At 45.2% G+C, this 144,179-nt stretch overlaps 1 protein-coding gene, 2 non-coding genes and 1 pseudogene across 3 annotated transcripts; 2 read left to right on the plus strand and 2 right to left on the minus strand.

The window, feature by feature from the left end:
• The first annotated feature begins 12,733 nt into the window (after positions 1-12,733).
• LOC126438147 (L-dopachrome tautomerase yellow-f2-like) lies at positions 12,734-111,651 on the plus strand. Its single transcript, XM_050090523.1, has 6 exons — positions 12,734-12,799; positions 66,922-67,231; positions 87,024-87,276; positions 92,609-92,968; positions 101,643-101,883; positions 111,191-111,651. The coding sequence occupies exons 1-6, from the start codon at positions 12,752-12,754 to the stop codon at positions 111,407-111,409; spliced, it is 1,431 nt and encodes a 476-aa protein (XP_049946480.1). The 5' UTR covers positions 12,734-12,751; the 3' UTR covers positions 111,410-111,651.
• Trnaa-cgc (transfer RNA alanine (anticodon CGC)) lies at positions 34,082-34,154 on the plus strand. The gene has a single exon. It is a non-coding gene; the product is annotated as a tRNA-Ala (tRNA).
• A 10,790-nt stretch (positions 111,652-122,441) lies between the features above and the next one.
• On the minus strand, positions 122,442-122,515 carry Trnas-cga (transfer RNA serine (anticodon CGA)). Its single transcript has one exon. It is a non-coding gene; the product is annotated as a tRNA-Ser (tRNA).
• Positions 122,516-123,205: 690 nt separating this feature from the next.
• LOC126438177 (5S ribosomal RNA) lies at positions 123,206-123,323 on the minus strand (annotated as a pseudogene).
• Between the last annotated feature and the right edge of the window lie 20,856 nt (positions 123,324-144,179).

Consider the following 144,179-nt stretch of genomic DNA (forward strand, 5'->3'; position numbering starts at 1 on the left):
GGTTTTGTAACTGCTGCCGTGACGGGTGAGAGGTACGCCGATATGTTACAGAATCGCATCATCCCCAGCCTGGCTGATAAACACCTGCTGGGGCGTACGATGTTTATGCAGGATGGCGCTCCACCCCATATTGCTAGACGCGTGAAAGATCTCTTGCGCGCGTCGTTTCGTGGTGATCGTGTGCTCAGTCGCCACTTTCGTCATGCTTGGCCTCCCAGGTCCCCAGACCTCAGTCCGTGCGATTATTGGCTTTGGGGTTACCTGAAGTAGCAAGCGTATCGTGATCGACCGACATCTCAAGGGGTGCTGAAAGACAAATCCGACGCCAATGCCTCACCATAACTCCGGACATGCTTTACAGTGCTGTTCACAACATTATTCCTCGACTACAGCTATTGTTGAGGAATGATTGAGCATTTCCTGTACAGAACATCATCTTTGCTTTGTCTTACTTTGTTATGCTAATTATTGCTATTCTGATCAGATGAAGCGCCATCTGTCCGACATTTTTTGAACTTTTGTTATTTTTTGTAAGGTGTAAAAAAGATCTGATGATGGTCATTACGGACTGAAACCGGTCATCGTCTGAAGAATTCATATTGTGATCAAAGACTGGAATAAAAAACATTTGACATTATTGGATCACTGTTTGTATACGCGACCATGTCGCAGTTGGTGATGTGATTTTGCCGTGGTGGATGGGCTTACGTAACTAACAGTATCACATCTGTACACCCATGCTGACTGGGTAGTACAGTTTATTTAACGTCATACTTTAGGCATTGTTGTATGATTCATTTGTCATTTATAGTGGATCTCTATTAAATTATTATGCTTACAGCGCCACGTATTGCTACATTTTGTAACTATTTATTTTTCTTCTGTCATACGTTTCTAGCCGGCCGAGGTGGCCGAGCGGTTCTAGGCGCTTCAGTCCGGAACCGCGCGACTGCTACGGTCGCAGGTTCGAATCCTGCCTCGGGCATGGATGTTTGTGATGTCCTTAGGTTAGTTAGGTTTAAGTAGTTCTAAGTTCTAGGGGACTGATGACCTGAGCAGTTAAGTCCCATAGTGCTCAGGGCCATTTAAACCATTTTTTTGTTAAGTCCCATAGTGCTCGGAGCCATTTGAACAATTTCATATGTTCTCCGATAATATTCCGTTGCAATTTGACGTCATTCTGACCAGTGGTATTATTTCTACAGCGGTTTGAAATTTTAGTTATAATCACCCTGTATATTGACATCGTTCGCAATGGCGTCTTGCAAGCGGAAGTAATTCTCTGCATGCAGCTCGGTTTGGTTTACCGCTATGAACCTTAGCCGCTCACTCTTCAAGTACATGTGTACCAAATGGTTCAAATGGCTCTGAGCACTATGGGACTCAACTGCTGTGGTCATTAGTCCCCTAGAACTTAAAACTGCTTAAACCTAACTAACCTAAGGACATCACACACACCCATGTCCGAGGCAGGATTCGAACCTGCGACCGTAGCAGCAGCGCGGCTCCGGACTGGAGCGCCTAGAACCGCACGGCCACCGCGGCCGGCCATGTGTACCAAAAATGCGACAGAAGTACCGTAGTACACCATAGTGGCGAGTTGAAGTCGTGTTTGCGGAGCATCAGGTGAAAAGAATAGAAAGCCTCGCATGTCACTTTTTTGTTCGGGCTGTCTCCCCCAGTCGCCGAGTTCGTTTGAGGAATACAGGAATGATATCCTTCTTGGCCTTCCCGAACATAATGGGATACTGCAGAGCATCATAGTAGCGGTGTGTATCCGCGTTCCAGGTTACGCATTGGTCGCGCTTGCGCAGGACACTGCTGTCCCCGGGCGGTGGGGTCAGCGCCCGCCAACGCAGCCTCGACCTCGGTCACGGCCGGCGGGTTGTAGCCCCATACGTGCCGCCGTCTCGGCATATGATCTGTGTAAATAACCACCTTGAAGCTCTCGTCGGGCATGTTGCAGTGTTATAAATAATATAATGTTGAAGATATAATTAAATTTTGTGGGTAACTTGGCAACAGAATCAGAGACTGATTGTATTATCGTAACAAGTCACTGTATTGATTATTTCACCTGATAAATATTTTTTAAATACCTGATTGCATTCTTTGGACATAGAGCAGCAGATTAGTTTATTTGAGATTGGTAGGAAGCAACATTATCATTTCCGCGAGTTTTCATGACCGCGATGCAGTCATACTGTAGCGTTGCTCTTGGGAAGGCGAAGAGAAAAAGAATTTTTTTTTATGTCGAAAAAGTGAATATTTTGGTGGGCCACTTGGCAACAGAATCAGGGATTGATTACACTATTATAATAACATACGTTGAGCATTAAATACCTGAATAAGAGAAACACTATCATTTCTGTGCATTCTTATGGTCGCGATGTAGTCATACCCGAAACAACACTAAGGGACCAGAAGATTGATAGACTTTAAAAGAAATGCAACATTACACAGTTAAAGAAAAAGTTGGTTCAGAAATAATAGGAAAACGATAATGTTCCTTCTGCGTCATGCTGCGTTCCGCCCATCAGCGTGATCATACCTTCTGGTGATGAACTTTTCATATTAAATTACAATAGATGACCATTGTGATTAACTACTTTATACATAACAGTCAAAATGTCCTCTTGATGCTGTCTGTTTGTAATCAGTTACAAGAAACTACATGTTTTCTGATTGGAAAAATAACAATTAGCATATTCACTCAATATTTTCACATGAAATATGAAATACCGTTGCGGAACGCAGCAAGTACGCCTTTCATGGAATACAAACAGTAAAAGGTGAGGCGCCAAATGCCTTATTTGTCTTGAAACAGCAGAATTCTTTTTTATATCCTTAATCGATACATGTACATAGAGATTCACAGGCACCGCGCAAGAACGGCAACGATAAAGAATAATAGATTCTGTCGCTGCTGTGTGATGGTTCATTTCTTTTACTTTACGATTGTTCGATAACTTTAGGCCATCAGTCGTTTACCATTGAGCGTATATTAATGTCTGTGAGGCGAAAATTACTAATATTACAGTACCCGAATCGACACTAACGGACCAAAAGATTTACTGACTTTAAAATAAAAAAACCACACTACACAATTAAAAAGGATTGATTCAGAAATGATAGGAAAACGATAATGTTCCTGCCTTAATGCTGCGTTCGGTCTATCAGCGTGATCGTAAGTTCTGGAGATAATCTGATACAAAATGATTAACATTCAAGTAATGAGGAGATGGAGATACTTAAGGATAATTTGTCTAAATAAGCACACTTCATATACAGCACACGTTTTTTAATGGTACTTACCCTTTTATATTACAGTTACAATAGCTGGTGCGTATTAGCAAGAGCTTTGCAAAATGGTTCAAATGGCTCTGAGCAGTATGCGACTTAACTTCTGAGGTCATCAGTCGCCTAGAACTTAGAACTAATTAAACCTAACCAACCTAAGGACATCCCACACATCCATGCCCGAGGTAGGATTCGAACCTGCGACCGTAGCAGTCGCTCGGGTACAGACTGTAGCGCCTAGGACCGCTCGGCCACTCTGGCCGGCAAGAGCTTTGCACATAACAGGCAATACTTGAGATTAATGTCCTCTTGATGATGCCTGCTCATAATAAATTACGTAAAACTACATGGCCGGCCGCTGTGACCGAGCGGTTCTAGGCGCTTCAGTCCGGAACCGCGCTGCTGCTACGGTCGTAGGTTCGAATCCTGCCTCGGGCATGGATGTGTGTGATGTCTTTAGGTCGGTTAGGTTTAAGTAGTTCTAAGTCTAGGGGACTGATGACCTCAGATGTTAAGACCCATAGTGCTTAGAGCCATTTCAACCAATTTGAAAACTACATGTTCTCTGATTGAGAAGACAATTAGCACATTTACAGAGTATTTTTCACAAATTATAAAATATGGACTGCGGAACGCAACTAGTCCACGTCCTCCTTTCATCGAATAGAAACAGTAAAAGATGAAGCGCTCAAGGCCTTATTTGTCTTGAAACAACTGAATCATTAATCGATACGTGTACATAGAGATTTACAGCCGCAGCGCAAGAGCGGCAAAGATAAATGCTAAATATAATTTTGACGATGCCGTTATGGCCTTATCACTTTAAGACAAGGTGTAAAAAAGGTCTGAGGAAGGTCATTACGGACTGAAACCGGTCATCGTCTAAAGAATTCATATTGTGATCAAAGACTGGAATAAAAAAAACATTTTAAGATCATATCACATCGGATGGGAATTTTTTCCTTCGAAAGGGCACGGCCGCTTTCCTTCTCCATCCTTCCCCAATCCGAGCTTGTGCTCCGTCTCTAATGACCTCGTCGTCGATGGAACTTTGAACACCGATCTCCTCCTCCGCATGAAGTGGCATTTTTTCACGCATCTCCTTGTTTATGACGTCATACCTCCCGAACTATGATAGGCAGGTGGTTCTTACACCCTCAGCGATTGTTGCCGGATAGTAAGTGATACGTACACCAAGTTTGGTTGAAATTGGTCCATTGGTTTAGGAGGAGATGTGGAACACACACACACACACACACACGCACACACACACACATGCGCGCGCACGCAAATAACACACTCACACGCATACATACATAGATTTTTTAATCTTTTTCTCGCTTACTGCCCCACAAAGCAGTAAAAGGAAAACAGTTAATCGCTTTGTAAATGTTCGTTGTTCATGCGGCTACACTTCAGCCCGAGCGGTTCTAGGCGCTACCGTCTGGTTCGAATCCTGCCTCGGGCATGGATGTGCGTGATGTCCTTAGGTTAGTTAGGTTAGGTTTAAGCAGTTCTTAGTTCTAGGGGACTGATGACCTCAGAAGTTAAGTCCCATAGTTCTCAGAGCCATTTTTTTTTTTTTTACACTTCAGCACCTACTCATTCGTAATCAGACGTTTGAAGCTGTTGCATACATGGGAGTCCCATTCTTTAAAGAATGAGGGATCGGGGGCAGGTTATTGATAAAGTACTCCTTCTTCCTTTTCTTCGCCTTGCTCCCTCGCCGTTAAATTATTGGACTTGACAGTATTAGTGGTAGAGAGTGTCCGGCCACCCTGTTTGTCGCCATCCCTTTCCCCCCCTCACCAGCGACGGACTTCGTGTGCCCCAGCAGTGTGCGTCTAGCGTTACACCATGTGCAAACATTTTCTAAATGTACTGAGAATGTCGTAACTGAGTTGGGACGTGGGAGCGAGCCCGATATTGACCTAGTTGGGTGTGGCAAATCGCCTAAAAACCACACGAAGCCTTACCCACAGAACGGCTCCCCATTATTCATCCGCTGGGCGCATCTTCCAGAAATCCCGAAGCGACTTGTTTTTACTTTTTATTGTTGTAAAAGCAAATTTCAAATGAAAAATTGATGCAGACACATACTGTAATGTTCAACTTAAATGTCCTCATTAAACAACTATGAGAAAAATTTTCTGTAGCAATCACATACCGTGTTTGTCTGACCTCTCCACAAACAGGTTTCATCGTTATTGTTACTAAGCAGTTGATGAATTAATGTACATGAAATAGGTTCTCTTCCTTCCTTATTTGTTTGTCAAATTCTTAACGAAAAATCAGTTCAATTCTTAAGCTTAAAATCCGTATCCAGACGCATTATGAAAATGGAAGTACGTATACAGTGCTGGACATTAAAATTGCTACGCCAAGAAGAAATGCAGATGATAAACGGGTATTCATTGGACAAATATATTACACTGGAACTGACACGTTATTACATTTTCACGCAATTTGGGTGCATAGATCCTGAGAAATCAGTACACAGAACAACCACCTCTGGCCGCAATAACGGCCTTGATGCACCTGGGCATTGAGTCAGAGCTTGGATGGAGTGTACAGGTACAGCTGCCCATGCAGCTTCAACACGATACCACAGTTCATCACAGTTGCTCGGCCACCATCGACTAGACGTTTTCAATTGGTGATAGATCTGGAGAATGTGCTGGCCAGGGCAGCAGTCGAACAAGAGGTGACCGAGACGTGTAACCAATGGCACCCCATACCATCACGCCGGGTGAAACGCCAGTATGGCGATGACGAATACACTCTTCCAATGTGCGTTCACTGCGATGTTGCCAAACACAGATGTGACCATCTTGATACCATAAACAGAACCTGGATTCATCCGAAAAAATGACGTTTTGTCATTCGTGCACCGAGGTTCGTCGTTGAGTACACCATCGCAGGCGCTCATGTCTGACATGCAGCGTCAAGGGTAACCGCAGCCATGGTCTCCGGGCTGATAGTCCATGCTGCTGCAAACGTCGTCGAACTGTTCGTGCAGATGGTTGTTGTCTTGCAAACGTCCCCATCTGTTGACTTAGGGATTGAGTCGTGGCTGCACGGTCCGTTATAGCCATGCGGATAAGATGCTTCTCATCTCGACTGCTAGTGATACGAGGCCGTTGGGATCCAGCACGGCGTTCCGTATTACCCTCCTGAACCCACCGATTCCATATTCTGCTAACAGTCATTGGATCTCGACCAACGCGAGCAGCAATGTTGCGATACGATAAACCGCAATCGCAATAGGATACAATCCGACCTTTATCAAAGTCGGAAACGTGATGGTACACATTTCTCCTCCTTACACGATGCATCACAACAACGTTTCACCAGGCAACGCTGGTCAACCGCTGTTTGTGTATGAGAAATCGGTTGGTAACATTCCTCGTGTCAGCACGTTGTAGGTGTCGCCACGGGCCCCCACCTAGTGTGAATACTCTGAAAAGCTAACCATTTGCTTATCACAGCATCTTCTTCCTGCCGATTAAATTTCGCGCCTGTAGCACGTCATCTTCTTGGTGTAGCAATTTTAATGGCCAGTAGTGTATGTATGTTTCACATCTCCTCCTGAACCAGACGGTACACTTATGACTTACTGTCTGGAAAGAATGACTGTGATTGAAGAAGCACCCATCTACCAAACTGGTGGGAGTGAAAAAACAGTGCAGTCCACGACGCGCAAATACCCTCATTTTGTCGTCAAGTATTTGCTAATAAGAGCGCTTAGATATTTGCAACAAATTTTAAGCATTATTTCAAAACTTAATGAAACTTCTTCTCGCTGACAAAGTGACGAAAAGAGCCGTCCTCTGTGGCCGATCGGTTCTAGGTTCTTCAGTCCGGAACCGCACTGCTGCTACGGTTGCAGGTTCGAATCCTGCCTCGGGCATGAATGTGTGCGATGTCCTTAAGTTAGTTAGGTTTAGTCTACGGGACTGATGACCTCAGATGTTAAGTCCCATAGTGCTTAGAGCTTAGAGCCATTCTGATGAAAAGATAAAAGCTTATTGTTTACAGTTTCGCTGTTCATGCAGTGAAACTGCAGCTTGAAGCATGACGTTTTCATTTCTCGTTTATTGTTCATATTTTCGCTGGTCATGCAGTAAAACTGCTCCATGAAACACCACGTTTTATTTTCTTAGTTCTTTACTACTAACTATATTCGCGCCACATTTTGCAGATTGTGTTCATACATACCACTGAATGTGCCAGCAAAATTGTATCATTGTGCGCCACACAGTTCAAGGAGATACGACATCACAGGCGCTGAGATGCGTAAAAAATTTCCGCATCGTGCATGACGCTTAAATTATTACGTCTTTGCTGACAGCTCTATTCGCAACACATTTCACAGACTGCATTCACATATGTCCCTGAATGTACCTACAAAAATACATTATGTCATTGTATGACGCATAGTTCGGGAATATGACGCCAAATACTAAGATGCGTGAAAATTAGATTCGATTAGATTAGATTTACTTTCATTCCAATTGATCCGTAGTGAGGAGGTACTCGAGGATGTAGAAAATGTCATAAAAACAACAATACATGACAAATATTTACAACTCAAACAAATAAGCTAATGTACCATTCCACAGGTCGCAAGTGGAATGATCGTCATTTTTTAATGAACACTATATGAAAGGATCATTTTACAAATACTAATGCACTGAATTTAAAATTAAAAAAAGTTTTTATATTTATTTATAAGGTAATAAACGTGTAATACAACTACTATAATACTTTTACAATGAAGATATTACTGCACTGAAATGGTGCAGAAGTTAGATTGTACTTACACACACAAACACACACTTATTTACAATGAACACATTACTGAACTGAAATTTTACAGAAGATATATATATATATATATATATCAGTTGGTTCTACTGAGAATTTCATCTATAGAGTAAAAGGAGTTGGCGACCAATAAATCCTTTAGGCTTCTCTTAAACTGAATTCCATTGGTTGTTAAGCTTTTTACGGCTGCTGGCAAGTTATTGAAAATGTGTGTTCCTGAATAATGCACACCTTTTTGTACAAGACTAAGTGACTTTAAATCCTTGGGAAGATTATTCTAATTTCTAGTAATGATTCCCTGAATCGAGCTGTTGGTTTGAAAAAGTGATATATTTTAATGACAAATTTCATTAAATAATGAATGTATTGGGAAGCAGTATTTAGTGTCCCTAGTTCCCTAAAGAGGCTTCTGCGGGATGTTCTTGAGTTCACACCTCATATAACTCTTACTGCATGTTTTTGTGCATCATGTGGCATCATGTACGACGTTTCAGTGTATTACTTTTTTACTCCTAATTCTATTCGCAACACATTTTGCAGTGGTATTCGCATGATGTTCAATGTAGCTAGGTAAGTATATCATTGTAAAATATATAGTTCAAGCGATATGACGTCGTTAACACTGAGATGTGTGAAAAACTGTTGCATCATGCATGACGTTTTAATTTTACAACTAACACTACTAACACTATTAACAAAAAATTTCGCCGATAGTACCCATACATACCACAGGATGTACCTACAAAATTATACCAAGTACAACACACATTTCAGAAGATATGACGTCACAAACACTGAGATGTGCGAAAGTGAAGCTGCAGTGCGAAATTCGCTAGATATAGGGGAAATGGAAGTATGTGTACAGATACGAGTGAAATGTTTTAAACACATCTGAAATATATTTGATATGTTTAAAGCCACGGGTAAAGAGCCCATCCTAAAACCCTGGAACGACTTCAAACAAATTTGGTACACATAAAAGTTACGGTCCGGAAATAAATACTGTGAGGGTAAGAACCACTAGCTTCCTATTGAGATGGTGATAACGTGGAGAGAGAAGGGAGGAGGAGAAGATGGACGAAGAGAGAGGGCGGAGAAGGAGATGAGCACAGATAAGAGGAGCAGGAGATGGACAGAGAAAGGAAAGAAGAAGAGATGGACAGAGACAGGGGGAGAAAGAGGCAGGAAGAGGGGAAGGAAGAGATGAACAGAGAGAGGAGAAATGAGAGATAGGCAGAAAGTGGAGGAGGAAGAGATGAATAAGAGAAAGGAGAGGAAGGAAAGAGATGGACAGAGAGGGCGGATGATGAAATGGACAGAGAGAGGGAGGAGAGAGTGGCCGGTGTTGGGTGAAGATGGGGGTGAAAGAGGAGATGGACAGGGAGAGGAGAAGGAGGAGATGGACTAATACAAACATCAAAAAAAAGTTTTTCATCACCTCGGTTCCGAGAGTTCCGGAACCTGTACAGAAAATTGGAGATCAACATAAACATCATTTTCGCCCTTTTTATTACTCATTAAAACCATGCACTGCATGTTTTACCACTATGCAGCGAGACCTTCAGAGGTGGTGGTCCAGATTGCTGTACACACCGGTCCCTCTAATACCCAGAAGCACGTCCTCTTACACTGATGCATGCCTGTATTCGTCGTGGCATACTATCCACAAGTTCATCAAGGCACTGTTGGTCCAGATTGTCCTACTCCTAAACAGCGATTCGGCGTAGATCCTTGAGAGTGGTTGGAGGGTCACGTCGTCCATAAATAGCCCTTTTCAATCTATCCCAGACATGTTCGATAGTGTTCATGTCTGGAGAACATGCCGGCCACTCTAGTCGAGCGATGTCGTTATCCTGAAGGAAGTCATTAACAAAATGTGCATTATGGGAGCGCGAATTGTCGTCCACGAAGACGAATGCCTCGCCAATATGCTGCCGATATGATTGCACTATCGGTCGGAGGACGGCATTCACCTATCGTACAGCCGTTACGGAGCTTTCCATGACCACCAGCGCCGTACGTCGGACCCATATAATGCCACCCCAAAACAGCAGGGTACATTCACCTTGCTGCACTCGCTGGAAGTGTGTCTAAGGCGTTCAGCCTGACCGGGTTGCCTCTAAACGCGTCTCCGACGATTGTCTGGTTGAAGGCGAATGCAACACGTGATGCCAGGCCTGAGCGGTCCATTCGGCTTGTTGTTTGTCCTATCTGTACCGCGCTGCATGGTGACGTGGTTGCAAAGATTGACCGGGCCATGGACGTTCGGAGTGAAGTTGCGCATCATGCAGCCTATTGCTCACAGTTTGACTCGTAACACGACGTCCTTGGCTGCACGAAAAGCATTATTCGACATGGTGGCGTTGCTGTCAGGGTTCCTCCGAGCCATAATCCGTAGGTAGCGGTCATCCATTGTAGTAGTAGCCCTGGGCCGACCGAGGCATGTCATCGACAGTTCCTGTCAGTCTGTACCTCCTGCATGTACGAACAACGTCGCTTTGGTTCACTCCGAGATGCCTCGACTCTTCCCTTCTTGAGAGCCCTTCCTGGCACAAAGTAACAATGTGGACACGATCGAACCGCGATATTGATCGTCAAGGCATGGTTGAACTACAGAGAAGACGAGCTGTGTACCTCCTGCCTGTTGAAATGACTGGAACTCATCGGCTGTCGGACCTCCTCCGTCTAATAGACGCTGCTCATGCATAGTTAGTACATCTTTGGGCGGGTTTAGTGACATGTCTGAACAGTCAAAGGGACTGTGTCTGTTGTATAATATCCACAGTCAATGTCTACGTTCAGGAGTTCTGGGAACTGGGGTGATGAAAAACGTTTTTTGATGTATGAAGTCTTCGCGGGTTGTCAGCCGAGTAGCATCGACGTCTCATAGCAACGTTTCGATGGAATGCGTCTCCATCATCTTCAGGCGAAGGCGATGAGTGTAAAAGATTGGAATGAATAGATACCAGGGCAACGCCGGAAGCTCAGCTAGTTTGGAAATAAACGAAGGTGCTACGACAAAACCACACAGTAAGAAAGATAGGGCAAAAAATGATCAATTATCGATTGAGCTGAATTTTTCTATTGTCATTAAATAGTTACAGTACAATTAAAACACTATGTTCCGCGATTCAGTTAATTATGACTAAGGAAAAATATCTCTCTTGAATTAAAATTTGAATAAAAGTTTTTTGCGTTTTGTCTCAGTGTTACAGTATGCTTGTATATAAATGTATTCTCACTGTTTCCTTGTGGCTTAATGTTACAAAAGAAAAAATGTTCAAATGTGTGTGAATTGTTAAGGGTCCAAATTGCTGAGGTCATCGGTCCTTAGGCCTAGCCAGCCAGGGTGGCCGAGCGGTTCTAGGCGCTACAGTCTGGAACCGCTCGACCGCTATCCTCGGAGGTTCCAATCCTGCCTCGGGCATGGATGTGTGTGCTGTCCTTAGGTTAGTTAGGTTTAAGTAGTTGTACGTTCTAAGGGACTGATGACCTTAGAAGTTAAGTCCCATAGTGCTCAGAGCCATTTGAACCAATCCTTAAGCCTACACACTACTTAACCTAACTTAAAGTTACTCTAAGGACGACACACACACACCCATGCCCAAGGGAGGACTCGAAGCTCCGACGGGGGCAGCCGCCAGGACCGTAGCAAGACGCCCAAGACGGCGCGGCTACCCCGCACAACCTGAATGTTACAGTTCCTAAACATATCGAGATAACACGGAAACGAACTTTTGCAATACTAAGTATAACTATGCCCTACTTCTGCATTTTTAGCAAATACAGAGATAGTTTCTTTTCTTCTGCAGTTCATCAGGCAGTGTCCGATCCTATGTCTGTAATCCGTTCTGGTTTGTCCACACTCATTACATAGTGGGCAAATTGACCAGTTAACCAGATAACCGTGCTGTGTGTTTGGATCGGAAATCGCTTTACATCTGGCTGTGGCATCCGTTCCATAAGATGGGGGTTGGGTTGGGGAAGGAGACCAGACAGCGAGATCAGCGGTCTCATCGGATTAGGGAAGGAAGTCGCCTGTGCCCTTTCAAAGCACCATCCCAGCATTTGCCCAAAGCGCTTTAGGAAAATCACGGAAAACCTAAATCAAGGGCGTCGGACGCGGGATTGAACCGTCGTCCTCCCGAACGCGAGTCCAGTGTGCTAGCCACTGCGCCACCTCGCTCTGTGTTCCATAAGAAACAGGTTGTTCTACCCAAACAGGGTTACAGGTAAAGTAGTGATGTGAGTAAAAGTATCAATTGAAAAGTATCGAAATAAACGGTCTGAGTATCAACTTGAAAGTTCACGATACCAACTAGTATGGATACGGTTTGTGTGTCCCTGCTGATACGTCTTCTCTTTCAGTGGTAACTTCAGAGGTTTTGGGAGCCACTGCTCTGTATCGGGTTGCAGTGCGCTGCTCGCGCTTGCGTCGCGCTTTGAGTGAAAGGTGTGGCAGGGTGGGCGAGGTGAGCGGCGCAGGTCCGCGTCGCGACACCGCGGGACGCCGGGAGCCCCGGAGCCGGCCAATCAGGAGCGGCGTCGCCGCGGCCCAGCCTCGCCGCGCTCTTGGCAGCCGGCACCAGTGCGGGCAGCGCCACACAGCCGCACACCCGCCGGCATGTCGCCCGTGCACGACTGGACTCGCTCCGACCTCTCCGCCAAGACGGTGAGTCCGCCTCCGCTGGGCCAGCCGCCAGATTTCGTCCCCTCGCTCGTCAGCGCAGCCAGTACTTAGCGGGGGAAACACATGCACCGATTCTGTTCGCCTTTAGCATGACTGTGGTACATACACGTCTACATTCATACTCTGCAAACCATTGTGAAGTGCTTGGTGGAGGGTACTTCCCACTGAACAGATATTAGAGCTTCTTCCCCTCCCACGTACGTATGGAACACCGGAAGATTCACTGCATAATTGCCTCTAATTTATCCTCGCAGTTCCTAAGGGAACTATACGTAAGGCATAAGCTCATCCATTACGGATGTTTAAGGGGGGGTAAACGTCAAACGGGACGACTTGGAGCAGGAGAGACATGACAGGAATTTTTATTTTCCACTGTCTATACTTTTAAAAATAAATTCATAAAACTTTGTCAGTATTTACACTTATAGTGGTGGAAGTTCAAAAATATAAGAAAATAATTTATTTTTTTACGTTTGTATTTCCCTTTTTTCACTTACCATTGGCTGCATTTGTTGCTATAGGTACACTTTTCTTCATAAGTAAGGGAGATTCTTCGGTGAATTTCGCACAGCATACAAACCATACGTACAGGTGTATGAAACTCTAGAATTTTTGAAATCTATTAAAAACTGTGGTAAAACTGAGATAATTAACTATAAAATTTAAGTTTTTTCTAAACATGAAGTTTAAAATGTAACAGCACATTCATTTTCTCATAAATTAAATAATTTCTAGAGTTTTATAAACCTGTAAGTATGGATTGTATGCTGTACAAAAGTCATCGAAGAATCTCTCTTACTTATGAAGAAACATGTACCTATAGCAACAAACGCAGCCAATACAACTGAAAAAATGATGAACTTTCACATGTAAAAAAAAATTATTTTGTTATTTTTTCGAACTTCCGCTGCTATGATTGTGAATCCTTAATCCTTCCTGGTCATGCTGACAAAGTTTTATGAATTTATTCGTAAACGTATAGACAGTGGAAATTAAATTGTCCTGTGGTGTCTCTCCTGCTCCAAGACGGCCCGTTTGACGTCCTACCCCCCTTAAGAACCAGTGACTGCAACAAGGCACTTTTTTGTGTATAGGTTACACCATTTGAAAATGAGCCTTAAAAGATTCGAAAACCGGTTCTTGGCATAAATAACTATTTCAAGAAAGTGACTTGCAGTTTTCTGTATTTACGTTATATACGTAAGAAATTGTATAGCCCTATAGTCAATACATAAAGCCAGTTATTAAAATCGTGTGAGTAAAGTTTCTCGGGATAATTTACGGCTATCTTCGGCTGCATACCAGTTCCTTTTTTCTTGCATCTCTGATACACTCTAGCACGAGTTAAACAAACCTGTAGCCATTCGTGCAGCCCTTCGTCTGTATACGTTCAGTATCCCCTGTTGAGGCGAGATCGGACTTCCCGTGTCCATTACGTAGCGCAGTGATACCCCTCTCACTGAGATGGCAATCACTGGACTAACGGCTAAAATCCTGTTTTCCGTTTGTTCCTGAACTAATGTTTCCCTAATGTCTTCCTGGCCTATGCAACGTACTTTGCAACTTTCCATCATCGGGTGTGGACTAAAACCGACAAGTAGTTGGTGATGTCACAGTGACGACTTCCACGTTCCACTACAGCGGAATGCGTGAAAGGAAGAACCTGCTGTGTCAGCTGTTTGCCTCGTGGACAGCAACGTGACCAATAAGACGCAGCATCGGTTTTACGTCAGAAACACTACTTAGGAGACATATTGTGTTAAGTTAGAAGGAGCTGAACACTCTTGTTTTGTGATATTGTAGCGTACAAAGTATCAATAGAAGCTGTTTCAAAACACCAGCACATTGAGATTGTCTCGAAAACGCTTCGTTTTGGGTAAAACCACTACTTGTTAGATCACAGTCCAACATATACACTCGGGGGACTCACTGCTGTGAAAGTTGTTAGCGTTTGACAGTTGGAACGAGACTAGCGCTCACAGCGGCGAGAAAGTCAGATATAAGGTGAATGTTTGCTCTCATTTTTCCACTTAATTAATGAAATAGTTATTGTACACGTATTTTTGCATTCCAGCCATTAGTAAATTATCGAGAGATGTGAACGACTGTGAAATAAATGTAAAATCAGCCGAATCCCACTGATGCAACGACATAAGCTACAAATGACTGATGAAGAAATTCTTTCGAATTGCTGCTTACTCCGATGAAAGCAAAAGAATAAAGACATATATTTCTGTTGTTGCCTATTCTTATTATGGTAGGTACAGTCCTTGTACGTAACAATTTTCTATCTAGCCTAATGATTCACACCTCCTACGATTCACTCGACTTTCTAGTACACGAGTACTTTTGTAAATGTAATTACTTCTCCTTCGATAGCGAATGTGTTGGAGATTCTTGCCATTTGTGGCTCAGATGTAGCAACAATTGTGGAATTGCTTTCTTTTGCGTTGGGAAACAGTTTAGGCCGGCCGAAGTGGCCGTGCGGTTAAAGGCGCTGCAGTCTGGAACCGCAAGACCGCTACGGTCGCAGGTTCGAATCCTGCCTCGGGCATGGATGTTTGTGATGTCCTTAGGTTAGTTAGGTTTAACTAGTTCTAAGTTCTAGGGGACTAATGACCTCAGCAGTTGAGTCCCATAGTGCTCAGAGCCATTTGAACCATTTTTTGGAAACAGTTTTGTTGCTTTTGACGTTTTGTTGCCACCTTCAGCTAAATAATTGGGGTGAGTTGGTTTGGTATGTTAAATAACAAGTTTCCTACATTTCACATTCAGTGATTTGACTAGAAGTGTAGGGAAGGAAACGTCACATTGGTGAGTAGGTATAAGAAGTCCTTCTACGAAAGGTTAGGTCTTCTGCTGTTTACTGGCCGTTTATTGGTTCTTAAAAGAGAACGACTTCTTCAGCAAATACCTGTAAGTTACAAGAGAATCGTACTTAAACTGACGTACCTCCCGAGATCATTAGCAAACTAAGGAAAAACAGCTGCTGTGAATTTTTTTTGTTATTACCGATTTTATGGTACTACATATGGTTCCCATTGTGAAAACTATGCTACAGATCAATATAAACGATACTATTCGCACTCATCCGATATCGTATTCAGGAGTGTAGCTTCCCGTCCGCTTGGAGCGCTGCTGTCGTAGTGTACAACACAAATGAGCAGGAGTGTCGTGACCGTAAGTGCTAGACAGTGTTTAAATGTCAGATAAAGACATATGTGGCTACAACCTTAAGACATTTGTAAAAACTGTATACCACGTAACTTAGACGCTGCAGTCGTGTTCAAGCTCTAGCCTGGTAGACAGTGTTGCAAACTGTCAAGCAAAAGGTTGGGGATTCTCGTCGGTCTACCAGCAATTTTTCTTCCTCTAATGTTTTCTAAATGATTCTGTGACTTTACTAATTTTACAGAAGTATGCTCAACAATATTCGATATTATTTATTATACAGAATGTATACGCTGCAATTCTTCTTGTAGAGGCTAACGATTGAAATGTTCCCCCAATGGCCGGAATTCATACAGTAACGGCCAGTCTGTGTCAGAAAGTAAACGCAAGTTACACACTAGTTTTTGCTATTGTGAAACTTTCAGTGAAAGATATATGCCTTATGGACTGTCTCATCTTTGTGTCTTGTCGGTAAATATCTTTTTCAATGACGGTGAGTAGCTCGAAAAAGTCTCCCATGCAAATGTCGATCTTGAAACCTATGTGATGTAGAACATCACTTCAGAGTGATAATAGTCAAATCGTCAATGTGGATTACTATGCATGTGCAATCCGACGTTAGACACTGTACTTTAATTGTACTCAATTGAAAACCGAAAATGTAATACATCTTCAGTTGAGTTAATTTTGTGTACATAGTTCCGCGTAGTCAGCGCGTACACAACTTTCCCACTAGAGCGCGCCCCGAAAACCACAACAGCGCAGGCGCAGCGCTCGTCCTTCTCCGCACTACGAGATGGCGCTGTCATAGAGACGGACCAAATTCTCCTTCCGCCGATCCGCGTATTAATATGTAATGCAGCCAATGAGATTGCTGCTAACGTAGAACGTTTTCTCTCGGGTACCCTGGGGGGTCATGAGATGAATCTTTCTTTATACAGGATTATTCATAAGTACCTCTGGGGTTTTAGAAGACGACTCATATTAGTGAATAGAGCATCTCTTCAAGTTTCGATTCGTAATAAGCGCCGGAGTTGGACTACGCGACAAGCCTGTCAGAACATGTACAGTATGAGGGTCAGTCAAATGGAAACCGAACACCCCCCACAACGGGACCAGTGAATAGTTCCATTCAAAAGTAATTACCGCACTCGTTAAGTCATTTATCCCATTGGAAGACGAGACGATCGATTCCTGTTTCGTAGAACACAGTCGGCGTCTGCCGGATCCACAGCCGCACCCACTCTGGCACTTCCTCGTCTGACTCAAACCGACATCCACTCCTATCTTTCTTCAGGTCGCAAAGGCCTGTAAGAGGATGTTGCAGTCCCGAGGACAAACACCAAAGCTAACAGTGGAAACACCGAGGCAGGTGGCGCAGTGGTTAGCAGACTGGACTCGCATTCTAGAAGATAACGATTCAAACTCGCGTCCGGCCATCCTGATCCAGGTTTTCCGTGATTTCACTAAATAACTTCAGGCAAATGCCGTGACGGTTTCTTTAAAATGGCACTGAGGAAATTCCTTCTCATCATTCTCTAATCCGATGGGACTAATCACCTCGCTGTTTGGTGCCCTCTCTTCATATTAACCAACCAACCGACAGTGGAAACAGCCCACACCTCCCCCTCCCCCCCCCCCCCCTCCCCAAGGAAATCCAAAGCTGTAACACAAAGTTTCGGCTAGGTCATGAGAGTCCTTCTTCGATAGCAGGGGCCTTCCATTCGTCGAGTTTGCCGGACGTGGAAGTACAATCAATGAGCAGCACTATGAATACACTGCGCAGAAACTGCGTTTCGCCATAAAGTGAAAACACCCAGAAATGCAGTCGGGTGGGATCATCCTGTTGCACCATAACAGCTGCCACACAATGCCAACCGGACGGGGGGCTATGTTTCAGCTATTTGGTTGGGAAACAGTGCGACATTCTCCGTACAGCCCTGATCTCTCACTGTGGGATTTCACATCTTTGGTGACCTGAAGAAAGACATGAGTGGACGTCGGTTTCAGTCGGACGAGAAGGTGCAAGAGTGGGTGAGGCTGTAGGTCTGGCAGTTGCCGACCGCGTTCTAAGAACGTAACTCATCGTCTCGCCTCCCAGCAACATAAATGTCTTATCGTGTGTAGTGATTACTTCTGAATCGAACCATTTCATGCCCTCGTTGAGCCGTCTGTTCGGTATTCATTTGACTGCCCCGTATAGGCAAACCATCCGCTCCGTATTATCGCATCGACTTACTTCGCGCCTTACATAGGCAACCCAGTGAACAAATTTTCAATGCGGGCTGCAGTCACGACTTCAAATGGCTCTGAGCACTATGGGACTTAACATCTGAGGTTATCAGTCCCCTAGAACTTAGAACTACTTAAACCTAACTAACCTAAGGACATCACACACATCCATGCCCGAGGCAGGATTCGAACCTGCGACCGTAGCGGTGGCGCGGATCCAGACTGTAGCGCCTAGAACCGCTCGGTCACTCCGGCCGGCGCAGTCACGACTTCCAGACCAATTCGTGTCAGCTACTTCAATTAACTGCGCGCACGTATTGACGTTTGCTGCCACGCATACTGCGCCCGCATTAAAGAACTGTAATACAAGTTATAAACTTGGATAGTTGCTGTGTTCACTGACGGGTCTGTTTCCTGTATGTCCTCTATTTTCGCGCAGTTGTCCTCTGAAACGCTGGAAGTATTTACGATAACCTGTATTAGCGGCATATTCATGTTTTTATTCGATCAAATACGCATTCCACTTGTCGTAGTTCGGAAATCTCATATTTCAGGGCTCACTAAAGGGTTTCACTGTGCTCCCTTCCTTCAGTTTACTGTAAAATGGCTAGGAGTGAAGATAATTATGCAGTACCAGCCGCTGGCTTTGACCAGTGACGTAATAGTAAGGTATTTAAAATTTTTAAAAAAGAACAAATCTTTTAATTGTCCTGATCGCAAAGATCTATTTCTACGATCAAAACAATTAAAAAATTTATTAAAAAAAGTACATAAAATCGCTTTCGTCCATCGCCTGAAAATGTCAGGCGCAGTTCTCACTGACGCAATACGACATGAGACACGACGCGTTGCGATAAAGGTCATACAGCGCGACGCTTATCCACGGGACACTAGTTTTCCGATAGAAGCAATACAAGCAACAGGACACAGCATGCCGCAAAATCCTCGCACGTGACACGTTCCTGTAGCCTTGTCACGGACAACTTCCACATTCAATGAAGTTGGATACCTCCTAATATCGTGTCGGATCTCGTTTTGCACGGAGTAGTGTAACAACTCGACGTAGCACATACTTACCAAGTCGTTGAAAGATCCTTGCGGAAATATCGAGCCATGCTGCCTCTGTAAAAGAAACACTGTCAGAACAGGCCTTGAAGGATCAACGATACCAATCGGCCGCGATGTCATCCTCAGCCCTTAGGCGTCACCGGATGGGGATACAGATGGGCATATGGTTAGCACACCGCTCTCCCGGCCGTTGACAATCTTCGTAACCAGCAGATTAACGGTCTCATCATTGACTCCGTAGAACCGATGAACATCTTCTGAATTGCGATGCCTTGCTTTAGCGAGTCGATATAAGTCCCGCTCTCCTTCACGTGTGTCAAGTCTGGCGTATGTATAAGCAAAACATGAGGATTTGGTTGCTGCTATAGCCTGCTTTGCATCTCTTCGGGCTCTTCTGTACGCATTCCATTGCTCCACTGTTTTATCGGCAAGAAACTCATGACACAATCGTTTCTTTGTGTGTAGCGCGTCTTTGACGGTGTCATTCCAAAGCCACGTATCTCTACAGATTCTCCGTCGTCCTGGTTGTGTTGTCCCAATAATTTTTTTATGGAAAGTTTCCTCAAAATCGTATGAAAAAGCGGAGAACATGTGCGATTTATGAAACAGCAGCCTTTAATTTTTTAGATCAAAAGTAAAAGTGGAATAGCTACACCGTCTCACAACTGTGTCCAGCACACAGCCTGGCAAAGATGGGTGCACCGCTTCACTACTCGGACCTATTTACTGTCAGTGTCACAGCTTCAGCACTGCATGATACTCCGTGAACACTGCATAGGTAGGCCTGAAGATGACTGCGGTATGTCCTTTTACAGTGTATTGGTAGTATTTGTGTTGTGGATAGATGAGCGTCAGATAAAGGGATGAGAAAACACTGTCTATTCTTGTCGAATAGCACCAAGCGCTGCCAGGGTTTAACATCAGAATGCGCTGTACGAGTAACTGTCAACAGCGCTATATACTCCCACCATATGAGACGCTACACCTACGACTACAGCTCAACCCAGGGCTTTAGGAATTTTACGCTACCACCTTATCACCCCTTTCCGGGGCTAATGCGGTAGCCTGGAACTTCTTCCGTTACCGAGATTAAAACGGGCTCAGTTCTACGTCACAACCTAAGTAAACGAAGAAAATAATGCAGACACACAACACAGTTGAATTCGTGCCCACAAGTAAACTACAGAGTAATTATTTCTCCAGTTATTACGTACATGTTAGCAATATTCTCCAACGCTTCCATAAAAAGATATCGTAGTTTTACGTGGCAGTGATAATAATAGTTAAATCAAAGATGTAATTTCACTCACCATACAAAACAAATCACCACCAAGAGGCATCACGCTAATACGCCATAACATCATCTCTAACTTTGATAATGGCCTCATTTTGCCAAAAACAACAATACACACCTTAAGGTATACAATTTCCAGTCGATGGTTACTCGCTGACAATTAGATCCTGAGAGCTACCAGACTACGGGGTGTGAATCGCTACATTTCAGCCTCAGTTTTAGTCCCACACATTTCCTATGAGATTAAGAGCAATTGATTCAGTGGACCGGTCGAAGTGCGACTGGGTGCTCGAACGTTCGTAAAACCGTGACAGTATGCGTGCTGCCTTCTGAGCACAGCCGTTGTCATCTTGGATGACGGAACTTATTGATCACGAAGAAAGGGCAATACCTGGTCACCGAGAATGTTAAAATAAGTGTCCTTGTTGAGATTCACCGTAACCTGAATGAATGAGCCCAAGTCATCGCAACACCTCCAAAACATCACAGAACCACCTTCGCCCTGAACTACGACTTCCACAGATTGTAGATTAAAGAAGATTATAGAATAACCACACTAGTAATAGTTTCCTCTTTTACATTCTGCAGAATCAGGATGGATAATTAACCAGGGAACACTTGGTTGTCATCTACAACAGGAAAATAAAATAAGTCCAGTTGCTTCTGACGTTGATTTCTGCAAATTGAAAATCACCGAAAATATACTATTAGCGTAGCCAGACTGAATGAGAATATTCTAGCATACAACTGAAGTTTCTCATGTTGAGAAAATGGAAAGGAGCGATCTCTATTTCACTTGAAAGAACTTTATATATGCAGGTCCGCATTAATCAATATTTATTATTGACGATCGGTTTCAACAGTTGAAACATCTTCTGAGCTTAAAAATTTTTTTGGTTATAAATTTTGTTTCATTACGAGTTTAGCACTCATGACACGTCTACATTATAGTGCAGAATATACAGCACATTATACATAGGTCCGCCGAAAGTAAAACTATACACAGGCAAAAAGTACCGTTCACACAGCGTAGCACTCCACTATCTGTTATGCCCCATTATAACCTGTGGGTGCTAATCATACCTACTGATAAATATCATCTTTCTCAATTGATATTTCTACTAGAAGCCACTCTGGCACATTTACTATATTATTTTCTTCTTTTTCTTCATGCCATTCTCCGGCTTCGGTGCAGGGTCAGTACAGTTATCAACAAATTTGTTATGGCCAGGTTAAGGGGTGGCCGGATGCCTTCCCTGTCGCCATTCCAATGAGTGCTATTTATGTGCCTAGCTTTTTTTTTTTTTTGAGGCAACAGCTTAATTACGTAGCAGGCTGTGTTGTTCAAATTAAAAGTTATAGTTGTTCATATCGATAATCATCTCCCTTATTGCCGACGAAATAAGATTTCGTCTGTGAGTGGTACAACGATGCTTGTTGTTGTTGTGGTCTTCAGTCCTGAGACTGGTTTGATGCAGCTCTCCATGGTACTCTAGCCTGTGCAAGCTTCTTCATCTCCCAGTACTTACTGCAACCTCCATCCTTCTGAATCTGCTTAGTGTATACATCTCTTGGTCTTCCTCTACGATTTTTACCCTCCACACTGCCCTCCAATGCTAAATTTGTGATCCCTTGATGCCTCAGAACATGTCCTACCAACCGATCCCTTCTTCTAGTCAAGTTGCGCCACAAACTTCTCTTCTCCCCAATCCTATTCAATACCTCCTCATTAGTTATGTGATCTACCCATCTAATCTTCAGCATTCTTCTGTAGCACCACATTTCGAAAGCTTCTATTCTCTTCTTGTCCAAACTATTTATCGTCCATGTTTCACTTCCATACATGGCTACACTCCATACAAATACTTTCAGAAACGACTTCCTGACACTTAAATCTGTACTCGATGTTAACAAATTTCTCTTCTTCAGAAACGCTTTCCTTGCCATTGCCAGTCTACATTTTATATCCTCTCTCCTTTGACCATCATCAGTTATTTTGCTCCCCAAAGAGCAAAACTCCTTTACTACATTACGTGTCTCATTTCCTAATCTAATTTCCTCAGCATCCCCCGACTTTATTCGACTACATTCCATTATCCTCGTTTTGCTTTTGTTGATGTTCATCTTATACCCTCCTTTCAAGACACTGTCCATTCCGTTCAACTGCTCTTCCAAATCGTTTGCTGTCTCTGACAGAATTACAATGTCATCGGCGAACCTCAAAGTTTTTATTTCTTCTCCATGGATTTTAATGCCTACTCCGAACTTTTCGTTTGTTTCCTTTACTGCTTGCTCAATATACAGATTGAATAACATCGGGGAGAGGCTACAACCCTGTCTCACTCCCTTCCCAACCACTGCTTCCCTTTCGTGCCCCTCGACTCTTATAACTGCCATCTGGTTTCTGTACAAATTGTAAATAGCCTTTCGCTCACTCGATTTTACCCTGCCACCTTTAGAATTTGAAAGAGAGTATTCCAGTCAACATTGTCAAAAGCTTTCTCTAAGTCTACAAATGCTAGAAACGTAGGTTTGCCTTTCCTTAATCTAGCTTCTAAGATAAGTCGTAAGGTCAGTATTGCCTCACGTGTTCCAACATTTCTACGGAATCCAAACTGATCTTCCCCGAGGTCGGCTTCTACCAGTTTTTCCATTCGTCTGTAAAGAATCCGCGTTATTATTTTGCAGCTGTGTCTTATTAAACTGATAGTTCGGTAATTTTCACATCTGTCAACACCTGCTTTCTTTGGGATTGGAATTATTATATTCTTCTTGAAGTCTGAGGGTATTCCGCCTGTCTCATACGTCTTGCTCACCAGATGGTAGAGTTTTGTCAGGACTGGCTCTCCCAAGGCCGTCAGTAGTTCTAATGGAATGTTGTCTACTCCCGGGGACTTGTTTCGACTCAGGTCTTTCAGTGCTCTGTCAAACTCTTCACGCAGTATAATATCTCCCATTTCATCTTCATCTACATCCTCTTCCATTTCTATAATATTGTCCTCAAGTACATAGCCCTTGTATAGACCCTCTATATACTCCTTCCACCTTTCTGCATTCGCCTCTTTGCTTAAAACTGGGTTGCCATCTGAGCTCTTGATATTCATACAAGTGGCTCTCTTTTCTCCAAAGGTCTCTTTAATTTTCCTGTAGGCAGTATCTATCTTGCCTCTAGTGAGGTAAGCTTCTACAGCCTTACATTTGTCATCTAGCCATCCCTGCTTAGCCATTTTGCACTTCCTGTCGATCTCATTTTTGAGACGTTTGTATTCCTTTTTGTCTGCTTCATTTACTGCATTTTTATATTTTCTCCTTTCATCAATTAAATTCAATATATCTTCTGTTACCCACGGATTTCTACTAGCCCTCGCCTTTTTACCTACTTGAACCTCTGCTGCCTTCACTACTTCATCCCTCAGAGCTACCCATTCTTCTTCTACTGTATTTCTTTCCCCCATTCCTGTCAATTGTTCCCTTATGCTCTCCCTGAAACTCTCTACAACCTCTGGTTCTTTCAGTTTATCCAGGTCCCATCTCCTTAAATTCCCACCTTTTTGCAGTTTCCTCAGTTTTAATCTACAGGTCATAACCAATAGATTGTGGTCAGAGTCCACATCTGCCCCTGGAAATGTCTTACAATTTAATACCTCGTTCCTAAATCTCTGTCTTACCATTATATAATCTATCTGATACCTGCTAGTATCTCCAGGATTCTTCCATGTATACAACCTTCTTTTATGATTCTTGAACCAAGTGTTAGCTATGATTAAGTTATGCTCTGTGCAAAATTCTACCAGACAGCTTCCTCTTTCATTTCTTAACCCCAACCCATATTCACCTACTACTTCTCTCCCTTTTCCTACTCTCGATTTCCAGTCACCCATGACTATTAAATTTTCGTCTCCTTTCACTACCTGAATAATTTCTTTTATCTCATCATACATTTCATCAATTTCTTCATCCTCTGCAGAGCTAGTTGGCATGTAAACTTGTACTACTGTAGTAGGCATGGATGGGCTTCGTGTCTATCTTGCGTTCACTATGCTGTTTGTAGTAGCTTACCTGCACTCCTATTTTTTTATTCATTATTAAACCTACTCCTGCATTACCTCTATTTGATTTTTTATTGATAACCCTGTATTCGCCTGACCACAGTATCTGACGTGTAGTGAATTTTTCTAACTGTTCACTCGTTCCAAATCAATCGTGTTTGCTTTGCTTCCGCCGGCGGGTGTGGTCGAGGGATTCTAGGCGTTTCAGTCTGGAACCGCGAGACCACTACGGTCGCAGGTTCGAATCCTGCCTCGGGCATGGATGTGTGTGATGTCCTTAGGTTAGTTAGGTTTAAGTAGTTCTAAGTTCTAGGGGACTGATGACCTCAGATGCTAAGTCCCATAGTGGTCAGAGCCATTTGAATCTTTCTTTTTTTGTTTTGCTTTGCTTCCAGGACATCAGAAATCAATCACAGCATGAGTAACTCAGTCGCTAATCGAGTCATCTTAGAGATAGCATAAACAAAACGAGAAACCACTCATCTACAGCAGAGGCAACGTCGCGGCAAGTTGCCAGAATTCGCCACAGCTGTTAGCTAAAAGAGAGTTCCACTTCTCAGGCGCCAAGTACATAAAACAGCGACACTTAGCTGAAGCGCAGATATTCTGCAGAAGTCTCTAAATTCAACCATCAGATGAAGCTAAAGGGCAATGAGATCAGGTGACTCATGGAAGTATTACGAAGAGTTAAGTGAATACACCCAAGTCAGTCGACGAAAAGCACCATGAAAGATTTATTGCCTCAAGTGTTGAAAAATTAGACTCATTTGAAAGAAAGACTTCTCCAGGGTGCAAAGAGAGTGTCCAACAGTACGATTATGAATCATTTTCACAACTACAAACCGAAAACTACACTGCTGACAAATATCGTGAACCACACATGGGAGGAGGAAACGAAATGAAAAGGCATGGGATACCTCTTAATATCGTGTCGGACCTCCTTTAGCACGGCATAGTCCAGCAACTCGACGTAGAATGGACTCAACAAGTCGCTGGAATTCTACTGCAGATATACTGAGCCCTGCTACCTCTATAACCGTCCATAATTGCAAATTTTTGCCGATGCAGGCTTCTGTGCATGAACTGACCCCTCGATTATGTCCCATAGACGTTCGACGGGATTCATGTCGAGTGATCTGGATGGACAAATCATTCCCTCCAAATATCCTGAATGTTCTTCAAACCAATTGCGAACAATTGAGTCCCGGCGACACGGACCATTGTCATCCAAGAAAATTCCATCCTTGTTTGGGAACATTAAGTCCATGAATGGCTGCAGATGGTCTCCAAGTGGCCGAACATAATCATTTCGAGTCAATTATCGGTTCAGTGGGTCCACAGGACCCATTACGTTCCTATAAACACAAACCACACCATTAAGGAGCCACCACCAGCATGCACAGGGCTTGTGTCCATGGATTCGTGGGGGCTGCTCCCCACTAGAACCCTACCATCAGCTCTTACCAACTGAAATAGAGACTTATTTGACCAGCCACGGTTTTCCAGTCGTCTATTGTCCAACCGATACGGTCACGATTGCACTAGAGCTGCATGCGACGTCGTTATCTTAGCGAAGGCACTCGTGTCGATCGTCTGCTGCCATAGCCCATTAACGCCAGATTTCGCCGCCCTGTCCTAACGAATACGTTCGTCCTACGTCCCACATTGATTTCTGTGGTTATTTGACGCCATGTTGCTTCTCATTTAGCTCTGACAAATCTACGCAAACGCCGCTGATCTCGGACATTTGTGAAGCCCGCCAGCCACTTGGTGGCCCATGGTGATGGGTAATGACTGAAATGTGGTATTTTCGCCACATACTTGACACTGCGGATCTCGGAATATTGAATTCCCTAACAATTTCAGAAGTGGAACGTCCCCTGCGCCTAGTTCCAACTACCATTCCGCGTTAGAGATTTATTAATTCCCGTCGCGCGACCATAAGCACGTCGGACACTTTCTAACATAAATCACCTGAGTACAAACGTCAGCTTCACCAATGCACTGCCCTCCTATACTTTGTGTAACCGATACTACCGCCTTCCTCATATGTGCATATCGCTATCCCATGACTTCTCAATGTAGTTACTAAAATAACTAACTCACTAATGGACGTAGCCCTGACTCAAATCACATAGACTTCTGCGCACAGTGTCAGTTAACTTACGTTTTATGGATATACACTACTGGCCATTTAAATTGCTACACCAAGAAGAAATGCAGATGATAAACGCGTATTCATTGGACAAATACATTATACTAGAACTGACATGTGATTACATTTTCACGCAATTTGGTTGCATAGATCCTGACAGGTCAGTACCCTGAACAACCACCACTGGTCGTAATAACGGCCTTGATACGCCTGTGCATTGAGTCAAACAGAGCTTGGATGGGGTGTATAGGTAGGTACAGCTGCCCATGCAGCTTCAGCACGATACCACAGTTCATCAACAGTAGTGACTGGCGTATTTTGACGACCCAGTTGCTGGGCCACCATTGACCAGACGTTTCCTGTTGGTGCGAGATCGGAAGAATGTGCTGTCCAGGGCAGCAGTCGAACATTTTCTGTATCCAGAAAGGCCCGTACAGGACCTGCAACATGCGGTCGTGCATTAACCTGCTGAAATGTAGGGTTACGCAGGGATCGAATGAAGGGTAGAGCAACGGGTCGCAACACATCTGAAATGTAACGTCCTCTGTTCAAAGTGCCGTCAATGCAAACAAGAGGTGACCGAGCCGTGTAACCAATGGCACCCCATACGAACACATAGGGTGATACGCCAGTATGGCGATAACAAATACACGCTTCCAATGTGCGTTCACGGTGATGTCGCCAAACACGGATGCGACCATCATGATGCTGCAAACAGAACCTGGATTCATTCGAAAAAATGACGTTTTGCCATTCGTGCACCGAGGTTTATCGTTGAGTACACCATCGCAGGGGCTTCTGTCTGTGATGCAGCGTCAGGGGTAACCGCAGCCATGGTCTCCGAGCTGACAGTCCATGCTGCTGCAAACGTCCTCGAACTGTCCGTGCACATGGTTGTTGTCTTACAAACGTCCCCATATGTAGACTCAGGGATCGAGACGTGTCTGCACGACCCGTTACACCCATGCGGATAAGATGCCTGTCATCTCGACTGCTAGTGATACGAGGCCGTTGGGATCCAGCACGGCATTCCATATTGCCCTCCTGGACCCACCGACTCCATATTGTGCTAACTTTCATTGGGTCTCGAAAACGCGAGCAGCAATGTCTCGATACGATAAACCGCAATCGCGATAGGCTACAATCAGACCTTTATCAAAGTCGGAAACGTGATGGTACGCATTTCTCCTCCTTACACGAGGCATCACAACAACGTTTCACCAGGAAACGCCGGTCAACTGCTGTTTGTGTATGAGAAATCGTTTGGAAACTTTCCTCATGTCAGCGCGTTGTAGGTGTCGCCACCGGCGCCAACCTTGTGTGAATGCTCTGAAAAGCTAATCATTTGCATATCACAGCATCCTCTTCCTGTCGGTTAAATTTCGCATCTGTAGCACGTCATCTTCGTGGTGTAGCAATTATAATGGCCAGTAGTGTAGTTAGCGAGATTGTTGTGAGCAATGGGCTTCTTCAAATTATTAGACTCCATCCACGGGCTATTCGTCGGCTTATTTTACTGACAGTTATATTACATACCCAGAAATCTTTTATCATAATTAGTCCTGACTTACGTCCGTAGCAGACATTATTATCGATCGATCACCATACTGGAAATAGAGTAATGTGTCTCCACCCCACCACACCCCACACCCTCCCCCTCACCGTCCCCCAGGAGATAGCATGTTGATACCGTGTAACACCGCCTCTAGGTATGATATAGGTTTGAGTTCGGCGAAGAAAATATGAGGGTTGCCCAGAAACTAATGCTCCGCATTTTTTCTTCAACAATTCTTTATTGAACATAATGAGAAATACGGAAACGAAAGAAAGGTGTTTTATCTACACACCCCACTTTTACACGTAATCTCCATCCCGTTCCGTGGATTTCCTCCAGCGCGAAACAAGGACGTGTATGCCCTGTCGGTACCAATCCTTGTCCTGGTGGCGGAGCCAGTGCTTCATTGTGTGAATCACCTCCTCATCGTCCTCAAAATGTCTTCCGCGAATGGCATCCTTCAATGGCCCAAACAAGTGGAAGTCCGAGGGGGCTAGGTCAGATGTGTCAGTTGTGACAGCCGTGACAGCCGTGGATGGTCTCCCCGACCGCTGCAGATCGTGGAGCTCCACCGAACCGCCTCCTGATGGCCTCACCTTCCGTGTCCGGGGACTAACTGTACTTCTGTCGTCAGCAGGAGCTCCATAGACTTCGCACGAGCGTTTGTGAATATTCCCCACAGTTTCTTCCTCTGCAGTGAGAAATTCAATGACATCACGTTGCTTGTAACGTATATCACCTACAGTCGCCGTTTTGAAACTGTCATGCAGCTACGCTATCTGTCGGAAGTGGCGTAAACTTGGTGAGCTCACTCAGGAGACTTCAAATACATACGTAACGTTTTACATTCGTAGCATTGTTTTCGGATGAGAAAAAAAATGCAATGCATTACTTCCTGGGCAACCCTCGTAGTTCACACCTTTTACCAGGTAGGCTATACCCAGCTAAAGCCACTAATTGATGACTAAATCCTGCACAACTGCCAACTTGCGGGTATGTTAATTAGTACATTTCGTCCAACACTCGAAATAGTGCGGAACAGTTTTTTTAATTTTAAGAGAAAGGTTTTGTGGCAGTGATTTTAGCGTTTGTGAGTGGCAACTGTGCTGTGACTTGTGCGGTAGTATTATTTTCGGAGGCAGAATTTAGCTTTTCATCATTGTGCTGCTACTTAGGGGCTTTCCCGATTGTCAAAAACTTGGCTACCAGAGTTAGATCGAAAGGGTTTGAGTCGATTAATGTCGAGGCAAGTCAGTGATTGAGCAGCACGTCGAAATCACAAGAAAATAATTCATTCTCTCCCTAGTTCAGTTGTTTGGCTGCCGGGCACCTGAAGACAGCGATAATCTGCCGATCTGAGGTCTAGCTAAATCCGTTTAACTTTGCCCTCAATTTGATCTACCAGTCTTTTGTTCTCGATGCTTTTAAATTTTGTTATTTGAATTTTTTCCGTTGTTTCCCTAGTTGAGTAGACAAATGAAAACGTATTAAACTTTTGGGACATTGTGCTACCGCTCAAAAAAATTGCAAGTTAATATTCAAATTATGGGCAACCCTTTCCAGTGCAATCTGGTCTTAGAGATAAATGTAACCAGAAGCACTATACACTGGTGAATCTTCTCTGTGGATGGGAAAACAGTGCAGCGAAGCGCTGTGCACTCTCTGGGAACGAGTCAACAGGTTTGCAGTAACTGAAATCAGCTGGGCTACTTTAATCAATCCGCGACCACCTGCAATGAAGCATCATCGTGCTGTTTTGATATGCAGGGTACAGCAGCCGAGAGGACTATAATGATCTGTCACTTTACAGGCTTCGTTGGTTGCTGTGACTGCCAGTTCATTGCCCGTAATTATCACTTTCCTCGGTGCCCAGGAGAATATCACACTCTTCCTCAGGTGTTGTAGACGACGGTGTGGTTCCTGTATGGACTGAAGAGGTTTCCTTGGTGGTTAATCGCATTGTATGGCTTGTACGAGTAATAATTTGAGTGAATCGGAGCAGATGAATTCCGGGGGCCGCAGCTATACAACCCTCTGGCTGGTATGTAGCTCGTCATCATAAACAGTGCACTTGCACGGAGAGTCAGCCTCAAGATGCAATCGGGGAAAAATACTGAACAGCAACGATCTCCTTATTGCTTAAGTGAATCACTGAAATTGAGTGTGTTACTACTGGATACCATAAATGAGTGCGGCGCCTGTGGCGACACAAACGACATCCATGCACGCGCCCAACAGCGCTTCAACGCAACTGAGAGCAAGTCTGCGGTTACGCGACCGAACCGGCATTCATTTACACGAAAGGAGTGCCGCTCGACAAGCGCACGGGTACTGCCGCATGGCTTGCATCATGACAGCCGCCGTATTGGAATCTCACCTTCAGCGATGTGTGGCGCGCACATTTACACGGCAACAGTTATTGGAGAGCTTGAATTAATTATCAGCACCATTACACTATTAAAATCTGTCTAAATAAAGGGCACCGAGTCAGGTGGAGCAGTGGTTAGCATAAAGGATTCACATTCGGGAGGACGACGGTTCAAACCCCAGTCCGGCCATCCTGATTTACGTTTTCCGTGATTGCCCTAAATCGCTTCAGGTAAATGCAGGGTTGGTTTCTTTGCGAAGGACACGGCCGATTTCCTTCCCCATCATTTCCTAATCCAAGCTTGCTGTCCATCACTAATGACGTAGTTGTTGACGGGGCGTTAAACACCAATATCCTCTTCCTCCGCTTTGACGCGCTTGACCGGGATAAACTTATATTCAGCCCAAATTCAATAATTAAAGGCATTTAGCTATATAATCAATTCCACAAGGATTCCGAGATAAAACAACTGAACTAGAATATGTACACAGCCAACAGTTCACACTCTACCTGCACCTAACTCCTTGGCAACTTCCTGCAGTTTACACTAATACCACACTCAATTTTCCACGGAAACAAAGGGAATTTAATGTCTGCAAATTGAATATTGCCTAGTCCGCTTTCTCATTGAGCACCACCTCCAGCTAGTTACTGGATCCACGGCTTACTATACGGCCTCTGCGTAGGAATCATGTGCGCACTTCCAAAACCGCTGCGGTAGCCTGGAAACCCGGAAAGTTCTCTGCCGTATTAGACATCCATCCATGGCAACACACTTGCGAACTATTGAAAGTTGTGTATGGGCGAAACAACTTTACTGATGCCTGATAATCAGCAACTCCAGACTTTATATAAGCAACACAAGACTTGAAAAAAAAAAAAAAAAAAAAAAAAACCTCCAACCCACACCCCTCCCACTCGTCCCTCTCCCCCGCCTCTACCCCTACTGAGTAGTGACATGCTCGAACACGGTTTCCAGCAGTCTGAAAGCAAATACGTATGATGGCATAAGTATACGCGTGCTCCCACACAGTGAGTGACAATGAGTCATATGGCGAGCACATAAATAACATTCCAACAGTAGCTTCATCTACAGTATATATATAAAAGTTCGTGCAGCCACCGTGGTGGCCTGTTGTAATCTGTTCAGGCTGCTGGAAACCATGGTACTGCGTGTCACGTCTTAACTGTGTGTAGTGAGCCTTTACTTCCCTTTATGCTTGAAAATGGGAGAATGTAGAAATTCCAATTGCAAGTAGACTGAATATACTAAAAAATAACATAATGGCTATGGATCCAGTCCCATCAAAATTTTCAAGAATCGTAGGTTAAATCTCCCTATTTGTTCCAGAAGTCTGGAAATAATTCTGGGCCTCTTGAGCATTCAGTGTGCCAGACGGCTCGACCACTACTCAAGACTGTTTTCGGGCATATAGTACTACGCAATAGGAAACAATGCAATTTTAACTTTGATTGCCCCTACAAAAACTTGTACCAACCGTCTGACTACTTACCGTTCATCGTTGTTGCTGTCTGTCCTGCCACATTTCGTGACTGTCGACAGTCGGACTGTAAGCCGCTGATCTGTATACGGGTAGTTGTTCATTGATACTACTGGAAATGGGAAGAACACAACGGAAATCTTGGACACACGTGAAATAACACCAACGCGCATCATATTATCATTTACAATTTGATATGAACTAGCTCCCCACGACTCTTCGGGGAACATGCGCTTAGCCAGATAACCTAGAAACGACTCTCACTGTCGACTCCCGCGTATCAGATTTATACTGTATCAGCATTTGATGCCGAATAATATCTGGTGTACTTGCGGTTGAGTCTAACCGACAGCTATCACGCTGCTGTCTTCCTTGCGTATATCTGAGGCTTAATTTTACTTCGGTAACTGTTGGCATAAGACTGAACTTGATTTTTAGCAAGCTTACCAACCACTAGCTATTCAAATGGCATATTTATTAAACAAAGAAAACGCGTTTCGTCTGAAGCAGTGTTGTTTATGTCACATTTGTCGGCCCCCTATGTTAAATTCTGTGGACAATACACATGTCTAAAACCAGCCTCAGGATACACCCCACACACAGATATATTTCACCTGAGCTGCAAAGCGAAAAACTGTTACTGCTTGAAAGAATCCTAGGTCTTATTAAATTCTGCAGCGGAAGGTCATAACGATTAATCATAATATCATATGCATACGGAACCGGTTTGTCCTCGTGCTGACATTGAAGTGCGACCTTAAAATGGTCCAGACATTCCGGGCGACACGTACCTAACTGTAACAAACACTCCGACGTAATTTCCATTCACACTTAAAGCGAGCGATTTCCAGTTCCGGAACCAGTTTACATAACCCTGTCCGATGTCCGTAATCTCAGGGATTTACGCTGGCTGTCCCTGGTTGAAGCCAACGAACGTCCTTGCTCAATTGGCGTCAGATTACAGCGCCTACATCTACATCTACATTTGCACTTCACTAGCCATCTTACGATGTTTGGCCGAAGGTACTTCAATCTTTTTCCCCGTACCCTGTCCCATTCACGAATCATCCACGGGAAGGACAACAATCGCTAAGCCTCCATATGAACTGCAGTTTCTATCATTATCTGTTAGTGGTCATTACGCGAGACGTATGTGGCTGAAAGTAACACGTTGCTCGTGTCTTAGAACATCAACTCTCCACTTCAAGGAGTTTACGATGTATTTATTTCATTTACTGATAGTTCGAAGAAGTGGGTAATGACGAGCTCGATTAAGAACATTGGTTTTTAGCAGATTACTGAAAGCCTTACTTATCTAATACACTTTCGAATACACTCAGTTTAGCAATACATTAATACCCCGGACTAGGTAGGCCGAACGATACCGCAATAAGGCAAATTCGCGAAAGTCAGGGTCCAATTTTGCGTATAAATAGGCCTACATGCAAATTACGTTGAACTGGGACCAGAGTTTACAGAAAACGATGTAATTACGAGAAAAACATTTATTAAATGTTAAACAGTAAAACAAATCATATTACAGTATAGTATTATTCACTGCAACAATGTAAACCAATGTTATTGTGACGTAGACTGCTTCCTAAAATCTAAAAATGTAGTTTGACGAGTCATTCTTAATTCTCACGCAAAATATCCTCTTAGCGCATTAATAAAATTGTTATGTCCCGTTTTATGGTGGAAGTAAGCATCTCGTTGGATCCTACATTTTTTTAAAATTTCTAAACCTTTTTTAACTGAGGCCTTCTGTCAATTCTGTAACCTTTATTTGATCTTCTGACAGAACTTGGTCTAAAGAATCAGTTTGTTCAATGTTTTGCTCTTGTTTACGCATTTCTACACTCATGCACCGGGCGAGGTGGCGCAGTGGTTAGCACACTGGACTCGCATTCGGGAGGACGACGGTTCAATCCCGTCTCCGGCCATTCTGATTTAGGTTTTCCGTGATTTCCCTAAATCGTTTCAGGCAAATACCGGGATGGTTCCTTTGAAAGGGCACGGCCGATTTCCTTCCCCATCCTTCCCTAACCCGAGCTTGCAGTCCGTCTCTAATGACCTCGTTGTCGACGGGACGTTAAACACCACTACCCTAACCTAACCACTCATGCTGATAAATTAAGGATAATGCTGATACATGGTGAAACAACGCTCTGGTGAGCGGTTTGCTAGTTTAAATCACCTCGGGGTGTGACCATGCGGTGCATTTGACCTGCGGTCGTCGCACGGTGGGGCTGGCAGTAGTCCAAATAAGCAGAGGTGTGTTGGTGTATGTCAGAGTACGGTGCAGCGAGTAAGTGTGCAGACGTTTTCACACGTGCTAATGGTGACTTTGTGTTGAAAATGGCTCAAAGAACTCATGTTGATGACGTTATGAAGGGTAGAATACTAGTGCGACTGCAGGCTGGTCACACACAGCAGGTCGTAGCATGGGCCCTCCGTGTGCCACAAAGTGTGATCTCAAGATTATGGCAACGATTCCAGCAGACAGGAAACGTGTCCAGGCGCTACAGTACGGGACGTCCACAGTGTACAACACCACAAGAAGACGGCCACAGAGTACTGCAGGTAGCCTTGCTCTGGGCTTTACCGCAGCCACTAGAACAATTGTCTCCAGACACACAGTCTACATACGACTGAACAGACTCGGTTTATTCACCTGGAGACCCGAAAGTTGCACTACACTGACCCCTGGTCACAGGAGAGCCCGTAAAGCCTGGTGTCAAGTACACAGTACATCGTCACTGGAACAGTGGTCCCAGGTTACGTTCACGGACGAGTCCAGGTATAGTCTGAACAGTGATTCTCACCGGGTTTTCATCTGGCATGAAGCAGGAACCAGATACCAACCCCTTAATGTCCTTGAAAGGGACCTGTGTGGAGGTCGTGGTTTGATGGAGTGGGGTGGGATTATGATTGGTGCACGTACACCCCTACCTGTCTTTGACAGAGGAACTTTAACAGGTCAGGTGTATCGGAACGTCATTTTGCACCAGTATGTCAGCCTTTTCAGGGGTGCAGTGGGTGCCACCTTCCTCCTGATGGATGATAACGCACGGCCCCACCGAGCTGCCATCGTGGAGGGGTATCTTTAAACAGAAGATATCAGGCGAATGGAGTGACCTGCCTGTTCTCTAGACATAAACCCCATTGAGCATGTCTGGGATGCTCTCGGTCAACGTATCGCTGCACATCTTCAAACCCCTACGACACTTTAGGAGCTCCAACAGGCGCTGGTGCAAGAATGAGAGGCTATACCCCAGCAGCTACTCGACCACCTGATCCAAAGTAAGCCGGCCACTGTGGCCGAGCGGTTCTAGGCGCTTCAGTCTGGAACCGCGCGACCGCTAACAGGTTCCTCAGTTTTGCAGATGGTCGGAAAACACACTTGATGTCATATCTTTCAGGGACTCTTCCGATTCTTGACGACATGGCACCAAAGTACGACAAGAAGTTGAAGGTGGTGGGTGTCTTCGTATCTTAATTATACTCCATAGACTGAACTCGTTTGGGCCTGAATGCATTACGTATCTGTCTCTCAGAATAACCGTTTTGACGGAAGACTCTTCAAATGTTGCATCTCACTCGGCAGGCTTTCAGAGTCAGATACCACACGCGCTCTATGAACTAGCGTACGTAATGCACTATCGCATTGTGCCGGATGATGGCAGCTTGTGGCCTGCAAATATAGATCTGTATGCGCTGGCTTGTGGTATACGTTGTGTCCCAAGGTTCCATCTGCTTTCCTTCGTACCAAAACATCAAGAAAAGGTAAAGTGCCATCTTTTTCTACTTCCATAGTGAAGTTAATATTCGGATGGAGTGAATTTAAATGTTGAAGAAACGTAGGTAGAACATCCAGTCCGTGTGGCCACGCCACAAACGTATCGTCAACATACCGCAGAAAACAAGAGGGTTTGAGAGTGGCTGACTGTAGTGCTTTGTCTTCAAAGTCCTCCATAAAATAATTGGCCACCACAGGAGAAAGAGGGCTCCCCATGGCGACATCGTCCACTTGTTCAAAATATTGGTCTTGAAATAAGAAGTATGTTGAAGTAAGCACATGTTTAAATAGTGCCACTATGTCCTCCTCAAACTTATTACTAATGAGCTCTAAAGAGTCCTGCAAGGGGACCTTTGTAAATAAAGACACAACATCGAAACTTACTAAGAGATCCGATGATTGCAGTCTAAGAGTTTTCAAGCGACCTATGAAATCCTCAGTGTTGCGAATATGATGGTCGCACTTGCCTACGAGAGGTCCCAATAGTGACGTCAGATATTTGCCAGGTGCTCCAGTGTTGCTCACGATGGGGCACAGAGGCATCCCATTCTTATGGATCTTGGGAAGGCCATAGAGTCTAGGAGGAACTGCAGCTTGTTGACGTAAACCATTAGCGACTTGCGCTGGGATCGAGCTCTTCCTGATGAGTTCCAAAGTCTTCCTCTGGATCCTACCCGTCGGATCACTTTTTAATTTACTCTATGCAGGATCGTCGAGCAGTTTGTGCATCTTGCTGTTATATTCTGTGCGTGAGAGGAGAACAGTAGCGTTTCCTTTGTCAGCAGGTAAGATGATGATGTCACGGAAAAGACGCTGGACGACGCTGCAGTTTCGGTGCTAGAGAAAGGTCTGAATCTTGCTCCTACACCTGGGACCATTCCTATCCGAGATGTGATTAGTGGAATAGAACAGGCTGTTCTGAAACTTCCTAAGGAAGCTGCCGAAGAGATTAGGCGTGATTCATGCCGTATCCTGACTCGGGCGCCACCTAAGAAGACCAGCTTTAACATTACCGCAGCTGAACGAACTGCACTATCAGATCTGAGAAGAGACCAAGACATCGTCATCTGAAATCAAGACTTCAATCAGAAGAAGATAAAATGAAGAAAAATAAAGAAGATCCGCATGCACAAGAAGAAAGATCAGAATAAGAAAAATGACAAATCGGTGAAATACTTTAGATATGGAGGTTCAGGTCACCATATAATCGAGTGTTAAAAAACTGGAACCAAACACAGTGCCCTCCACTTGGTGAATATCATCTAGGAAACTGCTGGGCAATATAGGAACTGCCTTTCTTACAAAGAGGAACTTGGGAAGATGAAGAAAGCGCCAAAGACAGTTTTCCTTTCTGATGCAAGAAAAGAATACTGATAAGACAGAGAGTGGAAGTAATGAGCACATGTGAAAGGAAAATTATGTCACGTTTGAATAGCTGCAAAAATACTAAAACTAAGCTTGCAAACGGAAATTTCATGTGTTCTTATCTTGTTTGTGAAGCTGGATCATAACAGGTGTTGTTGAAAATACGCCCCAAGTCCGTGAATTGTCAAGAAATTTATTGTCAGTAAATGTCATCTCTGAAAAGGGACGAGTGGGAACTTTTGACAAGGAAAAGGTGAAGATTGTGAAAGATGGAGATGTTATTTTGTAGGGCAACAAATCAGAAAATGGACTGTACATCATTAACGTTGGAAATTACCGTAAAAAAGAAGTTCTAATGGCACAAAAGAAGAAAACAGTGGCACAAAAACTAGCACATCTAAAGAAGAAAACACCAAAACTGTGTGATGATGTGTACAAGAGACCGCCTCTTCATATGTGGTGGTCACTTGCTTCTGCGTCTTCTTTTTGTCCGGTCCGCGTCAATTCCTCTTGTAGGCGCAGGAGCGGGCGTTCGCCTCGTGTGCGCCGCCGCAGTTGACGCAGGTACAAGGGGTGTCCTTCTCTATCTTGCAGTCGCGTGTGTCATGTGCTTGCCCACACTGCGGCGCTGCAGTGCTTGGCGACGTGGCCAAGCTTTTGGCAGCGAAAGCACTGCGCTGCAGTCTTCTTCTTCTTGTTGCCGGACGTTCCTGCCAGCGTGAGCAGCAACTCCGCTAGGGTTGCAGCTTTAGTCCCCTTCCGCGTCCCGACATCTCGAGTAGCAACAGCGACAACAGCGATGCTTACCCCTCCGCAGCGTGAGCGGGAATGTCGGGGTGCTGACGCTGACGCTGGAATGACGAGCCTGCCCTTGGCTCGTGGCGGTGCAGTTTAGACAAAAATTTGTCATTCCTGCGGTTCCTGTAAGAGAGAGAAATATATACTACCACTCTTGTCGATTGGTCCTGTCTGGTGTAACCTGAAAAAGAGAATGACACACTCTGTTGAGGGATTAGTAAAACTTAATCCCTCAGCAGGTCAGGCCAACGCGTGGTTGGCCTGTGATGAGGTGGTTGGCCCAGTCCACGGATGAGCCGGTTGCGAGAGCGTCCCGTCTTCTCGTAGAACTTCCTGGCGATGGCGCGGAACCTGTCTCGGAGAGGCAGGATCCCGATGTCCTCGTGAAGTTGGCGCGTCGAAAAACGCCTCGGAAAATGCATATCAGTCTTCAGGGCGCGGTTCTGTATCCGCTGCAGAGTCACAATGTGAGCATCTGCGGCTTTCCCCCAGACCACGGCCGCATACTCTAACAGTGGGCAAACCAAAGCGTGATGCCGTGCTGCGGTGGCAATGACGACTGCGGATTTAGCAGCGGATACAGGGCGCGGAGGCGTCCTATTGCTCTCCCTTTCACATCACGGATGTGATGCTTCCAGGTGAGCCTGCGGTCTAGGGTAATCCCTAGGAATTTCGCCTTCCCATTCCATGGGATAGGTTCTCCCAGGATTTCGAGCGGCGTAAGCCTTGGTGGCAGAAGACTTCGAGTGAAGACGACTGCCTGGCTCTTTGTGGCGTTGAATTTCAACCGCCACTTTGTGGGAATGTCGGGGTGCTGTGTTCTGCATATCTATATATAGCTGCTTGGCCGCATTCGCTTCTGTAGGCCTGCCAATCACATTCCTCCGGAAGGGGGTACCGCGTCGTCAGTGGTCCGGGGGGAGGGGGGGGGGATGAGAGCGGCCCGCCGTCGAGATCGGAAGGCTATCCAACCTGTCTGCGGATGTCGCTACCTTCAGATCGGAGCGTCCCTGAAGTATTTCGTCAATTGTGGGAATCCCACGCTGCACTCAGCTTAAAAACGCTATCCCTGTTGTTCTGCAGACGTATCTCCACTGCCTCTTTGAAGATGAGTCCCAGAAATCGTTGGAGCTGCACAGCTTCTTTTCCGAATTCGATAATGCTATGTTCTGCTACAGCGCACTTGTTTGTCAGTCCTAGTCGTACGTTCCTGATGTGTTCAGTACAGCGCTGGGAGATTCATCGTTGTGTCTGCCCGATATATTCCATCCCACATTCGCACTCAATACTGTAAATGCCCGGCGTCTGCAGCCCCAGTTGGTCTTTGGATGAGCCAAGTATATCTTTGACTTTTTTCGGTGCGCGAAAGACGGTCGTTATTTCGTGCTTCTTTAATATTCTTGCGATCTTGGATGTTAGCGGTCCAGCAAACGGCAGAAACGCCACACATTTTGCTTCGTCTGCACGCAAGGCGTGTCTTATTTTTGTCTCGGTGTAGTCATTCTTACGGAAGGTTTCAGGCAGATGTGCTAACTCACGCGGCAGTCTCTCGCTGTCGCAGACCGACCTAGCTCTTTGTACTGAGGTTTTCAGTACCAAGTTACGTTATTCTGGATGGTGGCAACTCCGAGCATTGAGATATGTCCGTGTGCGCCTTCTTCCTGTAGACAGTGTCCCAAGGTACCGTCGTGATTTTTCTTGATCAAAATATCCAAGAAGGGAAGGCAGCCATTCTCTTCTACCTCCATTGTGAATTTGATGCTCTCATGTATGCCATTGAGATGGCGTAGGAACTCCTGTAGTTTTTTCCTTGCCTTGGGGCCACACTACGAAAGTATAGTCTACCTATCTGTAAAGCACCTTTGGTTTATGGCGGGCGGTGTTCAGTGCCACATCTTCAAAGTGCTCCAAGTACAAGTTGGCAATACCTGGGGCCAGGGGGGGAACCCATGGCAAGTCACTGAAACGTAGCGACAAGACGACACTCCCACTCGGCTGATAACACGAGAATAATTCATCAGTGGAATATGCCGAGAAAGACTAAAATCGCAGGTGATCAAAGTGTTTTGACACTTCATTGAATCTGGTCTTGATTAAAAGTAAGGATTTTTGACATACCACAAAGTCTACACCAAAAGTGATTTGCAGATCTGCAGATTTTTTACGTGGTTGTTGTAGGAGATGGTCATCAAAGGGATTTTCCATCGCCACAGAGAGATTTAACGCTGTGATGGCTGCGCCACATCTTTGAACCGGACTTTCTCGACTGCGAAGGTACATTGTGACGTGTGGAGGACAGCTCTGTGCAGGGTTCGGCGGTCTCCGCGTCCACCTCGCAGTGATCGCGCGGTCGCGGCGCTGGAACAGCTATTAATAGCCCCGGTTATAAGGAGAGCCGGCGCGCGCACCCAACGACTCCCCACATGTGGAGCCGGACCTCTGGCCAAAACAGCTCCCACGTCAGAAACGATCGTATGCAAGAATGGCAATAAAACTAAAAGAATTAGGTTGCAGAAGATAAACTTCTTTGCCAAGACCATTAATAACTGTCTAGATCTGAAGATGGTAACATTGATTACCGAAACGGATTGTCATGAATAAAGGTTATTTATCAACGATCTTGGCAAATAAGTTCATTTTCTCTAATCTATTATAACAGCGCCCCGACAGCTGAGTGGTCAACGCGGCGGTCTGTCACGCCAAGGGGCCCGGGTTCGATTACCGACTGGGTAGGAGATTTTATCTGCTCAGGAACTGGGTGTTGTGTTGTCCTCATTATCATTTCATCATCATCACTGGAAGGCAACGGGAAAGCACCACTGGAATCACTTCCCTAGACGCTCATGCAGTGGACCTCTCTGACGGGGCTTCACCCATAACAAGACTTGCTGTAAGGTAGAACACAAAGTTTATCATCACAGATCCCCCCTTGTGGCTCAAAATGAGTGGACTAAAAGGAGAAGCTTTCTTCTCGTAAAATGTCATTCATGTAATCAAAGGCGAATACCAGGCGCACAACAATCACACTGCATACGAACAACATGCTCGGAATGGATAAAAACACAAAAGCAGACTTTATGTTTTCAAATGAACACTCTTCCTGTTGCCTTAAGTTGTGATCGTTGGGGGTTGTGCGGAACTGTTCCTGTTGTTGCTTCTATGAATAAGGCGCTGACCATAGAAGTCATGAGCAGCCAAAATAAATTAATTTCAAACGAATATAGTTAAAATGTTCGCAGTTGGATTACGTTCTTATACAACTTCGAAACGGAATAAAAAAATATGAGGTCAGGATATATGAGAGTCAGTCAAAAAGTAATGCCTTTTTTTCCTTTTATTTGTCGAGAATTTCAACTGCAACCACGTAGGCTGAAAACCACAACACCGACGATTAATATACGACTTTTCAATATGATCTTCGTCCATTTCTACAGGTTTGGTCCATTTTTTACCAGGAGCATGTATTCAAGTGTATATAGTCTTGCCTCTGAAGCCATTGACGCACGATCATAATTACGGCCTTCTCATCTTCAAAGTGAATCCCACGATGATCGCTGGCCGCTGTGGCCGAGCGGTTCTAGGCGCTTCAGTCCGGAACCACGCTGCTGCTGTGGTCACAGGTTCGAATCATGCCTCGGGTATGGATGTGTGTGATGTTAGGTTTAAGTAGTTCTAAATCTATGGGACTGATGACCTCAAATAGTAAGTCCCATAGTGCTTAGAGCCATTTGAACCATTTTTGAACCCACGATGATCTTTTAGCGGCTCGAACAGATGGTCGTACAATGGTGCCAGGTAAGGCTTTTAATTCAGTTTTCACAGTCCCTTCAGCGGTGTTACGACTGGAGTGTAGTCTCGCGTTGTAAAGCAAAAGAATAACATCTGTCATAGCCTTTTTTGGGCGAACTCTCTGAAGATGTTCTTTAAGCTGTTTGAGGGCTCTGACGTATTGGACTGAATTTACTTTGCACCCCTATTCCTAAAAATCAGCCATAATCACACCCTCTGCATCCTAGAATACTGTAGCCATTCACACACGTTTGAACTTTTTCTCCTTCTGTGAGTTCCTTTGAGGCTATTCCATTGGCTGCCTCTTTGATACTGGTTCAAAAAATGCCTCTATATTTAATCTCCAGTCACAGGTATTTTTTCCAGAAACTCCTCTCCCTCCAAACGGAAGAGCTGCAAGAGTTGAGAGGCAATTGTTTATCTTGCCTCTTTGTTCTGATCGGTTAACGTTCTTGATACCCAAGTCACATAAACCTTTTCAAAATCCCAGTTTCTGAATAATAGTCATCCACTGACCTTATCGAGTGAGATAATGCGATGCAAATCATCTACCGCCACCACTGAATGTTGTTGGAGAGTCACTGTGGTAGCAACCAGCCTGCCACTCTGTGTTTAGTCAGCCAACGGTGGTTGCCCTTCAGCTTCGTTACAGCGACGAACCCATTGTTTATCAGTGCTGATATCCACTTCTCTACCGCTGTACACATTTTTCAGTCTTCCATGAATGCGAATGAGCGTTTCACTTATTGCATTTAAGAATACTACAACAGACCGCTAATGTTAACATCGATGTCGGCCATTTTGTAAGCGGCTGCAGTACTGGCGTCTGTTGACACAAACATACTACTGCAGTGGACTGGGGAAGAAGCTTTACAGAATAGCGCCAAACTCAAATTTTTCACTTGACCAACTTTATTTAATGAGAAAAAATATAGGAGGCATTACTGTTTGACTGCCTCTCGCATTTCTTTTTAAACCAGCCGTTAAAATTGACGTACAATGACTGTACTGACACTAAAATCCACGGCCTAGCAAAAAAGTGGAGCTCACCGATGACATGGTCGGATGTCAATATGACTTCGCATACGTATACACCTTTATGAGGTAAGTTAATGATTACAGTTGTAATAATTCTCTGTGGCAGGTAGAACGGCTACCAGAATGTATTAGAGATACAATTAAAAGAAAACAGCCCTCGGTCACTAATTTTTAACGAATTAACCGGGTTTCGACACTGCTAGGAGTGTCATCCCCAGAATTTAAACCAAAGAATGGTCTATAACATGGTCACAGAATTATGACTAAAAACGTATCATACAATTATAAGTACGGAATTATCGTGAAAGACTGGCAGTACTTATATGTCATTTATGAAATAATAGATATGCCAAAAGGGCATTATCCACAAAGAAATTTAAGATAAAAAAATTGATGGCGAACCACTAAGGACTGCTCGTTACTTGCGTGGTGCAGGTTGTCCATTTGAACGACTGTTCGGGACGTACGATATCGAGATTTGTGTGACAGTGGTCCGATATTGGACTGCGAGGGATCTTGAGAGCAGGAATGATCGTCATCAATGTTCCGGTCAGCTACTTCTGGCCAGCACAAGGAAAGATCACTATATTTTGCAACAACAAGCAGAAAGTAACCCCTTCAGGTCTGCGCCTGGCATTCGAGAACAAGTAACGGAATCTGTGCAACACTCTGTGTCATCCCGCACTATTGGCCAGAAACTAACAGCTGTCGTACTAGGGAATTACCGTCCCGTGTGTAGGCTGCCGTTAACACCACAACACAAACGGCTACCTTTTGACTGATGTCATGACTGGAGAGCATGGGGCGTTGCTGGATGACGTCCCATTGTCTTCAGGGATGAATCGCCATTCTGTATTACCCCGGGTGGCCAATGGCGGTAGGTATGGCGGCGACCTGCGGACAAATCCCATTCTTCCAATGTTTTGAAGAGGCGCAGCGGTGTTACTCCCGGCATAATGGTGCGGGAAGTCGTCGGGTGTGTTTTTTGGTCCTGACTGAGAGAACTCTGACGACGCAACGACGTAGCACAGACATCCTGCGTACTCGTCTATTACCTCTCAAGCAACAGTATCGTGGTGCACTTTTCGAGTAGGGCACATGTCGCTATGAAGTGTATGCTCGATGCGGAGGTATTCCCATGGCCAACAGGATCCCCAGATTTGTCCCCAATACAGCACGTGTGGGACACTCTCGGGCGTCAACTGCGGCGCAGTGCCTGTATCCGGGATATAAAGGACCAGTTACAACAGCTGTGGGTCAGCTTGCCCCAGGAGAGGATACAATGGTTTTATGACACCATTCTCAGCAGAATCAGACCATGCGTTCAAGAAAGAGTGGCTGCAAAGTTGTTCTGACAAAAGGGCTCAAACTGCCAAGTTCGTCGTAAATTTGACTCTAGCCTGTAATCACTGAACTAACGTCAAATACTCTCTCAAATTGTAATTTTGTTTTTGTTTCTTCCTCCCCATCTAGGAGCTCCACTTTTTTATGTGGAATAATTTATACTGCTGCAGTCACTTTTTACTAATATTTTACTAGCACAATGCATTTCCGCAGCATACTGCCATCATCAGGTGCATTGACAGAATAGTTTTCATTAAGTTTCCATGTAAAATTCTCCATATTGCCTATACATCAAGATAAAAGTCCTCATCTTTACTACAGGTATATATTACTGTGTTTGAAACTGTAAGTAGTTTAGCTTAGATTTTATAACTCTCTGGAAAGATGTTAACAGTCTTTGAAATTGCAAGTAATTTATCTTTGATTTTTAAAACTCTTTGGAAAGATGTAAACAGATGTTTGTGAAAATCCTAAGTTGTGATTTACCTATTACTGTGCTCTGTGTGCCAGAAAATGAAGTCGCCAACAGAAATCTAAGTAAACGTATTAATACATTACCTCATCATGCTATTCACATAATGTACACACAGTAACAGATTTATCCCTCCACACAAGTTTATTTTTCGATTCTTAGCCCCACAGGCACACACAGCTAATGTACATAACCTATCAGCTGATGTATAAGTAACTGTATAATGCACCTGATGATGCATGATGCCGAAATGCATTGTGCTAATAAAATATTAATGAAAAGTTACTGCAGCAGTATAAATTATTCCACATAATCTTATAGTACAGTCGCAGACCTCAAACAACATCCATATAACATGGAATAAATTTAAATTCCACTTTTTTGTCAGCTAGTGTGATATAACATAGCACTGTGACTGGATAGTCATTGGAAAAAATGAATAAACCAGTCAACCTGAAAACACGTTGTAATCTTACATTTACTCGTTATAATGTATTTGGAAGAGCTGTGGTTACTCAGAATCTTAAAACACCGTGCCATAATTATTTCATCTCGTAAAATGAAGGACTGTTAGGTGCTGAGCCAGTTTGTCTTCATATCATGACAAAAAGTTGCTGTTTTTGTGGTCTTCAACGCTTTTCTTACGATTGCCAGCATCCACCTTATATCCACTGTACTTCAACCATCGTCACTGATTTTGCTGCTCAGACAGCAAAATTAATGTACTATGTTTAGAATCTAATTTCCTGATTCAAGGAGTGGGGAACGGGCACGGAGGTTAGTACGGTGATGTGCCACTAAAATCTTTATTTGCCAAAACAAAAGGTAGCATTATACAAGATATAAATATCAAAATTACGCCTTCGTAAGAGAGAGTCTCAGCTCCTTCCAATCTATATAAGCATGGAGCAGATGTGGTTTAAATTCAGAGAAATAATTTCGACAGAGATTGAGAGATATACACCAAATAAATTAATAAGAGATGGTACCGAATCCCCATCACACCTAAAATAGGTCCTCACACTGATGCAGAAGAAACTGAAAAAGCATGCAAAATTTAAATGAACGCAAAACACCCAAGATTGGTGATGTTTCACAGAAGCTCTAAATGTAAAGTACACCAGCAACAAGACGCACTCCTTATCTTCACTGACGTTATTGATGACAGTGCCACTAAAGTAGAATTACTAAATGTAGTTTTCTGAAATTCCTTCACTAAAGAAGACGAAATAAATATTCAGGATTTCAAATCAAGAACAATTGTCGAAATGACTAACTTAGAAGTAGATATCCGCGGCGAAGCGAAGCAGTTTAAATCATTTAAAGAAAGCAAGGCCTCCAGTCCAGATTGTATATCGGTGAGGTTCCTTTCAGGTTATGCTTGTACAGTAACTCCGTGCTTAACAATCATATACAACCGCTCGCTCAACGAAAGATCCTTAGCTAAAGACTGGAAAGTTGCCAAAGTCACACCAGCACCCCAGGAAGAAAATAGGAGCAATCCGCTGAATCTCAGACCCATATCTCTAACGTCGATTTACAGTAGGATTTTGGAACATATATATCGCTCGAACATTATAAATTACCTCGAAGGTAATGATTTATTGACAAACAGCCAACACGGATTTTAAAAATATCGTTCCTGTGAAACACAACTAGCTGTTTATTCTCACCAAGCAATCAGTGCTATCGACGGCGGATCTCAAATTGATTCCATAGATTTCCAGAAGACTTTTGACATGGTTCCTCATAAGTATCTTCTAATCAAATTTCAAGTCAATGGAGTATCGTCTCTGCGTGCGCACGAATTCGTGATTTGCTGTCAGAAAAGTCATCGTTCGCAGTAACTGATGGAAAGTCATATAGATAATGTCGTAGGTAAACAACCAAAAACTACGGTTTATTGGCAGAACAATTTTCAAAAAATGCAATGGGGCTACTAGAGACACTGCTTACACTACGCTTATCCACCGTCTTCTGGAGTACTTCTTTGCGGTATGGGATCTGCATCAGATACGATTGACGAAGGATAGCAAAAAAGCCCAAAGAAGGACATCTTGTTTTGTATTATTGCGCAATAGGGGAGAGAGTGCCGTGGATATGATACGTGAACTTGGGTTGCAGTCATTGAATTAAAAGTGATTTTCGTTATGGCAGGATCTTCTTATGAAATTTCAATAAGAAAATATTTTGTGGGCTCCATCTATATAGGGAAAAATGATCATCATAATAAAATAAGAGAAATCAGATCTAGCATGGAAAGATTTAAGGGTTCGTTTTTTCTGTGAACTGTTAGAGTGGAACGATAGATTAATAGCCTGGTGTTTTGATGAACCCTCTGACAAGCACTTAACTGTGAACTGCAGAGTAATCGTGTGGATGTAGATGAATGACAATACAATTTAATTAACCAAAACTTTGACAATATAGTCGTTAGAGAAATACACAGCTCTTTGAACCAATTAAGAATTTGTTACAACTGCGAAATACCCAACACACTAGCAATTTCGAACAATAATTGGAATGGATGAATAGGTTTAGACAATTGTCAGAGTCCCATTAAAAAACAGACTTCTTCTTAACTCATCACATAAATTTGAGGTGAATGAAATTAATTTATTTTTTAAATAATTCATAGTCCATCACATTAAATTTTAAAGGGACTAAAAAAAATTGATGGTAGAATAACTCTTTAACTGTCCACAGAAAATTTTTAAAAAATGGGCAGAAAGAGCAAATGATGAAATTACTCCTTTACAATAAACAGTGACACTAATTTTTTAAAGTTTAGATATAGTTCATGGTGGAGCTAGCCACACTTCAAAAAATTTTATTTAAACAGCCAAATAGCAAATAGTGGTATTAGAAACCCTATGAAGCAGCAGAAGAAAAAAAGTAACGTTTATGATTCACGACCTGAAGATAGAAAAGAGCCTAACTCAGGTTTAGCAAACACTGGTACATGAAAGACAATCCAGTAAAGACGACTTAATGTGACTCAAAGGCGCCCACTATCAGTGGTATCCATCATTAAATTAAATAATGCTTACTCACTGAACTCATTATCTACTAGATGGGTAAAAAAGTGGTGACAGTAGACTCCCAGAACAGATTTCCCTAATTTTAATAGATGATTTACTGAAAGCTAGAACAATCACGTTTTAACCTGTAAGACAAACCAATATTAGAAATCAGTTCATGCACAGTGCATGCCACCTTCAAGCTTTCTAATCAACCTTGAAGATGAGGTTTAAATATTATAACTCCAACGGCCTTGCACAACTGTCTATTGCCTATTACCAGTCAAAGGCCACATTTGATCAACTTTCCTTTACACAACAGAAATGAGCTAAGTGATGGCCTAAAATTCACATATTGTAATTATATAATTTGCCCATCAAATAACGTGTAACAGATGGGTTAATGAATCAATGCAAAAGTTCACTCGAAACAAGGCAATTCAATGATCTGAGTGAACAGGTGAATCACACACCAAAAAACTAAATTTTCATGTACTTGCTGATGAGCTTTTGAATAGAACAATGAATATCATTACTTGCGCCTGTAATAAAGCAAGACACTCTACAGCTAACAATTTGCTCACTACCCACAATAAGGTTCTATGTAATCATGGTAGTGAATTACAATCCACAGAAACCCTTGAAGCTCGCCAAGCAAGCCACTCACCGTTAATTCCAAGCAGTGACAGCTTGGGCACCACCTTTCCAACAGTTGGGTGTTCGGCTCCTTTCAAATGGTGACTGCTGTAACGATTTGTAGTGACCTCAGTCACCACTTGTTTTACTGTTATTGATGTTCCTCTTGTCACTCTTTTCAAGAAACATTGTGTTAAATTATCGTGTAGTGATACCTGTACGCCACAACGCCGTGAAATGGTGTGAATTCCTTCTGAGGGAGACATCCAGGCTATCCAGAGGTGCATTAAAATTACCTCTCTCCACATTAGCAGCCAGAAAGTCATACACGTATCAGTTGTTCCATCAGCCAAAGCTTAACCCACCACTGACACATGCGTCCAGTTTGCTGTTCTGGATGAGGTCGTAGTGTAGGTGGTTTGTCGTTGCTTTCGTCCGACCTGATACATGGACGTGATACATACATGTTTGTCATGGATGAGTATCAAATAAGACTATTAGGTAGGAAACTGCAGCCACATACCCTATTCATGTTGACCTACACTAAGAGGAATTCCAAGCTTAACAGTCCCATTTAACAAATGGAACCTCTCAACAGCTTCACGTTCTCACACAATAAAAGATTGAGGAGCAATATCGAACATTAGTACGTGATCTGGTGATCTACAACAGCTGTACACCACCAACGTGACTAAATATTACTGACGAAAAATTCTTCTACATCAGGGTTCAATCAGCTTACTCCTATTCGAGGTTACTGAGTTGACCAGTGCAATAGCTGACTTATTTTTGAGAAATCTGTTGTCTGGTCTACTTCAGAAGGTTTTAAGTTTTAAAACAGCATTGTTCATTTGTTTCAGCAGGAGAGTGGTAGTAACGAAAACATTGGTTGGAAGAAGAAAGTGATAAACTCAGTGCGCTCTGAATATACTGAGAACCTTTTTAGCTTCAAGCTCTCTGACTTGGAAACCATAAACAGTTGCATCTCGACTGCCTCTTATAATTGAATTAGTCTCAACTGCTGACTGCTCGTGAAGGATTCCCGTCTAAAAATTGGCGTGGTCGCAGGGGATCGTTTCTTTGTCTTTCAGTACTCTAGTTGCTCGATAACGTCAACCTACTGACCGACCGTAACACAACATAATTAAGTTCACTGGATGAAAAAACCGTCACCATGAACGCGCATCACATCTGCGAGTGCGCAAAACAACACTGATTCCCCGCAGCATGGATTGCACGAGGAGACATAAACAACCCGCTCAAGTAGGCCGAATGGCGTGTTCGTCTTTTCTGATGTTTGGCGTGTTGTTCAAGGCTGTTCCAGATATTTGTATTGGGATTCAAAGCCCTGTACTTTATGAGTCCTTTCAGGTGTGTAAGAGTTCTGAATGTTAAGCAGTTACTGTTAATGTCACGTACAGGATCATATGGCTATTCAGGAACACAAGGCTGTTAATCTTACGCCCATCGTTAAGGTGATGAGGAAACAATGAAACCTGGTCGTCCAGAAGCTCGACTTGATGTAGCAAGCCAGATGACTCATTGCGGCATTATTATCTACTAACAACATATAAGTTCATACAGCTTGTATCATCCCTCACATCACCAGGAAGATTCCCTGATGTCTTCGATCAACACTGAAAGCCTCCTGTTTTTAGAAGTAAACTTAGTACGTAAGAGGAGTGATTGCAGTAAACTGCCCTGAAAATATTCCCTTTTATACGATATTTTGACTCAAGAATAATCACTTATGCTATCTGACCTCTATTTAACTGAGATGTTCAGAAGTAGGAAAAGCTCTCATTGCGCAATGAAAAATAAAGGGGAGCCTGAACAAATATTTGAATGAATGCAGAACCATAGTTACACTCTCTCTGACTTCCTGGCGTGATCTGCAAGTGAGCTTATGAAATCCCTTATAAGCAGATTACGTGCAACGAGGGTGTGAGACCACACTTTGTAAGCCTAATGCTGTTCACAGACAGAACATGGAATAAAATAGTCACGTCTAACATAGTCGGGAGCAATGTGAAGTCTTGAAGTCTCGTCAACTCTGACTTACCTTACTGGCCGTAGTATGCATGCAACTAATTCAGAACATTTTGGCAGCTCTTTTTTTAGTAATAATTCCGCTGAAGGTAGAATGTGCGTGATAACTTCTCCTCAGACCAGATACTGTCTCCCTTAAAAAATGTTAGAGCATATGGAAATAGCGTAGAACTAGGGTGAGCTTTCTAAATGACTAGGCGATGCGAATAAACTGAAAGTACTTCAGGACAATTCGTTCCTATTAATCATTGACTCAATAAACAGTGGGAAGAACAAAATTGTTGTGTCTAGACAAGACAGCCTAGACACAATGAGAGGAAGCCGAAAGGCACGCGTTTAGCTAAAGCAGGATGGCGTGAGGTCTGAAACAGGATACGTATTGAATGCTATAAAGAAAAGTACGTAGCTTCTGGAATACTTAACTTTAATCCATCCTTTTGGTACATCTGGAGATTGTGGCGATACAAGTGAGACTCTTTAGATACATGCAATGTTACTAATGGCGCCTTGCTAGGTCGTAGCCATTGACTTAGCTGAAGGCTATTCTAACTATCTGCTCGGCAAAGGAGCGAGGCTTCGTCAGTGTAGTCGCTAGCTACGTCGTCCGTACAACTGGGGCGAGTGCTAGTCCGTATCTGGAGACCTGCCTTGTGGTGGCGCTCGGTCTGCGATCACACAGTGGCGACACGCGGGTCCGACATGTACTGATGGACCGCGGCCGATTTAAAGCTACCACCTAGCAAGTGTGGTGTCTGGCGGTGACACCACAAAAATTACATCAGTCCTTTGATGGACCACGTGGAAAGAGAATGAAAGGACACTCCATACACATTAAAATACTCGACAAAATATCAGAACAATGGGAAAGTGATGAATGTCATACTCTAATTTCAAGGATGGGCAATTGAAATATCGATATAGTTCAGTGAACATGGAACAACATCTCTCTGTTTTAATAACGGATGTTAAATCTGGACATGACTGAATGAACACATATAGCCCTGAAAGTATTCCAAACAAAATATTACGCCAAGTTGCGGTAGCATAGCCACATCCTCAGCATAACTGTTGTAGATTACAGTATGGGAATGATCTTCGGAACATCAACTCAATACTCACAATATCCTCAAAGCAGTCCCAAAAAGAATGGAGATCCAGAACGAGTACGCACACGAAACAGAACAGAATGGTTTTGTCTAGCGATCACTGGAGTGTGTTTCCACCAAACTAGTGACCCGTGATTGGACCACTATGCACATACACCTACAGATCGCCAGCCAAGGCTGTACTATGATTAGCACTCCATAACTCAGGTACAGAATGTTCTGCTTTACTTTAGCGGTTCAAACATCGTACAAAAATAAATGATGTGAAGAACGACTTTTAACGAAAGGCTTCGTCCACTGCAATCAAACAGCTTTGTAGGTGGCTGGGAATGTCTGCTCCGAATGTGGATGTTATTTATTTCCTTCACTTATTTACTCCAGTAACCTGAATCTGTCACGATGCTGTTTCGCCCAGAGTATTTTCGTGAATTCCTTGCAGTCCGGTACATTTTCCACTGTTGTTGAACCTGCTGTTGACCCGTAAATTCCTCCACTTACTTCACAGGGTGAGCTTCGCACGTCTGAAGCCAGTTACATCACATTGTGCGCCCAATGACAGACGCTACGTAGGCGCACTGAATGGCCTTTTCTTAGTGTCTGGGATCTATATTTCTGAATTTACGAAGTCGGAAAGTCTCCGGACCGCCACTGTTTATGCGCAGACACTGCGATCCTTACAGATCTACTAATAACGATACTGTGTAAAATATTGTAGAAGATATTGTGCCGTGCTGTCAACTTGTTTGAATCTAAATGAGTGATGCCGCTCTTCTACAACGACTCGCTCAAAGATAAAAGATATAAAAAAGAAAGCTCTGTGCATAAATGAATCGATACATAGTCTAAGCTCTGCTCAAATACGTTTTACTTGTAGACGATTGGATATTATATCCAAAGATTTACTTTATCTTCACTTAGAGATTTCTTCACTGCTGTCTACAATATCTTGGGAGTGGGTTGATCTCTCTTCCTGGGCTTTATCAGATTGGTTGCACAAGAGTGCTTCTAGTAGGCAGTGCTCTAAATTTCAACGTCTTTGTCGTCAACACTTGATACCGGGAAATGATACTTGTCGACGGACTGTGATTAATCTTACAAGTAAGGAACTGGATGACGTCACGGTTTCAGTGTTGGAAAAAGGTTTAAACTTCGCACGCACGCCTAGAAGCATTCCCACCATGGAATTCATTTCTTCTGTTGAGCAAGCTGTGTTTCATCTTCCGGAAGAACAGGCAGAAGAGATTAGACAGGAGGTTTCTCACCTTTTGCGTCGGGCTCGGCCTCCACAAAATAACATTTCTTCAGCTGAACGAGCAGCCATTCTGTCTATTAGAGAGGACCCTGAACTGTTCATTTTACCAGCGGATAAAGGTAATGCGACCGTTTCAATCTCAAAGGCAGATATTGAATATGATGTATGATTTACTTAAGGATCCGTCATATCCCACGGATCGCATAAAACGGACTACGATTTCTCTCCTGAAGAAGAGTTCCTTACCTGAGGACACTACCAGAAAACTACGTCCTGGTGCGACCGTTTCACCTAGATTATAAGGTTTGCCAAAGATCCATAAGGATGGGGTCCCATTGCGCCCTATTGTTTCTAATTTTGGGGCACCAACTTACGACGTGGCAAAATATTTAGCGTCGGTTCTCAGCTCTCATATGGGTAAATGTGAACACCATATTCTTAACTCCATGGATTTTATTCAGTGTTTAAAATTGCTTCGTCTTGGTCCCTCTGATTTACTTGTTATTTTTGATGTGGTGTCACTTTTTACTCGGGTCCCTCTTGAAGTTTTGAACAAACCGACGGTGTGGCTATGGTTTGTCCTTTATCCCCCATAGTCGCTAATCTTTTTATGAAGGACTTTTAGGATATGGCCCTGAAAACATCATTTTTGAAGTCTTCGTGTTTTCTGAGATATGTTGATGATATGTTTCTTGTTTGGCCACATGGAATAGACTCTTTGCACCAATTATTGGACCATTTTAACTTTCATCCGAACATCAAATTCACGATGGAAATTGAATAGGGGGGGGGGGGGGGCAGAAAGTTACCTTTTTGGATGTACTAGTTTACAGAAAAGAAGACGGAACTTTTGGATACAGTGTTTACAGGAAACCGACTCATATCGACAGGTATTTACATGCTACCAGTTGCCATCCACCTTTTCAACGTACAGGAATTCTTCGGATCTTGGTTAAACGAGCATATGCTGTCACGGATGCTGAAAATTTACCACAGGAGCTGCAACATCTTAAGGACGTGTTCAATAATAACGGCTATAAGGACCGACAAATTCGAAGTGCTTTTGAGTTTTTAACTCTACCTGAACCTTCTGAAGACATCTTTAGGTCTGTGGGTTTTCTTCCGTATGCTGGGAATGTGTCCGCCAATATAGGTAGAGTTTTGAAGAAATGCGAGATCAGATATGTTTTTCGTCCGCCAGCTAAGATTCGAGCACTTCTTGGCTCTGTCAAAGATGATTTAGGTTTGAGGAAGTCTGGCGTTTACAAAATACCGTATGAGTGTGGGAAAATTTTACATTGGACAAACTATTCGTACCTCAACGACAGGTGTATTGAACATCATCGCCATACGCGATTATTACAACCAGATAAATCTGCGGTGGCTGAGCATTGCCTTACAGAGGGACAAAGGATGCTATACAATGAGACGCAAGTAGTTTCAAATGTTTCACGATATTGGGATTGTGTTTTAAAAGAATCTGTTGAAATCAGATTAGCAGATAATATCATTAATCGTGACAATGGATACCCACTAAGGGAAACGTGGAATCCTGTTTTATCAGACATGCAGAAACAACGACATCTGAATCGGCCGGCTATGAATAATCATTTGTAACGATACATCGTTTTCAACAGTATTCACCACCGGAGGCGCTGCAACTCTTTTTGCGCCTGGGGGCAGCAGGAGTGACTGAGCGCGTGCACACAGTATCTAGCGCATGCGTTGCTGTACTTACGATGTATGTAAAGGTGCAGTCGTTAGCGAGTGTTACAAGTTATCGGCGAGAGCAGCGTAGCTTTTCTCAGCTGATGATGGCGGCCAGGCGGACCGCTCAAATATTGTGCTCAGATGACAGTTTGATCCGGCTGGAAACACGACAAGAATTTAATATACTAACACGCCGGGAGAGTCTACATAGACACTCTAAGCTCTGGTATTTTTTTCTGGACATACACTGGTGAGCCGAAACATTATCTATTTAACAAGGACTTCCAGTTCCAGCATCAAACTGAGAACCAAGGGAAACTACCCGAAAACTGTGGTCGCGCCGGGAACTTGGAACTAACTTAGATTTATTTGTGGGACAATTTTGACAATTTTTCCAATCAGAAATTAGAATTTTCCTAAGCCTGCTTACCTTCATACTCCGCACATCTAAAACGAAAAACATCACAAGAAAAAAAAATTGTTCTTATTTTATTTGTATATCATTGAGGAAGATATACGTTCATACAACTTTCCGGCCATCCTGATTTCGATTTTCTGTGGTTTTCCTGACTCGATTAGGGTGAAAGAGTAGTTTTTTTCAGGAGGACTCGGTTTCCTTGTCCTATTCGGCCATGATCTGCAATGACCTAATCGACGAAATTAAATATTCTGCCATCCTTCATTTACGCTACGGTGGCGAAAGTCGCAGGATACCGCCTGAAATCATGTCGGACTTCCTTTTGCCCAGCGCAGTGCAGCAGTTGTACGTGCCATGGACTTAACAAATCGTTGGGAGTTCCCTGCAGAAATATTCAGCCTTGCTGCCTCTGAAGCCGTCCATAATTGCGAAAGTGTTGGCACTGAAGGATTTTGTGCACGAACTGACCTGTCGATTATATCCCATAAATGTTCAGTCGTATACATGTCGGACGATCTGAGTGGCTTAACCATTCACTCGAACTGTCCAGAATAGTCTTCAAAGCAGTTGCAAACAACTGTGGGTCGGTGACATGTCGCATTGCCACCCATGAAAATTCTACCGTTGATTGAGGACATGAAATCCATGAATGGCTGCAAAGGTTCTCCAAGTAGCCGTACATAACAATTTACGATATGAAGACGTCCGAAAGAACAGATGCCATCTTCATATCGTTTAAGGCTAACCGGCTGGTGACCTCCTTCAGTGCGGCTGCACACGATTTACGGGACTCGGTGGATTGTTTGCCGCGAGTAATGGGTATAATGGCAGGGGCACTACGAATGTAGTGTGTGGACTATAAGTTGAGAATGTGGGTCTCACGAGAAGCGTACCGGCGATAAATCCCTGCAGTCGCACTATCCTCTGTGCCCTCAGTGGCTCAGATAGATAGAGCGTCTGCCATGTAAGTAGCAGATCCCGGGTTCGAGTCCCGGTCGAGGCACACATTTTCAACTGTCCCCGTTGATGTATATCAACGCCTGTCAGCAGCTGATGGTATTGATTTGATTGTAATTTCATAACAATTTACAGTCAAAGATCGGTTCCGTTGGATCAGAGAATTCAGTCCATTCCCTGTAAACACAGTGCCTTGTTGACAATTTGGGTCCATGGCTTCGTGAGGTCTGTGCCACACTCCAGCCCCATCATCAGTTGTTACCAACTGAAATCGGGACTCATCTGACCGGTTCCATTCGACTAGGGCCCAACTGATACGGACACGAGCGCAGAACAGGCACTGCAGGCGAAGTCGTGCTGTTAGCAAAGGGACTCTTGTCGGTCGTCTGCTGCATAGCCTGTTAAAGCTAAATTTCCCCTTACTGTCCTAACGAATTCGTTCGTCGTACGTTCAACACTGATTTCTGTGGTTATTTCACGCAGTGTTTCTTGTCTGTTAACGGCCAACTCTAAGCAAACGCCGGTGCTCTCGGTCGTTAAGTGAAGGCCGTCGGTCACTGCGTTGTCCTTCGTGAGAGGTAATGCCTGGAATTTGGTATTCTCCGTACACTTTTGATACTGTGGCTCTACCTACGATTTTCGAAATGGTATGTCCCATGCGTCTAGCTACAACTTCCGTCCCGTGTTAAAAGTCTGTTAATTTTCTTCGTGCGGCCATAATCACGTCGAAAACTTTTTCACATGTGTCACCTGAGTATAAATGACGGCTGCGTCAAAATGCTGTCGTCTTATACACTACTGGCCATTAAAATTGCTACACCACGAAGATGACGTGCTACAGAAGCGAAATTTAACCGACAGGAAGAAGATGCTGTGATATGCAAATGATTAGCTTATCAGAGCATTCACACAAGGTTGACGCCGGTGGCGACACATCCAATGTGCTGACATGAGACAAGTTTTCAACCGATTTCTCATACACAAACAGCAATTCACCGGCGTTGCCTGGTGAAACGTTGTGATGCCTCGTGTAAGGAGGAGAACTACTGCGTACCATCACGTTTCCGACTTTGATAAAGGTCGGATTGTAGCCTATCGCGATTGCAGTTTATCGTATCGCGACATTGCTGCTCGCGTTGTTCGAGATCCAATGACTGTTAGCAGAATATGGAATCGGTGGCTTCAGGAGGGTAATACGGAACGCAGTGCTGGATCTCAACGGCCTAGTATCACTAGCAGTCGAGATGACAGGAATCTTATCCGCATGGTTGTAACGGATCGTGCAGACACGTCTCGATCCCTGAGTCAACAGATGGGGACGTTTGCAAGACAACAACCATCTGCACGAACAGTTCGACGACGTTTGCAGCAGTATGGACTATCAGCTCAGAGACCATGGCTGGGGTTGCCCTTGACGCAGCTGCATCAGACAGGAGCGCCTACGATGGTGTACTCAACGACGAACCTGGGTGCACGAATGGCAAAACGTCATTTTTTCGTATGAATCCAGGTTCTGTGTACAGCATCATGATGGTCGCATCCGTGTTTGGTGACATCGCGGTGAACGCACATTGGAAGCGTGTATTCGTCATCGCCATTCTAGCGCATCACCCGGCGTGATGCTATGGTGTGCCATTGGTTACACGTCTCGGTCACCTCTTGTTCGCACTGACGGCACTTTGAACAGTGGACGTTACATTTCAGATGTGTTACGACCCGTGGCTCTACCCTTCATTCGATCCCTGCCAAACCCTACATTTCAGCAGGATAATGCACGACCGCATGTTGCAGATCCTGTACGGGCCTTTCCGGCTACATAAAATCTTCGACCTGCCCTGGCCAGCATATTCTCCAGATCTCTCAGCAATTGAAAACGTCTGGTCAATGGTGGCCGAGCAACTGGCTCGTCACAATACGCCAGTCACTACTCTTAATGAACTGCGTCATCGTGTTGAAGCTGCATGGGCAGCTGTACCTGTACACGCCATCCAAGCTCTGTTTGACTCAATGCCCAGGCGTATCAAGGCCGTTATTACGGCCAGAGGTGGTTGTTTTGGGTACTGATTTCTCAGAATCTATGCACCCAACCTGCGTGAAAATGTAATCACATGTCAGTTGTAGTATAATATATTTGCCCAATGAATACCCGTTTATCATCTGTATTTCTTCTTGGTGTAGCAATTTTAATGGCCAGTAGTGTATCTTGGGCACGCGATAATGCCGCCATCCGTATACCTGCGTGTCGCTATCCGTGACTTTCGACACCTCAGTGTAGAAGCGGGAGGAACATCGGTGCCACTGAAACTGACCTCAGCATTCCCACCGCGCGTAAGGAGAAACACACCGGGCAAGACTGACAGACTTTTCTCCACACACACTTACGATAATATTTAGTAACGAGCATTCATGCCGTATATGCTGCTGCAGATATGATTTTTGCTCAAGTGGTAGAAAGACCCTAGTTACGTCTGTGAGCCAGGTGTGTAACATAATTAAATGCCGTCTCCGTGGCAGTTACATGAGTAGGTAGGAAGTCTGAGAGAGTTGTGCTCTGCGAGCGCTTTGTGTACCGACACTCGCGCACACGCCAGCACGCACCGGTTGCAGCCAGCTCGGCGGCTGCGAGACATCTTGGACAGCGGCCAGTCGCGCTGAGAATGCGACTAGGGCGGCGGCTGGTCAGGCCAGCGGCTATCAACACGCAGCAGCCGCTCCCCAGATAGTCACCTGGCTTATTTGTCCCATCAGTCACCTACTGTTTCAGTTATCAACCACCATCCGGATGCAGGATACAATAGATTAGTTAAAAGCAATTGTGCAAACACCTGACATGATTTGTACAGTTTCTCTGGGTAATTTCGATACTGTTAAGCTACAAAGGAATATGGGATGCTTTTAAGTACTCTGATGTACCCTACATCCTGTGTTAGCAGAAGAGCCAACACCGTGTTATGAGTGGAGGCCGAAATGCACGCGTTTTAGCTCAAGCAGGATAGCGTGAGGAGGTAAGAATTGTACTGACGTGAGGTCTGGAACATGACAAGGAATGAGAATTCAGAAAGCGGACGTAATTAGTTTGATACTTAACTTTAATCCATTAGCGATGAATGTCGCTCTTGACGGTACGTGAGTCACAATATTATCTGTTCAGAAGACATAGTAACTGAATATGGCGCCTTGCTAGGTCGTAGCAAATGACGTAGATGAAGGCAATGCTAAACTGTCGTCTCTGCAAATGAGACCGTATGTAGACAGTGAACCATCGCTATCAAAGTCGATGTACAACTGGGGCGAGTGTTAGGGAGTCTCTCTAGACTAGACCTGCCGTGTGGCGGCGCTCGGTCTGCAATCACTGATAGTGGCGACACGCGGGTCCGACGTATACTAAAGGACCGCGGTCGATTTAAAGGCTGCCACTTAGCAATTGTGGTGTCTGGCGGTGACATCACAGTTAATACTGAAACCGTGTGGACAAATAAACAGCGGATGGTTAATATGCATTTTATGAAATACTTCAAGCCTGTTTAACATCACCTTATTGAAACATTACAAATCACCTAGTCCTGTCTTTACGGAGAGCTACAACCTGAAACTGGTGACACAGAGTTTTGGTGCTTATCTAAAAGGTTCTAATTTTAAAGAGCATGTCTTCAAAAAATGGTTCAAATGGCTCTGAGCAGTATTGGACTTAACATCTGATGTCATCAGTCCCCTAAACTTAGAACTACTTAAACCTAACTAACCTCACCGGCCACAGCGGCCGGTCTAACAGAATGCTCATCATGAATAAAAATATTGTCTATGGCTACGCTACTGTTCCCCTGCACCCTAATTGGAAAAAACGCAGTCTGCATCAGATCATTTGAATTTAGGAGATCTACCACCATCCTTTTTCTTGCACCATCATATACAAAATTAATATTGAAGTCACTATATACAACTAATTTCTGATACTTCCTGTAAAGTGAATCAAGAACCCTCTTACAGTCTGGAACCGCGCGACCGCTACGGTCGCAGGTTCGAATCCCGCCTCGGGCATGGATGTGTGTGATGTCCTTAGGTTAGTTAGGTTTAAGTAGTTCTAAGTTCTAGGGGACTGATGACCTTAGAAGTTGAGTCTCATAGTGCTCAGAGCCATTTTAACCATTTTTGAAGAACCCTCTCTAGCTTAAGTAGAAATACTCTGAAGTCAGAGTCAGGGACCTATAATCAACAACAACTAAAAGTATAGTTTCACTAAATTCAACTGTCCCTGCACAACATTCAAATATCTGTTCAGTGCAGTGCCATGATACGTCTATGGACTCAAATGGAATACTGTTTTTTACGTACATGGCCACTCCCCCACCCTGCAAGGAACTCCTGGCCTGAGGCAGAATCCCAAACATTGCTAACTGTGTACCGGGCATCTCGATTGATGTTTTCATGCAACCTAATCTCAGTCGCCTCTCTCATGACACTATTCCAGAATTTCGGCCTCTGCGCCAGAAACGTGTTTCATAGTAGTCCCTAGAGTTTCATAGCTCTGGACAGTTCAGTGATAGTTTATTTGCCAGATTGCAGCATACTCTTTGTATTTTTTCAGAAAGCAGTTCATCAGGAGGTCTCTTCCTCTAATTTCCATTACCTATAGCCGTAGACAGCTGTCTTCCATCAAGGCTCCCCTTCATATATTATTTCCTGTTTACTTGCGTTCACAGTCCTGTAATATTTTAGTAATGACAACACTTTCTGCGAGGTTATTAGAACTATAGTTGTCAGATGTCACATCTGGTCGACGCACAGTGGAAATCAACAGTGCAGATCTCTCTCTCTCTCTCTCTCTCTCTCTCTCTCTCTCTCTCTCTCTCTCTCTATATATATATATATATATATATATATATATATATATATATATATATATATGTGAAATCTTATGGGACTTAACTGCTAAGGTCATCAGTCCCTAAGCTTACACACTACTTAACCTAAATTATACTAAGGACAAACACACACACCCATGCCCGAGGGAGGACTCGAACCTCCGCCGTAACCAGCTGCAAGTGCAGATCTCATGAATGCGATAAGAACTACTACGTAAGATGGGGCTAGCAAAATTTTAATAAAAAACGTCGTAGAAATCATAAACCTTACAGTAAATTTTAATTTACACATGTCCTTCCGAGTATTCCTGGTGTATGGAATACTTCCAGCGATTTTCCCCCTGTTGGCAGCAACGATAGAGTTCTGTTGACTGAATCGTATTCAGAATTAATTGCAATTTCGCTTGATTCTCTTCTATGGAGTCGAAACGCGACTCTTTCAACTTCAGTTTCATTTTCATGAAGAGGACGAAATCGTAAGGAGTTAGATCAGTAAGGTACGTGGGGGACATTTGAAGCTGTTTTTTTCTTTTTTCTCTCTCTTTTTAGCTAGATCAGAAAGGTGCGTGGGGGGGGGGGGGGGGACACTTGGAGGTTTTCTTTTTCACGAGGTACGTCAGAATGAGCATGGTGCGTTCAGGTCCATTATCATGGTGCAGCAACCAGTCTTTGCTGTTCAATCTGTCAGGCCGTTTGCGTGTATCATATTCCCTCAATCTCTTCAAAACATCGCAGTAGCAGTTTCCTGTGACTATATGACCAAATGAAACAAACTCCTTATGGACAATTTCCTGAGTCCAGAATGAATTCTCTCTCCACAGCTGAGTGCGCAATAATTGGAAAATTCCTGGTATAGTTACTGTCATCGGACACTACCAGGAAACCGTGGCCGACCCGCCGAGAGCGTTGGCGGTGAGTCGCCGAAAAATACGAGAGACAACGACAGCGATGGACGACCAACAACAGGATAGAGTGACAAGTCCGGAGCGTAAACCGAAGTCGAGAGCCCAGACGTAGCGACATTTGGAATCGAGGAACGCTGCATACCAAATGTAGAAGTATGGAAACGGAATTTCCCTATAGATGGTGCTGGACGTCGGGTAGCACCCGTGAGACCGCGTCACCGGCGTCATCTGCTTCATGTAACGCCTGACAACAAATGTTAACACACAGTAAAACAAGCTCCATACATCGGTACCTGTTTGAAACCCGTAAACGTGTCGAGTTTTGTGCCTACGAACTACGATTTGCGGACAGCATTGGTTTTCTATTCTCATTTGAAGTAAATTGCTCCAGAATCGCATCGAATGCTTGTCAAAGCGAACACGCTCTTGGGAAAACACAGTGTTTCGAGTAGTGCAAACAGTTCAAAAGTGGTGATTTTGACGTGAGAAACGACTTGCGCGAGAAACCACCGAAACAAGTTCGAAGACAACGAATTGCAGGCCTTATTGGATGAAGATGATACCCAAACTCTACAGGAACTCGCGGAACAACTGAATGTGACGCAAAAACCGTTTCTCTTCGGTTGAAAGGTATGGGAAAGGTGCAGAAAGTAGGAGAATGGGTTCCGCATGAACTGAATGAAAGGTAGAAAGCAAATCGAAAGACCACTTGTGAAATTATGCTCGCCAGATAGAGAAGAAAGTCGTTTCTCCACCGAATACTGACATGTAGTGAAAACTGAGAATCCTAACGGTCGTAAATCGTTGACATCCACTGCAAGACCAAACCGCTTTGAAAAGAAGACAGTGCTCTATGTTTGGTGGGATCAGAAAGTTGTCATCTATTATGAGCTGCTAACACCTGGAGAAACCGTTAACACTGCTCGCTACCAACAGCAAATGATCGATTTAATCGAGCATTAAGTGAAAAACGACCGGAATATGGAAAAAGGCAACACAGAGTCATATTGCTCTATGATGACGCCCCATCACACAGCAAAACGCGCCAGGTAAACGATCGAGGCGTTCAGTTGGGTCATACTAGGACATCCGTCTTATTCTCCAGACTTGGCTCGGTTCGATTATCATCTGTTTGCATCACTGGGACAGCTGTCGCTGAACAACGCTTCAATTTGTGTGAAAAGGTACGAAAGCCGCTCCCTCACTGGTTCGCTTCAAAAGAAGAACTGTTCTTTTTTTTGCGTGGCGTTCATGGCCTGCCGAAGAGGTGGGAGAGAACTGTATAAATAGCAATGGAGACTATTTTGAATAAAATATTGTTTATCAGTTTCAAACAACAGACATGTAATTATTGCAACCAAATTCCGGTTTCATACTTATACACCTGGTACAAGGAATGATACGAGAGCCCCAGCCGAAGCACAACGGAGGTCCGGGCCCCTGAGTTGCTAGCCTTGTAGCGTGGAAACAGGCGCCGGTAGGCAGGCGCGTCGTGTGTGGCCTGTGACTAGCGCCGAGGCGGTGAGCGCAGCGGTCGCAAATATTAGGAGCGCCGATTCGCGGCTGCGGTCTAGGTCCACGCGCTCTGGCGGGCTTCCGAACACGTTGGGTCGGGATTTCAGAGCTGGCTGATTTAAACTGCGTGACGGACCGTGAGTCGAACATGGAACAAGCCCATGTCTGTTGACTCCGTAACTGACACAGTGCGGCTGATAGTTACAACGCCAACAGAACAAACGAATGTGGAAATTACACACTTGAAGGTTTTTAGCCATTTTTAGCAACGCAAAGGTCGACGTAAAGTCCCGAGCGACTGGAAATAAAGCGCAGGTGACGCCTGTATATTAGAACGGTAGAAAGACGGATCCTCATAATTACAGACCGATATACTTAACATCGGTTTGTTGCAGGATTCTCCAAGATATTCTCAGTTCGAATATAATGAATTTCCTTGAGACAGAGAAGTTGCTGTCCATGCATCAGCACGGCTTTAGACAGCATCGCTCCTGTGAAAAGCAGCTCGCCCTTTTTTCACATGATATCTTGCGAACCATGGATGAAGGGTATCAGACGGATGCCATATTCCTTGAATTACGGAAACCGTTTGACTCGGTGCAGACTCCTAACTAAGGTACGAGCCTATGGGATTGGTTCCCAAATATGTGAGTGGCTCGAAGACTTCTTAAGTAACAGAACCCAGTACGTTGTCCTCGATGGTGAGTGTTCATCGGAGGTGAGGGTATCATCTGGAGTGCCCCAGGGAAGTGTTGTAGGTCCGCTGTTGTTTTCTATCTACATAAATGATCTTTTGGATAGGGTGGATAGCAGTGTGCGGCTGTTTGCTGATGACGCTGTGGTGTACGGGAAGGTGTCATCGTTGAGTGACTGTAGGAGGATACAAGATGACTTGGACAGGATTTGTGATTCGTGTAAAGAACGGCAGCTAACTCTAAATATAGATAAATGTAAATTAATGCAGATGAATAGGGAAAAGAATCCCGTAATGTTTGAATACTCCATTAGCAGTGTAGCGCTTGACACAGTCACGTCCATTAAATATTTGGGAGTAACATTCCAGAGCGATATGAAGTGGGACAAGTATGTAATGGCAGTTGTAGGGAAGGCGGATAGTCGTCTTCGGTTCATTGGTAGAATTCTGGGAAGATGTGGTTCATCTGTAAAGGAGACCGCTTATAAAACACTAATACGACCTATTCCTGAGTACTGCTCGAGCGTTTGGGATCCCTATCAGGTCGGATTGAGGGAGGACACAGAAGCAATTCAGAGGTGGGCTGCTAGATTTATTACTGGTAGGTTCGATCATCACGCAAGTGTGACGGAAATGCTTCAGGAACTCGGGTGGGAGTCTCTGGAACAAAGGAGGTGTTCTTTTCGTGAATCGCTACTGAGGAAATTTAGAGAACCAGCATTTGAGGCTGACTGCAGTACAATTTTACTGCCGCCAACTTATATTTCGCGGAAAGACCACAAAGATAAGATAAGAGAGATTAGCGCTCGTAGAGAGCATACAGGCAGTCATTTTTCCCTCGTTCTGTTTGGGAGTGGAACAGAGAGAGAGAAGATGCTAGTTGTGGTACGAGGTACCCTCCGCCACGCACCGTATGGTGGATTGCGGAGTATGTATGTAGATGTAGATGTTTTGTAGAGCACGCGTCCAGTAAGTTTCGTGGCACCCATACCACAGACTCGTGCTGGACACCTTAACAGTCACACCCCACACTATCGGGAGAGGCACTGTCGATTTTGAGGCGGGCAGCAATGCTAGAGTAGTGGATCACTGAGCATACGAAATAGCCTCGGCCCCCGACCTAGAGATCATTCCAGTGTTCAGGTATTTGTGTTTGTTATATTTGGCTGACGTCAGCATCAGTAATTTTCTGCCCTCATCGCATCTAGCCAAGTGCACCACGGCTATTTCCGGAATCCTGGCATCAGCATCAGCCCCTTGTGCACCCGTCCTTCGCTCCTCGTGCACCCACTCCCTACCCCGAATGCCCTTGCTTGTCATCACACTGTCAGTCAGTGGTGTCGAGCAATTCTGCATGTTGTGCAGTATTCCAGCCTCTAAGGACAGTTCTACACTACTGGCCATTAAAATTGCTACACCACGAAGATGACGTGCTACAGACGCGAAATTTAACCGACAGGAAAAAGATGCTGTAATATGCAAATGATTAGCTTTTCAGAGCATTCACACAAGGTTGACGCCGGTGGCGACACCTACAACGTGCTGAGATGAGGAAAGTTTCCAACCGATTTCTCATACACAAACAGCAGTTGACCGGCGTTGCCTGGTGAAACGTGGTTGTGATGCCTCGCGTAAGGAGGAGAAATGCGTACCATCACGTTTCCGACTTTGATAAAGGTCGGATTGTAGCCTATCGCGACCGCGACAGTCCTGCTCCCGTTGGTCGAGATCCAATGACTCTTAGCAGAATATGGAATCGATGGGTTCATGAGGGTACACCGGAACGCCGTGCTGGATCCAGACGGCCTCGTATCACTAGCAGTCGAGATGACAGGCATCTTATCCGCGTGGCTGTAACGGATCGTGCAGCCACATCCCTGAGTCAACATATGGGGACGTTTGCAAGACAACAACCATCTGCACGAACAGTTCGACGACGTTTGCAGCAGCATGGACTATCAGCTCGGAGACCACGGCTGCGGTTACCCTTGACGCTGCATCACAGACAGGAGCAACTGCAATGGTGTACTCAACGATGAACCTGGGTGCACGAATGGCAAAACGTCATTTTTTCGGATGAATCCAGGTTCTGTTTACAGAATCATGATGGTCGCATCCGTGTTTGGCGACATCGCGGTGAACGCACATTGGAAGCGTGTATTCGTCATCGCCATACTGGCGTACCACCCAGCGTGAGGGTATGGGGTGCCATTGGTTACACGTCTCGGTCACCTATTGTTCGCATTGACGGCACGTTGAACAGTGGACGTTACACTTCAGATGTGTTACGACCCTTGGCTCCACCCTTCATTCGATCCCTGCGAAACCCTACATTTCAGCAGGATAATGCACGACCGCATGTTGCAGGCCCTGTACGGGCCTTTCTGGATACAGAAAATGTTCGACTGCTGCCCTGGCCAGCACATTCTCCAGATCTGTCTCCAATTGATAACGTCTGGTCAATGGTGGCCGAGCAACTAGCTGGTCACAATACGCCAGTCACTACTCTTGATGAACTGTGGTATCGTGTTGAAGCTGCATGGGCAGCTGTACCTGTACACGCCATTCAAGCTCTGTTTGACTCAATGCACAGGCGTATCAAGGCCGATATTACGGCCAGAGGTGGTTGTTCTGGGTACTGATTTCTCAGGATCTATGCACCCAAATTGCGTGAAAATGTAATCACACGTCAGTTCTAGTATAATATATTTGTCCAGTGAATACCCGTTTATCATCTGCATTTCTTCTTGGTGTAGCAATTTTAATGGCCAGTAGTGTAGGAGTTGAGACGTCAGCGTCATCGCATCTGGCGACCTGCAACCCCTACTCCTACCCCGCCATCCTCGCGCCTCCGCTCGTCGACGTCGTCGTGCTTAGAACACGATGAAGACGGCCATCGGGCAGATTTGTCGACGAAGGCTGCGCTTTCCAAAGCGCCCACGGCGACTGCAGCAGAGTGAGCGCGCGACTGGTGCCGGCAGACGCGGCGCGCCATGACGACGTCGGCGCTGCTGACGACGGCGGCGACGCTGCTGACGTCGGCGGCGGTGCTGCTGGCGACGGTGACGCCGCAGGCGCGCGGCGCGGCCGGGCCGCACGCGCTGCGCGAGGCCTTCTCGTGGCGGCAGATCAACTGGACGTGGCCGGCCGGCGGGCCGCCCGCGGGCGCCGACTACCAGCCGCGCAACAACCTGCCGCTGGGGCTCGCCGTCTGGCGCGACCGCCTCTTCCTCACCGTGCCGCGCCGCAAGGCCGGCGTGCCCGCCACGCTCGGATACGTCGACATCGACCGTAAGTCGCACCGCTGTGTTCCAGCAAGCGCACCGACCGCACTACTGATAAAATGCCCAAGCTACACCCGTCGGGTCACGTGACGTCCTCCACTCGTTACTTTGGAGACGCCATATTGGATTTCGTCGTATTTCGTTGTTTCCACATTATACTATGTTCGTGCATAAGTTTTACGTTCACGTCTGCATCTACATGCCTACTCTGCAACTCGCAATTAAGTGCCTGCCAGAGGGTTCATCGAACCACCTTTAAGTTACTTTCTGCCGTTCTCTCTCGAAAAGCTCTGATTTCTCACCCAATGTGGCTTTCGACCATCCTACTCTGCCGATGACCAGCTCCTACGCCTCACTTATCTTCTCTCCCTCCAGCTTCTGTTCCTCTGCCATATTTGTCCTCCTCGACCTCGAAAAGGCCTACAACCGCGTGTGGGATCCCGCTCTCCTGTTTAAACTCCAGACCTACGCCCTTCCTATCAACTATGTCCGTATGATTGTCTCTCCCACCGCCCCTCCTACGTTACCATCTATAACTCTGATTGCTGCATCCCTCTGTGGGTGTGCCCCAGGGCTCTGTCCTCTCCCATCTCCTCTACCTCCTGTACATGGCAGATATGTTCCAACCACCCCCTCCAGTACACCTCCTGCAGTATGCCGATGACACCGCCTTCCTTGACCTCGCTTCTACCCTTCAGTGGTCCCACCACCTTCTCCAGAATCATCTTGACCTTTTTACTGCATGGCTCCTGAAAATCAATCCTTCCAAGACCCAGGCAATCATTGTAGCTTATACCACTCGCTCCTTCTGGCTCCTTGATTTTTTTACCATCTGCGCCCTCCCTGTCCGCCCCTCCCCCATCCTCCCCTACCTTGGCCTCACCATTGACCGTCACCCCACCTGGATCCCTCATCTCATATCCAATCCAAAGCCCACAACTGCCTCTGACTCTTTAAACTCCTCTCTGGCCAGACATGGGGGTTGAACCCCTCTACCATCCTCCACACCTACAAATCCTTAATCCATCCCATCCTCCATTATGCCAGTCCCACTTGGATATCCACCCCCCCCCCAAATTCTATGTGTCCCTCCACATCCTCGAACACCAAGCAGTCCGCCTTGTCTTTGGTACATGCCTCCCATCCCCCATGTGGATCCTCTATGACCTGATTCCTTTCCCCCATCTGCTGCTTTTCCTAGAACGTATCCACATCCTCTACACCTCCTGCCGACTTGATCCCCCTCATCCCCCGATTTCTCTTCTCCTCTTCAACCCCTGCCCTCTGCCACACCTTCACCGTTGTGTTGCCCCTATCCTTCTCCTAAGGTTGCTTCCATCTACTCCCCCTCCTGGATGGTTCCCTCTCTCCCTCCATTTATCTCTCCTCTCAACTCTGATCCTCACCTTCCCCTCCCTCCCTCTGTCCTTTTCCAAGGCTCTCTCTCCTCCCCTCCCCCCTACCACACTGTTTTGTTTTTCCCTGCCTATCCTCTCTCTGACTCCCTTCTCTCCCCCAAGTCCTTTTGCTTTCCCCTCCACAACCTTCCCCACTCCTTCTCACGTCCACCCAGCCCCACTCTTTTCTATGTCCTCTCCCTCCATCGCCTCCCCCCTTTTTCTTTCCCTCTCCTCCCCCCTTTTCCCCCCACCCCGCCCCCAACAGCCTCCATGTCACCGCTAAAGTGCTGTTTAAAGTGGGTGTTCAGTGTTACAACGAGCCACCATACTGTCACTAGGTGTGTTTTTAACCGTTGCGAATAAAAACCAGACTGTCGATGTGTTTTTTAACTGTGACTGTCTACTTACTATGTGTTTCAATCAGTATCACCGATCTTTTGTTTTTGTATTTTCTTCGCAACTTTTTCGCCTTGTTTCACTTTTTAACAGTCACCGTTTTGTCGCCTGCTTTTATTGTTCTATCTCCTAATTCTAATTTTTAGCTTTTCTCTAGGCTGCAGAATAGCGTATTGTGCTGCTGCCAACCTGCCCCCTCCCTCTTGGGGGGATGGGGTGGAGGTAGGGGGCGGGGGGGGGGGGGGGGGGTCGCGGAGGGAAATCGAAATCCAGTAAAGGAAAAAAAGCTCTGATTTCTCTTATTCTATTACGATGATCTTTTTTCCAATGTAAGTGGGCACAAACAAAATATTTTCACTCTCTGAAGAGAAAATTGGCGACAAATTTCATGAGAAGGTCCTGCCGCAGAGGAAAACGCCTTTGTTTTAATGGCAGCCACACCAATTCGTGTATCACATCCGTAGCACCCTCTCCCCCATTTCGCGATAGTACAAAATGAACTGCCTTTCGTTGAACTCTTCGATGCCCTCCGTCAATCCTGCCTGATGCAGTTACTCCAGAAGAGGACGGACAAGCGTACTGTAAGAGATCTCTTTAGTAGATCGGTACATTTTCTTACTGTTCTGCCAAGTCCAGGGAGAGGAAATAAAAACTTTGAGTTTCGCCGATGGCGTAATTCTGTCAGAGACAGCAAAAGTCTTGGAAGAGCAGTTCAGCTGAATGTACATTGTCTTGAAAGGAGGATATAAGATGAACATCAACAAAAGCAAAACGAGAGTAATGGAATGTAGTCGAGTTAAATCAGATGATCTGACGGAATTAGTTTAGGCGATGAGACAAAGTTGAAGATGAAAAAAAAATGGGTCTGAGCACTGTGGGACTTAACATCTGAGGTCATCAGTCCCCTACAACATTAAAACAACTTAAACTAACTAACCCAAGGACATAACACACATCCATTCCATAGGCAGGATTCGAACCTGCGACCGTAGCGGCGCGCGGTTCCACACTGAAGCGCCTAGAACCGCTCGGCCACAGCGGTCGGCTTGCAGACGAGTTGTGCTATTTGAGCTGCAAAATAACTGATGATGGTTGCAGCAGAGAGGATATAAAATGTAGACTAGCAATGACAAGGAAAGCGCCAGGAAGTCTTTTCTGGAAATATTTGTATGGATTGTAGCCATATATGGAATTGAAACAAGGACGATAAACAGTGTAGACAAGAAGAGAATAGAAGCTTTTGAAATGTATTGCTGAGAAGAATACTGAATATTAGATGGATAGGTCACGTAACTAATGAGGAGGTACTGAATGGAACTGGGGAGAAAAGAAACTTGTGGCACAACGCGACTAGAAGAAAGGATCGGTTTCTAGGACACATTCTGTGACTCATTAATGGAGTGAGGTGTGAGGGGGAAAAATCTTAGAGGGAGAACTAGACATGGGTACAGTAAGCAGATTCAGTAGGTTGTAGGTTGCATTAGTTACTTGGAGATAAAGTGGCTTGCTTGCACAGGATAGGATAGCACGGAGAACTTCATCAAACCAGTCTTCCGACTGAAGGCCACAACAACAACAGGTATCATGTCTAAATCATTTCTCAATTCGTTTTGATCATCTGATGACTTTATAAGAAGGTAAATGACTGCATCATCTCCAAACAATCCAAGAGGACTGCTCAGATTGTCTCCCAAATCGTTTATGTACATCAGGAACCGCAGAAGGCCTATAACACTTCCTTGGGGAACGCCTGATGTTACTTCCGCTTTACTCGGCGACTTCGCGCCATTTACTACGAACTGTGACCTTTCTGGCAGGAAATCACGAACCCAGACACATAACTAAGACGATACCCCATAGATTCGCATTTTAATTAGAAATTGCTGTTGAGGAACGGTGTCAAAATCCTTCTGGAAATCTAAAAATATGGAATCAGTTTGGCATCCCCTGTCATTACTTCGTGAGAGTTAAGAGGTAGTTGTGTTTCACAGGAATATTTTCTGGATCCGTGTTGGCCATTTGTCAATAAATCGTTTTCTTCAAGGTGATTCATAATGTTCGAGCACGGTGTGTGTTCCAAAATCCTACAGAAAATCGACGTTAGTGATAAGTGTCCGTAATTCAGCGGAATACTCTATTTTTTTCTTGGTACTGATGTGACTTGTGCAGCTTTCCAGCCTTTAGGTACGGATCTTTCGTCGAGTGGGAGGTTGTATGTGATTTTAAGTGCGGAGCCATTGTATCAGCATATTCTGAAAGGAACCTCACTGGTACACAATCTGGACCGGAAGCTTTGCCTTTCTGAAATGTTTTAAGCTGCTTCGCTACACGGAGTATACCTGACTCTAAGTTGCTCGCATTGGCAGCTGTTCTTCTTTCGAGTTCTGGAGTATTTATTTCGTCTTCTTTGATGAAGGAATTTCGGAAAACCGTGTTTAGTAATTCTGCCTTAGCAGTGCTGTCAGCAGTAACATTACCTCTATTGATTCCGTCTTGCCACTGCATTGAAGTTCGCGCTAAATTTCGAGCCTCTTTACAAGTTCGTCAATCTTGAGGGTATTACGTTTTATTTATATTCGCATGCAGATTCACATAATACAGATTTCAGTCACCAATAATTCTCGTGGACTATTTACGACAGTCTGCCAACTATAGGCTAACTTCTCAATTCCGTGACTGTAGAAATCATGAAATGTCCAACTATGTTTGCGGCTAATCGTACTGCTAATGTTCCTGGTCGCATAACATTTCTACACTACTGGCCATTAAAACTGCTACACCAATAAGAAATGCAAATCATAACCGGATATTCATTGGACGAATATATTATACTAGAACTAACATGTGATTACATTTTCACGCACTTTGGATGCATAGATCCTGAGAAATCATTACCCAGAACAACCACCTCTGGCCGTAATAACGGCCTTGATACGCCTGGCCATTGAGTCAAACAGAGCTTGGATGGCGTATACAGGTACAGCTGCCCATGCAGCTTCAACACGATACCACAGTTCATCAAGAGTAGTGACTGGTGTATTGTGACCAGCTCGATACTCGGCCACCATTGACCAGACGTTTTCAGTTGGTGAGAGATCTGGAGAATGTGCTGGCCCAGGCAGCAGTCGAACATTTTCTCTATCCAGAAAGGCCCGTACAGGACCTGCAACATTCAGCCGTGCAGTATCCAGCTGAAATGTAGGGTTTCGCAGGGACCGAATGAAGGGTGGAGCCACGGGTCGTAACACATATGAAATGTAACGTCCACTGTTCAACGTGCCGTCCATGCGAACAAGAGGTGACCGAGACGTGTAACCAATGGCACCCCATACCATCACGCCGGGTGATACGCCAGTATGGCGATGACGAATACACGCTTCCAATGTGCGTTCACCGCGATGTCGCCAAACAAGGATGCGATCATCATGATGCTGTAAACAGAACCTGGATTCATCCGAGAAAATGACATTTTGCCATTCGTGCACCCAGGTTCGTCGTTGAGTACACCATCGCAGGCGCTCCTGTCTGTGATGCGGCGTCAAGGGTAACCGCAGCCATGGTCTCCGAGCTGATAGTACATGCTGCTGCAAACGTCGTCGAACTGTTCGTGCAGATGGTTGTTGTCTTGCAAACGTCCCCATCTGTTGACTCAGGGATCGAGACGTGGCTGCACGATCCGTTACAGCCATGCGGATAAGATGCCTGTCATCTCGATTGCTAGTGATACTAGCCCGTTGGGATCCAGCACGGCGTTCCGTATTACCCTCCTAATCCGACCGATTCCATATTCTGCTAACAGTTCAAATGGTTCAAATGGCTCTGAGCACTATGCGACTTAACTCCTGAGGTCATCAGTCGCCGAGAACTTAGAACTAATTAAACCTAACTAACCTAAGGACATCACACACATCCATGCCCGAGGCAGGATTCGAACCTGCGACCGTAGCAGTCGCCCGGTTCCAGACTGTAGCGCCTAGAACCGCGCGGCCACTCCGGCCGGCTCTGCTAAGAGTCATTGGATCTCGACCAACGCGAACAGCAATGTCGCGATACGATAAACCGCAATCGCAATAGGCTACAATCCGACCTTTATCAAAGTCGGATACGTGATGGTACGCATTTCTCCTCCTTACATGAGGCATCACAACAACGTTTCACCAGGCAACGCCGGTCAACTGCGGTTTGTGTATGAGAAATCGGTTGAACACTTTCCTCATGTCAGCACGTTGTAGGCCAGCAGTGTAATTGTTGTGGGTCTAAGGCGAACAACACGTCGAGCCATGTTCGGAAAGCATTTTCATCCAAAAAGGAAGTTCCTTGAAGACTGCTCGATAGAGAGCGGAAAAAGCGAAAATCTGAGGGCGCAAGATGAGGTGAATAAGGTGGGTGTGGAATGACTTCCCAACCCAACTGTTGTACATTTTCTTTTTCAGTGTAGCAGAATGGGGGTGGGTGTTATCGTGAAGTAACATCACACCACACAGCTTTCTTGGTCATTGTTCTGGGATTGCATCTGCAAGACGTCTCAGTTTTTGACAATAAATGTTAATAGTGATGGTTACACCTCGGGGAAGCAATTCTTAGTATCTTTTGTGGATTTGTGCAGGTCTCTGTTTGGCCTCAACCATTCCTCTCTTTTCCTTATGTTAGCATAAAGACGCCATTTGTGGTGTCACCACCAGACACCACACTTGCTAGGTGGTAGTTTTAAATCGGCCGCGGTCCATTAGTACATGTCGGACCCGCGTGTCGCCACTGTCAGTGATCGCAGACCGAGCGCCACCACACGGCAGGTCTCGAGAGACTTACTAGCACTCGCCCCAGTTGTACGGACGACTTCGCTAGCGATGCACACTGACGAAGCCTCGCTCATTTGCAGAGCAGATAGTTAGAATAGCCTTCAGGTAAGTCAATGGCTACGACCTAGCAAGGCGCCATTAGTAACATTGCATGTATCTGCAGAGTCTCACTTGTATCGTCAAGAGCGATGTACAACAATGATGGAGTAAAGTTAAGTATTCCAGCAGCTACGTACTTTTCTTTATAGCATTCATTACGTATCCTGTTTCAGACCTATCTACTAGCCTGCGTGAGTTAACGCGTGCCTTTCGGCTACTTCCGAGTGGCGTGGCTGTCTTAATACGGCACAACACCATTTCTCGTCACTAGTAACGATACAGGATAGGAATGGTCTGTGTTGATCAAGAGCCAATTGATGATGAGCAAGCAGAGATGCACATATTGCCAGCCGTTGATTCAAGTGATTTAGCCTAGCAGAGTGCAGTATCCATACACGCGATTTCTGAACCGTCTCCATTGCATGCAAATGTCGCACGATGGTGGATTTATCGCAGTTCATCACATTTGCCAGTTCCCGGGTGCACTGACGTGGATCATTGTGCATTAATGCGTTTAAACGATCTTTATCAAACCCTGAAAGTCTTCCTGAACGTGGAGAGTCGCTAATGTGAAAACGATCCTCCTTAAAACGAAAAAACCATTTTCTTGCGTATCCTGCCCAGTGGCTTTATCCCCATTGACGGCGCAAATGTCTCTGGCTGCCTGTGCAGCTGTCACTTCTCTACTGAACTGAAACAGAAGAATGTGTCGGAAATGTTCCGATTTCTCCACTTGGCACTCCATTGTCTAGCGTCCACAACTCCACTCACTATCTCCAAATGACAATATGTAAACTCAAATAGCAAGAGTGATCTACAAAAAAAAAAAAAAAATGACAATCGATAAATAAACCCAGGCCAACAGGGATACCAACATGCAAAACAAAAACGCTACGAACATATACATTAACCTAGCAACTTGCGTGTTATGACAGTACGCCGTTTCAAGGCAATGGCGCAGTGAAGAGTTACCACAAACACGTCACTCTTGGTACGATATATATATATATATATACGTAGGTTGGAACTTAAATAGTGGCAACACTTCTGTGGAGACACTATGCAATGGAATCTACTATTGCCGCTGATAGCACACGTTGTTGACATACCTACCTTACCTCCGAGCAAATGGACTCGCCCGTCCCACGTTACCGGCGTGCGCACAGTCGATTGTTTCAGTGATTCCCAGCATCCCGTTCTCAAAGTTCGCGAGCCAGCCCCATCTCATAACAGTTATAGGACACCACCAACCGAAGAATCACAAACTTTGTCGAAGTTTTGTATTTTTTATACAACTTTTCTTGTTATTTATCGAACGGCCCATGTACTTCAACTGCTAAGATGCACTGACAGTCAGACTTTTCTGTACAAGCAAATATACATCAAGGCTTTTGATATGCAGTGTCATTAGTATTTATTAACTTTTTTAGTATTGTTCTCTTTTTATACAGGACAATCAGTTGCTGATTACCTTTAATATTATTGGATAAGCATTTCTTAAGTCTCTTTAGTAATAATGGAACAAACATACAGCTTTCGAGAAATTTTCAAAGGAATTTACATTGTTATTTTTTAACCTGTTCCAGAATAATCACTTGATGGTGCTAGCAGACTTGTGAAAGGATTCTTCCAATAAGTATAGAAAATAAATCTGATCTAAGGGTACCTTCCGCCAGCTGCGCACAAAACACACACACACACACACACACACACACACACACACACACACACACACACATACACAGACTAACCCCGAAAAATCACTCTGTTAAACCACTAACAAAAACAGCTTTAGCTACCAACCAAGAGTAAAAGCTGCCGATAGGGAACCACATGAAAGTAGTGGGGCCGTAGTATCTACATAATGAGCGTGTACAAAAGACCTGAGTAGTACGGATGTGTAGTACACAGACAACATTACAGGTAAAAGTATAAGTACGAGTGCTCAGGGTTTACTTCAAGCCCCAAAGCGATCTCGAATATTACAGTGGTCTACAAGTATGAAGGTGGGTGTCTGATGTTATTTGCACAACACAGTTTTGTATCCTCAGTGGTGTGGCACATGTGCAACGATTCATGTTTCCCAAGTTCTTGTGTAAGTCTTACTTTATTAGCAAAACACATAAAAACTAATTTTTGACATAATATTGATTCTCATAGACATAAACTGAAAGAAATTCCTGGTCTGCTAGAAATCTGACGAAGTCAATGGGCCGGCCGGTGTGGCCGAGCGGTTCTAGGCGCTTCAGTCTGGTACCGCGCGACCGCTACGATCGAATGTTCGACTCCTGCCTCGGGCATGGATGTGTGTGATGTCCTTAGGTTGGTTAGGTTTAAGTAGTCTCTAAGTCTAGGGCACTGATGACCTCAGATGTTAAGTCCCATAGTGCTTAGAGCCATTTGAACGAAGTCAATGCCCGCCGTGACATGCGTCGTGACGGACACTACCTGTTACAGATTCACAATTAGTTCCACGTAAGAAGACAAGTCCTGGGACATCGAATCTGGGGAAGGCTAGCGTCTGAGGAGGCTACGGCTCTAGGGGTGATGGCTGGTAGTTCGATGTGGCTGCTGTGGAGTATCTTCCCTAGTAGCTGCTGGAGGATCGTTGCGGCGCGGCGCAAATCCAGAGGCTGGGCTCAGCTGGACAGAGCTGCCGTGCATGGCCGGCGAGAGCTTAACAAGATCTCCAATGAATAGGCTACAGGGCGCGGTCGGCGTAAAGCCTGTAACGTGTGCATAAGCTGCCTGCTAGGTGTCCAGCAGTGTAAAAACAGGCAGCAGGCGGAAGGACATGCGCGGCGCTTGATGGTGGGTGTAACACAGTGCTGCGACTGCAGCGCCACTATCGTCGAAGTACAAGCTGCTGGCGGTGAGGCTGGCGTCTTGTCGTAGCTAATCACTTGCCGTACTTGCATTGCACCGCCAGACGCGGAGAAACGCCTGTGGCACTGGAACCTGACTACCCGCTAGTTACGGTTGCTGTACCGGAAGCAGAAGTGGCTGGCGAATGACTGTTGCCTTTATTGGTAACCAGCTACAGTGGGATACACATGACTTCAGGAGAATGCTGACTCTCCCTTAAAAGTGGCATACAGGGTATTTAGAAACGAATATACGGAATTTAACGCTTTTTAACATTTATACATTCATATTACAGTTATTATAAAGAATACAGCAAACGAAAGAGCATCTCAAACAGTCTTACAACTGTTTAGTGTGAGCACTATTCGTTACAGAGCGAGTCGGTAGGCGGTTTCTTCCCAAACTTTAATCAGTGTGTCTGGAGTAACTGTTGCAACAATGCTGTTTCAAATGTGTCGAGTAGATCAGCTGGTAGAGGAAGCGCATACACATTATCCTTTATGAACCCTCAAAGGTAAAAATTAAATGACATCTGGTCGTGTGTGAACATGGAGGTCATGTAAAACAAGTTCGGTCACCCGACTCCTAGTGGTCGGGTACAACGTTATGCCAGTGAGGTAGCCACCATCTTGCTGCCAAATAAAGATCTGTGGTTGAATTTAAGATAAGAACACAAGTTACAATTGTTTCACCGAAAAATAATGACCTATAAACTTTCCGCCGAGTATTTGGCACAGAAACATTCATTTTAAGAGAGACACGTGGGGATTTTTTGACTTCCAGATGCTTACATTGTGTATGTTCACATTTTTACTTAGGCAAAATTTCGATTTACCACTGAAGACGACACGATCCAGAAAATCTTTATAGTCACGCGTTTGCAAAGTTGGCTTGTAAACCGCAGTCTGTAGGCTTAAGATCCTGTAAAAACCGCAAACGCAAGGCTGCTCCTCCCCCCCCCCCCCCCCCCCGCCCTGCCACCCTCCTACTATCTCTCAGGGAAAGGAAAAAATATCACGTAGTCAGAAGTTTTTATTTTAAGAAAATTATTTAAAACATGAAATTGCGCAGGGTTTTTAAAGGGTCGGAACTGGAACTTTGTATGGCGGTTTACAAGTCCCCATTCGTCTTCCAAAATATTAAAAGCGCTTCATACCCCCAGGTGTAGCCCTCTCTGCCGATTTTTTTTCATTTGTAACGGAGAAGTCAGACACCAATGTTCATAGATGTAGCTTCAAAAATACTTTAGCAGTTCATAATGAGGGTATATTTTCTAAAAAAAGCTTTCACCCACTGGTTCACCCACATTGGGTTAAATTCCCAAAAATTCTGAAACAGGTATTTCTTTATTTCTGACCGAGAAACCAAATACCAATTTTCGTAGGTCTAGCTTCATAATTGCCTTAATAATGCCATTTTTCAAAAAAATCTTTATCCCATATTCCACCCCCTTAAGGTTGGAACTTCGAAGAATCCATTCTCAAACGACACCTACAGTATAAGATCTGTATCTCCTCCAAATTTCAACATTTTATACCTAACAATTTGGGCTGGGGATGATGAGTCAGTCACTCAGTGAGGACATTGCTTTTTATTATTATTGTTATGTGCGATTAGACCCTGTTGGATAACGCAGATCTTCTTGATTCTTTTCCCTTTTTTTCACATTGCTCCCATTTTTTCTCCATGGACTCTCTTCCTTTCCTCTGTCCATTTTGTTTCTGCTTTTTTCAGAGCTTCGTATTCTGAGTTCCCATCTGTTAACTTTGCGCTTAAATACCTTTCTGTCCAAAATATCTGAATAATTTATGTGAGCTTTTTGTAGGTCCTTTTTGACCTCTTGTATCCAGGGTATAGTTTTAAGTCCTTCTGTGTATTTAAGAATTTCGTGCTTAAGGTTTCTTTTCGGAAGCCTAGAGACGAGCTCATAAAATTTTAATCGGTTATCTCTAATGTCTGCTGCAAGGTTAGACAATTTCTCAGTTACTTGACGAGACTGTATTTATAGCCCTCTTCTGTTTTCTTTGCCCTTAGTACATTTCTGACTATTTTAGTTCTTTCTTTAACAAGTATTTTAGGTCACCTTTTATGTGGAGTGTCAGGGTTTCACTGGCATACTGGACTTTAGGTTTTAATACTGTATTACAGTGCCTAATTTTAGTAGTTTTGGACATGCATTTTTTATTGAACACCTTGAAGGTTCTTTCACAGGCCCTCTTTAGTTTTTGGAGGCGAATGTTTTGTGCTATTTTCTCTCTCCGCGTAGGTTCAAGGACTTCACCTAAGTATCTAAGTATTTCAAATATGGGACTCTATTGATATGACCGTATTTTTTAGTCAAGTTTTGGGTGTTAGTTTTTGTGCCGATGAACTCAGACTTTAGGAAAGATATTTGCAGACCAACTTTCTCTGCACATTCTTTAAGGGTTTCAACCTGTTCGACTGCCATTCGCTAGTACGGCTAAGTCGTCAGCAAAAGCTAAACATGAAATTTTTATGTCATCATTGACTCGCCCCATCTGTATAGGTTTCCAGCAGTTTTTATTCTTCAATGCCCTTTCCCATTCGCGGATGATCTTGTCCAGCACAGGGTTGAATAAGAGAGGAGACAGATCATCACCTTGTCGGACGCCAGTTTTGATCAGGGAGGGCTCAGATATTTCACCCATGAATTTCACTTTGGAGATAGTATTGTTCAATGTATCTTTAATGAGGTTATGGGTTTTTGGATCTAAATGGTTCAAATGGCTTTGAGCACTATGGAACTTAACATCTGTGGTCAGCAGTCCCCTAGAACTTAGAACTACTTAAAACTAACTAACCTAAGTACATCACACACATCCATGCTCGAGGCAGGATTCGAACCTGCGACCGTAGCGGTCACGCGGTTCCAGACTGAAACGCCTAGAACCGCACGGCCACAACGGCCGGCTTTTGGATCTAACCCTTGTTCTTCAAGTATATCGAAAAGTGCTTGTCGTATGTCTTTTTGAAGTCAACAAACGTGCGAATTATTGGGCTGTTTCTGACTGCTTTGTATTTTACCTCTGCTTTTAGACTGAAAAATTTGTTCTGTGCTGGATCTATTGGGGAGAAAGCTATCTTGGTATTCACCAGTTTTATTTTGCAGTTGCTCCTGCACTCTTTGAAGAAGACAGGCTGATAAAACTTTGTAAGCGAGCTGAAGTAGGGATATACCTCGATCATTATTTACATCAATTTGTCTCCTTTTTTGTGTAATGGATGAATAAGTGCACATTTCCATTCCTGGGTTAATTTTTCTGTCTCCCAAATACCTGCAATGATTTGGGTTAATTCTCTGAGAGAATTTGGTCCTAGAGCTCTCAGTAGCTGAGCTATAATCCCATCTTCACCAGATGTTCTACTCTTTCTTAATTTAATAGTGCGTTTGTGAATTTCTTCTTGTGTTGGTGGGAATGATTCAAGGTGCATCTAAGTAGGCCTTTCTTTATGTAATCTCGAAGGTGGTTCCGGACAATCAAGGAGTGTCGAAAAATTCCCTACAGTTTTCCTGGGTGAAATTTTTCCCATGTATCTGTCCGGCCTTTTTCCAGTTCTTCCCAAGCTTAGTTTCTTTGATTCTCCTGGAGTCAAATTTCTACTGGTGCATTTTCTTGCAGTGGACTCTCTTTGGGTAAATTTCATTTTTAACCGTGTTAGATATTGGTCTGAATCTACGTTTGCACCTTGGTTCAAAATGGTTCAAATGGCTCTGAGCGCTATGGGACTCAACTTCTAAGGTCATCAGTCCCCTAGAACTTAGAACTACTTAAACCTAACTAACCCAAGGACATCACACACATCCATGCCCGAGGCAGGATTCGAACCTGCGACCGTAGCGGACGCGCGGTTCCAGACTGTAGCGCCTTTAACCGCTTGGCCACCACGGCCGGCTACGTTTGCACCTCTACGGACTTGTATGTCATGAACTTCCTTCTGTAGAGAATACGAGATGGCAACATGATCAATCTGATAATCAACGAGCTCTTTAATGGGGGATCACCAGGTCCTCTGTTTTCGAGGATTCTTCTTGAATGATGTTGACATGATTTTAACGTTGTTTTATTGGCATAGTTCGATAAGCCTTCTCCCGTTTTTGTTGGTAAATTTATCGGCGGGATATTTTCCCACAGATTTACAGTATGTTTTTCTTTGCCTATCTGAGCACTGAAATCACCCAATAAGATTTTGATGTTCTGCTTTGGAAATTTAGTCATTACTTTCTCAAGGTCGGTCCAGAATTTCTCCACAGCCTGTGAATTCTTTTTGTTAGCAATGTTGGTGGGTGTATGAACATTAATTAAGGTATATTTCGTGTTAGCGCTCTGCATGCGCATTGTCGTAAGGCGACTTCTTATGGGGCACATATCTCGAATGGAGTCTGTTACATTATACTGTATGACAAAAGTCATTCCCAGAAGCGGAGCACCTTTAGTGATACGTTTTTCTGTTTTACACTTAAATATGCAGTAATTTCCATAATGTACTGTGGCTTCATCTGTGCATCATGTTTCTCAAAGGCCTAAAATCTGAATTTTTTGTAGATCTAACTCCTGTACTAGGATGTGTAATTTTTCCGGTTGAATTATAGCGTTGATAGTAAATGTGCCTAGATAAGATAGTTTTGGCTGGAAGTCTGTCAGATGACTCCTACTCTCAAGACCCGGTTACCGCCTGTTGGCGGGTGGATTGAGTAGCATCTCGCGTTTGTCCAATGTTTCCACTGGCATATTAGAATCAGGGATTGTTAGTTCCTGGAGCAATTAATGCAGTCGCCCCTAACATAGGGAACAGACGCTGACCAGAAAGCCGCCCATTATGGGTTCAGACGCGTCTGGGTTTGCTATCGTTAGCTTTTATATTAACCCTAAAAGCATGGCTGCCTCTTCCGCCAGTTCCGCCGTACTGATGATCTTTATCTCCGCCTTCACTGCCGTTGAGGTCTTCACCGTTACCCTGGCAAGGGGCCCTCTCAAGGTACTATGACCCGAGCCAAGTGAACCAACGTTTTTTACGAGGTGCGACTCACCCCCCTCCTCCTTTCTCAACCGGGCTTGGTAGCGGCTATGCCTTTTATATATAGAGACCGTTATGTAAGCACTGTTTTTCTAGTTTAGAGTTAATGTTTACTCCCTTTATTTACTTTTCAACTTTTTGCCTTTGTAATTAAATTACCACTGCACTGTCAAGGACAAAATTTAATGTGTATTTTTGCTCCATTTTACATGAGCAGCATATTTTTACTGTGCTGTTTAGAAATATTCTAACTTCTTTGACGATGATAATTAAAGTGTGGTGATGGCACTGTAAACCTTAAATTAGTTAACTAAATAAATTGATTTGTAGAACATACACAATATTGTGCCTTTCATTTATATATAATAAAAAACATAACATGTCGTTTTTGTTGCACAGGAAAAGCAGTGCCCGAAATGTTGGAATATCTTCCATCATAACAATTAACGCAAGCACGATAAACATATATGCACAAGAAGAAAAACTGATATGTCGAAAATTTTAAATCATTGTTGGTTGATAACAAAATTCACTGTCTGAATTATCTCAAATCTCTATTGGAATTCAAAATGACAGAGGGAATGATCTGGCTACCAAAAATGTTGTGAGTTAAATTGACTGAAAGATTAATATATGGAAACATTTATATTTATTTCTATATCGACAACACAAATATTGTTCTCGCGGCCTGCTTACTGGGCATGAACACCACTCAGTAATTGGAAAAGTAAGAAGGAAATGGACCATCTCACCTCACCACTCGACTAAGTTAATTATCCATGAAACAATGTGTGACAAATATGAGATCGATAGAATGTGTCAGTCACCCCACCTCATTTGTTTCACTGCTGGTTGACAGACGGCAGTTTTCATCTTCCGTGTTCTGTGGTTCAAACTCCTTTATCTGTGCTGGCTGATTGCCGACCTAAATTCTTTATGGTATAGCCTGGCAGCCAATGCAATATTACCGACCCAGCGATGGAGTCTGTTGTCTGCAGGGATTATTTCACACAAGCGGTGTCAGTGTAGTACAGATATTTGGATGCTGAGATAAGACGACGAAGTGCAGACAGATGCTTAAAGATTCGAGCATCAGGCAGCAAAGAGTGTTTATTTAGTATGAAGTGGAAAGTGACGATTGACATCAGAATGAATGCAGTGATCTGGCTTAATGTCTGAAGACTCAGTCGACTATAGTTTGGTGTGCTTCCACAAGGCAAACACATTGTCTCTCTTCTCCTGTCCGATTCCTCTCTCTCTGTATTGCTGGCTCATTGACTCTCTGTATTGCTGGCTCATTGACTGATTCACTTCAGTATGACTGATGGATCTCTGATTTCTCGTGTCATTGATCACTCACTGTTTATGTTTGCCCGCTTGGCTACCCTCTGCCGCAGTGTTGTTACTGTTGTGTCTAGACAAGACAGCCTAGACACAATGAGAGGAAGCCGAAAGGCACGCGCTCAAACTCACGCAGGCTGGCGTGAGGTCTGAAACAGGATACGTAATGAATGCTATAAAGAAAAGTACGTAGCTTCTGGAATACTTAACTTTAATCCTTATTTGTAGAACACAACACATTTAGAATCTCAATATCAATTGAACACGGCGCCTTGCTAGGTCGTAGCAAATGTAGCTGAAGGCTATGCTAACTATCGTCTCGGCAAATGAGAGCGTATTTGTCAGTGAACCATTGCTATGAACGTCGGCTGTACAACTTGGGCGAGTGCTCGTAAGTCTCTCTAGACCTGCCGTGTGGTGGCGGTCGGTCTGCTATCACTGACAGTGGCGACACGCGGGTCCGGCGTATACTAATGGACCGCGGCCGATTTAAAGCTACCACCTAGCAAGTGTGGTGCCTGGCGGTGACACCACAGTTACCATGATTCCCCACTCTTTCCGCGAGGGTGCTGAATTTTCCGTTGTACATCTTTGTCATTGGTGGGATCAATTTACTATCCCACTCAGTGAACAACCGATGTTAAGTGACCACGCATCCCATACTTCATACAAGATTAAGATTTCGAACTTTCTATGGCTGGCTTGTAACCTGGAAACTCCTGCATTGCTTTAAGGTTTGCCTCGTTGTGGCCTTATCCAACTCTGACTGCTGGGCTCTTTGAGTATTGCACACCGCTAGGATTTTCTTGAAGTGTTTTTCTGCGTTCCAAACTTATTAAGAACGTAGAGAGACAGCAACAAACTCACTTGCTTCTCTCACCTGTCTCCAGATGTTTGTGAGTCGGCAGCATCCCTCTTGCTGTTGGTCAGACTTTAAACGGTGCAACCGAATCCAAGTGTAGCAAACACTTTGGTTAAGAGATCCATATCTGGTGGTGGCTTAGTCACCCCTCATACCCTGAGTGCCTTGCAGCAAAGTATTACAAATCAAAACATTTAAATAAAATGCACATGGCATGCACACTTCTTTGACACCAGCTGTAAACAGCAAAGGAAACCAAGTATAACATCGTATTTTGTCTAACAGTTACCATGCACTTAAACATTACACTCATTTATGAAACATCTACTGCAACTTACGATCTCCATGTGTTACAGAAACTATAATATAAATGCTAGGCACTGGGCGATCTCCAATGTGTACACGTGACATCGAAGGTATATCAATGTCAGCTTCACAGCAATGCTCTGAAAACGTCGTGCTGTACTTGATCTGCTGCATTCTCTTACAAGCCTTGATCCACAATCTTTCCCTTGCACTGCTCTTCATTAACATATATACGTATGAAGCAACATGCACCTATATTCAGAATTGCTCCCAAACCCCAAGATCGATTTCAACCAAATCTGGGACATAAACAGCTAGCTACATTAGTATCAGCACTGTGGGCTCCTAGCTCCATTAGGAGCGCAGATAAGGACAGAAAGTGTTTTTTCCGACACATGCTGTACAGACTGCCCTACACAACCGTCATATTTAGTGGGAATAGTGTCGACCTGCCTCATCGACCTGCTTTTGGGGGCCCTTTATGTCAGAGGCAAAAAAACTGTTTTCAAGTTCCTGACATGTAGACTGCCCAGCACAACAGGCATGTTCTGGGAGTAGTATTACCTTGCTCTATCAACCTGTTTTATTGGGGCTATACTTGTGGAAAAGGATGAGGTGGATAGAGGAGCAAAGCAGCAGAGAAAAGGTCAGTTGTAAACATAAAGCAGTGAACGAAAAAATCGAAACACTTAGACTGTATTTAAACCAAAAGTATTAGTTTAGCTGCACCGTTTATATGTAAAAAGCTATCTGAGCATCTGTAAACTAAACGAGTAACCATTTCCATGCAAATTTTTGAATTCATTTCGATGAATAACACTACAGTACAGATATTTGACACAGTGTTTTTGGCCCTTCTAATATGGCTAAGTGAAATAATTGTTGACTTCGTGATTACTGGGCCCTGCATGCTGCGAACATGCAAGGAGTACAGCTTAGGCTCTGAATATAATATATTACTTGTTCTGAAAACTTTCCGATCATTGGATGCCACTGTATTTTTTTTTTTTTTTTTTTTTTTTTACACACACAAAGAGCAATTTGTATATTATATGAACAAAACTTCTTTCTCATCTGCATACATGTTCTATTTTTCCGCTAGCGCAATAACATTATTCTTACAGGGACAGCGGTAAAGGTCGCAGCAAGTATATAGTAATTTGTTAATTTTAATTGTTCAGTGAATTCGAGTGTTAGGTAAAGGAGACGATTAATCAGTCCAAGGTACACTATGGGCCATTAAAATTGCTACACCACAAAGATGACGTGCTACAGACGCGAAATTTAACGGACAGGAAGAAGATGCTGTGATACGCAAATGATTAGCTTTTCAGAGCATTCACACAAGGTTGGCGCCGGTGACGACACCTACAACGTGCTAACATTAGGAAAGTTTCCAACCGATTTCTCATACACAAACTGCAGTTGACCGGCGTTGCCTGGTGAAACGTTGTTGTGATGCCTCGTGTAAGGAGGAGAAATGCGTACCATCACGTTTCCGACTATGATAAACGTCGGATTTTAGCCTATCGCGATTGCGGTTTATCGTATCGCGACATTGCTGCTCGCGTTGGTCGAGATCCAATGACTGTTAGCAGAATATTGAATCGGTGGGTTCAGGAGGATAATACGGAACGCAGTGCTGGATCCCAACGGCCTCGTATCACTAGCAGTCGAGATGACAGGAATCTTATCCGGATGGCTGTAACGGATCGTGCAGCTACGTCTCGATCCCTGCGTCAACAGATGGGGACGTTTGCAAGACCACAACCATCTGCACGAACAGTTCGACGACGTTTGCAGCAGCATGGACTATCAGCTCGGAGACCATGGCTGCGGTTACTCTTGACGCTGCATCACATACTGGAGCGCCTGCGATGGTGTACTCAACGACGAACCTGGGTGCACGAATGGAAAAATGTCATTTTTTCGGATGAATCCAGGTTCTGTTTACAGCAACATGATAGTCGCATCCGTGTTTGGCGACATCGCTCGAACGCACATTGGAAGAGTGTATTCGTCATCGCCATACTGGCGTACCATCCAGCGTGATGGTATGGTGTGCGATTGGTTACACGTCTCGGTCACCTCTTGTTCGCATTGACCGCACTTTGAACAGTGGACACTACATTTCAGATTTGTTACGACCTATGGCTCTACCCTTCATTCGATCCCTGCGAAACCCTACATTTCAGCAGGATAATGCACGACCGCATGTTGCAGGTCCTGTACGGGTCTTTCTGGATACAGAAAATGTTCGAGTGCTTCCCTGTCCAGCACATTCTCCAGATCTCTCACCAAATGAAAACGTCTGGTCAATGGTGGCCGAGCAACTGGCTGGTCACAATACGCCAGTCACTACTCTTGATGAACTGTGGTATCGTGTTGAAGCTGCATGGGCAGCTGTACCTATACACGCCATCCAAGCTTTGTTTGACTCAATGCCCAGGCGTATGAAAGCCGTTTTTACGGCCATAGGTGGTTGTTCTGGGCACTGATTTCTCAGGATCTATGCACCGAAATTGCGTGAAAATGTAATCACATGCCAGTTCATGTATAATATATTAGTGCAATGAATACCCGTTTATCAGCTGCATTTCTTCTTGGTGTCGCAATTTTAATAGCCAGTAGTGTACTTGTGTCTAAGGAAAGAGGCAACGTGCTAAGATGCAGCGTGGACTGGTTTGTCCACAGGGAATAGTACGGCGCGGCGGTCGCCTGCCCTGCGGCCCTATCCCAACTGGGAGACGAACCGTCTGGGCAGGGGGCCCACCAGCAGGGGCAGCGCACCGCGCATCACCTCCACCTACCGCGTCTGGGTGGATCCCTGCGACCGCCTCTGGGTCGTCGACACCGGGCTCGCTGACCCTGGCAACGGCACTGTCGTCACCATCACCGCACCGCAGATCCTCGTTTTCAACCTGCTCAACGACCGGCCCATCTTCAAGTACAGCCTTTCTTCGTTTTTTTCCTCATTGGTCTTCTGATTTGATGCAGTCCGCCATGAATTCCTCTTCTGTGCCAACCCTCTCATCTCAAGGAGCAGTTGCAACCTACATCCTCAATTCTTTACTGGATGTATTCCATTCTCTGCCTTCCTCTACAGTTTTTAACCTCTGCACCTCCCTCTAATACCATGGAAGTTCTTCGCTGATGTCTTAACACATGTCCTATCATCCTCTCCTTTCTTCTTTTCAGTGTTTTCCATGTATTCCTTTCATCTCCGATTCTGCGTACAACCTCCACATTCCTTCCTAATCAGTCCACTGAATTTCCAAAACTAGTCTGTAGTATCATGCCTCAAATGCTCCCATTCTGTTCTGTTCATATTTTCCACGGTCCATGTGTGCTGTGCTCCAAACGTAAATTCTCAGAAATTTCTTCCTCAAATTGACGCTTATGTTTGGTTCAAAGGTTCAAATGGCTCCGAGCACTATGGGACTTAACATCTGTCGTCATCAGTCCCCTAGAACTTAGAACTACTTAAACCTAACTAACCTAAGGACATCACACACATCCATGCGCGAGGCAGGATTCGAACCTGCGACCGTAGCGGTCACGCGGTTCCAAACTGAAGCGCCTAGAACCGCACGGCCACACCGGCCGGCTATGTTTGGTTCTAGTATACTTCTCTTTCCCGGGAATGTCCTTTTTCCAGTGCTAGTCTGCTTTTCATGTCCTCCTTGCCCCGTACGTCATTGGTTATTTTGCTGCCTAGGTACCAGAATTCCTTAACTTCGAGTGCTTTGTGATTCCCAATTATGATGTTATGTTCCTCGCTATTCTCATTTCTGGTGCTTCTCGTTACTTTCGTCTTTCTTCGATTTACTCTCAGTCCATATTCTTCACTCATTAAAAAAATTCCATTCAACAGATCCTGTAGTTCTTCTTCACTTTCACTGAAGATAGCAACGTCTGACATCTTTTCTAACCTGAGCGCTTCGTGTTTGGTCTTCCACTCTTATTTTTCCCTCTTGGATCTTGTACACACAGTACGTTACCTGTCTTTCCCTAAAGCTTAGCCGGCCGCGGTGGTCTTGCGGTTCTAGGCGCTCAGTCCGGAGCTGCGCGACTGCTATGGTCGCAGGTTCGAATCCTGCCTCGGGCATGGATGTGTGTGATGTCCTTAGGTTAGTTAGGTTTAAGTAGTTCTAAGTTCTAGGGGACTGATGACCACTGATGTTAAGTCCCATAGTGCTCAGAGCCATTTTGAACCTAAAGCTTACCCCTATTTTTCTCAGAAGAGACTGTGTAGAGCGAAGCGTCTCTGGGACTCTATTATTAAAGAGGCAGTGAAGATACAGGTCAGTGATAACCTGGTCAACCACGATGGCGGCACCCAACTCAGCACCGCACGGAACACAACATTAGCGAGAATAAGACGAGAGCGCACCGTTGGAGGCAGTTCGGTGGCGGTGGATCGAATAAACAGGCCACATCGAGACGAGACGCCAGGACTCGACGCCCGCAACTGCCCCCCACCACCACCACCACCCGCTGCCGCGCCGATTCCGCTAGCGCCTAATTGGCACCGAGGATGCAGAGAAACCTGTGCTCCAGCGGCTATAAAGATCAGGACGAGACGTGAACCTGACACTCGCTGAGTGGCACTGAAGGGTTGAGCTTGCTCCTCTTTCTCGCGCACTGTCAGCCATAGGCCCCCGCTTGCACGGGAGTACAAACAGAAGTGTTTTAGGGCTCAGTTTTTATTAAAACACTGACAGGCACTTGCACCGAGGTCTAGCAGCTCAGCAAAACAGCACTTGGGAAGTTTTGCATGGCGTCGCCTGACAGCAGAATTGTCGTGTCTTCTCGTCGAGGTGGTATGTCGAGCTTTGGTGGTGCCTTGGAGTGGCGACGGTCTCTTTCCGCTGACGACACGAGGCGCATTTTCTTGTTGCCGCTGGCCGCGCCGCCGGCCGTTTCGAGTGCTTCGGCTACCTCACAGTTAGTCTCTGCTCCCCCCAAGAATAGGGAAAAAGTAGGCCAGGACCTGGAAGCAGGCCGCGGAGCCACAGAAAGGCTTTCCGCAGCCTCCGTCCAGAATTCCGCGTCTACCATCGTTCTCCTAGGGTCAGCAATGCAACCGGAAAACCCAACGGTGACAACTAAAGTTGTAACTGACAATCACCTGGCAGCAAACCCCCTTTCCGCTCCAGACATGGCAAACACACGCATATCACAAACAAATACTTGTTAGTATTTGCGAGCCCCCCCCCCCCTTCCCCCCTAGACCGCTCCTGCTTGCCAACGGCCAAAATCGCCTCGCCGAACACATCCTCCGACTAAGTGGCAAGCAGAAGTCCCGTCAACCGACCAAAATCCTTCCCAAACGCGCAACTGCTAACCAACCCCCTACCCGATCTCAGTTCCTCAAATCCCTGGACTCAAGTCCACCTCATCAAAACAGCGGCGTGCAAGGAAGGACAGGAAGGAGAAGCACTCAGAAGCACTCCACCACCCCCACCCCAACCACTCCAGCACACTGTGAGGAACCTGCGCCCCGACAGCACCTTTCGTCGGCCTGGGAGGGGACCAGGAAACAACGGCAATGGAAGGGAACCACGTAAACGGGCAAGATTCGGACGGTTTCGTGCTGGCGAAGAAAACCTTTCGCCACCCGAGGCTTCCGGCGGTTCGGGGAGTGGGACCCACCCCGAACAGGTTTCAGGCGGTGGCTGATGAGCCAGAGACATCACACGACACAACACAAACCCAAAACCATGTCACCCACCACTTCCCTCCGACTGTCGCAGAGTTTACCCAGAACTATGAGGAACTTTCGAGATGCTAAAAACAGAAATCGGGGGAGGCAGTTTCCAGGCAAAACCTGCTGGTGGTGACAAAATCAAAATAACAGTACGCACACTTGAACACTACACCACAATCAAAACACTTCTTAACAACAAAAACATACCCCACTACACATTCCCCACAACAAAGACACGTAACAAGAACATTGTGATCCGAGACCTCCCAAGGCGACTGTCCCCCCAGGCGATCAAAACAGATTTGACTGCCCAGGGGTACGTCGTCAATGCGGTCCAGCAGATGGGCAACACAGGGAGCAAATGGCCCCTATATCAGGTCACACTGCCAGATATCCCGCAAAACAAGAGGGAAATACAATCCTGGCTGTCCCTGTGACGACTGAACCACTGCGCCGCAAAAACAAGATGGTGCAGTGCTTCAGGTACCAGGGCCTGAATCACATTGCAGCACACTGCACCATGGCAGTAAGGTGCAGAAAATGCGCCGAGGCCCATGACACAAGGACATGCACACTAAAACACACGGACCTACAAATAAGATGCGCGCTGTGTGGTGAGAAACATGACGAACAGTGTGTGGATGGCGAGAACACCAAGATGTGAATATATGGCAGTGATAAAAGTGGCCGGCCAGTGTGGCCGAGCGGTTCTATGCGCTTGAGTCTGGAACCACGCGACCGCTACGGTCGCAGGTTCAAATCCTGCCTCGGGCATGGATGTGTGTCGATGTCCTTAGGTTAGTTAGGTTTAAGTAGCTCTACGTTCTAGGGGACAGAAGACCTCAGGTCTTAAGTCCCATAGTGTTATGTGCTGCGAATACATAGAAAGATACATCCCTTATCATTTAGCTGCAATATAACAGGTCAGCAACTGGAAGCAGTTAATTCCATAAATTATCTGGGAGTACGCATTAGGAGTGATTTAAAATGGAATGATCATATAAAGCTGATCGTTGGTGAAGCAGATGCCAGACTGAGATTCATTGGAAGAATCCTAAGGAAATGCAATCCGAAAACAAAGTAAGTAGGTTACAGTACGCTTGTTCTCCCACTGCTTGAATACTGCTGAGCATTGTGGGATCCGTACCAGATAGGGTTGATAGAAGAGATAGAGAAGATCCAACGGAGAGCAGCGCGCTTAGTTACAGGGTCATTTAGTAATCGCGAAAGCGTTACGGAGATGATAGATAAACTCCAGTGGAAGACTCTGCAGGAGAGACGCTCAGTAGCTCGGTACGGGCTTTTGTTGAAGTTTCGGGAACATACGCTCACCAAAGAGTCAAGCAGCATATTGCTCCCTCCTACGTATATCTCGCGAAGAGACCATGAGGATAAAATCAGAGAGATTAGAGCCCACACAGAAGCATACCGACAATCCTTCTTTTCACGAACAATACGAGACTGGAATAGAAGGGAGAACCGATAGAGGTACTCAAGGTACCCTCCGCAACACACCGTCAGGTAGCTTGCGGAGTATGGATGTAGATGTAGATGTAGATAGTGCTCAGACCCATTTGATAAAAGTGGTAGTGCGACCTCCAGACCAGATGTGAGGAAACGCAAATCAGCAAATCGTAAGTAATTACTTTTTTTACAAAAAATCGCGAACTGAACTGTTTTATAATCTATAACTAACAAGACTGTATCGTTATAGATCCCGCTGATGATACCTTAGAACAGGAGAAGGCGAAAAGCGTATGGGAGATATAATGTAACTAGCAGCAGGAAAAGGCAATTTGATTTGCAAAACAAGTTCAAAATGGCTCTGAGCACTATGCGACTTAATTTCTGAGGTCATCAGTCGCCTAGAACTTAGAACCAATTAAACCTAACTAACCTAAGGACATAATACACATCCATGCCCGAGGCAGGATTCGAACCTGCGACCGTAGCGGTCGCGCGGTTCGAGACTGATGCGCCTAGAACCGCAAGGCCTGCAAAACAAGTATTTATATAATTGCGTAGGCTTCCGCGGCCAGAGTCAGTCGACATAAAAGTTTTCTGGGTTTGGTACCGCGTCATAATGTAAAAAACTACTGCTACTGGAGAAAAACCAACGTTTTTGGCCACGATTGAAGCGGCCTTCTTCTGGGTCTAATGGTGCGTTCTAGCTGTTCCGTGTCCCTTGTATTTTGTTGCTAATGTTCACTGCGCATGGAATTACATCATAATTTTAAAAAGGTAGATAGTTTCATTGGTCACTTAAGGAAGAAGGAGAGGGAACTTTATTTTTCCAGGTGATTATTTTAATAGGTTATTATTAAAATAAAGTTGGTTTTTCTATAGCAGCAGTAGTTCTTTACATTATGACGCGGTACCAAACCCAGAAAACTTTTATGTCGCAGTATTTATATGCTTGCTGCGGAGGATATTATTAGTCTTTTGGTGTCCCTGACAGTGGTAGTCTGTACAATCGCAAGTAAATTACCCTACATTTATCGATGTAGATATTGCAGATGCTGTGGATCCGCACTGCCTTACGTGCTGACGCGCGGCCGTGTGCCCGCAGCTACTACCTGAAGGAGGCGGACTACCGACCGAACTCGTTCTTCGCGCACATCGCGGTGGACGTGACGGCGGACAGGTGCGCCGAGGCGTTCGCCTACCTGCCGGACCTGGGATCCTACTCCATGGTGGTGTTCGACCTGGCGCGCATGTCATCGTTCCGCGTGCAGCACCACTTCTTCTTCTTCGAGCCGCAGCACGGCGACTACCGCATCGCCGGGCTGGACTTCCAGTGGACGGACGGCGTCTTCTCGGCGGCGCTGTCGGCGCCAGACCCCGCGGACGGCGGCTTCCGCACCCTCTACTTCCACGCGCTGTCCGCCACCACCGAGTACGCCGTCTCCACCAGACTCCTGCGCAACAGGTTGTTTCACTCTGCATTACGTGTGCCGAGAGACATTAAAAATGGCCAAACGATTTGAGAAACGAATTGTCTGAAAGCAAGAAATAACATACACTACTGGCCATTAAAATTGCTACACCACGAAGATGACGTGCTACAGACGCGAAACTTTAACGACAGGAAGAAGATGCTGTGATACGCAAATGATTAGCTTTTCAGAGCATTCACACAAGGTTGGCGCCGGTGACGACACCTACAAGGTGCTGACATGAGGAAAGCTTCCAACCGATTTCTCATACACAAACAGCAGTTGACCGGCGTTGCCTGGTGAAACGTTGTTGTGATTCCTTGTGTAAGGAGGAGAAATGCGTACCATCACGTTTCCGACATTGATAAAGGTCGTATTGTAGCCTACCGCGATTGCGGTTTATCGTATTGCGACATTTTTGCTCGCGTTGGTCGAGATCCAGTGACTGTTAGCAGAATATGGAATCGGTGGGTGCAGGAGCGTAATGCGGAACGCCTTGCTGGATCCCAACGGCCTCGTATCACTAGCAGTCGAGATGACAGGCATCTTATCCGCATGGCTGTAACGGATCGTGCAGCCACGTCTCGATACCTGAGTCAACAGATGGGGACGCTTGCAAGACAACAACCATCTGCACGAACAGTTCGACGACGTTTGCAGCAGCATGGACTATCAGCTCGGAGACCACGGCTGCGGTTACCCTTGACGCTGCATCACAGGCAGCACCAACTGCGATGGTGTACTCAACGACGAACCTGGATGCATGAATGGCAAAACGTCATTTTTTCGGATGAATCCAGGTTCTGTTTACAGAATCATGATGGTCGCATCCGTGTTTGGCGACATCTCGGTGAACGCACATTGGAAGCTTGTATTCTTCATCGCCATACTGGCGTATCACCTGGCGTGATGGTATGGGGTGCCATTGGTTACATGTCACGGTCACCTCTTGTTTGCGTTGACGGCAGTTTGAACAGTGGACGTTACATTTCAGATGTGCTACGACCCGTGGTCCTACCCTTCATTCGATCGCTGCGAAACCCTACATTTCAGCAGGATAATGCACGACCTCTACGGGCCTATCTTGATACAGAAAATGTTCTACTGCTGCCCTGGGCAGCACATTCTCCAGATCTCTCACCAATTGAAAACGTCTGATCGACGGTGGGCGAGCAACTGGCTCGTCACAATACGCCAGTCACTACTCTTGATGACTGCGGTATCGTGTTGAAGCTGCATGTGCATCTGTACCTGTACACGCCATCCAAGCTCTGTTTGACTCAATGGCCAGGCGTATCAAGGCCGTTATTACGGCCAGAGGTGGTTGTTCTGGGTACTGATTTATCAGGATCTATGCACCCAAATCGCGTGAAAACGTAATCACATGTCAGTTCTAGTATAATATATTTGTCCGATGAATACCCGTTTATTATCTGCATTTCTTCTTGGTGTAGCAATTTTAATGGCTAGGTTACAGAAACATTTGAATGATGCAACACCGACAAAGATCCCCTAATACTATTTGTGATTCTAAGTCAAACACTGAAGTTTAAATTTTCAAGTGGCACCTCAAAAAATGGTTTATATGGCTCTGAGCACTATGGGACTTAACATCTGAGGTCATCAGTCCCCTAGAACTTTAAACTACTCAAAGCTAACTAACCTAAGTACATCACACACATCCACGCCTGAGGCAGGATTCTAACGTGCGACCGTATCAGTCGCACGGTTCTGGACTGAAGCGGCTAGAACCGCTCGAGCCACCGCTGCCAGCTAGTGGCACCTTATTTGCTGTCCATAAGATGGGCGTTCAGTAAGTAATGCAAGCGGTTCCTTTTATTGAGGATTCCAATGCACCACATTATCTCCCCACTCCTTAGGTTGCAAAACCGTATATTTCACCTTCCGGGGAGGGCTCCTATGCCACACGGTACCGCTCTAATAATCGACATCGAAGCCAACGTCTTGCTTCATCAATAACCTTCCCATCATCCATGTACTTCTTCCTGCAGAGTGCATTGGCCCAAACAGAAAGGTGTGAGATCTGGGCTGTAGGACGGATAAGGAAGACGAGTCGAATGAAGTTTCGTGAGCTCCTCTCGAGGGCCTATATTTGTGCGAGGGCTTGCGCTGTCATGGAGAAGGAGCAGTTCGTTTGATCTTTTCTGGCGACGAACACGCTGAAATCGTTTCTTCACTTTCACTTTACCATGAGGGAGCGCATCAAATAGAACAACCCCTTCAGAATTCCAAAAGCTCGCCGGCATGGCTTTACCGCCGGACGGTGTGGTTTTGAATTCTTTTTCGGTTGAGAGGTAGTGTGGCGGCACCCTATGGATTGCCGTTTTGTTTTCGGTTCGAAATGATGAACTCATGTTTCATCGCCGGTGATAATGCTCACCAAAAAATTCTCACAATTAGGGTTGTAACGTGCAAGCAGTTTAGCTCTCTATCGCATTCTGTTGAGGGACGGAGAGGGCACCGATCTTTGAGTGCCCCAACTAGAGGACAAATGTGTCAGCCCTACCAACAGAGACGTCCAATTGTGCAGCGAGTGGTGTTTGATTGTGATCCGTGGATCAACTCGAATGAGAGTGTCTGCACGTTCCAACGTTGCAGGAGTCACAGCTGTGTCAGCCGGCCGGCACGAGGGAGATCAGATAGGTTATCTCGCTGCGATGATGACAGGGGTCTCGTCCAACGACTCACCGTGGCTTTGTTCACTGCCAGGTCTCCATACACATTCTTCAGGTGCCTAGGCATATCTGCGATGTTCTCGTTTTCTGCCAAAAGAAACTCATTGACAGATCTCTGCTTGGAAAGCACCTCTGTCACAGACGCCATTTTGTAGGCTACCCGTAGCGCCGCCACCTATTGCAACATTATGAAATCTTACGGGCTGAAGAGGGAATATTCCACGATATCCCACGACAAATTTCGGGTTTTTCAACCAAAATTAGCTGAGGAAAAAAGTGTTGCATTGCTTATTTCACACCCCAAAATTTCGAGCACCATTCTATGACACGTCAAGCGTTTCTCTAATCCGTTTCATTGATTACTCGTAGACAAATTATTTCACAAAACATTTCACGGTTTAAAAAAAGTTATTTCAGAATTGTTTCTTAACCGTTAAATATCGCGTAAATTGAACTTTTTACGGGAAATTATTGGCAGCCGCAGGCGGACTTCATAGCTTCCCCAGTCCATGAACGAAAAAAAAAGAAAAAAACGCGCTGCAGAAAAGTCGTCCAGGGCGAAACACTCGTCTCAACTGCCTCGTCCGCCCTCAGCACGGCACACTGCGCCTCCTCCCTCCAAACACGAGTAAGCCAAGGGAAAAACAGAAACAGTGGCAAATGACACGGGTCAAGGGAGACCTGCAGAGGATCGACGCTTGTGGCAGGGGTTGCCCTCTAGGAAAGTGCGGAAACTCCAAACACGAGTAAACCAAGGGAAAAACGGGAATAGTGGCAAATGACACGGGTCAAGGGAGACCTGCAGAGGATCGACGCTTGTGGCAGGGGTTGCCCTCTAGGAAAGTGCGGAAACTCCAAACACGAGTAAACCAAGGGAACAAAAGGAACAGTTGCAAACGACACGGTTCAAGGGAGACCTGCAGAGGATTGACGCTTGGGGCAGAGGTTGCCCTCTAGGAAAGTGCGGAAACTCCAAACACGAGTAAACCAAGGGAAAAACAGGAACAGTTGCAAACGACACAGTTCGAGGAAGACCTGCAGAGGATCGATGCTTGGGGGAGGGGTTGCCCTCTAGGAAAGTGCGGAAGCTCCAAACACGAGTAAACCAAGGGAAAAACAGGAACAGTTGCAAACGACACAGTTCGAGGAAGACCTGCAGAGGATCGATGCTTGGAGGAGCGGTTGCCCTCTAGGAAAGTGCGGAAACTCCAAACACGAGTAAACCAAGGGGAAAACAGGAACAGTGCCAAACGACACAGTTCAAGGGAGACCTGCAGAGGATCGACGCTTGAGGCCGGGGCTGCCCTCTAGGAAAGCGTGGAAACTCCAAACACGAGTAAGCCAAGGGAAAAATAGGAACAGTGGCAAACGACACGGTTCAAGGGAGACCTGCAGAGGATCGACGCTTGGGGCAGGGGTTGCCCTCTAGGAAAGTGCGGAAACTCCAAACACGAGTAAACCAAGGGAAAAACAGGAACAGTGGCAAACGACACGGTTCAAGGGAGACCTGCAGAGGTCGACGATTGGGGCAGGGGTTGCCCTCTAGGAAAGTCCAGAAACTCCAAACACGAGTAAACCAAGGGAAAAACAGGAACAGTTGCAAACGACACGGTTCAAGGAAGACCTGCAGAGGATCGACGCTTAGGGCAGGGTTGCCCTCTAGGAAAGTGCGGAAACTCCAAACACGAGTAAACCAAGGGAAAAACGGGAACAGTGGCAAATGACATGGGTCAAGGGAGACCTGCAGAGGATCGACGCTTGTGGCAGGGGTTGTCCTCTAGGAAAGTGCGGAAACTCCAAACACGAGTAAACCAAGGGAAAAACAGGAACAGTTGTAAACGACACGGTTCAAGGGAGACCTGCAGAGGATTGACGCTTGGGGCAGAGGTTACCCTCTAGGAAAGTGCGGAAACTCCAAACACAAGTAAGCCAAGGGAAAAATAGGAACAGTGGCAAACGACACGGTTCAAGGGAGACCTGCAGAGGATCGACGCTTGGGGCAGGGGTTGCCCTCTAGGAAAGCGCGGAAACTCGAAACACGAGAAAACCAAGTGAAAAACAGGAACCGTGGCGAACGATACAGTTCAAGAGAGACCTGTAGAATATCGATGCTTAGGGCAGGGGTTGCCGCTTGACCCTCGACATAAACAAATGTAACGTATTGCGCATAAAAAATGGAAAAGACCCGTTATTGTATGATTACACTGTTGACAAACAGTAACCGGAAGCAATCACCTCTATTAAATATCTGGAAATACGATTACAGGGTGATTTGAAGTCCACATAAAACTAATTGTACGAAACGCATATGCCAAGCAGTCATAATGCTCAGGAAATGTACTCCACTACGAAGGAGAGAGTTTACTAAAACTTCGCTCAAATAATTGTTGACTGTTGCTCGTCGTTCCGAGATTCATACTACCCACAACAAAAAAAGTTTTGCATCACCTCGGTTCCGATAGTTACGGAACCTGTACAGAAAATTGGGATCGAGATCAACATAAACACCATTTCCGCCATTTTTATTGCTCATGAGAACCACACATTGCATGTAGTACCACCATATAGCGAGACCTTAAGAGGTGGTGGTCCAGACTGCTGTACACTCCGGTACCTCTAATACTCAGTAGTACGTCCTATTGTATCGATGCATGCCTGCATTCGTCGTGGCATACTATCCACAAGTTCATCAAGGTACTGGTCCACACTGTCCCACTCCTCAACGGCGATTGATTTGGTGTGGTGAGCGTCGTCCATAAACAGCCCTTTTCATTCTATTCGAGGCATGTTCGATAGGGTCATGTCTGGAGAACATGCTGGCCTCTCTAGTCGAGCAATGTCGTTATCCCGAAGGAAGTCATTCACGAGATGTGGACGATGGGGTCCCAAATTTTCGTCCATGAAGACGAATGCCTCGCCAATATGCTGCCGATATGGTTGCACTATCGGTCGGAAGACGGCATTCACATATCGTACAGCCGTTACTATGCCTTCCATGACCACCAGCGGTGTACGTCGGCCCCACATAATGCCACCCCAAAACAGCAGGAAACCTTGCACTCGCTGGACAGTGTGTATAAGGCGTTCAGCCTGACCTGGTTGCCTCCAGTCACGTCTCCGACTATTGTCTGGTTGAAAGCATATGCGACACTCTTCGGTGTAGAGAACGTGATGCCAATTCTGAGCGGTCCATTCGGAATGTTGTTGGGCCCATCTGTAAAGCGCTGCATGGTGTCGTAGTTACAAAGATGGGTCTCGCCATGGATGTCGGAAGTGAAGCTACGTATCATGCAAAAAATTGCGCACAGTTTGAGTCGTAACACGATGTCCTGTAACTGCCTGAATAGAATTATTAAACATGATGGTGTTGCTGTCAGGGTTCCTCCGAGCCATAATCCGTAGGTAGCAGTCATCCACTGCAGTAGTAGCCCTTGGGCGGCCTGAGCGAGGCATGTCATCGACAGTTCCTGTCTCTCCTCCACGTCCGAACAACATCGCTTTGGTTTCTATCGTATTGTATTGTATGTTAACCAGGGACCTAGAAACGACGGAGAGGCTCCGTCCCCGCCGCTGCCGCACCACAACCCCACGACGACTACCGCCGTCCACTTCACCCCTCCGCCGCCCCACACCGAACCCAGCGTTATTGTGCGGTTCGGCCCCCGGTGGACCCCCCAGGGAACGCCTCACACCAGACGAGCGTAACCCCTATGTTTGCGTGGTAGAGTAATGGTGGTGTACGCGTACGTGGAGAACTTGTTTGCGCAGTAATCGCCGACATAGTGTAACTGAGGCGGAATTAGGGGATCCAGCCCGCATTCGCCGAGGCAGATGGAAAACCGCCTAAAAACCATCCACAGACTGGCCGGGTCACCGGACCTCGACACAAATCCGCCTGGTGGATTCGTGCCGGGGACCAGGCGCTCCTTCCCGCCCTGAAAGCCGTGCGTTAGACCGCACGGCCAACCCGGCAGGCTTCGCTTTGGTTTACTCAGAGACGCCTGGCACAAAGTAACAATGCGGGCGCGATCGAACTACGGTATTGACCGTCTAGGCATGGTTGAACTACAGACGACACGAGCTGTGTATCTCCTTCCTGGTGGAATGACTGGAATTGATCGGCTGTCGGACCCCCTCCGTCTAATAGGCGCTCCTCATCCATGGTTGTTTAAGCCTTTGGGTGGGTTTAGTGACATCTCTGAACAGCCAAAGGCTCTGTGTCTGTGATACAATATTCACTGTCAACGTCTATCTTCAGGAGTTCTTGGAACCGGGATGAAAAAAAAAGTGGTTCAAATGGCTCTGAGCACTATGGGACTTAACTTCTGAGGTCATCAGTCCCCTAGAACTTAAAACCATTTAAACCTAACTAACCTAAGGACATCACACATATCCATGCCCGAGGTTGTAGCGCCAACAACCGGGGTGATGCAAAACTTTTTTTCATGTGTACAAACTGATAGAGGAAATAAAGAAGACCCAAAGAAGAGCAGCTCGTTTTGTCACAGGTTCATTCAGTAAGCACGAAAACGTCACGAAACTGCTCAGCCAACTGTAATGGCAGGTGCTACCAGAGAGGTGTTCTGCAGTGTGGTGTGGTTTGCTGTTAAAGTTCCGAGAGCGCACATTCCTGGAAGAATCACTCAACGTAGTTGTTCCTTCTCCATATATCTCGCGAAGAGACCATGAAGGTAAAAGTAGAGACTTAACAACAATCTTTCTCCCCGCGTACCACCCGCGACTGGAACAGCATAGGGGGAAGCGACAGTGGTAGACAATGTGCCCTCTGCGACGTACCATAAAATAGAATGAGATTTTCAATCTGCAGCGGAGTGTGCGCTGATATGAAACTTCCTGGCAGATTAAAACTGTGTGCCCGACCGAGACTCGAACTCGGGACCTTTGCCTTTCGCGGGCAAGTGCTGTACCATCTGAGCTACCGAAGTACGACTCACGCCCGGTACTCACAGCTTTACTTCTGCCAGTGTCTCGTCTCCTACCTTCCAAACTTTACAGAAGCTCTCCTGCGAACCTTGCAGAACTAGCACTCCTGAAAGAAAGGATATAGCGGAGACATGGCTTAGCCACAGCCTGGGGGTGTGCGCTCATATGAAACTTCCTGGCAGATTAAAACTGTGTGTCCGACCGAGACTCGAACTCGGGACCTTGCAAGGTTCGCAGGAGAGCTTCTGTAAAGTTTGGAAGGTAGGAGACGAGATACTGGCAGAAGTAAAGCTGTGAGTACCGGGCGTGAGTCGTGCTTTGATAGCTCAGATGGTACAGCACTTGCCCGCGAAAGGCAAAGGTCCCGAGTTCGAGTCTCGGTCGGGCACACAGTTTTAATCTGCCAGGAAGTTTCATACCATAAAATAGCTTGCGGAGTACAGATGTATATGCAAATCTCTGAACGTCGCCACCGTCATCGGCCCTCAGCTGGTGTTAAACAGTGGTATGCTGGTGGCTATCCCAATCGTCCTGTAAGCTTTGTGTCAGATGGTTATGCACCGAAACTACATCTACATCTACATTTATACTCCGCAAGCCACCCAACGGTTTGTGGCGGAGGGCACTTTACGTGTCACTGTCATTACCTCCCTTTCCTGTTCCAGTCGCGTATGGTTCGCGGGAAGAACGACTGTCGGAAAGCCTCCGTGCGCGCTCTAATCTCTCTAATTTTACATTCGTGATCTTCTCGGAAGTATAAGTAGGGGGAGGCAATATATTCGATAACTCATCCAGAAACACACCCTCTCGAAACCTGGTCAGCAAGCTACACTGCGATGCAGAGCGCCTGTCTTGAAGAATCTGCCACTTGAGTTTGCTAAACATCTCCGTAACGCTGTCACGCTTACCAATAACCCTGTGACGAAACGCGCCGCTCTTCTTTGGATCTTCTCTATCTCCTCTGTCAACCCGACCTGGTACGGATGTCGCAGCCATGAGAGTACTTCAGAATGGCCGGCGTTTGCAGGACCGCGGCTGGCACGACGCCCTGGTTCCGCTCCTTCCGGGCAGTGGGATCGCGCGGGCCCAGCGGCCAGTCGACTGGCAGCTTCCTGGACGAGGAGACGGGCGTGCTCTTCCAGATGGAGGTGAACAACCACCGCGTCACCTGCTGGAACTCGCGCACCGGCCTCCCCATGTCCCCTGCCACCATAGGCGTCGTCGCCCCTGACGACGGTCGCTCCTTCGTCTACCCCAGCGACATCAAGGTAACTAACCGGCACCTGCGCTCCTGCTTGCCGCAATTGTTTAACAACGTCTTCACAAAGTTGCTTCACATACATGATTTTCAATAAAAATTAATAACCGCAAAAATGCTAGTTACTTGGAAAAATACAAAACATTTGAGGTAAAATTCTAATAATTAAACGAAGTATTTAGATATTTTAATATTTTAAACAAATATGAGCTCGGTTGTGAGCTCTGCAAGATCCATGAACTATTTTATATTTACGTGACAAACCCTAATTCTAGGGCTGTATTTTATTTTTGACACATGGAACTATCCCGACAATTGTAAAAACGGCGATGGTACATTAGTCCTTACTAATGTAAAATTGCTACCTTCTGAAGAAGACAAATTTATATTTGTCGAAACGTAGGTAAAGAATTTCTTTATCAATTGCAACTGGTTGGCTGTTTATAATTTTATTATTATGAAACATTTAGACTTATTTCAGGAGCTTTATTATTATTGCACGAATTAGATTTCGAGTTATAAGTTCGTTTCCTACTACACAGCTGATCCCAAAGATGGCAACCAAACAAGGATAAAAGTGTAAACTTTCTTAATTTATTGATTCTTGGTTCAAATGGCTCTAAGCACTACGGGACTTAACATCTGCGGTCATCACTCCCCTAGACTTACAACTACCTAAAACCAAACTAACCTAAGGACATCACACACATCCAAGCCCAAGGTACCGAGCGAGGTGGCGCAGTGGATAGCACACTAGACTCGCATTCTGGAGGACGACGGTTCATCTACATCTACATGGATACTCTGGGAAACACACTTAAGTGCCTGGCAGAGGGTTCATCGAACCACCTTCACAATTCTCTTTCATTCCAATCTCGTATAGCGCGCGGAAAGAATGAACACCTATATCTTTCCGTACGAGCTCTGCTTTCCCTTATTTTATCGCGGTGATCGTTCCTCTCTATTTAGGTCGGTGTCAACAAAATATTTTCGCATTCGGGGGAGAAAGTTGCTGATTGGAATTTTGTGAGAAGATTCCGTCGCAACGAAAACCGCCTTTCTTTCAATGATGTCCAGCCCAAATCCTGTATAATTTCTGTGACATTCTCCTCCAAATTTCACGATAATACAGAACGTGCCGCCTTTCTTTGAACTTTTTCGATGTACTCCGTCAGTCCTATCTGGTAAGGATTCCACACCGCGCAGCAGTATTCTAAAAGAGGACGAACAAGCGTAGTGTAGGCAATATCCTTAGTAGGTCTGTTACATTTTGTAAGTGCCTGCCAATAAATCCTGATTTAGCTTTTCCGTGCTCTCCCTAAATCGCTCCAGGCAAATGGCGGGACGGTTCCTTTGAAAGGATACGGCCGACTTCCTTCCCTAATCCGATGAGACCGATGACCCCGATGTTTGGTCTCCCCCCCAAACAACCCAACCCCAAGCCCAAGGTGGGATTCGAGCCTGCGACCGTAGCAGCAGCGCGGTTCCAGACTGAAGCGCCTAGATCCACTCGGCCACAGCGGCCGGCTATTGATTCTTGGCCTCTGTTAGATTAAAGAGAGCCGTTATGATGTCACAAACCTGAAGCCGACGCCCGCCATGTTAGCTGCCCTAAACTTTAGCTTCTGTTGAAATATTTTTATCAGAAACGCCAGCTTGCGTCATTTACGGTTATACTAATCATCCTGATTACACTCTAATTTTGTAAAGGAATCAATTTCATTCGTAAGTGGGCTCATTGAAGAGAGATTTTCTTTTACATGCCACCGAGCGAGGTGGCGCAGTGGTTAGACACTGGACCCGCATTCGGGAGGACAACGGTTCAATCCCGCGTCCGGCCATCCTGATTTAGGTTTTCCGTGATTTCCCTAAATCGCTCCAGGCAAATGCCGGGATGGTTCCTTTCAAAGGGCACGGCCGACTTCCTTCCCCGTCCTTCCCTAATCCGATGAGACCGATGACCTCGCTGTCTGGTCTCCTTCCCTAAACAACTCAACTTTTTCATGCCGTTCCATGAAATCTGATTGCACTGTTCACTTTTACTGTAGAAGTTTTAGTTCTGTCATTTGACTTCCTTTCAGTCTACTCGAAAAGCTCTCTCGGTGAACTCTGTGAGAAGGAAACACTGGAAACCGTACAAACATAGCAAAATAAGTTCTCAGCATTTTCGGGAGGGTAAAATAAACCAAACATCAGTTTCGCCTGCCCGTATTAAGGGAAGCCTTTTTATATCGTTCACTTCTCTCCTTGGTCATTCCAAACGTATAAAAAGGAGAAAGTTACGTTAAGGCGAAATGCATCGTATTATTCGATCAAATATGCTTTTAACACTGTCTTAAAATTCCTTGTCCACGGTGTGTTATTCACTAAAGCACTGCAAGACTTTCTATTTGAAGCAACTGTTCTGTGCACACGACAGAAATTAAGAACAAAAAGCAATCATAAACAGCAGTCTGCTAATTTTTTGGGGCATATAGCATGGCGTCCCCGACTTCAAAGCAACTTACAGCTTATGTCCTTAGTACCATCTTCCCTTATCATACTTTCATAGATTCCTGACTTAAATTATAAATGTTATCTCTGTTGAAAGTCTTGACACAGTAACATTTCTTTCCTACCACATCCATTAGGAAATCATTTATAATAACTATGAACAACATACAGTGGAATAAGGCCATTTATGTCGTTATCTACTCGTGAATGAAGACATCCACGTTTTGCTCCTATTTAGATGTAACATTTTCTAAAAGGGATGAAAAACTGAATAAAATCTGCTCGTTCAATAGCAATTGCGGGAATAGATAATCTTTTTTTTTTAATTTCTAAGATTTCGAACTGAGTGAGCCTTGAGACATTTCCCTCCGCGTATAGGACTTCTACATCTATCTATTTTTGTGGTTTTGGTTTAATCACTGTTCGGCAAAGGCTGAATCTGATTTCTTTAATCTCCAGCTTCTGTGGTGTTCTTTGAGCCTAGTACACATCGACATCCAAGTCTCTCCAGTATATCAGGACTGATACCACTTGCAGATGAACTTGTAAATCCCTCTTTTCATTATGACCGGATGTTTATCTTTTGAACTGAAGCAAGATGTACCTAATGGCTGTCGGACATATGGAAACAGAGAGAAACCCTTTGCCTTTAAAATGTTGCTGGGCTTATTAGAAGTTTCATCTGTAGAGGATAAACGGCACCACTTCCTTTTCGATCCTTGTACGTTGTTCACTGGGTACGGTAGGTATCTGGCTTGCTTCTTCAGTTTTTTATTCACAATGTTCTCAATAATTTTGGATTCAGATTCATTACTTCTAGCAAATGATTTGTTATATTACGTTCCTCGTCATAGTCTTCTGAGGATAAGTGGACAGCAAAGAGACGGTGATTCCTATGATAAAATGCTGCATGTTTGTAGGCTGTTGGATGTTGAGAGGAAGTTTGGATGAATGTGTCAGTGAAGGAGTATTTCCGGTAGACTTTAAACTTATAGTTGCTATTTTCTGTCTGTTAGTTGATATATAGAGAATTAGTGGTGGAATGTCCTGACTTTATGTTAGTATGGTCCAAATGGCTCTGAGCACTATGGGACAACATCTATGGTCATCAGTCCCCTAGAACTTAGAACTACTTAAACCTAACTAACCTAAGGACAGCACACAACACCCAGTCATCACGATGCAGAGAAAATCCCTGACCCCGCCGGGAATCGAACCCGAGATGTTAGTATGCTACTGGTTCATATTTTCCAGGAACTTCTGGAGTTGTCTGATGGAACACTTCTCCATTAAAAGAATATCATCGGAATATCTTTACCTATACACAACATGTTTTGCCACTGGTTCACTTTTAAGAAAATCAGCCTCCTACTTCCCCACGAAAATTTCTGATAGCAACGGGGATAAGGTTGAGTTCATTACCAGACGATGTGCCTTTTTTGTAGTAGCTGTCTTGAAGTCACTTAACCACTGTATTGCTGCACAGAAATTTCTGTCTTCCTGTTTTTGTCACCAGCCTTCTGACTGGTTTGATGCGGTCCACTTCCAAACGAGAGTTCCTCTCCTGTACCAATCTCTTCGCCTCAGTACTAGCACCCTACATCCTCAATTATTTGTTGGATAGTCTCTGCCTTCACATACCGTTTTTCCTCTATAGCTCCCTCTAGTACCATAAACGTTGTTCCTTGACGTCTTATGTCGTATTGTACTGTCTATTCTTCTTGTCGAAGCTTTCCACATGTTCCTCTCTTCGCCGATTTTGCAGAAAACCTCTTCATTTCCTACCTTATCAGTACACTTAATTTTCAACTTCCTTCTGTTGCATTACATCTCAAACACTTCGATCCTCTTCTGTTCCTGAATTTTTCCAAACAATGGATTCCTCGAAATTTCTTCCTCAAATTAAGGCCGACGTTTGATCCTAGTAGACATCTCTTACGAATTAATGCCCTCATTTTCCTATGCTAGTCTGCTTTTTATGCCCTCCTTGCGTCTTTCATCACTTGCAATTTTCCTTACAAAGGTAGTAGAATTCCTTCACGCCATCTACTATGTGGTCCCCAATGTCGATGTTAAGTTTCTCGCTAATCTCCTTCCATTTTAAACCCACTTCTCCTTGATTTGTGTGTCTTCGCTTCTTCGATGCGGGGACAGAACAACACGGGCAAAACACTACATCCTTGTCTCATGCGTTCATGATACGCGCATTTCGTCGCTGGCCTTCCATTTTAAAGAGTTACACCTGAGAAACAGCTCTTACGCTGTGAGGGAGCGATGCCTTGATAGGACAAGGCATTAGGCGGCTCGAAAAGCCTTTCGAAATTCTCTGACTAACAAAGACTTACGGCTGTTTCTTTTTTCTGAAGATAAGCGGGAACCGTGAGTATGCAAGACCGTCACAGAAACAAGTTGAAATTTTCGTCCGATTTTCGTAATGGTCAAGTAGAAACACTCGACTAAAAGTTTTCATAGCAGTCTCTCTACATGTTCTAATGTCCCGTACTGTATCAAACTACTTTTATGTTCTGCACATGTAACATATCATAGGTAAACTAGTTTACACAAAATGACGGCCTTCTGATTATTTTTTTAAACACTGAAAGACTACCATTAAATTATGTGGACCTCGGTATCACAGAACATATACACTGAAGAGCCAAAGAACTGGTACACCTACCTAATACCGTATAGGGCCCCCGCGAGCACGCAGAAGTGCCGCAGCACGACGTGGCATGGACTCGACTAATTTATGAAGCAGTGCTGGAGGAAATTGAAACCATGAATTCTGCAGGGCTGTCCATTAAAGGTATGAGGGGATGGAGATCTCTTCTGAACAGCACATTGCAAGGCATCCCAGATATACTCAATAATGTTCATGTCTGGGGAGTCTGGTGGCCAGCGGAAGCATTTAAACTCGGAAGAGTGGTCCTGGAGCCATCCTTTAGCAATTCTGGACGTGTGGGGTGCCGCATTGTCCTGCTGGAATTTCCAAAAGCCGTCAAAATTCACAACGGATATGAATGTATGCTGGTGATCAGACAGGATACTTACGTACGTGTCACCCGTCAGAGTCGTATCAGTGGTCCCGTATCACTCCAACTGAACCTGTTCCATATCATTACGGAGCCTCCACCAGCTTTAACAGTCCACTGCTGGCATGTAGGGTCCTTGGATTGATGAGGATGTCTCCATACCCGCACACGTCAATCCGTGCGATGCAATTTGAAACGAGACTCGTCCGACCAGGCAACATGTTTCCAGTCATCAACAGTCCAACGTCAGTGTTGACAGGCCCAGGCGAGGCGTAAAGCTTTGTGTCATGCAGTCATCAAGGGTACAGGAGTGGGCCTTTGGCTCCCAAAGCCCATATCGATGACGTTTCGTTGATTGGTTCGCACGTTGACACTTGTTGATGGTTCAGCATTGAAAACTGCACAATTTGGCTATCACGCTGAACAATTCTCTTCAGTCGTCGTTGGTCCCGTTCTAGCAGGATCTTTTTCCGTCCGCAGCGATGTCGGAGATTTGATGTTTTTCCAGATTCCTGATATTCAAGGTACACTCGTCAAATGATCCTACGGGAAAGTCCCTACTTCATCGTTATGCCATCGCTCGTGTGCCGACTATAACACCAAGTTCAAACGCACTTAAATCTTGATAACCTGGCATTGTAGCAGCAGTAGCCGGTCCAACAACTGCACCACACACTTGTCTTATATAGGAGTTGCCGACCGTATTCTGCCTGTTTACTTAACTCTGTATTTGAATATGCATGTCTATACCAGTTTCTTTGGCGCTTCAGTGGATATGGTTACTTTGTTGATTCCAGTATGGGAGACCGGAAGAATACCGACATCTGTCATCTTAAGAGCTTTTTCTTTTTTTAATCTCTCTTTTCTATGAAAAAATCCATGACACGCTGTTTGACATAGGAATGTTAGACTTATACCTGTACAAGAAAAATCGAAAAATATTGAATACTAACATCGCCAGTATTGCAGGATAATACCAGCAGTATACAATGCAAATAGAGTAAAAATTCTGTTCCCAGAAAGTAACATATTTTACTGTCTTAATGTGTATCAGAATACATACACAGCATGTTTTCCGAAAGTGGTGTTGAAGTTGGGAAAAAAGCAGTCAACTTCAGCTGTCCTGAAGTCCATATCTCTGTTGATATTTGCTTGATGGTTTTATTAAGCTTATTTTAGGATTTTTTAAACCAGAAACCCAGCCTTTGCCAGCCATTTTGGTAGTTTTCTTGAAACTGTGCTTAAGGCCTATTTTTCATAGGCAATTCACTGCAACACTACAAGAGCACTCTCCGTATTGCCTAGCCCAGAAAATTGATAGAGTGAATTCCAACAAGAAAATCTGAAGAATGAGCGTCTCTGACCTGAGACAGATGTTTAGGAAGCGAATCAGGAACCTTAATTTTGCTAACACTTCCCCTTTCCACACGAAACAGAGGACTGGATTATAGGCAACACACATTGCATTTGCAAGCCGGAGTGTGCCTACGCCCTGCCACTTCCCAAGGGCAAAAACAACACCTTGTATAAGTGTGTGTGTAGCATCATGTTTAAAGTGATTAATAATCGTGAAAGAACTGTTGACAGCAGCATTAAACAAAGCACACTTTAACCATAATAAAAGGAGAAAAATTGGTTTTAAAATCCATATGAATATGACACAAATAATGTCTACATCTACATCCATACTGTGCCAGTCTCTGTAAATGATGACTAAAGAAGTTATTTCAGTCATAAAATATTGTTAATTCATCTTTAAGTCACCAATGCAGTTACGAAAACATTCTAAGACAGAAACCGACTCTGCCGCCGGAGATTCGAGTCCTCCCTCGGGCATGGATCTGAGTGTTGTTCTAAGCATAAGTTAAAATTAGTTTAAACAGTGTGTAAGTCTAGGGACTGATGACCTCAGCAGTTTGGTCCCTCAGGAATTCACACACATTTGAACATGTTTTTAACAGTAACCGACACACCACGAAGGAGTCATCCGAATGGGAAGGAAATCGGTAAATGTTGTGTTCATGTACAGAGAAACAAATGATTACAATTTCAGAAAAAAATTGGATGATTTATTCAAGAAGAAGTGCTTCACAAATGGAGCAAGTCAATAATGCGTTGGTCCACTTCTGGTTCAAGATGGTTCAAATGCTCTGAGCGCTATGGGACTTAACTTCTGAGGTCATCAGTCCCCTAGTACTTAGAACTAATTAAACCTAACTAACCTAAGGACATCACACACATCCATGCCCGAGGCAGGATTAGAACCTGCGACTGTAGCGGTCGCGCGGTTCCAGACTGTAGCGCCTAGAACCGTTCGGCCACCCCGGCCGGCTCCACTTCTGGTCTCTGGCCCTTATGCAAGTAGTTGTTCGGCTTAGCCTTGGTTGATAGAGTTGTTGTATGCCCTCCTGAGGGAGTGCCAACCTCTGTCCAATTGGCACGTTAGATCGTCAAGATTCCGAGCAGGTTAGAAGGCTCCGACCATGATTAACGCTCCAAACGTCTCAATTGGAGAGAAATCCGACGTCCTTGCTGGCAAATTTACGGTTTGGCAAGCACGAAGACAAGCAGCTGAAAATCTCACCTTGTGTGGGCAGGCATTATCTTGCTCAAATGTAAGCCCAGGATGGGTTGCCATGAAAGGCAACAAAAGCGGCGTAGAATATCGTCGACGTACGTATAAGGATGCCGCAGGTGACAACCAAAGGGGTCCTGCTATGAAATGAAATGGCACCCCACACCATCACTCCTGGTTGTCGGACCATATGTTGGGCGGCAGTCGGGTTGGTATCCCACCGCTGTCCGGGGCGTCTCTGGACACGTCTTCGCTAGTCATCGGGGCTCAGTACGAAACGGGACTCATCACTGAAGACATTTCAGTTGCAGTCAATGAGATTTCAGGCCGAAAGTGCCTACACGACTGCAAATGGTCTTGTTAGAGTACGGATGTCAATGGTAGTTGGCGCAAGGGTCACCATGAGGTCAGCCCCCTTTCTTTGAACTGCCTATTAATGGTCCTTGTGGTCAATCAAGCACCAGTTGCACGTAGGATCGATGGTAAAGGTGAACCTGGGTCTCTGAGAGACTCTCCGACGATTCAATGAATGCAACTCCATCTTCTGGCTGTTGGTCGGTCATCACCTTCTGTCGTCTCTCTAGGTCGACCGCTTTCTTCTTGACACTGTGGTTGACCCATTTCTGCCAAAATTGGCGAATAGTGGCATCGTTCCTATTCAAATATCGAGCGATCCGCCGATTATTCATCTGGTTACTTTGAGCGCAACTACACGTCCTCCCTCAAATTCTGACACCTACATATGTTGATCACCCATCTGTCTGCGAGGCATAGTTACTGTCCAGCGCCGGCCGTTGTGACCGTGCGGTTCTAGGCGCTTCAGTCCGGAACCGCGCTGCTACTACGGTCGCAGGTTCGAATTCTGCCTCGGGCATGGATGTGTGTGATGTCCTTAGGTTAGTTAGGTTTAAGTAGTTCTAAGTCTTGGGGACTGATGACCTCAACAGTTAAGTCCCATAGTGCTCAGAGCCATTTGAACCAGCTGAGAACACGGAATGAAATTCGCAAAGATTTTATGCCCTGGTAACGACATTTCCCTTGTCTCTTATCCTTGCCGGTATTTTTTAATTTTTTTTAGAGTGTATGTTATTACATTAAGCAACCTGAAGAAGGAGGAAAACCAGAAACACATCTTATCAAAATGAAGTTCTCTTATTCTTCAGTGGTTAGGGTTCTATTTGTACAGACAGAATTGCATCGTATCCTTCTGGTTGCAGGTGGACGCCCGCGGGGACCTGTGGTTCGTAAACAACGTGCTGCCGGTGCTGCTGTACGGCGAGGTCGACAGCAAGGCGTACAACTACCACGTCTTCACGGGCCGCGTCTCTGACGTCATCAGAGGCACTGTCTGCGAGCCTTACCGCCCGGCCCACAGATGGCAGCTGCCGCCGACGCCCGCCGCACGTCTAAGCCTAATCAGCGTGCCTTTTGGATAGGCGCCGAGATCAATGTGCGGGAAGCTGGAATGTCTGTCGAGGGACGAGAGGACCAGGATAGTTTCGGAACAATTTCTATGGGTTTTTTCGTGTAATGTGCATTGATGCCATATCTGCCTGCAGTGTCAGAGTAGAGACGACTGAGCTTGTTTGTTACCATTATCTTTGTTTTTTTATGTCATACTCATCATCATCAGATACTATCATCACTTCAGCATTTTATCACCCATCCGTGGATTATAAATATTTGCTATTAATCGCCTATCTTTGTCTGTTTTTCTCTTACTATGAGTCTCTTAAACTGATACCCACAATCTTTGCATTTAGACACTTCCAGTGTATACTACTGAAGTCTTCGCCAGAAGATGATGAATACAACACTCGACGAAACGTTGCGGTTTTTTCATCACTATCTCACAGCTGTAAACTCCAAATCCTTTCGTCACCCACGACCATTTTCTACTCTCTCTTCAGTATATTTATTTTGTAAGCAATATAATTTATCTTAAATGTCAATATCAGAAGCATAACAGTCATAAAAAAATTGGTACAATAACATACAGGGCGAACACTAACAAAACTGTCAAACCGCAGCGACGGATTTCTAATTGGAACTGGAGGAAAAAAGGTCCTATGACAATGTGTCTGGAAATGGACGGTGGGCGTGCAACGAGAACTTATCGTACTGGAAGACAGAACAGAGCTGCATCGCATCCACGTCATTACAGATGTTCAAAGTGACCTCCATGGGATTGCAGATGATAGGGGTAGTAGCGGTTGTCAGGCAGGATAGACATAACGTACTTTGGCTTACACCATGTTAGCGGGCCACTTGTCTGAAGCTTGTACTAGGAATCGTATCAATATTTTGCAGAACCTGGTCCTCCAAATCTGGTGTACGCCTACTTGCACGTTTTGTTTTGGCATAGCCATGCTGCCTCTCGACCGTTTCCGTCTGCTTGGCTGTACACAATCTCGGCTTGTTCCCAACGTGAATACCGGACCGTTCCGCTGCTTACAGTACGCTGCCTCGATCACACAGGCCGTAAAACACAAAGAATACACGGCACGTGGTCAGAGAAACCTATCATGGCAACGATGCATTCCGGACATATGTTCGCAGGGCTTTCTTCCTTCATTTCCCGACAGGAATGCGGCCCTGCAGTTTGTCGGTTTTATTAATGTTCGCCCTGTATACGAGCGGAAAAATTCTCATGTCACAGAACAGAAAAGACGAATATGTTCCTCTTTAAAAGACTCTCACCTATAGAATTCGTTTTATATAAGCAGCACGCAAGTGGGAAACAGAAACTTCCTGGCAGATTAAAACTGTGTGACGGACCTAGACTCGGACTCGGGACCTTTGCCTTTCGGAGACAAGTGCTCTACCATCTGAGCTACCCAAGCACAGCTTCAATTCTGCCAGTACCTCGTCTCCTACTTTCCAAACTTCACAGAAGCTGTTCTGCGAACCTTACAGAACTAGCACTCTTGGAAGAAAGGGTACTGCAGAGACATGGCTTAGCCACAGCCTGGGGGATGTTCCCAGAATGAGATTTTCACTCTGCAGCGGAGTGTACGCTGATATGAAACTGCCTAGCAGATTAAAACTGTGTTCCGGACCGAGACACCATGTCTCCGCAATATCCTTTCTTCCAGGAGTGCTAGTTCAGCAAGGTTCGCAGAAGAGCTTCTGTGCAGTTTGGAATGTAGGAGACGAGGTACTCGCGGAATTGAAGCTGTGAGGACGGGTCGTGAGTCTTGCTTGGGTAGCTCTCGGTGTGTCACATTCGCGCTTCGCGCTTCGGACGACTAGGTTGTGCTCTTAGTTCCGCCTCTACCGTAGCGCTGCGTGTTTTCCTCGTGTCCGCTTAGTGTCGTGTTGGTCTCCGTGCGCGTCGCATCGCTGGTTGTCGGCTAGTGTTTGGTGTTCGTGCGGCCCTTCCTGTCGCGGCATCGTCTCGCGCCGTGATGTCCACCATGGTTACCACGAAAATTCCGCGTGCAGTTACTGTCGGCTTCACTTAAATCCACGCGTCACGTCCAGCCCGGTTCTTTGGAGATACATGACTGGTTAGTCGATACAATTAAGTCGCTACTAATCAGGTGCATACTGCATATTTTGACAGCGAATTATATGTGTTTTTTGTTGTTTCTTGACTCGCTCTAGGTTGATAAGATACTTTCTCGTCACGGTTCTCAGGTACCCTTTACGCACCGTGATGTTTCCACTAGTATGGTTCTCTTGGTAAATGCAGCAGTGATATATACGAATGTCAGGGTGTTTAACCCTCCGCCCGAGGTGTAGGACAATTTTCTGAGGCCCGTTTTGCTTCCTTATGGGGAAATACGTAATATTCGAAAGGAACGCTGTTCTGCCCAGCACCGCTTTCGGTTCTATAGTGGTATTCGGTCGGTGGAAATGGTGGTCAAAACATATTCCTTCTTATCTATAGGTATTTGGTTATAGGGTCCATATTACGTACAGTGGCAAAGAAGGCACATGTTATTATTGTAATCAAACCGGTCATTTCAGTATTAATTGTCCGTGGCATGTGGTGGTATTAAAGGGTCGACAGAGGCGTCCGATCCCAGGCGTCGGCTTTGACCCGTGACGTAAGGGTGTTGTGTGTGACGTCATGACGGCGCGGAGTTTGGTTTGTGAGTGTGGCGTGTTTGTAGATGTCGTCGTGTTGTGGTTTGTTGTGCTCTCTGGTGGTATGTTCAGGGTTTTCGTTTGTGTGCTGTAATGGGCTCAGTTTGCTTTTGCTCATTATCCAGAATTGTTCGAGTGTCGGCTGTGTTTGTAGTGGAATTCGTTTCAGTGAGTTAACGATTTTGTGTGATGGTTAATTTAGTGTTGTTCGCTGCATATCGTGTGGTAATTGTAGTAAAATTATTCGGTTGTTGTTTTTGTTCAGGAATGAATATGACTGATAAAATTAACAGTGCGCAGGTCACGAGAAGTGTTTGATCCCAATGTGTGGCTGTGTATGTTGATATTGGTATCGGGAGATGTTTTTCAGCTATATAGGCCAAGGGAAGTGTTTGATCCTAATTTATGGGATCGGGAGCTGCTGTTGAGCTATATAGGTCAAGGGAAGTGTCCGATTCCAGATGATAATGTGTTTAGTGGTATTTGGGGAATTTTGTGATGTCGGATTTTTTCGTCGTTTTGTGTGGTTTTGTATGGGAGTGGGTGTCTAAATTTGTTTATATTTAGTTTGTCCCCACCCAAAAACACCCCATTTCCCGCGCTTGTCCCGTTAGTGTCATTAGGCTTGTTGTGGAAAGTGTGTGTGTTTGTTTTTCGATGTATTTTCGTCCTCATAATGTGTACGTACCGACTTTATATGCGCCATATTGGAATCGTGGTTTATGGTCGTTTCCGCCATATTTGTGCCGTCATGGGTCAACGCAGACGGGCGGGATCGGACGCTTCCGTATTTCCGCTCCCTGTTACTGAGGGACGCAGTGATCCGTTGACCGACTACGCCCGTGATTTTCTCCCGCTGTCCTCGCGTCAGGATGTTGACGTCGTTAATTCCGATGTGCCCGCCATGATTTCTCACAACAAGCGTCGCCGAACACAGGATGATGCGGCAGATGGTCTCCAGTAAAGGACCCCCTTTCTCAGTCTGAAACCGTGGATGAGAACAGGTGCTTTCACGCCTGTGCAGAAGATCCCAGACACCTTATCTGACGTTGTTCCTGTTGTCGAGGCCGCCCCTTCGGAGACGCCCGTGAAGGAACCTGCTTCCGGTTCTCTCGGACACTTCTCCTTTCGACTCTGTTTCCCATCCTCCTTTGCGACATCTGTCGCCCCCTCTGGGACACAGCCTTCCCCCATGAAACAACTGATTGATTCTCAAGAGCCAGTGGATTCCGTTTTTATTCACTAACCGTCCCGCCGTGAGCTCATGTCTGCGGACGAGTGGGATGTAAAGGCCTCTCCCTTGCAATCTGAAACGGAATACGTAAATGATGGTCCCACGCGTCCGAACGCGGCAGCGTAGGCACCGCGGAGCCGCAGTAGAATCCGTAAACAGCCACAGAGAGCCGCTTCACGGCCGAAGAAAAAACAGTGCGAAGATGAAGGTTGTGTTTAGTAGTTCTTCTCTATCTAGTTCGGCGATTGATTCTGGTATGGTTACTTATATGTTGCTCCGTCAACTGACGGATCTCTACCGTTCTTTGTTCTTCCTTCTCGGTTGAAGTTCCATGCAAGTATACACATTTCTTACTCTGAATATTAACAGAATATGTACTTGCCGCTTTGCGACAGTTTATATATCAATCTGGGGCAGATGTTTTTTTACAGGAAGTCTTATTCGACCACTTTTCTATTCCTGGGTTAACCCTTTTTAATGTAGCTTCCGAACTTTCCACGGGCACTGCCCTGTTTTATACGGACGGCACAGCGTTGATGGATTTCGAAGTACTCGACAGTGGATGGGGGATCGGGTGCCCGTTTTGTGATCTCAATTTACTCCTTCTTTATGCCTCTTCTGGCACAAGTCGTACTACCGCAAGTTCGAGTTTCTATTAAGAAGAAATCATTTACCTGCTTCGTAAATTCCCGACAAAGATTATCTTAGGTGGGGACATCAGTTGTGTTCTACGGCCTGTGGATCGGTCTCCCAATTTTAATTTCAGTAAAGAACTCTAAGACCTAGTGCGCTCCTTGAGCCTGCGTGACGTGTGGGTTTCTCGCTATCCTTGTGCGACGTACATACTTTACTCCTACGTCTATCAGTCGACTCGATCGCTTTTACCTTCCCGATTCCTTGTGTGGGCAACTTCTGGATGTTGTGATACCAGCCTCTTTTACTGATCATTGCGCCGTAGCCGTCACTTTTAATTACGAGCGGCAACCGGTAACATAGTTTCGTCCTCCCTGCATGCTCAATAAAGCCTATTTGCAAGATGCCTCTCTTGGTATCGTCCTGGAGAACGTATGGTGTCGTTGTTCTCGTACTATGGACCAGTACTCGTCTATTGTGACATGATGGACACTTTATGTTAAACCACAAATCCGTCAGGCTCTCATGCGTTTTGGAGCTGCGAAGGTGGTAGACGATCGACGAAAGCAAGAATTTTTCTACTCAGTCTTATATCAACTGTACTGCTCCCCTACATTACTGATCTACAGCGGATCAAATCCAAATTGCTGCGCCTTAAACGCATTCAAATGGAGAGACTGCGGACGAGGTCTCAACCACGCTCCCTTTTACAAGACGACATGACGTCACTATACCATCTAGCCCGTTTACGGGCGCGCCGGAAACGTGTGTGCCTTGCCTCCCTCACAACCGCTGACGGCCACACGTTCATCTCTCACCGCGACATTTCCGACTTTATTTACAAGCATTTTACTGATCTGTAAGATACCATTGTCCCGGCTGAAAACTCTCTCGACGACTTAACATCCTTGCTGCTTCGCGTCTTCACTCCTCAGTTAAATGACGCCTTTCTGCGTCCCTTTCACAAGGCTGATATATAGGATGTTGTTACAGGAACTCAGTCCCGCAAGTCGCCTGGATTAGATGGTGTTCCTCAGGAGTTTTGTGTTCAATTTTGGCCACTCATTGGTGACAACGTCAATGGTAAATGAAGTGATGCGGGAGTCTCCCTTCCTGCTTCTCTTCAAGAAGGTAAACTGACCCTCCCCCCGAAATCTACAGGTCGACCTGCGATTGATTCCCTCCGTCCTATTACTCTCCTTAACTTCGATTATAAAATTGTCGCTCGAGCAATTAATATCCGTCTCTCTAAGCTGCTCGATACCATTATTGCCGGCTACCAAAGCAGTGTGCCTGAGCGCACGATACTGACTTCTGTTCTCAAATGCCGTGATGTAATTTCGGTGGCGGCTGCAGCTAATATCCGAGGGGCTTTGCTTTTTCTTGATTTCCAAAAAGCGTTTGATCGTGTCAGCCATGATTTTTTAAAGAGAGTGCTCACCGCTGTCAGCTTTAATAATGATGCTCGACAGGTCTTAACTCGTCGCGCTACAACATGAGGAGGAGGCGTTCACGCCAGACAGTTTATGAAGCTATTGACAATATTGATATGAAAGTTAATAGCGTTAATGGGCAGGTGTTTCTGCATGGCCCTTCTGTTTTCTGTGGAGGAGTGTTTAATTTCACTCTACAAAATAATGATCAGAATAGAGCTGGCAATGGATGGGTGACTGTAGCAATTGTACGTTACCCAGGAGACAGTGTCTACAGTTGAAGGACTTGAGGCTTCTTACGAGAGAGACATTATTGCTTATCGTACCTATCATATTGCTGAAGTGTTTAACAGAGATATGGGAGATTCCTATTTTATCTCTACTATGCCTCTTGTTCTAAGGACAATTAATCACTGTAGAGTAGGTGAATGTGAGTCTGTATCAGTGCGGTGATTGTGAACGCTCACCCTACCCCCGGATATCGATCAGACAGGGTTTACCCCAGGGAAACCCTTATCCATGTCCCTTTTTGTCTTGTCCTTGGAGCCCTTATTTCGCCACCTCGCCAAGCAATTACGTCGCTGCACTATATTGGGGGAACTTTTTTCGGTCCGTGCGTGCGCCGATGACGTCATGGTTTTAGTATGACACGTCGAGGACATACAGAGGCTTAAGGATAACTTCGATCCATTTTGTCGTCTTGCTGGTGCTCGCATCAATGATCGTAAATGCACGTTCCTACCGCTGAGAGGCTTCGATCATGTCGTCATTCATTGGGCGGCGGTCGTCATTCGCCATGAGACCTTAGGGATCTTAGTGGATCGCAATCCGATCAAAATGACTACACTAAATTGGCGTGAGGTTAAGATTCGTGTTCACATGGCAATCCTTTAACATGAACGCCGTTCCCTTAGCCTCCTTCACAAGATACGGGCTTTAGGAACCTATGTCTTCAGTAAAGTATGCCACATTGCGCAGGTCTTCCCGCTTCCCGCGATAATGGCCCGCAGACTGAAACAGCTGTCTGGGCGATTCCTGTGGCACCACCATATCTTTCATGTCCGGTATAAAGTAGTGGCCAGGCCTCGAAAGTTTGGAGGATTGGGTCTTTCCGATATCAAAATGAAGACATTGCCTGTCGCAATGTTTTAATCTGTACGCGGGCTCCGCATTCAGTTACCTCTCGTTTACGTTTCCGCCTCCGGCCGGTCTGTCTGACCCCCTCCTGTTGATTTTGGACGGATTAATCGTAAATTGCGGCACATTCGTGAATACTTTCTAATTATCGGTATCCTAGGTGCTGATATACTTTCTATAACACACATTAATACCAACATGCTATCACCCCGTTGGGGTGCACCATGTCCCATTTTTTCCGTTGAACTTGCTTTCCCGTCAACGTCTTGGAAAACGGTCTGGTCTCATCTTAGTCTTCCTACATTGCCGATGGAGATTGCTTCAACGTGGTATAAGATCATTCACCGTCTGATACCTACTAGTGATCGTCTTTTTCGTATTGGCCTTCGTCCGACTAATCAGTGTGAGGAATGTCATCAAACTGACACCTTACTTCACAGGCTTGTTGCTTGTGGACGGGATCATTGGCTCTGGGTCCGCCGTCAGTTAGCTTTCCATACTCGAGGGCCTGAAACCGCTTTCCCAGACGACATTCTCCAAGACATATCTTTTTTCCTCAAAGGAAAACGAACACGATTGTCTGGCTCTTGGTTTACTATGTTCACTATGTCGTTGAAGGCGGGAATGACCCACATCACCGCGTTTTTCACCATTATCTGACAACTGCGCATTGAAAATGGCAGCGGTTGCCACGATACCGAACGCTTTTTGCGAATATGCTTTTTCTTGTGTTTAACCGTCAAGGTGTTGGTTAAGCACCCCTGTGATCCCTGTTTCTTCCCTGAGGTTGAGTCCCCTCCCTTGTAGCTTTGTCTTGTCACTTTTTCTCTTCCACATATATATCAAAAAAATTGACAAGAAGGGTGGGATAATGGTTTAGTCTTCCCATTCAGAATTTAATAATTGTCTGTGCTTGAACTAATTTGTTGATTTTCTTTTTGTAACTGATATTAAATGATGATTTGACTATGGTTGTCTGATTTTCATGAAAATACTAAGTCAATCTGATAATAAAGAAAGATGGCAGAGCACTTGCCTGTGAAAGGCAAAGATCCCAAGTTCGAGTCTTGGTCCGGCAAACAGTTTTAATCCACCAGGAAGTTTCATATTGGCGCACACTCCGCTGAAGAGTGAAAATCTCATTCTGAAAGCGGGAAACTAACTGTCTCAATCCTCATTTCTCTTTCCTCACCAAAAATTTTGGCATCCAATCATATTCGCACTCTTTTAAAACACAACGTTGTAAATCATGTCATGCAGTCTTTCGTTGCAATTAAGCCTTCATACTCACCATCTCCCTCTCACCGCCACTGTCTATATATCTCTCTCATTGCTTCCTTTTTCTCCCTTTGATTTCCAGTCTACCCCACTGCTACTGTCTATATATGCCTCTTCCCCACTGCTTTCTTTTCCTACCTTTGATTTCCAGTATTTCCCATTGCCGCTGTCTCCTCTATCACTTACATTGACTCCTTTTGTCTTTCTTTCCCACTGCCACTGTCTCCACCCTACCTCGGCGTTCAAAACTTCCAGGTGGTCCAACTTTTTTCCTTCTACACACATATTTAAAAATGCGCCCCCTCCTACACCTACGTCTCAAAGTTCGCCGATCTGGGCGGGTCCAGACCTCTCAAGCCCAGGTATCGTCTCCACTCAACTGTATTTCTCATTTCCATTGTCTCCTCTCTCTTTCTCTCCCATAGGTACTTTCTCCTCTCTCTTCCACCGTCACTCTCTACTATATTCTTTCAACCCAAAAGAAAGAGAAAGAGAGATGGCTGAAAATGATAGTGGGGGACAAAGAGGGAAGAGGTATTGTTGACCAGTGAGAAAGTGGCAGTAAAAGAGAAAGAGAAATGGCTGGAGACACGAGCAATGGGAGCAAATGAGAGGAGAGATAATGGAAATGAAAAATACAGATGAGAGGAGACTGTACATAGGCTTGGGGGGTTTGAATCTTCCTAGGCCAACGAACTTTAACACACTGGTGTAGGGGTGGAAGCATTTTGGACCAAAAGCTTAAACACGTGGATATAGGGGATTCCCTCCCATCCCCCCCTAGAATTTTTGAGCGCTGAGGTATGGTGGAGATAGTGTCAGTGGGAAAGGAAGACAAAGTGTAAGTGGTAGAGGAGGCATTGGCAGTTGGAAATATTGGAAATAAATGGGAGGAAAAGTAAGCAGTGGGAGAGAGACACATACGGACAGTGACAGTGAGACGAAGCTGCTGAGTATGAAGGCGTGACTACAACGAAAGACTGCATAAAATCATTTAGAATGTTGCGTGTTAAAAAAGACCGAATGCTGGTATGTTCACATGTCAAACATTTTAGGGTGGCTCACCACTTTTCTGTAAGTCTTTTAAAGAGGAACCTATTTGCCTATTCTGTGCTCTGACAGGACCATTTTTCCACTGGTTCTCTTATTTTTTGGTTCTCTTATTTTTCCTGCTACCATAGATAGTGTTGCTTGTATAAAACTGATTCCATAGGTCAGTAAAGTTTTGACAGGTTATTTGTGAACTTACAGACATGTATATACTTTGCCACATATAAACATATAAGTACATACACTGATGTCCAAGATTAAAGCAGCAAAACTGCTATTTCCCCGTATGTGCCTAATTCACGATATAATCATACAAATTGTCAACAGATGGTGTTACGGTCGTGTTCTGCACGGAATATAGCATTCCGATCAACGGACAACCACGCCAGCAAGCAGGGAGTGTTTGCATGGTAGTCCCACATCCACAATCGCTGTGTACACGGTCACAGACTGTGCAATATGGCACAGAGAAGATGCCTGCGCTCCCTCTACTGTGAAGGGCCATAGGAAAAATGGAAACAGGAGAGTGACAAACTCACGTGGCCCTATGGCTTAATGTGAATCGTTCTGTTTGTTTCTCGTATGAGGTGACAGTTTATAGAGACCGGAACTGTATCTTGGAGACCAGAACAGGAACGACCGCGTGTGACTTCAGAAAGAGTGGACCGTTATTTGGCTTACTACTACACTGCAACTTCCATCTGACCTCAGAGCATCCCCTGCACGTGTTGTATCGATGTAAACGGTGCACAGAAGGCTTCAGCAGAGTGGCCTGCTGTCTGTTTACCTCTGGCGTGTGTACATAGAAGGGAACTTCTACAGGCGTCAACATGCCACCTGGACGACTGGACGATGGGGCAATGTTCTTTTCGCAGATGAGTCCCGATTAGGTCTGGAGAGCGATTCTCGACGGATTCGCATCTGGAGGGCATGTGAACACGGCTCCAGGACCCAAACATTGTAGACAGACGCCGATATCGAGGAGGATCCCTATTTGTGTAGACAGGGCTTATGCTGGCCACCTGAACACATCATGGAATGCTGTCAGGTACCGTGAGGAGATCTTGGGATCTCATGCACGGTTGTTGCGATGTGCTGTGGGCCCAGACTTCTTATTGATGGACGAGTAAGCTCGACCTCGTAGTGCACGTGCGGTTGATGTTTCCATGGAATCGGAAGATACTGCACGCATGGTGTGGCCTGCTCGCTCTCCCAATTTGAATCCCATAGAGCATGTCTGGGATGCACTGAGGAGGCAGGCTGCATAACGTCAACATCTACCAACCACTTTCCAAGACTTGTGAGCAGCTCTGCAGGAAGAATGGGCTTTACCGTCTCAGCATGAGATTGATGACATCATTCAGGCATGTCCCATCGACGTCAGGCCTGTATTGGTGCCAGATACGGCCACATCCCATTCTGGGCACATTAACCAGTTGTCAGAATATGTGTGCAAACCTATTAAGTTGAAAAAAAAAGAACATCATTTTTGTGCACCGTTATGTATGTTGCAGCTCATTTCGTTCTGTATTCTTTACATTCCATAATGAGATTTTCACTCTGCAGCGGAGTGTGCGCTGATATGAAACTTCCTGGCAGATTAAAACTGTGTGCACCGACCGAGACTCGAACTCGGGACCTTTGCCTTTCGCGGGCAAGTGCTCTACCATCTGAGCTACCGAAGCACGATTCACGCCCGGTCTCACAGCTTTACTTCTGCCAGTATCTCGTCTCCTACCTTCCAAATTTTACAGAAGCTCTCCTGCGAACCATGCAGAACTAGCACTCCTGAAAGAAAGGATATAGCGGAGACATGGCTTAGCCACAGCCTGGGGGATGTTTCCAGAATGAGATTTTCACTCTGCAGCGGAGTGTGCGCTGATATGAAACTTCCTGGCAGATTAAAACTGTGTGCACCGATCGAGACTCGAACTCGGGACCTTTGCCTTTCGCGGGCAAGTGCTCGCTGGTAGAGCACTTGCCCGCGAAAGGCAAAGGTCCCGAGTTCGAGTCTCTGTCGGTGCACACAGTTTTAATCTGCCAGGAAGTTTCATAATCTTTACATTGTTTCTACTTTATTATCACTTGTGTATACTATTATGTAACAAAACAAACGCAATCTTGCAAACTTTCCTTTTGTTGCTTTAATGTTGGACGCCGGTTTATGATATAAGCACTCTGTCTTCAGGCCACAAGTGGCCCATCGGGACCATCCGACCGCCGTGTCATCCTCAGCTGAGGATGCGGATAGGAGGGGCGCGTGGTCAGCACACCGCTCTCCCGATCGTTATGATGGTTATCTATGACCGGAGTTCTTACTATTCGGTCGAGTAACTCCTCAATTGGCATCACGAGGCTGAGTGCACCCCGAAAAGTGGCAACAACACATGGCGGCCTGGATGGTCACCCATCAAAGTGCCGGCCACTCCCGACAGCGCTTAACTTCGGTGATCTGACGGGAACCGGTGTATTCACTGCGGCAAGGCCGTTGCCTTTATGATATAAGGTCAATACAAAATTGTTTATTTTACGTTTTTTCTGGATACTGTGCTCACCGACTACAATTTATCGAAACTCCTGGCTTATGTATTGTATCCTAAAGGAGTTAAAATGTTATTAGAAATATTTTACTGAATTCGCAGTCTTTTCATTTTTACATAAATTTTGGCAGTCATTTTAAGTACTTTTCAGGCACGTTAAGATCTATTGTTAACCCTTATTTTATCACTACAGTAGCATTTTGAGTATATTTGTATAGGCCTGAAGAGCCCTTATACACAGACAGCGCGTCATTAAGTTATATTGATAAATAATGCTGAATAAATCGCAGTTTGGAGACCTCATGACCCTTGCCACGTGTTCATTGTGGCAGTTAGGAACTACATTTACGTCTCAGATCGGATGTTACGTTCATAAGTACGGTAACTTCGAACCTCTGGATCACGGCAGTAGATAATGATAAAGAAAAAAGTTTCAGGGTTACCCGAGAATATTATCTTAAAAACATACAATGTTTCCTTTAATTTACGTCTATGGCCACAAACTTTTTGTTAACAGATTACCGGTTTCGGTCTATAATGATCACCATCAGATCTGTTTTATAAAAACAAAGTCCTAATGTCATGCAGCCCTAGTGGCATCGTCAAATGTTAAATGCACGAGTGATTTTGTCACTGGAACTCCTGTTCAAAACAGTAGTGCTACTGACAACATGACTCGTGCACATGATGTTATTTATACACCGGGTGATCAAAAAGTCAGTATAAATTTGAAAACTGAATAAACCACGGAATAATGTAGATAGATAGGTAAAAATTGACACACATGCTTGGAATGACATGGGGTTTTATTAGAACCAAAAAAATATATATATATATTGCTAGACGCGTGAAAGATCGCGCGTCGTTTGGTTATGATCGTATGCTCAGCCGCCACTTTCGTCATGCTTGGCCTCCCAGGTCCCCAGACCTCAGTCTGTGCGATTATTGGCTTTGGGGTTACCTGAAGTCGCAAGTGCATCTCTAGTGATGCTGAAAGACAATATCCGACGCCAATACCTCAGCATAACTCCGGACATGCTTTACAGTGCTGTTCACAACATTATTCCTCGACTACAGCCATTGTTGAGGAATGATGGTGGACATATTGAGCATTCCCTGAAAAGAATATCATCTTTGCTTTGTCTTACTTTGTTATGCTAATTATTGCTATTCTGATCAGATGAAGAGCCATCTGTCGGACATTTTTGAACGATTGTATTTTTTTGGTTCTAATAAAACCCCATGTCATTCCAAGCATGTGTATCATTTTGTACCTCTCTGTCTACATTATTCCGTGATTTATTCAGTTTTCAAATTTATACTGACTTTTTGATCACCCGGTATATTTGACGATGCTGGTGCTGATCTTGCATTTAACGTTTGACGATGCCACTATGGCTGAAGTACATTAGTACTTTGTTTTTATAAAACAGATCTGATGATGGTCATTATAGACCGAAACCGGCAATTTGTTAAAAAAAGGTTGTGACGTCAGACGTAAATTATAGGTAACTTATTGTATATACGGGTCACTGTTTTATTCGCGACAATGTCGCAGCTTGTTAAAAACATACGGTAAAAGTTTCGACAGTTTGCCACGAATGTAAATTATAGAAGTGACTATCCCCACAATTGGTGCTTTTCGTGCCCTAAAATCATGGTTTTTCGAGGTTTTCTCAGAAACCACCACTGAACAAATGGTGTTTTTATAAGCTGCCTAATGTCTAGCCTGAACAACATCTAATGCAAATGGAGCAACTGATTTGCTCAAATTACCTGGGCTGGAGGAAGAGTGTAACGTTTAAGTTTTGATCGTGTACTGCGGGGTAGCTACAGTATGTCATTCTTCCGATGGATACACAGGTGGTAACTATGCCAAGGGCTGTCCTAAACACTTGCATCATTATCTCTGTGATCAATGGGACCCAAGATACGACCCCCTGAAAAGTCGCATTTCCGTGCGCGGTTTTTCGGGATATATTGTACCGTGCACGACAGGTGCACGGACCGATGGTAAGGAAAATAAAGATAGCACTGGTATACACATAAATAAGTAAGTACAGTGATCTAACACTCGTAAACAGTTTCATTGTAATACCCCACTCACTACACCCACCAACACCTAAGAAACAAACAATAGGATTGAAAGTATGCTTACGGGACAGATCTCCCTCTCCGTGGATAAGTACAATTAACACAAAAAAAATTAGCACATGAATTTGTGTTCGTACCTATTGTTGTATTCTCGTCTTCTCTGCAGTTCCAACCAAAGTTTATGCAACCAGTTCTGCCATTAAACAGCAATACATGCTGAAGATTTCTGTATCTCTCCCATCTAACGTGTTCGAAACAACAGATAATGAGAAGGTAACGACATCATTTTTTATGAGTAAAATATAAAGATCGGCTGCAGAGAATTTCTTTTAAATTTATGTTAGGCCGGTATGAGGCCAGACGCCCATCTTCAGTGGCACACGGTAAGAACTGATGTCACCTGAACAATATCTACAACGTGATGCCCAGCATGATCATGCGACACAACACTGATCTGCCATAATAAATTTAAATTTATAATTAGTTTGATATTATATCTCTAAAATAATAAATCTAATGTAGCCAATGTCGACATTTTAGTCATCCGACATTGCAGTGTCTGTGTTGTTCCGAATTACGATGCAATGTCGTAGTTATCTGCCGACACCGCACAAGCGACTTTCAAGTAAAATACCCCACCTGTGCGGGAATAAACATAATGGATGTACGAGTAAAGATTGTAGACATATGGCTGACGATATATGGAAGTCTGAGGCTGGCTGTGAGTCTTGCACGGGTTGCCTAATGGTAAGGCGACCGCTTGCGATAAGAGGGCAATCCGGGTTCCAGTCCCCGGCCGTCACAAATTTCACTGTCGTCATTCCATTACAGAGCTGATAGTTGACCGTATTCGCAATTACGAATACATTTAATGTATTCTGGATTCTCTTTCCCTTGCATCCTATCGGTGGATACTGCCACAGTTAGGTCAATTGGTAGGAAATAAATTACATCAAGGGTAGCTGAAAATTTTAAATTTCAGCTCAGTTGGGTGCTACGTCATTAAACAACATGCAAAGGGGTTGGAGAGGTGTGCGCGCTCGCAATACCACTATCGGAAACAATAAATTGATAGACGGGAAATTTGAAGAAATGATTGGGTTTTTAAAGCATTATAGAATTCCCAAAAGGGTTCCCCCACCTGGGTAGAGATCACGTCTGCACCCCTCCCCCACCCCCTGCTTACCACATGACATAATGGAATGAAGTGTGGTAAAGTAGCCACCGACTGGGGTCTCCTGCATGTATGCCAATCGTCACGGCGCCACCGCAAATTTCAAAAGCGCCCAATAGCCAGACTATAAGATAACTTTAATAAATAACACTGACCACAGACTGGACATCGACTGCTTTTATCTCATAATCTCCAAACAAAGCTTCAAATAGCGACGTTCTGTCAATCGGGAAATTCCGGACTCGCTTCCTGTCTCTCTCAAGAGGCCACTTCCCATTTGTCTCGGTGAACCACAAAGCGAGGTGGTGCAGTGGTCAGCACACTGGACTTGCATTCGGAAGGATGACAGTTCAAACCTGTATATGGCCATCCTGATTTAGGTTTTCCGTGATTTCCCTAAGTCGCCTCAGGCAAATGCGGGGATGGTTCCTTTGAAACGGCACCGCCGATTTCCTTCCCTATGCTTTTCTAATCCGAGATTGTGCTCACTCTCTAATGACCTCGTTGTCGATGGGACGTTAAACACTGATCTCCTCCTCCTGGCACTTTGATAATTGTAGCCGTGGATAGGTCTCCATCGGGAAATTTCCAACTATTTTTTAAGAACTTCGATTCTTTGTTGTGCTATCTCTCAGACAGAGGAAACCAAATTATTGTTTGTGGGGATTTCAATCTAGATTTTCTGAAAGATTCCGATAGAAACATTGACCTTTAAGTATTGCTTGGTTCTTTCAATTTGACATCAGTTATTGATTTTCCTAATTGGGCGGTATAGGAAAGCAGCACATTAATAAATAATGTTTTCGTAGACCAAGATAAATTTAAACAAATAAAAACTTTTCCTGTTAAGAATGGTTTGTATGATCATGATGCACAGCTGCCTACAGTATATGACATAGCTCCATATAATAATGCAAAACAGTCCTCCAAAATAATGCATTCAATTAACCATTTAACAATTCAAACTTTTAGGGAAAGCATGCAACATTTAGACTGGGATTAGGTGTACAGGGAACATTATGCTAATTTAAAATTTAACGTATTTCATGAGACCTTTGCGAGTATATTGGAAAACAGTTTCCCTAAGAAAACAGTGAAATATAATTGTAAGAAACCATCTAAAAAGCCATGGCATATTAAAGGGATAAAAATATCTTGTAAACAGAAAAGGGAAATGTATCTTATAGTTACAAGGAGTGATGATCCCAAAACAGTGAAACATTATAAAAACTACTGCACTGTGTTAAGGAAAGTTATTAAAAAGTCGAAAAGTATGTGCATTATACCTTAGATTAGCACATATGATAATAAAATTAAAAAGCTTGGAATATTGTGGAAAGGGAAACAGGGCAACTGAGAGCACAAGAAAACTGTATTTCTATCATACACAATGAAAAGTTTGCTAACAGGAAATCAGAAGTAGAAAACATTTTTAATAATCATTTTTAAGGGTTGTAGTGAAAATATGATCCAGTTATTTATTAGAAAATGCAAGGCAGTATATGGAAGAGGCAGTAACTATGCAATTTGATAAAAATTGAAATTCAACCCACGTCTTCTACTGAAATTAGTAAAATAATAAATTCACTCACATGGAATTGTTGGCATTTCTAACAGAGAAGTAAAAGCTTGTTGGTAACAAATAAGTTGGAGTCTCAGCCACATACATAATAGCTCATTGAAACAGGGCATTTTCCCAGATTGTTAATCCATTGGCAAAAAACGGGGGGGGGGGGGGGGGGATAGGTCTGATGTTAACAACTACTGCCCAATCTCACTTCTCGCAGCTTTATCCAAATTTCTTGAAAAAGTAATGTATTCAAGAGTAATATCACATATTTGTAAAAATGAATTACCAACAAAATGCCAGTTTGGTTTTCAGACAGGCTTCTCAACAGAAAATGCTATATATGCTTTCACTGCTCAAATATTAAATGCTTTGAATAACCGATCATCACTCATTGGGATATTTTGCGATCTCTCAAAGGCTTTTGACTGCGTGAATCATGAAATTCTCCTAGATAAGCTTGAGTATTGTGGTATGAGTGGGACAGTGCACAAATGGTTTAATTCATACTTTACTGGAAGAATGCAGAAGGTTGAAATTAACGGTACAGATAGTCTGCAAAAATCAACAGAGTCCTCTAACAGGGGAGGTATCAAGAATAGTGTCCCACAGGGTTCAGTCTTGGGTCCCTTATTGTTCTTAATATACAGGGTGTTACAAAAAGGTATGGCCAAACTTTCAGGAAACATTCCTCACACACAAAGAAAGAAAATATGTTATGTGGACATGTGTCTGGAAACGCTTACTTTCCATGTTGGAGCTCATCTTATTACTTCTCTTCAAATCACATTAATCATGGAATGGAAACACACAGCAACAGAACGTACCAGCGTGACTTCAAACACTTTGTTACAAGAAATGTTCAAAATGTCCTCCGTTAGCGAGGATACATGCGTCCACCCTCCGTCGCATGGAATCCCTAATGCGCTGATGTAGCCCTGGAGAATGGCGTATTGTATCACAACCGTCCACAATACGAGCACGAAGAGTCTCTACATTTGGTACCAGGGTTGCGTTGACAAGAGCTTTCAAATGCCCCCATAAATGAAAGTCAAGAGGGTTGAGGTCAGGAGAGCGTGGCGGCCATGGAGCTGGTCTGCCTCTACCAATCCATCAGTCACCGAATCTGTTGTTGAGAAGCGTACGAACACTTCGACTGATATGTGCAGGAGCTCCATCGTGCATGAACCACATGTTGTGTCGTACTTGTAAAGGCACATGTTCTAGCAGCACAGGTAGAGTATCCCGTATGAAATCATGATAACGTACTCCATTGAGCGTAGGTGGAAGAACATGGGGCCCAATCAAGACATCACCAACAATGCCTGCCCAAACGTTCACAGAAAATCTGTTGATGACGTGATTGCACAACTGCGTGCGGATTCTCGTCAGCCCACACATGTTGATTGTGGGAATTTACAACTTGATCACGTTGGAATGAAGCCTCATCCGTAAAGAGAACATTTGCACTGAAATGAGAATTGACACATTGTTGGATGAACCATTCGCAGAAGTGTACCCGTGGAGGCCTTTCAGCTGCTGATAGTGCCTGAACACGCTGTACATGGAAGGGAAACAACTGGTTCTCCCGTAGCACTCTCCATACAGTGACGTGATCAACGTTACCTTGTACAACAGCAACTTCTCTGACGCTGACATTAGGGTTATCGTCAACTGCACGAAGAATTGAATCGTCCATTGCATGTGTCCTCGTCGTTCTAGGTCTTCCCCAGTCGCGAGTCATAGGCTGGAATGTTCCGTGCTCCCTAAGACGCCGATCAATTGCTTCGAAAGTCTTCCTGTTGGGACACCTTCGTTCTGGAAATCTGTCTCGATACAAACGTACCACGCCACGGCCAATGCCCCGTGCTAATCCGTACATCAAATTGGCATCTGGCAACTCCTCATTTGTAAACATTGCACTGACTGCAAAACCACGTTCGTGATGAACACTAACCTGTTGATGCTACGTAATGATGTGCTTGATGCTAGTACTGTAGAGCAATGAGTCGCATGTCAACACGAGCACCGAAGTCAACATTATCTTCCTTCAATTGGGCCGACTGGCGGTGAACCGAGGAAGTACAGTACATACTGACGAAACTAAAATGAGTTCTAACATAGAAATTAAGCGATTCCGGACACATGTCCACATAACATCTTTGCTTTATTTGTATGTGAGGAATGTTTCCCGAAAGTTTGGCCGTATCTTTTGTAACACCCTGTATATTAACGACTTGCCACTCTATTTTTGATAATGATACAAATATAGTAATCACACTCAACAAGCAAGAATCAGCTGAGGAAATTGCAAATAATGTCTTTCAGAAAATTATTAAGTGGTTCTCTGCAAAAGAACTCACACTAAATTTTGGGAAAACACAGTTTATTCAATTCTGTACAGTAAATGGCATAACACCATTGATAAATACAGACTATGAAAAGAAATCTGTTGCTAAGGCAGAATACTCGAAATTTCTGGGTGTGTGTGCAATGGTGAGAAATTGAATTGGAAGAAACACATCGATGATCTACAGAAACGATTAGTTAGTTATGCTATTAGGGTTATTGCAAATTTTGGTGCTAAACATATCAGTGAATTAGCCTACTATGCCTATATTTCCATTCACTGCTTTTATATGGCACTATATTTTGGTCAATTCGTCATTAAGAGAGAGAGTATGCATTGCACAAAAGTGTGTAATCAGAATAATAGCTGGAGCCCACCCAAGATCACCTTCCAGACATTTATTTAAGAAACTTGGGATATTCATAGTGCCTTTGCAATACATATATTCACTTATGAAATTTGTCATTAATAACCCATCCCCATTCAGAAATAATAGTTAAGTGCACAGCTACAACACTAGAAGAAAGGATGATATACACTATTCTGTATTAAATCTCACTTTGGCACAGAAAGGGATGAATTATGCTGCCACAAAAATCTTTGGTCATTTGCAGAATACTATTATCAGTCTGACAGATAGCCAGCCATCATTTAAAAGCAAATTAAAAGAATTTCTGAATGACAGATCCTTCTACTCAATAGATGAATTAGGTTTTTTTTTCTCTCCTCAGAATATTGTATCCCTATTTGCTATCGCTGGAGACAAAGGGAAAGATCAAAAGTAGAATGAAATAACCTATTTGCACTACCCTACCAAATTAATTGTTTAAAAATTCACATGTGTCAAATAGATTGCTTAAAAGATTCACATCCACCTTACAATAATCCTTCTTAGCAATAAAACGTATTTTCAACGTTTGAGTATCACATGCAAACACAATGCAAATCAACTAATGAAATTTTCGCCACAAATAAATCGCAGCGCTAAATATATCCAAGATCTTGTATTCACCGATGTTGGAGAGAGCAAAGACTCTCCTCCATCACAATTTTTGCACAAAACATATCAGGTGAAAAAAATCCAGTCGATCTCATAAACTCGCGATTGTGAAGAGCGTGCCATCCGCCAATTGCAAGGAGCTGTGGTCCCACCAACCGGGGTATAGCGCCATCTCGCAAGCGGCAATGAGGAGAGACCCACACATGCATCGGCTACGCCAGTAGATCCACGCGCATCCCCCAGCTTCCACACACCTGCCATACCGAAATGATCAGAGGTCAGAGAGAGACTGTCACCAAGCAGTCAACCAATCAATTTACACAGGGTGTAACACTCGTCATCACACGTCTGCTTCTATCGCCATTCATGCAGCACGCTGATCATTTCACTAGCCCCGCCGTCACAGGCAAGAGCAGACAGGTTGGTGCATTCCTTGTACCTAACTGCCCATCACAATCTGAGCTAATTCTTTACTTCCAGCCTTTAACTCTTCATAACCACTCCTGCTGCAGCACACTGTGAGTAGAACAGCAGCAGCATGAATGTACACAATAGTTCTAACAAGTTTCGCCCTGACATACTCCCCCCCCCCCCCCAGTTAAAAATTCCACGTTTTCCAATTCGAGACAGCGATGTTGTTGACCCTACAACTGGAATTTCACACACAAAATGAAGATTTCTACCCTTTTATACATTTTCGAAGACAGAAAAAAACGGGGCATACATGCGTTTTCACATCACTAAAGTATCATTACTTGTGAAAATCCTTAACAGTGTGGCATAGTCTATATTTCCTCTAAGAATTCTTTCACCAGGTAAAAAAATCGGTTCTAATCAGCTTAATATCTGTTACTTCCTGTATCACAGGACTAGAATATTAAACTCATTTTAGCTCATGACTGAGTGCTAAAATCTCCCTCTGTCACAGGACACCACTTCACTTTCAAACTCTCCTAAAGTAACCAAATGCTTAGCTGCATATGAAGTCTCTGGTTACCTTGTCGACCTTCATTATGAATAACTTCTTGCGGAGGCGCCCGACCGCAGCTCTGTTCTTTGATTTGGAGAAGGCTTACGACACCTGTTGGAGGGCGGGCATTTTCTGCACCAAACATGGGGCCTTCGCGGTCGCCTCCCTCTTTTTATTCGTGTCTTTTTAATGGATCGACAGTTCAGGGTACGTGTGGGTTCTGTCCTGTCTGACGCCTTTCGCCCGGAGAATGGGGTGCCACAGGGCTCAGTTTTAAGCGTCGCTCTCTTCGCCATAGCGATCAATCCAATAATGGACTGCCTCCCAGCTGATATATCAGGCTCCCTTTTCGTGGACGATTTTACCATCTATTGCTGCGCGCAGCATACATGTTGTCTGGAGCGATGTCTTCAGCGTTGTCTTGACCGTCTTTACTCCTGGAGTGTCGCCAATGGCTTCCGTTTTTCTGCCGAGAAGACGGTCTGTATTAACTTCTGGCGCTACAAAGAGTTTCTCCCACCGTCCTTACGACTCAGTCCCATTGCTCTCCCATTCGTGGAGACAACAAAATTTGTAAGTCTTACATTTGACAGGAAACTTATCTGGTCTCCACATGTGTCATATTTGGCTGCCCGTTGTACCCGTTCTCTAAATGTGCTCCGTGTTCTCAGTGGTATGTCGTGAAGAGCGGATCGAACCGTCCTACTTCGCCTATATCGGTCGATCGTCGGATCCAAGCTGGATTATGGCAGCTTCGTATACTCCTCTGCACGGCCGTCCATCTTACGCCGCCTCAACTCCATACAACATCGAGGTTTACGTCTTGCGATCGGAGCGTTCTATACTAGTCCCGTCGAGAGTCTTCATGCAGAAGCCGGTGAATTGCCACTAACCTACCGGTGCGATATACTGCTTTGTCGGTATGCCTGTCGGCTATTGTCGATGCCTGACCACCCGTCTTATCGTTCCTTTTTTGACGACTCTCTCGACCGTCAATATGGGTTGTATGTCTTTGCCCTGCAACCCCCTGGAGTTCGCTTTCGTCGCCTCCTTCAGCACCTTGATTTTTCACTCCCTGCAACCTTTCGAGTGGGTGAGAGATAAACGTCACCTTGGCTCCAGGCTCAGGTTCGCGTTCACCTTGACCTCAGCTCGCTCCCAAAGGAGGTTACCCCCGGTTCAGTATACCGCTCCGTTTTGTCGAACTTTGTTCGAAGTTCATTAACATGATCTCCATTTATACAGATGGCTCTAAGACCAATGACGGTGTCGGGTGTTCTTTTATTGTTGGGGCACACGGCTCCATGGCCATTGTTCCATCTTCACAGCTGAGCTATTTGCCCTCTACCAGGCTGTTCTTTACATCTGCCGCCACCGACATTCTGCTTATGTCATCTGCTCCGATTCCCTGAGCGCCATCCAGAGCCTCAGTGATCTGTATCTGGTTCACCCTTTCGTACACCGGATCCAACGCTCTCTTCAGCAGCTGGTGGACGACGGTTCTCCGGTTACCTTTATGTGGGTTCCTGGCCATGTCGGTATCTCTGGGAACGAAGCTGCAGATGCTGTGACCAAGGCTGCGGTCCTCCAGCCGCGGACAGCTTCTTGTTGTGTCCCTTCATCTGATTGTAGCAGGGTAATTTGTCAGCGCATTTTATCGCTGTGGCATGCTGATTGGGCTGCACTTACGGAGAACAAGCTTCGGGCCTTGAAACCTCTTCCCGCGGCTTGGACGACCTCTTCACGCCCTTCTCGGCGGGAGGAGGTCTTTTGGCCCGGTTACGAATTGGACACTGCCGGTTCAGCAATCGCCATCTGCTGACGGCTGCGCCGGCGCCGTTCTGCCCATGTGGGCAATTGCTGACGGTACGCCACATTTTAACGTCCTGTCCGAATTACTAATACACTGCGCGTTGATCTTGTCCTGCCATGTACTCTGGATGCCATTTTAGCGGATAATCCAGGAGCAGCTGCTCGCGTTCTTCGTTTTATCAACTTGACAAACCTGTCTAAGGGCATTTGATTATGCAGTTTTTTAATCCTCTGCCTCTCTATGTCTTTTATAGTATTGTCCCTTTTAGTTGCTGTTTTCACCTTGTGCCTCGCGGTGCATTCCTAACTTAGTCTGGGCGTTACTGACCATTGTAGTTGTGCGCCCTAAAACCACAAAAAAAGAGGCCACTCTCTGTTGGTCTGTATGAACCAATGTCTCCAGACATGTAAATGGGATTTTCATCTCTCCTCAGGATACTCTCTTCCTATTGGATAATGTTGGAAACAATGGGAACGCTGACACAATTACCATATCAAAAATAAAGTGAAATAATCCCTTTGCACTACACTGTCACATTAATTGTTTAACAACTGACAGGGGTCTAATAGACACTCACTTCAACCTAACGATGATCCTTCTTCATATAAAACAGATTTTCAACTTTTGAGTATCACATGCCAACATTATGCAAATCTAGTAATGAAATCACTTAATAAAGGCAAGGCCTCCGGTCGAGATTGTATACCAGTCAGGTTCCTCTCAGAGTATGCTGACAAAATAGCTCCATATTTAGCAGTTATATACACCCAGTCGCTCACAGAAAGATCCGAACCTAAAGACTGGAAAATTGCTCAAGTCACACCTATACCGAAAAAGGGAAGTAGGAGTAATCCGCTGAATTACAGGCGTATATCACTAACGTCGATCTGCAGTAGAGTTTTGGAACATATACTGTATTCGAACATTATGAAGTACCTCGAAGAAAACGATTTATTGACACATAGTCAACACGGTTTCAGAAAATATCGTTCTAGTGAAACACAACTGGCCCTTTATACTCATGAAGTAATAAGTGCTATCGACAGGGGATGTTAAATTGATTTCATATTTTCAGATTTCCAGAAGGCTTTCGACACCGTTTCTCACAAGCGTCTTCTAACCAAACTGCGTGCCTACAGAGTATCGCCTCAGTTGTGCGACTGGAATCATGATTTCCTGCCAGAAAGGTCATAGTTCGTAGTAATAGACGGAAAGTCATCGAGTAAAACAGAAATAATATCCGGCATTCCACAAGGACGTGTTATAGGCCCTCTGTTGTTCCTGATCCGTATTAACGACATAGGAGACAATCTGAGTAGCCGTCTTAGACTCTTTGCCGTCTTGTAAAGTCATCAAATGATCAAAACGACTTTCAAAATGATTTATATAAGATATCTGTATAGTGTGAAAAGTGGCATTTGACCCTGAATAAGGAAAACTGTGAAGTTATTTACATGAGTACTGAAAGAAATCAGCTAAATATCGATTACGCGACGTTGTTGTTGTTGTGGTCTTCAGTCCTGAGACTGGTTTGATGCAGCTCTCCATGCTACTCTATCCTGTGCAAGCTTCTTCATTTCCCAGTACGTACTGCAGCCTACATCCTCCTGAATCTGCTTAATGTATTCATCTCTTGGCCTCCCTCTACGATTTTTACCCTCCACACTGCCCTCCAGTACTAAATTGGTGATCCCTTGATGCCTCAGAACATGTCCTACCAACCTACCCCTTCTTCTTGTCAAGTTGTGCCACAAACTCCTCTTCTCGCCAATCCTATTCAATACCTCTTCATTAGTTATGTGATCTACCCATCTAATCGTCTGCATTCTTCTGTAGCACCACATTTCGAAAGCTTCTATTCTCTTCTTGTCCAAACTGTTTATCGTCCATGTTTCACTTCCATACATGGCTACATTCCATACGAATACTTTCAGAAACGACTTCCTGACACTTAAATCTATACTCGATGTTAACAAATTTCTCTTCTTCAGAAACGCTTTCCTTGCCACTGCCAGTCTACATTTTATATCTTCTCTACTTCGACCATCATCAGTTATATTGCTTCCCAAATATCAAAACTCCTTTACTACTTTAAGTGTCTCATTTTCTAATCTAATTCACTATCTAATCTAATTCACTCAGCATCACCCGACTTAATTCGACTACATTCCATTATCCTCGTTTTGCTTTTGTTGATGTTCATCTTATATCCTCCTTTCAAGACACTATCCATTCCGTTCAACTGCTCTTCCAAGTCCTTTGCTGTCTCTGACAGAACTACAATGTCATCGGCGAACCTCAAACTTTTTATTTCTTCTCCATGAATTTTAATACCTACTCCGAACTTTTCTTTTGTTTCCTTTACTGCTTGCTCAATATACAGATTGAATAGCATCGGGGAGAGGCTACAACCCTGTCTCACTCCCTTCCCCCCCCCCTGCGGGTCCGGGGTAAGAATAGGCCCGAGGTATTCCTGCCTGTCGTAAGAGGCGACTAAAAGGAGTTTCAACCGTTTCGGCCCTTGGGGTTTGACCTCCATTTTTCAAAATTCTACAGAAGTACGAGCCTTTTGGGGAAGGACACCTTACATGGTGTACCACTGGTCCTAAGTGCACTAAGACCTTGGCACTCAGCATTGCACTGGCGTTGTAACCATACCCACTATTCCTCAAATTGGGCCTAAACGCCTGATGGGTTGTCCAAGTTACGCCCATAGTGCATCTCCATCTGCACCAGCGATCATGATGGACTTTCCATGGTACCAGAAATCCAGCACGCTAGCCAGCCCGTTGTGGTGGGGTCGTCATGCACTCTCTAGGTTGTAGCCCCCTGACAACACAGGGATTGTACTGCCGATACCTGAGCTGCACCCTCCCCACGTCGGCCAAGGAGTAGATGCCCATCTCCTTGGGGCATCAGGACTCCCGGCAATGGTCATCCTGCCAGGTGGCCCTTGCTGTGGCTGGGTGGCGCCCGTGGGGAGAGCCCCTGGTCGGAGTGGGTGGTATCAGGGCGGACGTTTCGCAGATGAAACGTCAACATGTATCAGGTCACTCTGCGGCCAAGTCTTTCAAAGGAAAAGGTACCGTTTCTAGTTCTGGTTCTCCTGCCCTTTCCCCCTTGGCCACTCCATGGGAGGAGGGACAGGCCTGCCGGCTTAGGGCGAAGTACTTCCCCCGCTATTTGGTCTGTTCTCGAACCGATGGGGGGACGTTCGCCACCTCCAAGCCCATGTTCTTTGTTCAGCACATTGAGGACGTCTTCGGGGAAATCGAGGCTCTCAGCAAGATGCGTTCAGGGTCCGTTCTTATCAAGACCACCTCCGCCACACAGTCGGCGGCGCTCCAGGCGTGCGACCGCCTAGGGGACATCCCAGTATCCATTGTCCCACATCTGGCACTAAATAGGACGCAGGGGGTTATATTTCATCGTGACCTCCTGCTACAATCTGATGAGGAGCTCAGGGCCAACCTGGAGCGCCGAGGCGTGCATTTCGTCCAGCGAGTCCAGCGCGCCCCCAAAGACCGTCGCATCGACACTGGGGCCTTTATCCTCGCCTTCGAGGGGGACGTTCTCCCAGAGAAGGTAAAGGTGATGTGCTACCGGTGTGATGTGCGACCTTACGTCCCGCCTCCTATGCGCTGTTTTAGGTGTTTGCGCTTTGGGCACGTCGTCACGGTGTGAGGCTGAGCCCCTTTGTGGCGATTGTGGACGTCCTCTTTGTGAGGAACATACATGCACCCCACCACCTCGGTGCGTTAATTGTCCTGGCGTCCACTCGCCTAGATCCTCAGACTGCCCCGCATATCGGAAGGAGAAGAAGATACAAGAAATCAAAACTTTGGATCGGCTCTCTTATTCTGAGGCCCGGAAGAAGTATGACCGCCTCCATCCCGTGCCATTGACCACTTCGTTTGCCTCAGTTGTGTCCACTCCTTCCGCGGTATCCTCACCCCTCCGCCTCCTCCGCCCATCAGGGGGCTCTGCCTCCGCCTCCCAACTCCCTCCCTTCCAAATCCTCCTCCCCCGTGGCCCCCACCCCCTCTGCCCCAGGGGCCACCCTTCCTCCTCCTCCTCCTCCCCCCACGCCACCTGAGAAGCGATCCTCTTCTCAGGCGTCCATCGGGGAAACGTTCCGGGCCCCAGCTTCCGAGGTCCGGCGTTCCAAAACGGACCCCGCGCGTCAGGACCTTCTTCGGGTCCAGCCCACCATCCCTGTGCCTCCTCGGCCTTCCAAGAAGGCCTCCAAGAAGAAGTCTCTATCCCCCTCTCCACCCCGGCGCGTTTCGTCTGACGCTCCATCCGTGAGTCGCTGCTCCCGGCCGTCCTCAGTTTCGCCGGGACGCTCTGCTGCCAGGCGCTCCGCCAGCCTTTCGTCGGCAAATGATGCGGCCCCTCCTACACAACCAGGCTCAGCGACTGTGGCTGGCGACGAGTCGATGGAACTGGATCCGCCTCCCGTCGGTTGTAGCGTTGTTCCCTCGTAACCTGGCCCTCCGCGGCCGTCGAGGTGACCAGCTCTTCCCCCATCTCGTTCCCCCAACCTTTTGACTAGCGATGGCGTTGTTTCATTGGAACATAAGAGGTATTCGATCTAATCGGGAGGACTTACAACTGCTCCTCCGCCTGCACTGTCCGCTCGTCCTTGGTCTCCAGGAAACCAAGTTGCGCCCGACTGAACGTATTGCCTTTACCCACTATACCTCAGAGCGGTATGACCTCACCCCTGTGGACGGTATCCCAGCTCATGGTGGGGTCATGTTGCTCGTTCGGGACGATGTTTATTACCATCCCATTCCATTGACCACCCCACTCCAAGCAATAGCTGTCCGCATTACTCTTTCTGCTTTTACTTTTTCAGTTTGTACCATCTACACTCCACCGTCATCTGCTGTTAGTCGGGCTGACATGATGCACCTGATCGTTCAGCTTCCCCCGCCGTTCTTATTGTTTGGCGACTTCAATGCCCATCATGCCCTTTGGGGCTCTCCTGCATCCTGTCCAAGAGGCTCACTCTTGGCGGATGTCTTCAACCATCTCAATCTTGTCTGCCTCAATACCGGCGCCCCGACTTTCCTCTCGGACTCTACTCATACCTACTCCCACTTGGACCTCTCGATCTGTTCTACCACTCCTGCCCGTCGGTTCGAGTGGTATGTCCTTTCTGACACCTATTCGAGGCCGGCCAGTGTGGCCGTGCGGTTAAAGGCGCTTCAGTCTGGAACCGCGTGACCGCTACGGTCGCAGGTTCGAATCCTGCTTCGGGCATGGATGTGTGTGATGTCCTTAGGTTAGTTAGGTTTAAGTAGTTCTAAGTTCTAGGGGACTGATGACCGCAGAAGTTAAGTCCCATAGTGCTCAGAGCCATTTGAACCATTTGAATCTATTCGAGCGACCACTTCCCCTGTGTCGTTCGTCTCCTGAACCACACCCCATCCCCACGTCCTTCAAGCTGGAACATACTGAAAGCTGACTGGGGACTTTACTCCTTCCTGGCGACCTTTCCGGACCACGATTTTCCCAGTTGTGACAGTCAGGTCGAATACCTCAGGGCTGTTATCATCAGTGCTGCCGAAAGTTCCATTCCTCGTACTACTTCTCCTTCACGTCGCGTTTCCGTCCCCTGGTGGAACGAGGCTTGTAGGGACGCTATCCATGCTCGACGACGTGCTTTACGCACCTTTCGCCGCCATCCTACGTTGGCGAATTGTATTGAATACAAACGACTCCGAGCGCAATGCCGTAGAGTCATCAAAGACAGCAAAAGAGCTTGTTGGGCCTCTTTCACCAGCTCCTTTAACAGTTTTACTCCCTCTTCCGTCTTTTGGGGTAGCCTGCGCCGGCTGTCGGGCATTAAGGCCCACTCCTCAGTACCTGGCCTGACCTCAGGTAATGAGGACCTTGTTGATCCTGTGGCTGTCTCCAACGCCTTTGGCCGCTTTTTCGCGGAGGTTTCAAGCTCCGCACATTACCATCCTGCCTTCCTTCCCAGGAAAGAGGCAGAAGAGGCTCGGCGACCTTCCTTCCACTCGCTGAATCTGAAAACTTATAATGCCCCCTTTACTATGCGGGAACTCGAACGTGCACTTGCACTGTCCCGGTCCTCTGCTCCGGGGCCAGATGCCATTCACGTTCAGATGCTGGCACACCTTTCTCCGGCGGGCAGAAGCTTCCTTCTTCGTACCTACAATCGCGTCTGGACTGAAGGTAAAGTCCCCATGCGTTGGCGTGACGGCGTTGTTGTTCCTATACCCAAACCCGGGAAGGATAGACACCTTCCTTCTAGTTACCGCCCCATTTCTCTTACAAGCTGTGTCTGTAAGGTGATGGAGCACATGGTTAATGCTCGGTTAGTCTGGATTCTTGAATCTCGACAACTACTTACTAATGTCCAATGCGGCTTTCGTCGCCGCCGCTCCGCTGTTGACCACCTTGTGACCTTGTCGACATTCATCATGAACAACTTTTTGCGAAGGCGCCAAACGGTAGCCATGTTCTTCGACTTGGAGAAGGCTTATGATACCTGTTGGAGAGGAGGTATCCTCCGCACTATGCACAGGTGGGGCCTACGTGGTCGCCTGCCCCTTTTTATTGATTCCTTTTTAACGGATCGAAAGTTTAGGGTACGTGTGGGTTCCGTATTGTCCGACGTCTTCCTCCAGGAGAACGGAGTGCCTCAGGGCTCCATCTTGAGTGTCGCCCTTTTTGCCATCGCGATCTATCCAATTATGGATTGCATTCCACCTAATGTCTCAGGCTCTCTCTTTGTCGATGACTTCGTGATCTACTGCAGTGCCCAGAGAACATACCTCCTGGAGCGCTGCCTTCAGCGTTGTCTAGACAGCCTCTACTCATGGAGCGTGGCAAATGGCTTCCGGTTCTCTGAAGAGAAGACGGTTTGTATCAACTTTTGGCGATATAAAGCGTTCCTTCCGCCATCCTTACATCTCGGTCCCGTTGTTCTCCCATTCGTGGACACAACTAAGTTTCTAGGGCTCACGTTGGACAGGAAACTGTGTTGGTCTCCACATGTCTCTTATTTGGCGGCCCGTTGTACACGTTCCCTTAATGTCCTCAGAGTTCTTAGCGGTTCATCTTGGGGAGTGGATCGCACTGTCCTGCTTCGCTTGTATCGGTCCATAGTCTGATCGAAGCTGGATTATGGGAGCTTCGTCTACTCATCCGCTCGGCCATCCCTCTTACGCCGGCTCAACTCCATCCACCATCGGGGGATACGTCTTGTGACCGGAGCCTTCTACACTAGTCCTGTCGAGAGTCTTTATGCTGAAGCTGCCGAGTTACCATTGACCTACCGGCGTGACGTACTGCTGTGTCGGTATGCCTGCCGGCTGTTGTCTATGCCCGACCACCCCTCTTACGAGTCCTTCTTCGCCGATTCTCTCGACCGTCAGTACGGGTTGTGTGTGTCTGCCCTGCTGCCCCCCGGAGTCCGCTTCCGTCGCCTGCTTTGACAATTGGATTTTGCCCTCCCTACCACCTTCAGAGAGGGTGAGAGCCCGACACCACCTTGGCTCCAGGCTCCGGTTCCTATTTATCTCGACCTCAGCTCACTCCCGAAGGAGGGTACTCCGGCTGCAGTGTATTGCTCACGGTTTGTCGAACTTCGTGCTCAACTTGCCGGTCACACCTTTATTTACACCGATGGCTCCAAAACTGACGATGGTGTCGGCTGTGCCTTTGTCGTCGGGGCCGCCACCTTTAAATACCGGCTCCTCGACCAATGTTCCAGCTTTACGGCCGAGCTTTTTGCTCTCCATCAGGCCGTTCAGTATGCCCGCCGCCACCGCCATTCATCGCATGTACTCTGCTCTGACTCACTCAGTGCTCTTCAGAGCCTTGGAGCTCCCTATCCGGTCCATCCCTTGATTCAACGGATACAGCAGTACCTCCGTTCTTTCGCTGATAATGGTGGTTCTGTCAGCTTTCTGTGGGTTTCTGGACATGTAGGAGTGCCTGGGAATGAGGCTGCGGATGCTGCAGCGAAGGCTGCAGTCCTCCTGCCTCGGCCAGCCTCCCATTGTGTCCCGTCATCTGACGTTCGTGGGGATGTATGTAAGAGGCTTGTCGTTGTGGTGGGATGCTTGGTCATCCCTCCAAGGAAACAAGCTCCGGGCAGTAAAACCGCTCCCAACTGCTTGGACAACATCCTCCCGACCATCTCGGCGCGGGGAGGTCCTTCTGACCAGGTTGCGGATTGGGCATTGCCGGTTTAGCCACCGCTACCTGCTCTCCGGTGACCCAGTCCCGCAGTGCCCTTGTAGTCAGACATTAACAGTGCGCCATGTTTTATTGTCGTGTCCCCGTTTTAGTCAATTTCGTGTTATCTTGTCCCTGCCATCTAATTTACTGGATGTTTTAGCTGATGACGCTCGAGCAGCTGCTCGTATTCTGCGTTTTATAACTTTAACTGGCTTGTCCAAAGACATTTAACCTTTTTACTTATTTTATCTGCATCTTTGTCAGGTCCTTCTGATGTCCCCCCATCCCCTTGAGTTTTAGCAGATTCCATGTGCTCTAACACCAGTGACTGGGCGCTAATGACCTCAGCAGTTGAGCGCCCTTAAACCCTACCAAAAAAAAAAAAAAAAAAAAAAATCACTCCCTTCCCAACCACTGCTTCCCTTTCATACCCCTCGACTCTTATAACTGCCATCTGGTTTCTGTACAAATTGTAAATAGCCATTCGCTCACTGTATTTTACCCCTGCCAGCTTTAGAGTTTGGAAGAAAGTATTCCAGTCAACATTGTCAAAAGCTTTCTCCAAGTCTATAAATGCTAGAAACGTAGGTTAGCATTTCTTAGTCTAGTTTCTAAGATAAGTCGTAGGTTCAGTATTGCCTCACGTGTTCCCATATTTCTACGGAATCCAAACTGATCTTCCCCGAGGTCGGCTTCTACCAGTTTTTCCATTCCTCTGTAAAGAATTCGCGTTAGTATTTTGCAGCCGTGACTTACTAAACTGATAGTTCGGTAATTTTCACATCTGTCAACGCCTGCTTTATTTGGGATTGGAATTATTATATTCTTCTTGAAGTCTGAGGGTATTTCACCTATCTCATACATTTTCCTCACCAGATGGTAGAGTTTTGTTAGGACTGGCTCTCCCAAGGCCGTCAGTAGTTCTAATGGAATGTTGTATACTCCTGGGGCCTTGTTTCGACTCAGGTCTTTGAGTGCTCTGTCAAACTCTTCGCGCAGTATCGTATCTCCCATTTCATCTTCATCTACATTCTCTTCCCTTTCTATAACATTGCCCTCAAGTACATCGCCCTTGTATAGACCCTCTATATACTCCTTCCACCTTTCTGCTTTCCCTTCTTTGCTTAGAACTGGGTTTCCATCTGAGCTCTTGATATTTATACAAGTGTTCTCTTTTCTCCAAAGGTCTCTTTAATTTTCCTGTAGGCAACATCTATCTTGCCTCTAGTGAGATAAGCCTCTACGTCTTTACATTTGTCCTCTAGCCATGCCTGCTTGGCCATTTTGCACTTCCTGTCAATCTCATTTTTGAGACGTTTGTATTCCTTTCTGCCTGCTTCATTTACTGCATTTTTGTATTTTCTCCTTTCATCAATTAAATTCAACATTTCTTCTGTTACCCATGGGTTTCTACTAACCCTCGTCTTTTTACCTATTTGATCCTCTGCTGCCTTTACTGTTTCATCCCTCAAAGCTACCCATTCTTCTTCTGCTGTATTTCCTTCCCCCACTCCTGTCAATTGTTCCCTTATGCTCTCCCTGAAACCCCGTACAACGTCTGGTTTAGTCATTTTATCCAGGCCCCATCTCCTCAAATTCCCTCCTTTTTGCAGTTTCTTCA

Source organism: Schistocerca serialis, unplaced genomic scaffold (genome assembly GCF_023864345.2).
Source record: "Schistocerca serialis cubense isolate TAMUIC-IGC-003099 unplaced genomic scaffold, iqSchSeri2.2 HiC_scaffold_1261, whole genome shotgun sequence".
Lineage (NCBI taxonomy): Eukaryota > Metazoa > Arthropoda > Insecta > Orthoptera > Acrididae > Schistocerca > Schistocerca serialis.

Excerpts from the sequence above, each read along its gene's own strand:
- LOC126438147 (XM_050090523.1), top strand. The coding sequence starts at position 12,752 with ATGTCGCCCGTGCACGACTGGACTCGCTCCGACCTCTCCGCCAAGACG. Across the intron at positions 12,800-66,921 it reads CCGACCTCTCCGCCAAGACG|ACGCGGCGCGCCATGACGAC; the intron begins GTGAGTCCGCCT and ends TGGTGCCGGCAG. Across the intron at positions 92,969-101,642 it reads ACCAGACTCCTGCGCAACAG|GACCGCGGCTGGCACGACGC; the intron begins GTTGTTTCACTC and ends CGGCGTTTGCAG.